The sequence below is a fragment of the Papaver somniferum genome, unplaced genomic scaffold (assembly GCF_003573695.1).
Source record: "Papaver somniferum cultivar HN1 unplaced genomic scaffold, ASM357369v1 unplaced-scaffold_132, whole genome shotgun sequence".
NCBI lineage: Eukaryota > Viridiplantae > Streptophyta > Magnoliopsida > Ranunculales > Papaveraceae > Papaver > Papaver somniferum.
Genome location: NW_020622381.1, coordinates 19,139,847 through 19,284,025, shown reverse-complemented (window position 1 = coordinate 19,284,025; position 144,179 = coordinate 19,139,847).

The following is a 144,179-nucleotide window of genomic DNA, read 5'->3' as shown; positions in this document are numbered from 1 at the left end:
ATTTAGTACTTATTATGGTGTTTTTATGTGTGTAGGTGTTTTTGGAGAAATAAACATGTGTGGAAAAATTGGCTCGAAAAGTTGATAAAACCCCCTGGAGGACATTTGCTATTCAGACCCCCATTTTGGATAAGGGGCGTCCACTTTCTAAGGGGTACCCTATTTACTATTTACACTCTAGTATTATCAGCACCCCGAACAGGATAAGGGGCACCTTCATCTTCCCCATTCAAATTTCAGTTTTGGCGGGAATTCAAGTGGCAGAATTAGGGTTCGCATTTTGGTCAGGATTGAAGGAGATTCAATGGCGGATATTTGTTGGGATGAATAGATTTGTCTTAACAGGCGTGGTAAGTTTGATGGAATTGATCATAATTAGATGAATCATCGGGATTAAATGAAGTGGGGAGTTACGGGCTTTCTTTTTTTGAAAGCCCGAGAGTTGTTGTTTCTGATTTGAGAGATTTCTAGAGAGATTTAATCTCTCCAATGGATTGTTATGGGCATGTTACTCTTCGGAAGGTTTGGTATAGTCGCTTGATTCGAGTGTAATGGGATGGATAATCAGTTTCGAAGAAACAGGGCATTCACGTACAAAAGTGACACACGAGATTCTGTTGGAGTCGTTTTGGAAAGACTGAGTGTGTTTTCAGCATGTTGGATTATTCTTTGATGTATTTTCTGCATTATTGGAACGTGTAGACGCTGATTGACAGCTTCAGAAGACGAGAAGGGAAAGAAAATATTTCGAGAATATTTTTCTTTACTGCCGGAGTTATGAAGATTATTTGGAGTAATGGGGTGATATTCGAAGGCATGTGTGGGTATATATAGTCTGCTGGCATTACAGAGAAGGGTATGGAGCGATAGGGTATAGATCAGAGAGGTGCAGAGAGCAGAAATCACGAGTTGCAGTGCAACTTCTGTTGTTGCTGCTGAAGAACCAGACGAAGAACATAATACTGTTAGGAACTGTCGTTCATGAACAGTCATCTTTTGTATCCCTAAACGACAATTCTTCTGCGACACGATCTAGATATTGTTCTTTGTAAACAGTTGTAATGGTGACTTTGTAACCGCCGCTGGGTGTTGCAAATTCCCGGTTTATATTAGTTCTCCTCTTTATAACCATTGTACACACTTTTTGAGCAATATAAAAATAATTTGAGAGTGTCTACCACATGAGGAGCTAAACCCCATCACTGGGACAACGGAGGAGGCTGTTTTTCATTCATGTGGTAATTAAAATAATTCTTTTATTTTTGGAGTAATATGAGAAAGAGAGAAAATGGAAGAGAGAATAATTTTTCATTAACCAGAAAAGGGAAAGGAACCCCATTACATAGGTAAGTATTCTATTTATACAAGAGTAAAGGATTCAACCCTAGTATACTAATGGACCGCACATCCATGGGCCATAAGCCCTATAACACCCCCCCTTGTGCGGTTCAAAAGTGGAACTTCAAATGTGTTGCCTCATTAAAACCTTGACAAGGAAAACCCAATGGGAAAAAACCTTGACGAAGGGAATAGAGTACAACGTGTTGATAAAGCTGGCCACTTCTCTTCAGAAAAACCTAAAATACAAAAACCCTGTGGGGAAAAGATAATTTAAATCGGAGAGTCATAAACCTAGTGTTGTTGTTGTCTCATTAAAATCCTTGCCGAGTAACAAAACCCATTGGGACAAAATAAAACTCGGTGAAGGGAAAAAGAGTTCAACATACACCCGCTCCCCCTGATGTAGACATCATATCATTATATACTCCCCCTAATGTCGCCATCTCCCCCTGATTGCAATCAAGGGATTTCGGAAAATTTCCTTAGTCCAATACTCTTTACGTTCTTTTCAAATAAGGACTTAGGAAGTGACTTAGTAAATAAGCCTGCCACATTTTCATCAGACGGTACTTTGTTGACTTGAATTTTTAAGAGATATTGTTGTTGTTGATTGTAAAAGACTTTGGTGAAATATGTTTCGTATTATCACCCTTGATATATCCTTGCTTCATCTGTTCGGTACAAGCTGCATTATCTTCATAAATGCATGTTGGCTCTTCAGTGGTGGAATTCAAACCACTCGTCCCTCGAATATGTGTAATGATAGACCTTAACCATATACACTCACGAACCGCTTCATGTAGGGAAATGATCTCTGAGTGGTTCGTGGAGGTAGCTACAAGAGTTTGCTTGGTCGATCTCCAAGATATCGTTGTGTTCCCTATGGTGAATACATAACCAGTTTGGGATCGAGCTTTATGTGGGTCAGAGAGGTACCCAACATCAGCAAAACCAACCAAAACATTATTTGGGGTTTCAGTGTAGGGGGTTGATTTAACAATCCTCCTTTCGTCCTCATATGGATAAAATAGACCCATGTCAATGGTTCCTTTAAGGTATCTGAATACATTCTTTATACCATTCCAATGACGCTGCGTTGGTGTTGATGGTGGTTTTTAGCTTAGGGATAAAATCGTAAAACCGTACATCTGACATGACATCACTATGACCAATAGCGCATTTATTGAATCAATCAGCGTGCTTGCGTAAGAATTATTAGGGTACCTTTTTTTATATATACATATGTCATGATCCACGACAGAACCCTCAGTATTAACTTACATCACCTCTGTATATGCCTAACCCTAATTCTCTCACCGTGCCAATGGAAAACCATGCCAGCCACGTCTCTGCGCCAAGGCATGCCAACCATGCCAGCCGCGCCACCGTGCCAATGGAAAACCATGCCAGCCACGTCTCTGCGCCAAGGCATGCCAACCATGCCAGCCGCACCACCGTGCCAATGACAAACCATGCCAACCACGTCTCTGCGCCAAGGCATGCCAACCATGCCAGCCGCACCATCGTGTCAATGGCGAACCATGCCAGCCACGTCTCTGCGCCAAGGCATGCCAACCATGCCAGCCGCACCACTGTGCCGATGGCAAACCATGCCGTCCACGTATTTGCACCAAGGCATGCCAACCATGCCAGCCACACCACCGTGTCGATGGCGAACCATGCCAGCCACACCACCGTGTCGATGGTGAACCATGCCAGCCACGTCTCTGCGCCAACACATGCCAACCATTTCATCCACGTCTCTGCGCCAAGGCATGCCAACCATGCCACCCGCACCACCGTGCCGATGGCGAACCATGCCAACCACGTCTCTGCTCCCAAGGCATGCAAACCATGCCAGCCGCACCACCGTGCCAATGGCGAACCATGCCAGCCACGTCTCTCCGCCAAGGCATGCCAACCATGCCAGCCGAACCACCGTGCCAATGGCAACTATGCCAGCCACGTCTCTGCTCCAAGGAATGCCAACCATGCCAGCTGCACCACCGTGCCAATGGCAAACCATGCCAGCCACGTCTCTGCGCCAAGGCATGTCAACCATGCCAGCCGCACCATCGTGCCAATGACATGCCGTGCCAGCCACATCTCCACGTCAAACGAAGGGTTGCAACGATCAAAGACCACCCTTCCATCTGAGATGCAGATATCGACCCTCCAAGTTCGCCATCAAACGCATGGAAACTTGCGGCCCGAGGCCAAACACCACGGTTTTCCCAAAACCCTAATTTTGGTCGCGCCTACTCTATGCCAAAGCCATGTCGGCCTTAAACTATGTCGCTGGCTGCCAAACGAAGGGTTGCAACGATCAACGGCCACCCTTCCATCTAAGATGTAGATCTTGACCCTCCAATTTCGCCACCAAACGCATGGCAACTTGTGGCCCGAGGCCAAACACCACGGTTTTCCCAAAACCCTAATTTTGGTCGCGCCTAGTCTATGCCAAAGCCATGCCGGCCTTAAACTATGTCGTTGGCTGCCAAACGAAGGGTTGCAACGATCAAAGACCACCCTTCCATATGAGATGCATATCTCGACCCTCCAAGCTCGCCACCAAACGTGTGGCAACTTGCGGCCCGAGTCTAAACACCACGGTTTTCCCAAAACCCTAATTTTGGTCGCGCCTACTCTATGCCAAAACCATGTCAGCATTTCCTTCGTACCACTAGCTACCAAAACGAGGGGCTGCAACAATCAACGACCATCCTACCATCTGGGACACATATCTTAGCCCTCCAAAGTCACCAGCTAACACGCAGCAACCTTTGGACCAACGCCAAGCCCCAATTTTGGTCACGCCCAAACTATGCCAAAACCCGACTTTTGGCCGCACCTAAACCATGCCAAAATCCTAGCTTGGCCACGCCTAACTCTGTCAAAGTCATGCCAGCCATGCTTTCATGCTGCTGGCTACAACGCGAAGGGTTGCAATAATCAACGACTACCCTTCCTCTAAAGATGCAAAATCTCGACCATCGAGGGTCACCACCGAGCCGACAAATCTCCCAAGCTCAACTTGCCAAACAACAGCAACATGCTACACGTTTTCCACAAAACACTCGAGACATCAACACATGTCACAAACTGGATGATGCTCATTAGGGTTTTGGTTTGGCGGTTTACAGCGTGCGGCGTACACTACGCCCGTTACAAGAAAGTGTCATAAGAATGAGTCGGTTAGTAAATGCAAGGAATAATGGTGAAACGTTTCTTTCATTATGGAACATCAATTCCACACGTTACTCGTTACCACCTCCTTCCATTTTACTCAGCCGTTTCTATTTCTTACGAGACCAGAGTACGTTTGGGTTACGACTTGTATAAATAGGTCTTACTTATTTCCACAAAATGACAGGTTTTGGTCAGGTGCATACAACACTCAGAAATCACTTGCTATATTTCCCATCTGTTAGCTTTCACTTTCTGATACAAGTCAAACAACTACTCTTCCAGAATCAACTATTCTTGTCTCAACACTTTCTTCGCTTCCCTCCCTAAAACCAACCCTTCTCCTTCACTTTGTGACCGAAGCAAGTCTGGAACGGCCATTTCTTGGTTTAGGCCGGATTTGTACAAATTGATCTATCGAATTTAAAGTACTCCCTTGCAGTACATTGTTTAGGGTTTAGACTCAGTTTCTCACCCACTCACACGAAATTACCGAAATCAGCAGAAACCATTTTCACCCTCAAATAATTGGCGACCGCAGCAGGAGGATCGATCTCTCGGTTACAATATCAATTTCCAGCTTTCAGCCTCATCTTTCAATTCCAACTTCAACATGGTGGAACTCAGATGCGGATCATCTGCGATCCACGAGAACACCAACACGGAATCTGTCCCAGGTGTTAACGCTCCTTCCAGCGGCATCACCATGCCACCTGCTGAGCCCAACAACATTGAAAGTGCTCCTTCAGGTGTTACACCACCGATCACCAGGGCCAGAGCCGTTGCCGCCTCTAATGCTTCTACGCAACCTACTAATCCTGGCAACACCGAAAGCCCTCCTTCAAGTGTTACACCACCGATCACCAGGGATAGAGCTGCCACTACTGCCCCTAATGCCTCGTCAAGCATGGCACCTCCGACCGCCACCAGGACTCTAGTTACCCCGCCAACGGGACGAGAAATCGGAGGAGCCGGAGGGAGCCGACCGTATATCACCATCGCCGATTTAATGGAACGACATGAGGTTCTTGATCGAGCCCAAACGTACATGGTCTCAACTCAGAAATAAGTACTCGTCTTTATCAAGGCCCTGACAGAACGATTACCACAGGAGTCACGCCCTCTAGAGCCGATGAGAAATACCTCCAACACCCCTGGCGCCGGAACCTCGGCAGAACGCATTGACATGGACGAGGGGATTCGTGTCGGAACCCCATCGGAGAGAAGTCGGTCGTCCAATTTTGTCACACGAGAGGATTTGGAGCAACTACTTCGGAATCAAGTCAAAAGTGATGAAGTATACATACATCAACATCAACCCCCTTACCCACCTGAAAAACAAAGGATTCCTCTCCCTAGGGGACACTCTTCTCCTCAATTCACTCTGTAAGACGGCACTGAGAATTCCCGTGAGCATATCTTCCGATTCCTAGAGTCCCTCGGCGAACACGAATACAATCACGTTCTTCGTTTGAGGGAGTTTTCAAAATCACTTACCGGAAGAGCATACACGTGGTACAACGACATCGCGCCAAACAGTATCCCCAACTGGGGTTACATGGTTACCGTATTTTACAAGAAGTTCTTCTTAGTTTCCGAACAATTTACCTTCTCGGATCTAGGAAGGATGTACCAGCGAGACAACGAACATCCAAATGATTTCGTCAAGAGATTCAGGGTTCAAGCACTAGACTGTCATGACCCGAACGCGACCGAGCAACAGTTGGTAAACTCCTGCATCAACGGTATGGCTCCTATATACCGTGCCTTGTTAGAAAACCTACGTTTCCGGACATTCTCTGAACTCCATGAAGATTCCAAACGATCAGCCACAACAACACCACCATTGTTAGAAAGAGCCGGACCAACCAGAGCCGAAGACATGTGCGAAACTCGAGGGAGTAGACGTCTCATCAACAAACGGTACAACGCTGGTCCCTACTCTATGAGCGTAGTGGACGAGGGAGGAAAAAGGAAAGCCCCAGTTGCAGAGCAGCATCCTAAACGAGAGGCGCCAGTACGACGAGCAGCTCAGCCACGGAGGGCCTCCACTAAGATCCCCATGTGTCATCACGAAACCGAAGGAAGTGTTTTGGATTTTTCATTTCCCATCGAGGAGGTGATCGAACTCTTAGAGGCATGGGTTCAAGATGATGTTATCATACTACCATCTCCCAGGCGCCTACCGACAGAAGCCGAGATGGCAAACCCTAGATATTGCCACTACTACAAATTTGTTCATCACCTAACCGGTGATTGCAATAACTAAAACTTATCTTTAGGGAAAAGGTATAAGTAGGAGAAAGTCAGCTGGGGAATGAAGGAGTGCATAGAGATCCACTTCCGGTGAGGAATTGCGGGGACTCCGTGCACGAGACTGTACAATCCATGATGCAGCATGTATGTGAAATTCTCTACTTTTCCAAGGCGCAGCGTCAAGATATCTTCATGGCTCTCAATCGCATCGTGTCAAGCAAACGAATTTTTCCTACCACGGAAACCGGTCCGTAATTAAGAGCCCCGAAGAGGAAGCCTGGAACGCGCACGGCTACGTTTACCTCGAGATCAAGATGGGAGACGCTATAACGCATAACAAGTTCCACATTTTCAAAGAACTAGGTTACGACATGATCCTGGGGCGTTTTTGGGTGTACGACAACAAAGAAAGACTGGGAACACCCCCTACCGATGTCAACACTCGACAGAATCTCCAACAAGCCGTCCAACCTGTTGTTGTGTCAAAAACTTACCAACGGAACTCGATCATCTGGAGAAAGCCCGTTGACGCTGACTCATAGATTCCAGATGCAAGTAAGTCTGGCCGAACGATTTTCTCCCCAACCAGTCATTTCTTCTCTTATCCCATCATGGGGACTCAGTACGATTACCGGCACGGATGCTGTCAAGAGATGTGAGTGGGGCGCTGGGCAATTCAAGCGCTTCGCCAAGAATTTGGAAGCTACAGTCGAAACTGATGAAACCAAGATTCAAACGGTTGCACAATACCCGGACCCGTTTCAAATTGGAGATATGGTGGTCAAAGCGACCTCGTTTCGAGTCGGAAAGATAACGGTGAAGATAGTTGTTCGAACTGATTTACCCAAATAAAAAGAAGATGATCCGTATCTGGTGGCAGACGTCCTTCTAGGCGGTTATTGCAAGCTCATCAACACCGACAAGCTGGAGGGCATGATAGTTCACTCGCGATGGCTCGAGCTTTTCAATGCCTAAGACGTTGTACCAATTTCTCTTCCAACACTCTTATTTTAGTATTTTCTTCAGCCATTTCTCTTGTGACTACTCGTTTTCCCGTAGTCTACGTAATGTATACATCTCTGAGGATATGATACTAAGTAGTATTGATACCTCCGTTGAACCGATATTGCCAGGTAATAAATGATATCTAAGATCACAATAACAACGAAGAACACAAGTATAATGTAAAAGCTTCTAAGCTATCATGAGACATAAGATATTTACGTGGTTCGAAATTTTTCTACATCCACGGGGTAATGAGTGCTTGTTTTTGTATTAAGTTGTGGTGGTTACTAAGATCTTAAATGCTTCCCAAAGTAATAGAGAGAACTCAAATGGAAGTAAATACTTAAGTTCTAAACATTAAAGAGGTATAAGCTTAAGACTAGATCTTCTCTCCTAGATATTGAATGCCTTTAGTTTGTTGGTGAAGCTTGATATTTATAGCCCCTCTTGCTCCATGTATATATTTGCTGCCTCTGGGTCCATCATCTGCTGATATACCTTTCGTACCAATGGTACCTTCATCCACCGCCTAATTTCTCCAGTTATATTTCGCCACCTCAACTGGCCCACGTTCCTTCGGGAACCACCCAACCTTAGTACAGTTTGTACCTTCGTTTACCGCTAACTTCCGCCAATCGGGTTCTGCCACGCTTTCTGTCTCCAGGTGCCCTAGATTCATGCGTGTAGATAAGAGATTTGAGCATTTAATGCTGATTGGATGTGTCATTTACCTCTGTCCCCTCGCCAGCTGACTCTATATAGACTAGGCTTTTCCCTTCCTTATCTTGACCGTTCACGCCTTCTTTCTTGGGATGAGATAAAGTAGATCTGCGGAGGTATCTCTTGTTCCTCAGGCTTCTCTGTTTAGCGAAGGCTACACAGTTAGGTATATATGCGGCCACTAAGATCGTGACACGTGCTCCACAGAATATTGGTATTTACAGTTTGCCCCTTTTCTTTCATCTTCTACCGTTTGGTAGAAGTGGAAGAAAACCTCCGTTACGCCGCAAATTTTGCACGTACCGATTGGGTGGTCCCTACATGTCCTTTCATGCAATAACTTCCCCTTGAATTTCGGGACATCCAAATTTTTTGGATTTTTCAGCCGCCTATAAGAGGGGAACAAAGATAAGGGAATTTTATTAACTACCTTTCCTCTTCTTATTCGAACTGTCGCTCTCTATCCCTTTTATTGAGATACTCTTTTGCTGCTAACTGCTCCCCTTTTTCCTTTGATTCTCCGCGTGCTTTGGTTCCACTGTGTCGATCATACAAGTAAGTGATACCCGTATTTGGTCTTGATTTTCTCCATGCTTGCCCCTGTTGTATCGTTGTCGGACTAGGAGATTTATTGATGCTTATTATGCTTGCATGTGAGAATTCCTGCTTTCTTTTGCTTGTTTACGCTGTATGGGAACTTGGGTTTTGTTCCATTTTGATTTTTAATGATGGTTTCGGTATGATATTTCTTCGCTTGCAACTTTGATCATGTGATCAAAGGTTTTTGATTTTCCCCCATGATATGTTTAGACTGTCCCCTTTGGTTGGTTAAGTGAAACCCATGCCCAAAGTTCGCCGGTTTTTTGCCCCCAATTCACTTTTGAATGAATTGTAATCTTCTTCTTCCATTGTTGATGAAGATGTTCTTCCTTCTGGTGTTAGACATCATGAAGCTTCCAAAGAAACCTACGCGTAAGGGTCCAAAGATATCTTCGTTGAATGATCCTCCTCCGCGAATGGATCATCCTGATGCTACGCCATATCCTCCTCCTGAGGATTCTGAGGTGCCTGCTGGTACTGAGGTGGCTACGGTCGCTGAGAAGGAATTTTTTATCGAGGATCTTCCACCTCCTCCTCCTCCTCACTATGAGCTTCAGAGGCTCCAACTGCGTGACAAGGACATCTTTGCTCATTTGTCTATTGATGAGATTACCAAGTCTTTTCGCCTTCATAAATTCGAGATTTTCTTCGTCAATGGCCCTGATGTTCTCACTTAGTCTCACATTCGGGATTTCCCTTATGATGAGAAAAATCTTTTGATTAGCGTTGGCCAATTGGCCGCATATATGCTTCTTCCTCTGTATAGTAGAAATGATCCTTTCTATTATGATGTCTTCTCCACCAGGGATGACCCGACAAACAAGACCCAGGTCCGAGGAATTTACCAGTATACTGGTAATTACTGGCGTGCCCTTCGCGAAAGATGGTATCGTAGCAAGGGAATGACTACTCTGAAGTCTTATGACCCCTTTGCTGAAGGGAGATCTAAGCAGGAGGACTATACCCATGCCAACTTCAATGCTACGTATGCTGATACTATTCAAAAAAGCAACCTTCTTCCTTGGAGTGTTGGTCCTCGTCATATTCATGTTACTGCTAGGCAGATTAGGGAGGGTAATAGCCTTCGCTTGCTGGAGGAGATTGATAAGACTGGTTTGACTACCATCCCTTATTCTGCTAGGCTTCCTTTGCCAAAGTCTAACCGCATTCGTCTTGATCATGATGATCGTTGGACTCGCACTCCACTTCGTGTGGTTGGTCCTTGGGATTATGGTTTCACCACTGCGGACCCCTCAGTCCCTCATTCAGCTCGTTCTTTGCTTGAGAAGTATGATTGGTATCAACATTAGATTTTTAATCCTGCTGCTTCTCACGAGGTACCTTTGCTGTTAATATCCTCGTCTGCTTAGATATTTTTATCTGCTTTGATATCTTTGTTCTGATGGTCTTATTTTGCAGTCTGCCCCTGCTTCTTCTGTTGGGACTGCTCCAGGCTCTGCTGGTAATTCTGTGGCCACAAGGACTAGGAAGAGAAAGGCTTTGGTTGAAACGCCTACGGAGGTAAGGATCATTATCATACCTTTGTGCTTGTAAGTTCCTTAGTACCTTGCCCCCGATTCTTAGCTGACGCATGTGTTTCTTTACAATCTTCCCAGAGGAAGGGTAAGTTGAAGACCGTGATTGATCTTGATGCTTTGGATGATGATCCCAAGGCTGCTGGTGAGGGACCCGGTGACGAAGACATGGAGGATATCGAGGATACCGACCTTAGTCCTTATTTTGATGATATTGAGGAGGATTTTGCCAAAGATAACCCTAGCCCCGTCTGAGCTGCTTCAGTTGAGGGTGAGAACCTTCTTGTTGGTACTGGTGCTCAGCTAGTAGAGCTTGTTAGCGTTCAAGCCCCTGCACCTACGTTATCCTTGAAGATGCCTTCGTTTTCTGCTCCTAGCAAAGCTTTGCCCGCTATTCCTGCTGCTGCTGGAGCTGCTGTTGTGGCTTCTAAGAGTCTCCCTTGGTCTCCTGCTACCTCCCTTCAATCAAGTGGTTCGTTTGCTAAGGTTGTTACCCCCACGGTGAGGGCTGGTAGCTCAGATTTTCAGTAAAAGAAGAAGGTTGTGATTTCACTAGCCAGATTCTCCTTCAATGTTGTTCCTGCTTCACTAGGGAGTGCTCAGTCTGTTTCTACTTCCCCCGCTAGCAAAGCTGTTGGGCCCCCACCTTCGTCACCAGATTAGACCCGACTGGGTAATCTTCCTTCTGCCGGTGACATGGATTTGGGCGGATCTCAAGCTTCTCTTTCTGCTCCTAGCTCTTCCACCATGCCATCTCTTCGTCGTGGTGAGGGTTAAGCAGTCGTGCCCTTTGTTCGTGTTCAAACAAAAGAGGGAATTGTCGCTGAATCTAGCCAAGGTAGGTTGCCGAAGAGCTTGAGCTTGGGTAGTTCCGATGACACTATTCTTGAGGCCATCCTGCGGGATTCCAAGGGTCCCTTTTCTGTTGGAGTTGATCATCATCATCTTGGTAGTTCTTTCGAGATAGCTTCACAGCTGGACGTGTTATTTGCCCAGTATCGTGCTGCCAAAGATTTGTTCTTTGACCCTGATTGTCTCCGCTCCAGTCAGAGCTTTGGTGAGATCCGTAGGGGTAGCATCCAAGAGATAGAGGATTTCATGGATACCTACGCTAACTTCCTCCCCCGTCTTTCAATGTTCTCAGTAAGTGATTCTTACCTTATTGTTTTTCTTCTTAATCTGATCCTTCGTCTGTCCTTATACTCATTTGTTTGCAGCTTTGCAAGCAGATCGATGTTGGTTATACCTTATTCAAGGTTTATAGGGCTAAATGCACTCATTTGAGTGCCCTGCTAGAACGTGCTCGTCAAGAGTATGCTCTTGCCGTTGCTCAGCAGCCTTCGTCGAGTGATGCTACTTCTGCTGCTAAGATATCTTCGTTGGAGGATGATCTGAGGAAAACCCAGAGATCTATGGAAGCTTGTTTATTGGATCTTGAGAGAGCTAATAATGCTGCTAAGGTTTCCGAGGATGGTCGCAAATCTGCTGATGATATCTTAGCTGCCGAGTCTTCTAAAGCCATAGGTTTGTTTCTTCTTCTCCTTAGCTTTTTTCTTTACTTTCTGGTTGCATAGTCATAAGACAACCTTCGTCTGCCAGCCGACGGCTCTAGTGAACTTAGATGTCTTCGAGATCAAGTGTCCAAGTTAACCTCCGATGTTTGGTATTATCAAAAGAAGTCTGATAGGATAATGAACGTAACTGTTCATTATGAGGCCCAACTTTCCCTTGAGTTCGCTCATAATGCAGACTTAGTGAAGCAGATGGCTTCGTTTCGTGAGGAGTGTGACGAAGCCCTTTGCTGGAAGGAGAGTCCCATTTTAAAGCAAAAGGAGGATATTTCCTTAGTCGAGAAGCGTCTCTCTGCCCAAGAAATTATTCGCAAGAAATATCATGCCGATTTTGAAGCTGCTTGTGCTTCTTTAGCTAAGGTTACTGCAGAGCATAATGTTTTAACTTCTGAGGCCTGTTCTCTTAAGAACAAACTTATTGAGGCCAGCTCCGTGCCTTCTTCCATATCTCATGCATCCTTAGTAAAAAGGTTTGAAGAGTTAGAGAATGTTTACCAAGTTTTATCCTCTGAGAATGCTTCTCTCCGGATAGATATTGATGATCTTCGGACGGAGAGGGATACCCTTGTGGAAGACCTTGATGCGGCTGAGGTAGACCTTGCTGAGGCTCAACATAGTTTAGAAGAGTCCCTTAGTCATGCCGAAGGTAGCTTAGGACAATTATTTTTTTCCGTAGCATCATTTGTATCTTTAGTTCCTTGTTCTTGTTGTCGATACCCTTTGTGTCTGCAGTCCTCCAAGAGCAGTTGGTGGGTGCTAACACCAAGATTAACCGCCTTGAGGGCAAGATATCTCAGCTGGAGATATCTCGCCAGTTCGATGCTGCTGCTAAGTTTAAAGTTGAGGCGCTTCAGCAAGCTAATGATCAGCTTAGCGCTCAGATTAGGGAGCTTCGTCAGAAATCGGCTGTGGACCTAGTGGCGCAAGCTTCCCAAATGGAGGCAAAGTTCAAGCGTTCTGCCATTGACTATATTAACAATGCTTTTGCGGAGGCTGAGCTCCAAGTTGAGGGTGTTGTCTACACTCGCCTTCCTTACCCTTGATTGTGCTATGCTGACCTTGTTTTCAACCAAACTCCTTTGATGTATTGTGCCCCCATCTAAGGGGCCTTTGTTGTCTCCTTTCCTTGAAACAATGCTTCGTTATTTTCTGAACCTTCGTCATCTGCAACTTTAAGATGTGTTAGTTTTATTTTGGTAGTACTTATTTTAGTACCTTTATTATTATTATATATAGACGTATTATGTCTAATTGTTTGCACATTCGAGTCATCACAAGGTGCTAAGGTGTTTTTAACCTTTGGTGGAACATTCATCATCCTACCCAAGTATCCTTTGGCCAGAAGGTACCGTGGTGGCGAGGGCTCCTACGTGGGTAATAATTTTCCTGTAACCCTACGCGTTCAGCGCGATTGATGATTTACTTCGACAAGGTATCTCTCTTTTTCGGATATATTACTTATTATTTGCCTTTCAGTGGGATTCATTTGCCCTTTGGATCCGAGATTGACATATCTGCAGTTATGCCGTGCCTTGCCTCATCGTCAATTCTGACGGAGGGTGTCTTTTCTAACCCAATTTGTATTTAATCAACATGCACACTTTCTTAGAAAAAAGTTTCTTTCATTGATTAATTTGGTTTGTAATACCTTTGATCATGGATAAAACATAGCGGGCTATTGCCCCTTCCCTTCTTCTCCTGAGTGATAATCATTCTCTTACGGGTAATACTTCTTTAGGTATATTGCATTCCAAGGGTGTTGCAATACTTCCCCTTTGAGATTTATTAAGTAGTATGAACCCTTTCCCGCAATATCGTATATAATGTAGGGTCCGTCCCATGTCGTAGCTAGCTTCCCCCACTCTTTCTTCCTTTGATATGGTGGTATTTGACGTAGTACGTATTCTTCGAACACAAAGTTTCTAGGAATTACCCGTTTGTTGTATTCACGAGCCAGCCTTCGTTGGTAGTTTACCATCCTTTGCAGAGCTACTTCCCGCCTTTCTTCAAGGTCATCAAGCTTTTCCAGCATAAGATCTGTTGTCAGATTCTTTTCCCATGCCTCTGTCTTCGTTGTTGGCAGTATTATCTCCGTTGGGATGACTACTTCGGCTCCGTAGGTTAGTAAGAACGAAGTTTCTCCCGTGGCTGCCCTTTTAGTAGTACGGTAGGCCCAAAGGACATTGTGCAGCTGCTCGCACCATATTTTCTTGTATGCACCCAACTTCTTTTTTAAGTCCATTGCTATCATCTTATTAGTGGCCTCCGCTTGTCCATTGCTATTAGGATATATCGGAATAGACTTGTTTTTCTGAATATTGAAGGTGTTGAAGAGCATGTCTATGTTCTTTCCTTCCAACTGTTTGCCATTGTCAGAGACTATGGCGGCTGGTATCCTGAACCTGCAGATGATTTGCTCGAACAAGAATTTAAAGACATCTGTGTCCCTAATCCTTGCCAAATCCCTTGCTTCCACCCATTTGGTGAAATAATCCGTAGCTACGATAAGGTATCTTACTTTTTATGTCCCCTCTATCAAGGGTCCAACAATGTCAACTCCCCATTTGGCGAATGGCCACGGGCTGATGACCGAGTTAAGCTCCGTCGCTGGCACTTTAATCTTCCTAGCATAGCGTTGGCATCTTTCACAACGCCTTGATACATTCTTCGCATCTTCGTCCATGCTTAGCCAATAGTATCCTTGCGTTTTGGCTTTGATTTCCAAGACCTTCTTCCGCTATGATTGCCAGCTTCTCCGTTGTGTATATCATGCAGTATCCGTTTACCTTCGGTTTGTGAGAGACATCGCATCAAAGGTCTAAGGAATGACCTTCTATACAGTATCTCGTCTCGTAGGCTGTACATTGCTGCCTTTGATTCGAGTTTTCGAGGTTCTTTGACGTCTGCGGGTAAGGTACCTTTATCAAGGTACTGGTGAATTGGGATCTCCAATAGTCCTCAGCTTCGTCTTCGTTGCTTTTATCTGACGTGGGTAGTTCTTTATCAGACTCACCAGCTTCGTTATCTGGCTCTCCCATTGCTTCATCTTCTTTTTCTTTTTCTGCTTCCCTCATGGCCCTTGTTTGGACGGCTAAGGTTTCTTCAGTGTCGGAGGTTATTCCTTGTATCGGAGGTTCATAAATTATCCCAATTTGGACTGAGGTAGTGTTTCTGTCTCTCAGCATTGATGATATAAATGCCAAGGCATCTGCGTGTCTGTTATCTTTTCGGCAGACATGTCTGAATGTGACCTTGTTGATCTTTGACGCATGCTCCTGTGCTAGATTTAGATACGAAGATAGTATCGGATCCAGAGTTTGGTATTTTGAGCTCTATTTGTCTATGACCAATCGCGAATCACTAGTCAAAGGGACATCTGATAAGCCCAGTTCCTGTGCTAAGCGTAGGCTGTGTATGACTGCCTCATACTCCGTGATGTTGTTAGTGTATTGTTCGAATTCTAACCTGAATTGTGACTACTCATTTTCCCGTAGCCTACGTGATGTGTACAGCTCAAAGGATCTGATACTAAGGAGTATCGATACCTCTGTTGAACTGATTAAGCTAAGCAATAAATGGTATCTAAGATCACAATAATAACAAAGAACATAAGAGTAATGTAAAAGCCTCTAAGTTATCATGAGACACAAGATGTAACGTGGTTCGACATTTTTCTACGTCCACGGAGTAATGAGTGATAGAATCGTATTAAGTATGTGGTGGTTACAAAGATATTAAATGCTTCCCAAAGTAATAGAGAGAACTCAAGTTGAAGTAACTACTTAAGTTCTAAACATTAAAGAGGTATAAGCTTAAGACTAGATCTTCTCTCCTAGATATTGAATGCCCTTAATTTGTTGGTGAAGCTTGGTATTTATAGCCTCTTCTGCTCCTGGTATATCTTTGCTGCCTCTGGGTCCATCGTCTGCTGATATACCTTCCGTACCAGTGGTACCTTCGTCCACCGCATGCTTCTCCAGTTGTATCTCGCCACCTTAGCTGACCCACGTTCCTTTTGGAACTACCCAGCCTCAGTGCGCGTTGTACCTTCGTTCACCGCTTGCTTCCGTCAATCGGGTTCCGACACACTTCCTCTCTCCACGTGCTTTGACTCATGCGTGTAGATAAGAATCAGAGAATTTAATGCTGATTGGATGCGTCATCTATCTCTGTCCCTTTGCCAGCTGATCCTATGTAGACTAGCCTTTTTCTTCCTTTATCTTGACCGTTCACGTCCTTTCTCTTGGGATGATATAAAGCAGATCTGCGGAGGTATCCCTTGCTACTCAGGCTCCTCTGTCTAGCGAAGGCTATACAATTTTAGACACGTATGCGGCCACTAAGATCGTGACACGTGCTCTGCAAAATATTGGTATTCACAGTTTGCCCATTTTCTTTCATCTTCTGCTGTTTGGTAGAAGTGGGAGGAAACTTCCGTTACGCCGCCAATTTTGCACGTACCGATTGGGTGGCCGTACATGTCCTTTCATGCAATAACTTCCCCTTGAATTTCGGGACATCCAAAAAATTTTGAATTTTCCATCCGCCTATAAGAGCAGAACAAAGAGAAGGGAATTTCGTTAAATCCCTTTCCTTATTTTCTTCCGAACTATCGCTCTCCATCACTTTCGTGGAGATGTTCTTCTGTTGTTAACTGCTCTTCTTCCTGTTTTCTTCTTCGATTCTCCTCGTACGTTGGCTTCACTGTGTCGATCGTACAAGTAAGTGATACTCACTTTCGATCATGATTTTCTTCTTGTAGTTATTGTTTTACTTGCATGTGAGAATTTTCGCTCGTTCTTAACTGCTTATGATGATTGGGAACTTGGGTTTTGTTCCAATTTGGCTTTTGATGTTAATTTTGCCATGATTGTTTCTTCGCCTACCAGTTTGGTCGTGTGATCAAATATTTTCGCTTTTGCGTCATGATATGTTCAAACGGGTCTTTTTGGTTGGTTTATAAAACCCATGCCCAAAATTTCCTGTTTCTGCCCCTTTATTTGCCTTTTGGAGGTACTGTAATTTTTCTGCCGCCATTGTTGATGATGAATTTTTTCCTGATGGTGTTAGGTATAATGAGGCTTCCGAAGAAACCTACGCGTAAAAGGGCCGAGGGTGTCTTCATCGACTGATCCTCCTTCGCGGATGGATCATCCTGATGCTACGTTATCCCCTCTTCCTGAGGATACTGACGTGCCTGCGATTGCTGATATATCTACGGTTGCTGAGGAGGCCGCGGAGTCTGGGGCTGATGAGTTTGATGTTGAAGATATTCTCTCCTCCCCCTCCTCATTATGAGCTGCAGAGGCTTCAATTACGTGATAAAGATGGCTACGGTCACTTATCCCTTGCTGAGATTGCAAAGAACTTTCGTCTTCACAAGTTTGAGATCTTTTTTGTTAACGGCACTGATGTCCTCACCGAGTCTCTCATTCGAGATTTTCCTTACGATGAGAACAACCTTTTGATTAGTGTTGGTCAGCTGGCCGCTGGTATGTTTCTTCCTCTTTATAGTAGAAAGGATTCTTTATATTATGATGTCTTATCCACTAGGGATGACCCGGCGGACAAGACTCAAGTTCGAGGAGTCTATCAGTATACTGGTAATTACTGGCGTGCCCTTCGTGATTGCTGGTACCGTAGTAGAGGCAAGACCACCTTGGAGTCTTATGATCCCTTTGCTGAGGGGAGATCTAAGCGAGAAGACTATACTCCCTCCAACTTCAATGCACGTATGCTGATGTTATTCAAAAGACTAACCTTCTTCCTTGGAGCGTTGGCCCTCGTCGCATCCATGTTACTGCTAGGTAGATTAGGGAAGGTAACAGCCTTCGTTTGCTGGAGGAAATTGACAAGACCGGTTTGACTACGATCCCATACTCCGCTAGGCTGTCTTTGCCAAAGTCTGACCATATTCGTATTGATCATGATGACCCTGGGCTCGTACTTCCCTTCGTGTGGTTGGTCCTTGGGCCTATGGTTTTACCACTGCGGACCCTTCGGTTCCTCGCTCAGCTCGTTCTCTGCCTGAGAAGTATGATGGTTATCAGCCTTGGGTTTTCAATCCTGCTGCTTCTCACGAGGTACCCTTGTTGTAGCTCCTTTGTCCTGCTTAGATATCTTTGTCTGCTATGGTATCTTTGCTAACTTTAGCGTCTTTATTTCGATGGCTTCCAGTCTGCCCATGTTTCTTCTACTGGGACTGCTCAAGGCTCTGCTGGTAATTCCGTGGCCACCAGGACTAGGAAGAGGAAGGCTTCGTCGGATACACCTGCGGAGGTAAGGATCATACCTTTGTGTTTATATATTCCTTAGTACCTTTCCCCTGATTCTTAGCTGTCGCATGTGTTTCTTTGCAGTCTTATCAGAGGAAGGGAAAGCTGAAGATCGTGGTTGATCTTGATGCCTTGGATGATGACCCTAAGGCCGCCGTTGAGGAACCTGTTGACAAAGATATGGAGGATATCGAGGATACTGAATTTAGTCCTCACTTGGATGACATTGAAGAGGATTTTGCCAAGGATAACCCTAGACCAGTCTGAGATGCTTCCGTTGAGGGTGAGAACCTCCCTGCTGGTGCTGGTCCTCAATTGATCGAGCCTGTTAGTATTCAAGCGCCTGCACCTACGTTGTCTTTGAAGATGTCTTCGCTTTCTGCTCCCTGCAAGGCTTTGCCCACCGTTTCTGCTACTGCTGGAGCTGCTGTTGTAGCTTCGAAGAGCCTTCCTTCCTCTCCCGCTACTTCCCTCCAATCTAGCGGTTCATTTGCTAAGGTTGTTGCCCCTTCGGCGAGGGCTGGTAGCTCAGATTCTCAGCAGAAGAAGAAGGTTGTGATTTCACTAGCCAGCTTCTCCTTCGATGTTGCTCCTGCTTCACTAGGGAGTGCTCGGTCTGTTTCTACTTCCCCTGCTAGCAAAGCTGTTGGAGTTCCACCTTCGTCACCAGACTGGGTCATAGTGGGAAATCTTCCTTCTGCTGGTGATATGGATTTGGGCGGCTCTCAGGCTATTCCTTTTGTTCCTAGATCTTCCACCATGCCATCCCTCCATAGTGGTGAGGGTTTATCTGTCGTGCCCCTTGCTCGCGTGTAAACGAACGAGGGTGCAGTTGCTGAGTCTAGCCAATGTCGAATGTCGGAGAGCTTGAGCTTAGGTAGATCTGATGATGCTATTCTTGAGGCCATCCTTCGTAATTCCAAGGGTCACTTTGGTGTTGGAGTTGACCATCATCATCTTGGTAGTTCTTTTGAGATAGCTTCGCAGTTGGATGTCTTGTCTACTCAGTACCGTGCTGCCAAAGACTTATTTTTTGATCCTGATTGTCTTCGCTCTATTCAAAGATTTGGTGAGATCCGTCGGGGTAACATTCAAGAAATGAAATCTTTTATGGATACCTACGCCAGCTTTCTCCCTCGTCTCTCAGCATTCTCGGTAAGTGATTCTTACTTTGTCGCCTTTCTTCTCGATTTACTCCCTCGCCTGCTCTCATACTGCCTTGTTCGCAGCTCTGCAAGCAAATTGATGTTAGTATACCTTGTTTAAGGTATATAGGGCTAAGTGTACTCATCTGAGTGCCCTGCTGGAGCGTGCTCGTCAAGACTATGCCTTTCTATTGCTCAGCAGCCTTCGTCTAGTGATGCTGCTTCAATTTCTAGGATATCTTCGTTAGAGGGTGACCTGAGGAAGACGCAGAGGTCTCTGGAAGCTTGCTTACTGGCTCTTGAGCGAGCTAATAACGCTGCTAAGGTTGCCGAGGAGGGTCGTAAAGCTGCTGATTCTGCCTTAGCCACTGAGTCCTCCAAATCTATTGGTTAGTTTTTTCCTTTTCCTTAGATTGTTTCTTTTACTTTGTGGTTGCTTGTTCTGAGAAAACCTTCGTTTGCCAGCCAGTAGTTCTAGTGAACTTAGATATCTCCAAGATCAAGTGGATAAGCTAACCTCTAACGTCTAGTACTACCAAAAGAAGTCTGATAGGTTGATGAATGTGACCGTTCATAATGAGGCCCAGCTTTCCCTTGAGACTGCCCATAATGCTGATTTAGTGAAGCAGATGGTTGCGATTCGTAAGGAGTATGACGAAGCTGTTAGATGGAAAGAAGGTCTTATTTTAAAGCAAAAGGAGGATATTTCCTTAGTTGTGAAACGTCTCTCTGCTCAAGAAGTTATTCGTAAGAAATATCATGTTGATTTTGAAGATGCTTGAGCTTCTTTAGCTAAGGTCACTACAGAGCGTAATGTATTGACCTCCGAAGTCTGCTCCCTTAAGAACAAACTTGTCGACGACGGCTCCGTGCCTTCTACTATGTCTCATGCATCCTTAGTAAAAATATTTGAAGAGTTGGAGAATGTGTATTGAGCTTTATCTTCTGAGAATGCGTCACTCCGCAAAGATGTTGACGATCTTCAGACTGAAAGGGATACCCTTTTGGATGATCTTGATACGTCTGAGGTGGACCTTGCTGAAGCTCAGCATAGTTTAGAAGAGTCCCATATCCATGTCGGAGATAGCTTAGGATGACAATTCCCTTCGTATTATTCCTCGTATCTTTAGTTTCTTTGCATTGTCTCTAATATCCTTCGTATCCGTAGGTCTCCAAGAGCATCTAGTGGGTGCAAATGCTAAGATCACCAACCTCGAGGGTCAGATATCCCAGTTGGAAATATCTCTCCAGTTTGATGCTGCTGCTAAATTTAAGGCTGAGGCTCTTCAGCGAGCTAACGATCAACTCAGTGCTCAGCTTAGGGAGCTTCGTCAGAAGTTGGCTTCTGATCTGTCAGCTCAGGCTTCTGAGATGAAGGCGCGGTTTAAGCGTTCTGCCATCGATTATATCAACAATGATTTTGCGGAGGCTGAGCTCCAAGCATAGGGTGTCACCTTTCCTCGTCTTCCTTATCCTTGATTGTGTTACGCTGACTTCGTTTTTAACCGAACTCCTTTGTTGTATTATGCCCCCAGCTGAGGGGCCTTCGTTGTTTCCTTTCTTTCAATGCTCTGTTATTTGTAACTGTCGGACCTTTGTCACCTGCAACTTTTGGGGTGCGTTAGTCCTCTTTTGGTAACTCTATTATGGTACCTTTAAATTCATATATATATATATATATATATAGACGTATTGTGTCTAATTATTTGCACGTTCGAGTCATCACTAGGTGCTAAGGTATTTTTATATTTTTAACCTTTGGTGGAACATTCGTCGTCCTACGTTAGTATCCTTTGGCCAGAAGGTACCGTGGTGGCGAGGTTTCCTACGTGGGCAATATTTTTCCTGTAACCCTACGCGTTCAGCGTGATTGTTGCTTTACTTCGACAAGGTATCTCTCTTTATGGGATATATTGTTTATTATTTGCCTTTTGGAGGGATACGTTTGCCCTTAGGATCCGAGATTGACATATGCGCAGTTATGCCGTGCCTTGTCTCATCGTCAATTCTGACGGAGGGTGTCTATTCTAACCCACTGTGTTTTAATCAACATACACTTTCTCTTAGCAAAAAGTTTCTTTCATTGATTAGTTAGGTTTATAATACCTTTGATCAGGGATAGAACATGGTGGGCTTCCGCCCCTTCCCTTCTTCTCCTAAGTAATAACTATTCTCTTACGGGTAATACTTCTTTAGGTACATTGCGTTCCAGGGGTGTTGTAATACCTCCCCTTTGAGGTTCCTTAGGTAGTATGAACCTTTCCCAGCAATGTCGTGTATGATGTAGGGTCCGTCCCTCGTTGGAGCTAGCTTTCCTCATTCCTTCTTCCTTTGGTATGGTGGTGTTTGACGCAACACATATTCTTATACCACAAAGTTTCTAGGGATTACCCGCTTGTTGTATTCACGAGCTACCCTTCGCTGATAATTCACCATCCTTTGCAAAGCTACTTCCCGCCTTTCTTCGAGGTCGTCGAGCTTTTCTAGCATGAGGTATGTTGTTAGGTTCTTTTCCCACGCTTCTGTTTTTGTCGTTGGCAGTATTATCTCCGTTGGAATGACTTCTTCGGCTCCGTAGGTTAGTAAGAACGGAGATTCTCCCGTGGCTGCCCTTCTTGCAGTGCGGTAGGCCCATAGGACATTGTGTAGCTGTTCGCACCATCTCTTCTTTTATGCCCCCAGCTTCTTCTTTAAGTTCGTCGCTATCGTCTTGTTAGTGGCCTCCGCTTGTCCATTGCTCTTAGGGTATATCAGAGTGGGATTGTTTTTCTGAATGTTGAAGGCGTTAAAGAGCATATCTATGTTCCTTCCTTCCAATTGTTTGCTATTGTCAGAGACTATGGTTTCTGGTATTCCGAACCTGCAGATGATTTTCTCGAACAAGAACTTGAAGACATACATGTCTCTAATTCTTGCCAAAGCCCTTGCTTCCACCCATTTTGTGAAGTAATCCGTAGCTACAATAAGATATCTTCTTTTTGACGACCCTTCTATCAAAGGTCCAACGATATCAACACCCCACTTGGCGAATGGCCAAGGGCTGATGACTGAGTTAAGCTCCGTTTCCGGCGATTTGATTTTTCTTGTGTAGCATTGACATCTTTCACAATGCCTTGATACATTCTTCGCATCTTCGTCCATGCTCAGCCAATAGTACCCTTGCATTTTAGCTTTGATTGCTAGTGACCTTCTTCCGCTATGATTGTCGGCCTCTCCGCTGTGTATATCATGCAATATCCTTTTACCTTCGGTTTGTGAGAGGCATCGCATCAAAGGTCCAAGAAATGACCTTCTATACAATACCCCGTCTTGCACGCTGTACATTGCTGCTTTTGATGTGAGTTTTCGTGCCTCCTTGACATCTGCTGGTAAAGTACCTTTGTCGAGGTATTGGTGAATTAGAATTCTCCAATCGTTCTCAGCTTCATTTTCATTGTTTTCATCTGACATGGGTTTATCTTCGTCAGACTCCTCGGCTTCATTGTCTGGTTCCTCCAATCTTTCGTCTTCTTTTTCTTTTTCTGCTTCGCTCATAGCCCTGGTTTGGACAGCTAAGGTACCTTCGGTAGCGGAGGTTAATCCATCTATTGAAGGTTCATAAATTATCCCAATTTGGATTGAGGTAGTATTTTTGTCCTTCAGCATTGATGATATGAATGCTAAGGAATCTGCGTGTCTGTTGTCTTTTCGGCAGACGTGCCTAAACACGACGTTGTTGATCTTCGCCGCATGCTCATGTGCCAGCTTTAGGTACGAAGATAGTATTGTATCCAAAGTTTGATACTTGAGTTTTATTTGTCTAATGACCAGCTGCGAGTCACTAGTTAAACGAACATCTGACAAGCCCAAATCCTGTGCCAATCGTAGGTCATGTATGACTGCCTCATACTCCGTGATGTAGTTGGTGTATTGCTCGAATTCTAACCTTAATTCATAGATGAGTCGGTCTCCATTATGGGTCGTTATCACGATCCCTATGCCTGCTCCTTCTCCATTTGAGGAGCCGTCTACAAATATTTCCCACCTTCGTGCGTTCTGCGGTTCCAAGAGGTCTTCTGGTTCCGTATTTTCTTCCTCCATTCCTGGAATGTCGTCTATCTCCGCTTCGTCGTTTAGAGGTAAGTCCGCCAAGAAGTCTGCCAAGATTTGTGATTTCTCCGCTTTCCTGGTTTCGTAGATTATATGGAACCGTTTGATCATGGCATTCCATTTTGCCACTATTCCGATCTTCTCTGTGATGTCAAGGATTTGGCTTATCTGAGCTTTTTTGAAAACTCTGATGGTGTGCGCATCGAAATATATCCTTAGCTTTTGTGTTTCCACTACTAAGGCATATATGAGTTGCTCCACCTTGGTGTAGTTACGCTCCGCCGAACTGAGTGTCTTGCTAACATAGTATATGGGATTTTCTCCTTGACCTTGGTCTCTTACCAATACTGCACTTACAACGTAGCTCGTTGCTGCTAAGTATAGGGTGAGTGTCTCACCTGGCTCTGGCTTTTGAAGGATGGGTACTGATGCTAAGTATTCCTTGATCTTGTGAAGAGCTTGCTCGCACTCTTTGGTCCATGTAAACCTGTTTCCCTTCCTTAGCGTATCGAAGAACGCTTTACACTTATCTGACGACCTGGATATGAATCTTTCCATGGAAGCTAAAATTCCGTTTAGCTTTTGTACTCATTTTAGCGTTTGCGGGGATGGCATCTCCATTATTGCTCTGACCTTTTCAGGATCTACTTCAATTCCTCGTCTGGTGACCAAGTAGCCTAAGAATTTTCCTGAGGTAACTCCGAACGTACATTTGTCCGGGTTTACCTTCATGTGAAATTTTCTCATAGCTTAAAATACCTCCCTTAGGTCTGAGATGGTTTTTTGCTTCTTTGCTTTTGACAAGCATGTCGTCTACGTAGACCTCCAGTATTTTGCATATCCATGGATTGAAGATTTTGTCTACTAATCGTTGGTATGTTTCCCCCGCGCTTTTTAGTCCAAAAGGCATCCTTGTATAGCAATACAAGCCTCGTGGGGTAAAGAACGCAGTGTGCTCCTGATCTTCTTCTGCAAGGGCTATTTGGTTATAGCCTGAGTATCCATCCATGAAGGATAATCTTTGATGACCATCTGTTGCATTGACCAGTTGGTCGATATTTGGCAGTGGGTAACTGTCTTTGGGACACACTTTGTTAAGATTGCCGAAATCGATGCAAATGCGTACGCCTCCGTTCTTTTTTGGAACGATGACCATGTTGGATATCCACGTGGGATATTTGACTTCTCGTATAAATCCTGCTTGAAGTAACTTTTGCAATTCATTTTCTACCCCTTCATGGTAGATGTCCGCCACCTTACGTATGCGTTGCTTGAATGGTGGTATCTCCGGTTTGAGACGAAGGTGGTGTGAGACCAAGTTCGGATCAATTCCTGACATGTCTTCCATTGACCATGCAAAGACATCTGCGTATTCCTTTAGTAACCTTTGTATCTTCATTTCCTCTTCATCTTCAAGCAACGTTCCGATGCTTAACATCTTTTGTTCTGCCTCCGTTCCGATGTTGATTTTCTTTGTTGGTTCAATTGGCGAGGAGATGTGAGGACTACTTTTCTGTAATTGTTATTTGGTGGAGACGTCTGCACCTGGATTGGTGGCGGTGTTTGCTTCTGGTGCTGAGACATCCTTGTGTGCGGAAGGTGCTGCGTTCTGCACTTCCTTAGTATTTGCTTTAAGCCTCTTTCTTTCATGCTGCTGAGCAACAGATCTTTCTTCGTTGAGTCGGATTTCCGCTAAATTTCATAGCCTCGTGTCTTGCTGGTCACCTTTTATCTCCATTTCTCCTATAGGTGTGGGGAAGCATAGGTACTGATGATACGTTGAAGTTGTTCCTCGTAATTTGTGGACCCATAGTCTGCCCATGATCACATTGTAGGGAGAAGGTGCTTCTACCACGCAGAAGCGTGTGCTGGTTACTAAGGGTCCTGCGTGTACCTGCAAAATAATTTCTCCTTTTGGTCTAGAGACTTCTCCGTTAAACCCATATATCGTGCAAGTGGAAGAATCCATCTGCTCTGCTATCAGTCCCATACGTAGGTATGGTTCGTAAAATAGCACATTTAACGAAATGCCTCCGTCGACGAGGACCTTCGTTATATTCCATCCATGTATTGGGAGGGTGATTACCAGTGGATCGTTGTGCATTTCCACTTCTTGGTTGACATCTTTTGTTGAAAAGGTTAATGGTGTAGCCATCCAGTCCTCCCAAGTGCTAGAAGGTGGTCTTCTTAGCTTGAATACTTCGTGGGTTTCGACATTCTTTCTGTTTCGAGCTAATTCGAGGATATCTTCGAGCATCTCTTCTTGACCTCCGTTGGAGAAGGTGATCATGTTAATGTATTTCCCATCCTGGGGTAATTCAACCCTTTTCTTTGGGATGTCCTCCGTCTCTGTTGGCTGTACCCCATGAATTTACCTTCATCAATGAATCTTTGGATCACATTGCGGAGGTGGTAGCATGAATCAGTGGTAGGCCCATAGTATTGGTGGTATGCGCAGTACTCCTTAGATTCCTTCGTTCTGCCAGGATGCTTCCCCTTAGTATTAGGGTAAGGAAAGCCCGGCTTTGCTCCCTCCTTGCTGAGGATGTGAGAAAAAGTTGTGTTCAGCTTCGTGTACACTTTATCTGCAAATTCTTATCTTCCTTTGCCTCTTTTTCCATCTCCGTGTTTGGATCGCTTGTCTCGAGAGCTGGCTCTGCCCCCTGCTTCGTTGTGTCGCTTAGGTATCTCCGGAATTGGTTCCAGAGAGTTGGTCCTTTGCGGAGCTGCTACTGTCTTTGTTTGTGCCCTGGGGTTGTCCTTCTAGATTTCTTCGAGTCTAATGTATCGGTCTTGGACAACTCTGAGCTTTCCTTCAGAATCTAAGGCTTTGTTGTGGAGATCCACGAAGATTGTTGAGCTTCTGTCAAGTCCGTACTTATAGCAGTTTATGCTAATTTCTGGATTGACTTTCCCAATTGCTTGGCATGTCTTTTGCCATCTGTCTGTGTACTGCATCAGTGTTTAGCGGGGTCTGATGGCTAAAGCAAATAGCCTATCTAACCCACCCTTTGTTGATTTTTTATACATGTACGTCTCCAAGAACACCGTGGACAATTGCTCGAAGGAGTCAATTGAGTTTGCTGGTAAGTTGTCATACCATGCTAGTGCTGATCCTATTAAGCTTGCTGGAAAGTATCTGCAAAGTACTACCTCGTTTTTCTCCCAATGGGAAAGAACACGAGTGTAATACCGTAGGTGTGCTGCGGGATCGTTGGTACCATTGTATGCTTGGAACGTAGGTACCGGGAATTTCGGAGGGATGGACTCCCTCAAAATGTGAAAGGATAGCGGAGACGTAGTTTCTTCCTGTAGTACCTCTTCCAATCGCGCGCCTGCGTGACCAGTTTTTAAGCCTTGGATTTCCTTCTGTATTTTCTCCATTTGTTCCATGACCATGTTCACATTGAGAGCATCTTTAGAAAATGCTTTGTCGTAGTAGCTTTGGGAGGGCTTGTATGTTGAATCATTCTCGTCTGGATCGTGATGTGCTTTGTTTGCTCCTCTAGGTTGAGTCGCCTTTGGTGGGTTGGTATCCACCCTTCGTTTTACTAAGATAGCTCCGTTGTCACGCCTCCGTTGCGGGGGTGAGTTTGGGAACCTTCGATCTGTGTGTTTAAAATACCTTTGAGGTTATGATTCTCCTGAGCCATGTTGTGCATGGCATCTTCATTTTCCTTGTTACGGAGTAACAAAGCTTCTATTTGTGGTGCCATTTGATCTTCTTTGTGGTCTCCACCTCCATGAGGAGTGTTGTCGTCTGGATTTTCGGAGTTTTCTACTCCTTCTTCTATAATTGGCGCGTCTGGATCTATCTGAATTGGAGTTAGGTTTCCCAACCCTCGTCCCCTAGGGGCTAAGGTTCTGGACAACCCTGCGTTGGCCACAGGTGGCTTTGTCATAGTTGCATGCTCCGGTGACGGCATGTCGTAGATTGGTTGAGCTCCTGATGTTTTCCCCATCCCTTCAGCAGGAATAGGTGATTTGTTAGCAATTGTTCTTCTTGCTATTTCACTTTGGTCGTCCGCTGTTTCATTTCTTTGGTTTGCTTGAGATGGATTTTGGGATCTCCCTCTTGTGATAGCTGGTCGTGAGTTTGTTGGTGCATCAGTTGGTTTCTGCATACCTTTGGTTCTTGGTAACCTGCGGTGACAGAAAATACGAAAAATTTCTTCTACTTGGGTGCCTTCGTTAAAAGTAGCAATTAATGCTCTGAAACAGAAGACTGTTGAGCAGCTTTTTCAGAAAAGGACTGAAATAAAGCTTTTGAAAGACGGGTATTAAATGCTTATGACACCCTTGGGAAAAACAACCTTAAAACGTCGAAAACCAATGAAAAAGAGGTGTCAGATCTTGTGAAAAACATGGCTATTTAATGCGTTAGAAGATCTTTTATCCTTAAAATCTTACTGAGATTCCTCTGTAAGTCAAAGGTTCTCAGATCTGAAACGTGGTGTGATGTTTTAGTAAAAAACAAACATTTTGGCGTTTTGTGAGTGTGTTTTTTGAATTTTTTTTGTGGATCTGTAGTGCGGCACGGTTTTAGAGGCTATGAACTCCAAAAACATACACAAGAAATGGATGAATGAATCACTAGAGAGTGAAATTCACCGCTGAAACACAGACCCCTTCGTTTCAGAAGATATATAAGCAAAATATAAACTGTGACTAAACTCCGGTGCGTGAGCAAAACATGGTGGGCGCCAAACGGTGACTACTCGTTTTCCCATAGCCTACGTGATGTGTACAGCTCAAAGGATCTGATACTAAGGAGTATCGATACCTCTGTTGAACTGATTAAGCTAAGCAATAAATGGTATCTAAGATCACAATAATAACAAAGAATATAAGAGTAATGTAGCCTCTAAGTTATCATGAGACACAAGACGTAACGTGGTTCGACATTTGTCTACGTCCACAGGGTAATGAGTGATAGAATCGTATTAAGTATGTGGTGCTTACAAAGATCTTAAATGATTCCCAAAGTAATAGAGAGAACTCAAGTTGAAGTAACTACTTAAGTTCTAAACATTAAAGAGGTATAAGCTTAAGACTAGATCTTCTCTCCTAAATATTGAATGCCCTTAATTTGTTGGTGAAGCTTGGTATTTATAGCCTCTTCTGCTCCTAGTATATCTTTGCTTCCTCTGGGTCCATCGTCTGCTGATATACCTTCCGTACCAGTGGTACCTTCGTCCACCGCATGCTTCTCCAGTTGTATCTCGCCACCTCAGCTGACCCACGTTCCTTTGGGAACTACCCAGCCTCAGTGTGCGTTGTACCTTCGTTCACCACTTGCTTCCGCCAATCGGGTTCTGACACGCTTCCTCTTCCCACGTGCTTTGACTCATGCGTGTAGATAAGAATCATAGCATTTAATGCTGATTGGATGCATCATATACCTCTGTCCCTTTGCCAGCTGACCCTATGTAGACTAGCCTTTTTCTTCCTTTATCTTGACCGTTCACGTCCTTTCTCTTGGGATGTTATAAAGCAGATCCGCGGAGTTATCCCTTGCTACTCAGGCTCCTCTGTCTAGCGAAGGCTATACAGTTTTATACACGTATGCGGACACTAAGATCGTGACACATGCTCTGCAAAATATTGGTATTCACATGAATGCATAGATGAGTCGGTCTCCAGTAGGGGATGTTATCACGATCCTATACCTGCGCCTTCTCCGTTGGAGGAGCCATCTAAGAATATCTCCCACCTTCATGAGTTCCGTGGTTCCAAGAGATCCTCTGGTTCCGGATTGTCTTCCTTCATTCCTGGGATGTCGTTTATCTCTGCTTCATCATTCAGAGGTAGGTCTGCCAAGAAGTCTGCTAAGATTTGTGATTTCTCTGATTTCCTGGTTTCTAAGATTATGTGAAATTTTTTGATCATGGCATTCCATTTTGCCACTCTTCTAATCTTCTCCGTGCTGTCGAGGATTTGACTTATTTGAGCCTTCGTGAAAACTCGGATGGTGTGTGCATCGAAATATATTCTTAGCTTTTGTGTTGCCACTACTAAGGCATATATGAGTTGTTCCACCTTGGTGTAGTTACGCTCGGATGCACTGAGTTTCTTGATGATGTAGTATACGGTCTTTTCTCCTTTCCCTTGGTCTCGTATCAACATTGCGCTCACAACGTAGCTTGTTACTACTAGGTATAGTGTGAGTATTTCGCCTGGCTCCGGTTTTTGCAAGATGGGTACTGATACTAAGTACTCTTTGATCTTGCGAAAAGCTTGTTCGCACTCTTCGGTCCATGTGAACCTGCTTCCTTTCCTTAGTGTGTCAAAAAATGCTTTGCATTTATCTGATGATCTTGATATGAATCTTCCCATGGAAGCTAAAATTCCATTTAGCTTTTGCACTCCTTTTAGGGTTTGCGGAGATGGCATCTCCATTATTGCTCTGACACTTTCAGGGTCTACTATTTCTCGCTTGGTGACCAACTAACCCAAGACTTTTCCTGAGGTAACTCCGAACGTACATTTGTCCGGGTTCACCTTCATGTGGTAGCTCCTCATGGCTTCAAATATCTCCCTTAGGTCCGAGAGATGGTTTTTTGCTTCTTTGCTCTTGACGAGCATGTCGTCTACGTAGACCTCCAGTATTTTTCCTATCCATGGCTTGAAGATTTTTTCTACTAATCGTTGGTATGTTTCCCCCACGTTTTTTAGTCCAAAAGGCATCCTTGTATAGCAATACAGGCCTCGTGGGGTAAAGAATGCAGTATGCTCCTGATCTTCTTCCGCAAGGGCTATTTGGTTATAGACTGAGTATCCATCCATGAAGGATAGCCTTTGGTGGCCTTCGGTTGCATTGACCAGCTGGTCAATATTTGGCAGTGGGTAGCTGTCCTTGGGGCACGCCTTGTTGAGATTTATAAAGTCGATGCAAATGCGTACACCTCTGTTCTTCTTAGGAACAATGACCATGTTTGATATCCAAGTGGGATATTAGACTTCTCGTATGAATCCAACTGCAAGTAATTTTTGCAACTCTTTTTCCACCCCTTCGTGGTAGATGTCTGCCACTTTACGTATGTGTTGTTTGAACAGTGGCATCTCCGGTCTGAGCCTAAGGTGGTGTGAGACCAAATTCGGATCGATTCTCGGCATGTCTTCCATTGACCATGCGAAGACATCTGCGTATTCTTTTAGTAGCCTTTGTAGTTGTATCTCCTCTTCTTCATCAAGTAAAGTTCCGATGTTGAGCATCTTTGGTTCTGCCTCCGTCCCGATGTTGATTTTCTTTGTTGGTTCTACCGGTGAGCATATTTGAGGAGTGCTTTTCTGTTATTGTCATTTAGCTGAGACATCTACGCCTGGAGTGGCGGAGGTTCTTGTCTCTGGGTCTGAGAAGGATTTGGGTACTGAGGAGGATGCGTCCTGTACTTCCTTGGTATTTGCCTTACGTCTCTTTCTTTCATGTTGTTGAGTAGTAGTTCTTTCTTCGTTGAGTCTGATTTCTGCTAGATTGCATAGACTTGCGTCTTGCTGGTGGCCTTTGATTTCCATTTCACCCATAGGTGTAGGAAAGCGTAGGTACTGGTGATACGTCGAAGCTGTTCCTCGCAGTCGATGGACCCATAGTCTGCCCATGATTACGTTGTAGGGCGAAGGTGCGTCCACTACACAAAAGCGTGTACTGGTTACTAAGGGTAATGAGTGTACCTGCAAGACGATTTCTCCCTTCGGTCTTGAGACTGCTCCATTAAAACCATATATTGTGCAAGTGGAAGAATCCATTTGTTCTGATGTCAAACCCATACGTAGGTAGGGTTCGTAAAATAGCACATTTAACGAACTGCCCCCATCCACAAGGACATTCGTAACGTTCCATCCATGTATTGGAAGAGTGATCACTAGTGGATCGTTGTGCATTTCAACCTCCTGGTTGACGTCCTTTGTTGAAAAGGTTAATAGCGTGGACATCCAGTCCTCCCAAGTGCTAGTGGGTGGTCCACTTAGCTTGAACACTTCATGGGATTCAATCTTCTTTCTGTTTCGAGCTAACTCGAGGATATCTTCGAGCATTTATTCTTGACCACCGTTGGAGAAGGTGATCATGTTGATGTATTTGCCATCCTGAGGTAGTTCTACCCTTTTCTTTGGGATCTCCTCAGTCTCCGCTGACTGCAGTTGTACGTACTCCATGAATTTTCCTTCTCCAATGAATCTTTAGATCACATTGCGCAGGTGGTATCATGTATCAGTAGTATGTCCGTAGTACTGTTGGTACTCACAGTACTCCTTAGACTCTTTTGTCTTTTCTGGCTGCTTTCCCCTAGTATTAGGGTAAGGAAAGCCTGGCTTTGCTCCCTCCTTGCTTAGGATGTGAGAGAAAGTTGTGATTAACTTCGTGTAGACCTTATCCATAAATTCTTCTCCTCATTTGCCTCGTTTTCCATCTCCTTTCTTGGATCGCTTGTCTCGAGAATTGGTTCTGCCCCCGGCTTCGTTTTGTCGCTTAGATACCTACGGAATTGGTTCCAGAGAGTTAGTTCGTTACGGAGCCGTTGTTGCCTTTGCTTGTGCCCTGGGGTTGTCCTTCTGGATTTCTTCGAGTTTGATGTAACGGTCCTGCACAACCCTGAGCTCGCCTTCGGAATCGATGGCTCTGTTGTGAAGCTCCACGAAGATGGTTGAGGTTCTATCAAGTTTGTACTTATAGCAATTTATGTTAATTTCTGGATTAACTTTTCCAATTGCTTGGCATGTCTTTTTCCACCTGTCTGTGTACTGCATCAGTGTCTCCCGGGGACCGATAGCTAAACCACATAGCCTATCTAACCCCGCCTTTGTTGATTTTTTGTACATGTATGTCTCCAAAAACACCATAGATAATTGCTCGAAGGAGTCAATTGAGTTTGCTGGTAAATTGTCATACCATTCCAGTGCTGGTCCCGTCAAGCTTGCTGGGAAGTACCTACAAAGTACCACCTCGTTTCTCTCCCATTAGGCAAGGACACGAGTGTAATACCGTAGGTGGGCTGCGAGATCTGAGGTACAGTTGTATGCTTGGAACGTAGGTATCGGGCATTTCGTAGGGATGGTTTCCCTCAAAATGCGAAAGGATAGTGGTGACGTGGTTGCCTCCTGTAGTACTCTTCTAGTCTTGCGCCCGCGTGGCCAGTTTTTAGGCCTTGGATCTCCTTCCTCATTTTCTCCATTTGCTCCATGACCATGTTCACATTGTGAGCATATTTGGAAAATGCTTCGTCGTAGTAGGTTTGAGAGGGCTTGTATGTTGAATTTGTTTCATCTGGATTATGGTGCGCTCTCCTTGCTCCTTTAGGATAATTCTCCTTTGGTGGATTGAGATCCACCCTTCGTCTACCTGAGATAGCCCCATTTTCACGCCTCGGTTGTGGAGGGTGAGTTTGGGAACCTTTGACTTGTATGTCTAACATACATTTGAGGTTTTGGTTCTCTTGGGCCATCTCGTGCATTGCATCTTCGTTTTTCTTGTTACGGAGTAACAAAGCTGCTATTTGTGCCGCCATTTGGTCTTCGTTGTGGGTTTCACCCCCCTGAGGAGTGATGTCTGTTGGATCTTCAGAGTTTTCCACTCCTTCCTCTATAATTGGCGCGTCTGGATCTATCTGAATTGGAGTTAGGTTTCCCAACCCTCGCCCCATAGGATCTAAGGTTCTGGGTAACCCGACATTGGCCGCAGGTGGCTTCGTAGCTGTAGCATTCTCCGATAATGGCATGTTGTAGATTGGTTGAGCTCCTGATGTTTGCCCCATCCCTTCAGCATGAATAGGTGATTTGTTAGCAACTGTTCTTCTTGCTCTTTCGCTTTGTCCGTCCTCCGCTTCATTCCTTTGGTTTGCCTGAGACGGCTTTTGGGATCTCCCTCTTGTGATAGATGGTCGTGAGCTTGTTGGTACATCAGTTGGTTTCTGCATGCCTTCGGCTTTGGTTATCCTGTGGTTACAGAAAAATCGAAGAAGTCTCCTACTTGGGTACCTTCGTTAAAAGTAGCTATTAATGCTCTGACACGGAAGACTGTTAAGCAGCTTTTTCAGAAAAAGGACTGAAATAATGTTTTTGACAGACGGGTATTAAATGCTTATGACATCCTTGGAAAATACAACCTTAATATATCGAAAACCAATGAAAAAGGGGGGTGTCATATCTTGCGAAAAACAAGGCTATTAAATGCGTTGGAAGATCTTTTATCCTTAAAATTTTACTGAGATTCCTCTGTCAGTCAAAGGTTCTCAGGTCTAAGATGCGCTTTGTTTAAGAAAGGTTGTTTTAGTATAAAACAAATATTTTGGCGTTTTGTGAGTATGTTTTTTGAAAGATTTGTTGTGGATCTGTAATGAGGCACGTTATTAGAGGCTATGAACTCAAAAACATACACAAATAATGGATGAACGAATCACTAGAGAGTGAGATTCATCGATGAAACACAGATCCCTTCGTTTCAGAAGATGTATAAGTAAAATGTAAAACTGTGCTTAAACTCATGTTCGTGAGCAAAACACGGTGGGCTCCAAACTGTGACTACTCGTTTTCCCGTAGTCTACGTAATGTATACAGTTCTGAGGATCTGATACTAAGTAGTATTGATACCTCCGTTGAACCGATATTTCCAAGTAATAAATGATATCTAAGATCACAATAACAACGAAGAACACAAGTATAATGTAAAAGCTTCTAAGTTATCATGAGACACAAGAAATTTACGTGGTTCGGCATTTGTCTACATCCACAGGGTAATGAGTGCTTGTTTTTGTATTAAGTTGTGGTGGTTACAAAGATCTTAATGCTTCCCAAAGTAATAGAGAGAACTCAAGTGGAAGTAAATACTTAAGTTCTAAACATTAAAGAGGTATAAGCTTAAGACTATATCTTCTCTCCTAGGTATTGAATGCCTTTAGTTTGTTGGTGAAGCTTGATATTTATAGAACCTCTTGCTCCAGGTATATCTTTACTGCCTCTGGGTCCATCATCTGCTGATATACCTTTCGTACCAATGGTACCTTCGTCCACCGCGTACTTTCTCCAGTTATATTTCGCCACCTCAGCTGGCCCACGTTCCTTCGGGAACCACCCAACCTAGTACAGGTTGTACCTTCGTTCACCGCCAGCTTCCGCCAATCGGGTTCTTCCACGTTCCTAAATTCATGAGTGTAGATAAGAAATTTGAGCATTTAATGCTTATTGGATGCGTCATCTAACTCTGTCCCCTCTCCAACTGACTCTATATAGACTAGGCTTTTTCCTTCCTTATCTTGACCGTTCACGCCTTCTTTCTTGGGATGAGATAAAGTAGATCTGCGGAGGTATCCCTTGTTACTCAGGCTTCTCTGTTTAGCGAAGGATACACAGTTAGGTATATATGCGGCCACTAAGATCGTGACACGTGCTCCACAGAATATTGGTATTCACATCTCTTTCCACTCAATATTTGTATTCCCCGAGATGAATGCACCGTTTGCATTCTTCATTAGGGTTTCGTTTTCATTTAAAAGCATACCTTTCCTTTCAAATGAGTCTTCCGAATCTCAGAAAAAAAAAGAAGGGCACATACCTAATAAATCCCAAATCATCAAGAAACCATTAAACCGTCAAACCACGACCAGAAATACCTTATTCAATTATTCAAAGCTCTGAAAGGAATATTGTACGAATAAGGAAGGGCAACAACTTATGGAAGATTTGAGTCTTTCAAATAAGAAGTTTTATTCAAAGATGTGAAACCACAAGTGGGATGCGGATCGACGAAGTTCTAACTTCGGAATACAAAGAGGGTAAAAATGATTCTGTAAAGCATCGACTACGCAACAAGTAGAAACAATAAAAAGGAGAAGCTAGTTATCGAAAGCAGATGCGCGAGTCGCCAACGCCTCGATCAGAGCCCTTTCAAACACTTTCCCCAGCAATCTTACGGGCAGCAAAGGTTCCACCCGGAAGTCGCATCAGCAGTAGCAACCTCAATATCCTACCCGGAAGTCGCCTTAGCGGCAACAACACCCGTCTCCTTCCCGACGTACGCTTCAACAACCGGCCCAGCATATGCCACCACGACTCCCCCAATGTCACCAACAACAGTTCCGGCGTCTACTCTGAAAGTTGTTTCAGTTTCATTAAATGCAACGTCGCCTTCCTCGGAAGTCTCCTCAGCAACCTTTCGAGGAGGATTTCTTGATTCACCCACATCAGAATCAAGGATTATGATGCCTTCTGGGACAGGGAAGTTACGTGGGCTTTCCCCCGAAAATTTCACAAACTCAGTCTTCCATCGTTTCAACCGAGAAGCAAACCGTTCCGCCCTAGCACTGGGATGTGAAGAAGTTTTGTTGCACTGAAGCCTTTCAATGCACTAGGGCACTTCGTCATCTTCTTATTCCTCCTTCATGTTCACCGAAGCTAAGAAGGTCTGAACACGCACCTGCACTTTCCCTAGATAGGTAGAAGGTATGTCCCGAATAATTCCACCAGCTTCACGGAACAGAGATTCAACTCTATCTAACACCTCCGCATGAGAAGAAAACTGGTTTTCGTCGATTCTAAAGTTTCTCTCTGAAGAGTTAGAGGTACGGATGTCACTGGAAGATCCCATTATGCACTGCAAAACCAGAGAAGGGGGTAAGTTTTTACCCTATCTTATTGAATCAATCAGCGTGCTTGCGTAGGAATTACCAGGATACCTTTTTTTATGTATACATGTGTCATGATCCACGGCAGAACCCTTAGTATTAACTGACATCACCTCTGTATATGCCTAACCCTAATTCTCTCACCATGCCAATGGAAAACCATGCTAGCCACGTCTCTGCGCCAAGGCATGCCAACCATGCAAGCCACGTCTTTGCGCCAAGGCATGCCAACCATGCCAGCCGCACCACTGTGCCAATGGCAAACCATGCCAGCCACGTCTCTGCGCCAAGGCATGCCAACCATGCCAGGCGCACCACCGTGCCTATGGCAAACCATGCCAGGCACGTCTCTGCGCCAAGGCATGCCAACCATGCCAGCCGCACCACCGTTCCAATGGAAAACCATGCCAGCCACGTCTCTGCGCCAAGGCATGCCAACCATGCTAGCCGCACCATCGTGCCAATGGAAAACCATGCCAGCCACGTCTCTGCGTCAAGGCATGCCAACCACGCCAGCCGCACCACCGTGCCAATGTAAAACCATGCCAGCCACGTCTCTGCGCCAAGGCATGCCAACCATGCCATCCGCACCATTGTGTCAATGACATGTCGTGCCAGCCACATCTCCACGCCAAACGAAGGGTTGCAACGATCAACGCCCACCCTTCCATCTGAGATGCAGATCTCGTCTCTCCAAGTTCTCTACCAAACACATGGAAACTTGCGGCCCCGAGGCCAAACACCACGGTTTTCCCAAAACCTTAATTTTGGTTGCGCCTACTCTATGCCAAAGCCATGCCGGCCTTAAACTATGTCGCTGGCTTCCAAACGAAGGGTTGCAACGATCAACGGCCGCCCTTACATCTGAGATGCATATCTCGGACCTCCAAGCTCGCCACCAAACGTATGGCATCTTGCGGCCCGAGGCCAAACACCATAGTTTTCCCGGAACTCTAATTTTGGCCGCGCCTACTCTATGCCAAAACCATGTCAGCCTTTCCTTCGTACCACTAGCTACCAAAACGAAGGGCCGCAACAATCAACGGACATCCTAGCATCTGGGACACAGATTTTAGCCGTCCAAAGTCACCAGCTAACACATAACAACCTTTGGCCCAACGCCAAGCCCCAATTTTGGTCGCGCCCAAACTATGCCAAAACCCGACTTTTGGTCGCGCCTAAACCATGCCAAAATCCTAGCTTGGCCACACCTAACTCTGTCAAAGTCATGCCGTCCATGCTTTCATGTTGCTGGCTACAAAGAGAAGGGTTGCAATAATCAACGGCTACCCTTCCTCTAAAGATGCAAAATCTCGACCGTCGAGGGTCACCACCGAGCCGGCAAATCTCCCAAGCTCAACTTGAAACAACAGCAACATGCTACATGTTTTCCACAAAAACACTCGAGACATCAACAAATGTCACAAACTGGGGAATGCTCATTAGGGTTTTGGTTTGGCGGTTTACAGCGTGCGGCGTACACTACGCCCATTACAAGAAAGTGTCATAAGAATGAGTCGGTTAGTAAATGCAAGGAATAATGGTGAAACGTTTCTTTCATTATGGAATAACAATTCCAGACGTTACCCGTTACCACCTCCTTCCACTTTACTCATCTGTTTCTATTTCTTACGAGACCAGAGTACGTTTGGGTTACGACTTGTATAAATAGTTCTTACCTATTTCCACAAAACGACAGGTTTTGGTCAGGAGCATACAACACTCAGAAATCACTTGCTAGCTTTCCCATCTATTAGCTTTCACTTTCTGATACAAGTCAAACAATTACTCTTCCAGAATCAACTATTCTGGTCTCAACACTTTCTTCGCTTCCCTCCCTAAAACCAACCCTTCTCCTTCACTTTGTGACCGAAGCAAGTCTGGAACGGCCATTTCTTGGTTTAGGCCGGATTTGTACAGATTGATCTCTCGAATCTAAATTACTCCCTTGCAGTACATTGTTTAGGGTTTAGACTCAGTTTCTCACCCACTTACGTGAAATTACCGAAATCAGCAGAAACTGTTTTCACCCTCAAACAGTTGGCGTTGATCTATATCTAGCTAACAAGTTCACTAAGAATAATATATCAGGTTGATTACATTGTGTTAAGTATAATAATGCGCCTATTGCACTTAGGTAGGGAACTTCATCTCCCAATACCTCTTCGCCATCTTCCTTTGGACGAAATGGATCCTTTTGTACATCTAAACTTCGACCAATCATGGGAGTGATAGCAGTATGCACCTTGTCCATATTGAATTGCCTGAGTATCTTATAGACATATGCATACTGGTGGATTAGTATTCCACAGGCTCGGTGTTCTAGCTCAAGTCCTAGACAAAACCGAGTTTTCCCAATATCTTTCATCTCAATTTCAGATTTCAAGTAGCCTGCAGTTTCTCTTATTTCATCAAGATTACCACCTATTATATTTATATCATCAACATAAACAACTATAATTGCAAATCCGGAACTCGTTTTATATATAAATACGCAGGGTCTTAACTCATTATTTGTATATCCCTTCCCAATCAAATAATCACTTAGACGGGTATACCGTATCCGCCCGGATTGCTTTAATCCGTAAATTGAGCGTTTCAACTTAATCGAAAACGCACTCCGTGGTTTAGAGTTACTTGATTCGGGCAATGGAAGGCCATCAAGAACTTTCATGTATATCTGTGAATCTAGATCCCCATAGAGATATGTTGTAACCACATCCATAAGCTGCATTTCAAGTCCTTCTGAAACTACCAAGCTAACTAAGTAGGGGAACGTTATGACGTCCATTACGGGAGAGTATGTTTCCTCATAATCAATTTCAGGGCGTTGTGAGAAACCTTGCGCCACAAGGCAAGCCTTATACCTCAAGACTTCATTCTTCTCATTACGCTTTCTAACAAATACCCATTTATGTCCTACGGGCTTTACACCTGGTGGGGTTAGCACTACCACACCAAATACCCGTCTCTTTGCTAGTGAATTTAATTTTTCCTGGATTGCAACTTCCCATTTAGGCCAGTCTTCTCTTTTTTTGACATTCTGCAATAGAGCGTGGTTCGATGTCATCGTGCTCAATGATCTCTTGAGCAATGGTGTATGCAAATGCATCATCAATATGCATGGAGGATCTTTCCATCAACACGTATGCACTCTCATAATCCATAGAGATTTCTTTTTTCTTTGGAATCATTTCAAACATCGGAGCGTCCTCCAGTAATTGATTCATGGACATAACTGTAGTCAGAGAGAATTTCATGAGAGCGATTATCTGTATTGATGATAAATGTATAGGGTTGTGCCTTACTCACTCTTTTCTTCCTTGGGTGAGTATCCATCGAACCAGGTGGTCTTCCCCTCTTCCTTTGTGGGGACACGGCCTCAGCTACACTTCCACCAAGTGTAGGTTTGACACCTCTATATAAGGTGCCTTTTCCCGCATTAGGGATTTCTAACCTTGCAGGCACGTTTGCAGCCGGTATGTGTGATCTCGTCACTTTAGCAATATCAGTGAATGCATCAGGCATTGAGTTTGCCACATTCTGAAGGTCAATAATTCTTTGCACTTCACTTTCACATTGTGAGGTGCGGGGATCAAGATGAGACAAAGTGGGGAAACACCATGACAATTCCTGTCATTCCCTTATGAAATCCTTTTCCATACCTCCCCCTAACGACGGGAAGGTTGTCTCATCAAAGTGACAGTCCGCAAATCTAGCGGTAAAGAGATCGCCTGTCAAAGGTTCCAAATAGCGGATAATTGTTGGGGATTCATATCCAACATAAATACTTAATCTTCTTTGGGGACCCATCTTAATACGTTGTGGGGTAGTAATAGGCACGTATGCAGCACAACCAAAAATGCGTAAATATGAAATATCAGGCTCATATCCAGTTACCAACTGGTACGCAGAAAATGGTTGGCTAATAGTGGGTCTAAAACGAATAAGTAATGTTGCATGCAATATGGCGTACCCCCCGGCAGTAATAGGCAGGTTGGAACGCATAACCAATGCCCTAGATATCATCTGTAACCTTTTGATGGTAGCTTCTACGAGACCATTTTGAGTGTGTACATGGGGTACAGGGTGCTCTACGTCAATTCCGATAGACATACAGAAATCATCAAATCCTTTAGATGTAAATTCTCCAGCATTATCAAGTCTGATAGACTTGATTGGATAATCGGGGTGGTGAGCCCTCAAACGTATAATTTGTGCTACGAGCTTTGCAAAGGAAGCATTTCTTGTGGACAATAATGCAACATGTGACCAACGGGTCGAAGCATCTACCAGAACCATAAAATACCTGAATGGTCCGCACTCTGGATGTATAGGTCCACAAATATCACCTTGTATTATTTGTAAAAATGAAATGTTTTGTTTTGTATCTTTAGCATAGGATGGTCTCGCTCCTGTCTTTACTAAAGAACAAGCTTTGCAAAATGAGTGGTGTGCTTTTGACAAAGTCCACGAAGTAGAATGAGAGAGAGGTTTCACATCAGTTGCTTTAGATGGCAGTGACTGGCAGACGTTGTTACTTTGCATTGTAATTGTCCTTTGTCTCATTTTACTTTTCACTCGAAAGAAAGGATGTCCGTGTGAATTATTTAAAACACGGATGATCATATCACGACCTGGGTGCCCCAAGCGATCGTGCCAAAGCTTGTATAAGTCATTGTTCAACAGTTCATCGTTGGTAATAACATGTGATTCGATAACTCGAATAGTAGTAGTGTACAAACCACTAGAGTGACTCATTAATTTCTCTAAAATGCGCTTTTTTCCACATGTATTAGAAATAATATTTATATATTCAATTCCATTTTCACAGTGAGTTTCCAAGTGATAACCATTTGCACGGAAATCTTTGAAGCTCAACAAGGTGCGTTGGCTCTTGGTGCATATAGAGCTTCTGTGACTTTAATCATTGTGCCATTTGGCAACAAAAGTTGAGCATTACCTCGCCCAATGATCACTTGCGATGATCCAATCATCGTAGTCATAGAGGATTTATAAGGAAATTAAGTCAACAAATAATTGCCTATTTATTAAAATAGTGTGTGTGGTGCCACTATCAGCTAGGCACTCAATCTCTTCTGAGGATGACATTCCTACAAATAAATGGTACTTCAGAGAATTCGGTCACATAATTCAATCATGCAATAGATTATCACAGTAAAAATTAAATCCAAAGCATAATAAGTACCCATAAAAATTAAAAACCAGTAATCCATCAACAAAAAAAAACGATAATTTAAGACTACCTAACATAGTTTAAGTCATCAAAAGAAATACTTAAACCAAAGTCTGCTAAACCACAAAGCAAGAAAATAAACAAATTTTTTAGGATCAAAGGATAACTAAAAAAAAATTACAATCAATAAAAGTCAAGTTTTTCCATAAGGGTATAGTTCTTGTTACCCTGGAAGTCTGAAAAGGTGAACTTGACATCTGGGGCATTATCATGTTCTTCCACACAGTGAGCTTCTTGATCTATAGATTCCCGGTACTTTTTGTAGTTGGATGCTACCTTGGCTTTAGCCTTGCATTGCTGGTACCAATGTCCTGAGGTTCCACACCTGTAAAAAGGTGCATTGCCATTATCGACCTTCTTAGGAGTGGGGTTCTTATGTGTTTTTTTCAACAGTGTTTCCCCTACTACTAGGTCCAGAAGTAACATCTCTAGACCAGGTATTTGAATGGCCTCCACGCCAATGGCCCCTTCCACGATGCCCCTTTTGTCCTCTTCCACGTGGGTTGTTATCCCCACGTGAGTATGGAGCATGAGAATACGAATCAACATTTTTAACCCTCTTTTCATTGAGGTGTTTTCCTTTGTTATCCTTGCCATAGTTAGCCTTGGGAATTTTCTTCTTCCTGGGGGCTCTAGCATTGTTGTTTGCTAGAACTTCATTGTGCCTTTTTGGCCACCCGCAATAAGTTGATCAACTTGCTAAAAGTTGTTATTCTCTTGTTATCAACCTCTATGCGGTATTGGTTGGCTGGAATAACAGATGACAAAGGGAAAGTAGACAATGTCTTTCGAATCATATCTCTATCAGTTTGGTATCAGAGCAGCAATTAGATCGTTTCGGAGCAAGTTGTTGCGCAAACAATAATAAATGTTAATTGTGTTTCGATTAAATTGGTTGTGTGTTTTCTTTTTTGGTTTGATTATTTTATTTTTATTTTAATTTTTTTTTGTGTTACCTAAAATGTAGGGACTAAATTTCTTGAAGTGTGTGAGGTTGTAATATCCAGTTCAATTTTTAAGGATATTTCTGTCTTTTAACATCTAGGGTAATTTCATAATTTGACATAAATGAGTATTTTTAAGTAATTCACTATTTTGATTTAGATTTTCTCTTGGCGAACCTCATTATGTATTTATGAAAATATTTGTGACAATTGTTATTGCTTCGTCTTCATAAAATAAATATTATTTAGATATTAATTAAGGTGGATACTTGGATTAATTAGGCATGATTAACAAAATCATAAGACTAGAGAGGTTAAGCGGCTATTATTGGGTGTCATTACATAATTAGAAGTTTATTATTTTGGTGATTTTTTTTTCATTCATATTTAATTAGACAAAATTGACATTGATAGTGGTAACGTGAATTATGGAGTAGTGTTGGAAGTGGTCAATCCATGCATATATATAGATAGAAACGAATTTTTATTTATTTTGTTAATAACTCTTTTGCATGTATTTTCGATATTGCTTGCTGATTGATTTGTTATTAATTGAAATTTCCTTCCTTAATTGAAATTATCTTTTTAATTGAAATTGATTTCTTAATTGAAATTATTAGACACAATTTAGATAACTAAATTAGGAAAATATTTATTAAGATTAGGAAAGAAATAATAATCTTTAGCTTATTAAGATCTAATCACGTGTTGTAACTTAATTTAGAGAAATTTAGGGAGTTAACTTAAATAAATACGCATGCGTACTTTACACATAGCATTAAAGACACATGAATTAAATAATGACAAATAAATACACATGCATACGTTACACATATCATTAAAGACAAATTTATTATTTTAGCATTAAAGACACATGAATTAAATAATGATACAAATAAATACACATGCATATGTTACACATAGCATTAAAGACAAATTTATTATTTTAGTATCAATATTTTTTTATTTTTTTATTTTAAGCACACAACATATGACGCAAATGTATAAATTGATTAAGTAGAAGTACAAACAGAGACTTTTTGATTCAAATTTACAATCAACATGTGATTCAAACTTACATATGACGCAACCAATAATTATTAAGCACACAACATGGCATAAAACAAAATAGTAGACTACCAAGTGTATCAATAATATAATAATCGTTCACATATAAAAATGGATTAGAGCACCAGTAGACAATCAATTTATACATTTTATTATTATTGGATTGCAGATATCACAGAAGCTATATATCAAGAAATGGATTTGTACCCCACTAATCACCATAGACTATATAAAATTTATAATAATATTTAAATAATAGTAATAATATGATTACAAACAAAGGTATACGGCAGACAAATAAAAAAAAAGGGTGACAGAAGAAAACAGGCTTGATTGGTAACATAATAAGAAAATAAGAAAATTGCTTATCACTCGACCCATATACAAAGCAATCATTCATACACTAAAATATATATTATAATAATATCAAGACAAAAGCAGAACAGATCCAAGAACATCATTCAATACCATATATATTTAGTAAAGTAATATAGATTCGTGTATAGACATGCCATCAATCAAAAAAAAATTTCTTCTTTTTATTAAAACAAGTTAACAACCGCAAAACATAGACTAGACAGACAAGTGAGAATAACAAAAGCACAGACATCATCAAAAATCTGATGAAAATAGTATTAGACCCATATTCATAATTAATGGCAAAACAAGACAGTAGATCATAATATTATAATATTATATAATAAACACCAAATCCCTAGCATACAAAATGGCATATACATAATAAATATTATATAATATTTCACAATAGATCATAGATTTACATGCACTAACTTTTTATGATTTCTATTAATGATTTGTTATTTTGTTTGATGTCGCATGCTTAGTTTTAATTACTTTTGATGCGTCATGCTCACAACTTACAACTAATGTTTTATGAAATCTAGTTTGGCAAAGATTAGAGTTATTGTTTCTTTTGTTTTGAGCTATAAATGTCTAGGATTAATTTATGAACCCATGAACATGAAAAACAGTAAAACCCCGAGTCTCAGTAAATTCTTCATCCTGTGACCATATTTTGTACATATCCTCTTTATTTTTATTATTTTAGTTTATTAATTCTTAAAATCAATCTCATCAAGTCTGAGTGAACGACAACTCTACTTACCACTATCTAAAATTCGATCAAACCACACCAGATTCTGCGCACTTGATTCCCTTAGCTGATATCATCCACAACTAAGAGTTGCTACGACCCAGAGTCGAAAACTTATAAACAAATCTGTCTCCCACATATATGTTTATTCTTTATTCGGTTTTTGTTCCTTCTTTTGATAAATCAAGGTGAACATGAACCAATTGATAATCTGATCTTATACTCTCAAAGAACGCCTAGAAATATCAATCACCTCACAATAACCCAACTGATTAACAGAAAAAGTTATTGCGGAATCACAAGAGTCTGAGACGAAGAACTGTTGTGATTAATTTTTTTTTATATCTTTCCTATCAGAGATAAATATAGAGCAAAGATTAGAGAAGATAATACTCAACATTATAGAACAAGTAAGGTCAGAATACATAACTACAGAGAAAATAGTTGGATCTGGCTTCACGAATCTCAAATGAAGTCTTCAAGTCGTTAACCTAATATGGTCTTGGAAAAACTTAGGTTAAAGGAGAATCGACTCTAGTTTGCAACTAGGACAAAAGAAAGTGTCAGGATTAGGTTTTCTAGTTTATAGAGTTCTCCCTTATATATCCTTTCAAATCAGGTTGCTTATAATCATAGCTAAGATATCTTAGTAATAAAACATTCAATATTCATCGTTAGATGAAATCTTATCCAAGTATCGTCTAAAACTTTTCCACCTATAAGTCCTTTCTCCGAAAGTAATTGTCTATGGACTGAGTCGAGACAATACAACTAATCGGTTCACACTTCGTGTGATCGTTTATAGATACTATATCGAGACAATACGACAACAAGATAACTTTTGTGATTAACTATGGATACAAGATCGAGGCAATACAACAACGAAGTATGTTTACTTGATAAAAGGTTCGGACTTAACCAAACACAATAGGATTATTATCAAGTAAATAAGAATTAACATTTGTGTATTTTACTTCTAATTATAATAAAACAATTATAATAGCGGAAATAGAAAAGTAAAAGACACAACAAGATTTTGTTAACGAGGAAACCGCAAATGCAGAAAAACCCCGGGACCCTGTCCAGAATTGAATACTCTCAGGATTAAGACGCTATACAAAATCTAAACCAACTTCGTATAGTTGAGACCAAGCAACTAAACCTATAGTTCACCTAGTTCCGTTTGTATCCCTGCGCCTCCAACTTGCAATAAGTCACACACTTGGAATAATTCCTTTTGGTTCGTATTCCAAACAGTAAAGGAACAACAAATTTGTTCGGTAACAACTCTTTTCAACCAAGTGATATGAGTTCGACAAAAGGCTCTTCCGTTTATCCCAATAAACTCCTTTGTCAGGTCCTTAGATATATCCAATAACAATTACCAAAGTAATTGTCAAGATTTAGCAATCAATACTTTTAATCACAAAGAATTTTATTGATGCCGATCTACTCAACTAATCAGTCCAATCTATCACAAAGATAAACTGGTTATAGTTGGATCCTTTTCAGCCGAAACAATTATTGTGCACACCAAATATTATGAACCCAAATCAGAAGTCTTCTTCATCTTCAAATCTTCTTAGATCTTCAATAAACACCTGCGCACAATCAACTTGAATCTCTTGTGATCAATCACACACATAAGGGAGTCTGTTAACAATGGATTATCACAAGACGTCTTTAGATCTACAAACAATCTAAAGATCCCCGTCGAAACTTCGATCTAGTTTGAGTGAATCTTATATCAGAACAGAAGATTCTCAAGCATAAACAAACTAGGTGCAATCAAAGTTCAACAACCGTTGGTCAATTAAATCAATCGAAAACTAATAATAAATCGCAATTATCTAGTTTCCCACCAATGATACTAATAGAGCTTCTCAATCCCAAAGAAGTCTTTAAACCGAGCGGTCGTAAGAGATTTCTCCTAATTAGGCTACTTTCCTCTTCGAATAGGCGGCTCCACCAGTAACAACACAACTAGGTAGTTTTGCTGGCTCTGAGGATTAGTTTGCTCGAAATGCAAACTTCAATATTCATAGACCAAGGAAGTTTGGACACCAAGGAATTTCCAAAACTGAAAATATTCTCAAGATATGCAATATATTTCCAAATTCGGTTTCCATAATTCCTGGAAATGCTTTGTCCAAATATTGACCGAAAATCTCTTAAAAAATCTCCAACTAGTAAATGCACATTACTAATTTTTATTTTCTAAAGATATGCAAAACTAAAACCTTAATTAAAAGATTCTTAATTTATTTTGATCCGGGATTCTCCTTTAGCTACTAAGGAATATCTTTGAACAATAAAAGATAAGCGTTAGTGCACATGTTCAAAGTATGTCGACATCTTTACTTTGTAAGTCCTTTTTCATACTTACAATCTTGGAACCGATTTTGTACACTTCCAAACAAGTTTAGAATTGGTTCATCTGACTTCCAAGAACTATGTGATTTATTATCCTATCAAATCACCAAACATGGGTTTCACGGTTCAACCAAAACAAGTTTCGGTACTGCCTCCATGTGGGTACTAGAATTAGTCACGCTAGTTACCAAAACTTGGTTGACTAGGTACTAGGATCGGTTCCCACATATATATCTAACTTGTATTTGGTGCACATGTCCATAGGATCGGTTCTCATAACTAAAAACGTGTTGCACATGTTCATAGGATCAGTCCCCAATAACTAGAAACTTGTTGCACCTCTTACAAGGATCGATTCCCCTTTTGTGATTGGTTGCACCTCTTACTAGGATTGGTCCCCCAATGTCTAGATTTGGTCATACCAATTACAACAAATCGATCATACCATCTCAGGTGATTACTTAAGATCGGTTTCACTAATAAAATTCTTACCAATACAAAAGTCAGGCCTTGTGAATAGTTTTACCAAGAACATAAGCAACTCATGAGCATTTATACTAAACACACATATTGCTAATTCAAAAGATTTGCAATGAATAACAATACCAATAAGCCTAGCAATTTCCCTTTCGATTCATAAAACAAGTTTATGAATTGTACTCCTTTAAACGAATGTAAAACATTATTTCTTAGGACGCAATCTTCACCTCATACCCATACATAATCACAATAGCATTCAAATGATTATGTCGATGTCTTATATACGAAGTTCAAAAGATAAGCGTTATACGTCGTATTGTATTCCTTAATACTATGTCTAACTAGAGTATAATCATTCATATCTTCGCAGTTATGTTTTCAATATGCACGGATTGAAAGATACGTTAGGGAATGAAACAGTTCAAGTCAAATATTACTGATCTCAAGTGGAAGGATGATGTCGTCGTCGTAGCTCCTTACTTCTTCACATTCTTCAAGTCTTCACGTAATACTTGTAGTGTCTCATATATTAATACTTTCAAGCTAACCTATATGAAGTTGACTCTAGCATATAATCAAACGACTCTTTGAATAAGTTTTGGTTCACTAAAATATGACAACCAAACTTGACATACCAACGCTTGGTGGGTTCAACCGAGCTATGCTCTAACAAGATTCAAGATAAGTATGCTTAATAATAAAACAATCAATCTCCACCGTTAGATGGTCTTAGATTGTTACACACAAATGAAATATACCTTCATTTAGATATGGGTTACCGTACCTAAACGTGTATATTGAGTTGGATCAATAATAGTGAACCGAAATTAGCCATATGAACACTTTTGTCTTGACCACATTCATCTAACACTTCTAGATCAAATATGATGATCAATCAATCATGAAAGGTAATCAAATGAATCTAATTGTGTTTCAAATAAAGTTGTTCAATTGTTCACTATCTCATAGAAATATGTATGAACAAATTGAAACAAAATCAGATTGATTCGTAATTGTACAAAGTATTTATACGAGAATCAATTCATGAACATTAAGCCAAGGTTTGCAAAGATTGCATTCTGTAATTCATAAATGTTTTAGTTCATGAGTATGAGAATCATACTTAACCGATTTTAGAACTTAACCACTGTGTTCGTAAACCAGGTATGCAAACAAAAACTCCGGACCTTGGCCTGTCCAGCCGTTCGCAAACCAGGTACGCGAACAGCCGTTCCGGACCTAACTCAGGTGAAACCGTTCGCATACTAGGTACGCAAACAAGCTTCCCGGACCTGAATTATAACAACACAGTTAGCATACTAGGTATTCATACCGTGTTGTATCCAGACATGGTTAATTGTTTTATACTCCCATTTAAATCATTGAAACATCATTGGAAGACGACAATGGATGTCTCACACGTACCAATAACTTCAAGTAATTTTCAAGTGATCGAATGATCAATACGAAACTTTCCAAGTCGGTATTAAATGATTGTCTCACACAAATCATGTAAGATGTTTCAAGGCAATTTTTACATGATTATATTTTGACTTAATATTTAGTTTCCGACTAATAAATTGTTTCCAACTAAACTCGTGAAGAATAATGATGAACATAGTTAAAGAAAAAAAGCTTCCAACACATATTTTCGAGAAATAGATATGCGAGATAAACTCAGCTCGAAATATCAAATGTCTATATAGTTATATGACTTAGAGCTAGCACTATGGTGTGGCTATCCCTTCCCTATCCCTCAAATGTAGGGAAGGGATGGCACATGGAAGGAAAGCTTGCTATGGAGGCGCCTCATCCCTTCCCTACATGAAACGGCTACTCAGTAGCCGTATAAATAGTGTCACACGGAAACTGAGTAGACGTATAAGTCAACTCGTTGACTTGACCGATACGGCTACTGAGTAGCCGTATCATAGGGTTAAGTCCTCAGAAGCGAGGTCGGGCTCCCCAGTTCTTCTTCTTCCTTATTCTTCTTCTCTATTTTTCTCCTCTCCACACCCATTTTGATTTGAAGACCCTCTAGTGCGATTCAAGAGCTAAGATTCAATGGGTTTGTTCCTTAGTATACGGTGAAGCATTTGCCCATTTCAATTTCGTATTTCACCAACTAAATATTCCAAGATGAGTGTTTTAAATTTTAGGGTTTAAATTTAATTTCAGTTTGATTATGATTAAATTGGAGATGTTAGGTTCATTAAAAAGCTTCCTTGTATGTTGTTTGATCGTTTGAAACATTGTTGATTGAATAAAAGTGGTTTTTGTTTATGAATGATTGTTGATATAGATATGGTATTATTATTCATAATTTTTGATTGATGGTTGATTAAATGAATATGTACTATATCTAGGACAGATTGTTGGCGTAGAGATTGTATTTGAATGGATAATTTAGGATTGAATTATTATTTTGTTCTTATTTGATACATTATTTTGTACAATATATATGCATATGCATTGTAGAATTTTTGAATAAAATGGATTGTTTTGTGATGATTTTGTGCCCATGTGTGTTATAGATGTACTCCGCTGATTTTCAACGAATTATGAATGAACATATTCTGGTTTCTTCTAAAGAATATAGTGATCATAAACTGAAAATCCCAATCTCGACAGATGAGAAGCAGTTAGCTCTTAAACATCGAAGTAGTGTAAGCCAACTTCATGAAATGTATACTGTCGTTTGTTTATTTCCACATGCTAGACAACTTGTAGAAGACTGTGGGTTTAGTTCAATTTTCAAGATACGTTATCCGAAATTACAAGACAACTGCTTAACTACTGGTATATTTGAAAGGTGGTGGCATACCACCAATACATTTCACTTCCCTAGTTTTGAAATTGGGTTTACCCCATTATACTTCACTCAAATTACCGGAATTCCAATTGGGAAAGGAAATCACATAACATTGGAAGAAACTAGTATGGAACGACTAAATGAGATTGCTCCCCAAACCATAGATTGTTTGCTCCCATATATTAACGCACAGTCCACAACAAGAAGAAAGAAAGGAGATGAAGCAATGGTGTTTCATGGAATACAAGAAGTTAGACAAGAAAACATTATCGAGTTGAGAGTTCAAATTCTGGATAGAGGCAAGGCGATCAAGAAGAGTTTGATTAAAACGTTTCTTGACCATAGAATCGGCTTAGATAAGACTGTTCTTGAACAAGAACAGATTGCAAGATGGTTTCTGATTTGGTGTTTTGGGAATATCCTTTTCCCAAACAGGAACAATGTTGTTGAGATTAAATGTCTTAGTATAATGATGGATTTAGATGTGCTGAGGCATTATGATTGGGGTTCGGCTTTGTATGGTAGTATGCTATGGGGCTTGAGTACTGGAGTAACGTGCAACAAGCCTGACTTGCAGTTCTTTTCGTATCCATTGATGGTAAAAATTCGTACCCACTTGTAATCTTACTTTCCTTACTTATTTTTTATTTGTGACTGTATAATGCAAATAATTAGTTGTTAATAATAACTAATATTGTTGCAGCCTTGGTTTTGGGCATGTTTTCGATGTCTATTTCCCTATACAAAGGCGGAGAATGAAAATATGGATCCGTTTCCAGCGGGTAGGTTATATGATGGATACCAAAGAGAAAGTAAAAGAGGAGGACAAAATGATACAGGTACCCATTCAGTGATTCAGGTGCGTTACCAGATTGATAACTTTCCATTTGATTCTATATTATGGTCGTCATGGGAGGATAGTGAATGGAAGACTAAACCCGAGGTGGAAGAGGCTAAACTAATGTCTGTAACACAGAGGGTATTTTACGATCCATTTGGTCACAATGTCTTGTACCTGGGCGAACGGTGTCTCAAACAAGTTCTTGGTATGACAGTAATACCGTGCAATCCTCCGGATTTAATAGTACAAATCAACAATGACTATTTGTACACCAACCATCAACTTAATTCCTTGGATTACATTGAAGTACCCGATCATGAGTATAATTTGTGGTGGAAGGAGAAGTCAGTTGGTAAGTACACATGTGCAATTGTACATGAAGGAAACAAGGATTTGTATGGTACGCATGATAACAATGCTTATGTACGCAAACCAGCACCGCAACGAAAAAGCAGATACACTAAAGATTTGGTGCCCGTCGATCGTCATCTCTTCCCATATCCACTAAAAAATCTTACATCTCGAGTATGCGGCCCTAATTTTGAAGCGGTTCATATTCCTATTGGAATGGAGTATTTGGGGGAGTATCCACAACCCAATTATAATGTCAATATGGGTACAGCTGTGAGTATCATATGTCATTATTTCTTATATATTCTACTTGTGAAAAAAAATATTAACTCATGTCGGTGTTCCGGTGTTCGCTATATATAGGAGATGTGGAAACAAGCATATATGGAGTCGCAACAACAACTCATGGCACAACAACAATGCTATTTCGACATCACAAAGGAACTGCAATACAAAATCAAATACGGTCGTGATTACCATCAGAGATGTGTGAGAGACTATGTAGCACCACATACAGGTGAGTCTTCTACACCGGGCTAGTCACGTGATTCGGGTCCGTCGACGGATTCTTTTGTTCCAAACAGTCAAGAAGACTACCATCCTTATCATTCGTCGGAGCCACTCAATCAAAGCACAACCACGTACCAACATCAGGGTTCAACAAATTCTCCATGGTTTGAGTCCTGAAAATGATCCATGGTTTGAAATGTTAATGGCTAGTTTTTTTACTTTTTAACAGATATGTTTATATCTGAATGCACTTCTCATTTTCACTATATATCGGCTACTTTTTCTGTTTTATTTGTACTGGTAATATTTACTGTATAACGGCATTTTTTTTAATTGTATATCCTCTCATCATATCTCTATATATAGCAAACCAGTTTCCCAAGTGAAGCTATCCAAACATTCTATCATATTTGTGTTTTATAAAGATGAGATTCAGCAAAGAAGAAGATGTTGCTCTTACGCAAGCATGCATTGAGGAAAAAAACAGTATTCTGAACAGAGCTCAGGACACCGGCACCCAATTATGGAGTAATGTTTTTGAATATTTTGATAACATATCCGGAAATCCAAATGCAAGAGTCAAAGCAGGTCTTAGAGCAAGGTGGATCAAGATCAACAGGGAAATCATCACTTTTGTCACGATTCAGGCCGAAGTTAACATACGTAATCCTGGGATGTCATATGAACAAAGGGTAAGTTGTTATTATCAAATTTATTTTATTTCCTAAAATTATAACTATTTTAAGCTAACTTTATTTTTTAAAAATTCAGAAAAGTGTTGCTCGTTTAGACTATCTTAACCAGACAGGCGACAATTTTACGCATGAAGAATGTTATCAGCTATTGAAAGAAACTTTTGATACCTACAATCCTGACGAAATGTAGCATTATCGCCGAGATGTTCCTCAATCATATATTGATCAAGTCTTCGGAATAACAATCCTGAAGAATGATTAAATGTAAATGTTCTATCTTATATTTATGTAATATTTTATCTTTAAGTCTTCTTGCAATCTATATATGATATGATGTTTTATGTTTTATTTAATTAAAGTTTAACATAAATAAAACTGAGATTCCACAAAATAGACAACAAGTTCGGAACTATTGAATAAAAAACAAAATCACTTGTCGTAGTAATCACGATTGCACTTAGCATGTGCATCAAGCCTTTAAACCCCTAGGTGACCCTGTTGGACGAGTTATAGTCTCGTGAGGGTTTACACAGAGATTTACTCACAAAATATACACAAACATTTATTATACTTTCAATCTTCACTGGATGAAGCAGCTGAATTATCCGGCGATTGATACTCTGGAATTTTGGATACCATGAAATTATAGCTTTCATCAAATGTGAATGCTTCACCCTTTTCCTCAAAATAACGCGCTTTAACGACTTCGTGTTATAATAACACAAGGCAATATACTTATTGTTGTAATTTAAAATCAATCAATTTGGCTTTGGACGAAACCAATTCTAAAATACTTACAAATTGTTGAGGGGACAGCCTAATATGGCTTGCATTGAAGATCCGTTGTTGAATAGCTATAAAATCGCAAACGGCTTTCTGGATAATTTGGTACCTATCATAAATTTGTTGAACAATTCGTCTCATTGGATACCCAAAATCTTGTCTATATTGGTTATATATCTTCTCCCAAAAAGTTTCTGCCTCTGGCATTACAGGGGAGAGATCGGCTACTCGAGTTTCTTTGTACCATGCTTTGATTATTTCCATATTTTCAATTGAATCAAATGATCCCGTGGATGTGTTCGTATTAACAGTTATGAGAGGTATTGAAATATGTGAGAAGCTCTGCAAGATAGATTATACAATTTTTAATATTCGTCAAAATAAACTATTATAAAGTAGCCGTTACAAAGTAGTCGTTGACTACCCGTTAAAAAATAGTTGTTGTGATATAGTCATTTGAAATAGCCGTATAAAGTATTCGTTATAAAATCTTAAACAACAACTGCATATACTATTCGTCCGGACCGTCTTCTGGAGGACCGTCGAGATTCATTTCCGGATTGTAATAATCCCATTTACCCAGGTGAGCTTTAAAGATTAAGTAGCACTCAAAACATGTAAATTATGTACAACTATCTATCTGGTACACAAATTTGGCCATTTCCTCCTACGCAAAACAAAAATAAACCAATAGGTTAGTGTGTATAAGTAAACAACATTTCAAATATCATAACCATTGTTGATGACCTATAGTAATCGAAACTGTCATGTGTTGTGGGGCGTAACCATGAATCCTTTTTTGAATTGAAACGTACTTGTGAACCATTATATCAATGCGAGATAGACGTTGTTGAACTTGTCTTCTTGTTCGGTTATTAACGTTTCCAAACGCTTGTACAAATCCGTCGAACACCAGTGTCCATTGTTCATGGGCGGAGAGGTTTTGAATATCTTCAGTAGGCAGAGTAGCAGCATTTACAAACGATGTGGTGATTGCAACATCTTCTTCAACGGTATACCCAGCCATTACCATGTTAGCTATGGAAACCAAAAATAATGAGACACAAATGATACTAATGCCAATTATATTGGATTGCTTGTGTTGAGGAACTTTCTGTCAATTTATAATATTCCTTCAAAGTGGTCGTTGGAAACTAGCCGTTACTAAAGATCTGTTGGTATAACAAAATATAATTCAAATTATCGTAATTAGAAATATATATAAATTGATGTTACTTAAAAGGAAATTACATTACCGGAACTGAAACACGGTTTGACTTAAAAGAAAAAAACATTTAAACTAAGCTATTAAAAAAAGAAATTGGTGTTCCCTTGCCTCTCCATCTGCCTGGCCAATATGGCATTCTGTTTTAATTTAAAGTACTTTCTTGCATTTGGAGTCATCTTTTCGAGATCCAATTGCATTATTTCCCTTTCTTCTTTCTCTCGAGCAGCTTCAATTTGTTGTTGTGTTGTCTCTAGCAACTTTTCCATAATTTGGTTTTGTTGTTCCTGACGAGGTGCGACTGTCATTCGTGATTCTTTTAGAAAATCAACAAGTTTACTGTCCGCGTCGCTCATCTGGGAGTCTTAGGAGGAAGGTGTGGAAGTTTTGCTTGACCCAGCGACCTTTTTATTAATAAGGGATTTTTTCGCTGCTCTAGAAACATGTTTATCTCCTGTTAATCCACCTGATGACATTCCAGGTATTGTACTTAGGTTCGTACCAGGGGTATATCCTAAAGGAATAGGGACACCGCTAGGGACATTATAAGGGTTTCAAAATTAATTTGTAAATGGAGTCTCGATGAATTGGCTTGTACTTGGATTCTGGGAAAATGGGTTCGGAGAACTAAACGTATTAGAGAAATTTCCATGAACTTGAGATGACGGAGGATTAGAATCTTGGTCCATATCTTCAGCTACACCCACTTGAACATCTTTAAGCAGTTCATACTCGACATCTCGCTCAAAGTTTTTTTTGTATATTTCAAAATGTAAGCTTTTTGCAATTAACATCTACAACAATGTAAACAAACCATAAATAAGATACGCATAAATTAAACTATTTAGAAACCACATATACAACAACTATAATGAAACATAGTTAAATAACATACCCGGTTAATAGAGTCCAAACCCGGATTACTTATATTAGCTCTTGCAACACAATCGGAAAACTTATCCACTTCAGTCTTGATTTTGCTAAAACGATTACGAACGCTTTTTACAGTACGTTCTTGTCTATTCCCACCAAAAGCTTCCACAAATTTTCTAAAAAGGATTTCCTAAAACTCTTCCTTATCTTCATAACTGTTATAACCGATACCAATGTACTCAGTAAGAATGTGATGATCTTCCAAAGTACTAAATCTCTTTCTAAGTTTCCTTTTTTGCGTCTGAGTCTCCGACATTATTGAGCAAAAGAAAATTTAAATTTATTACGTAAACAAAAAATAAATTGGAGATATTGATGTAAGAAGAAGAAATTTGTATTGAAGAAATCCATTGATGTAAGAAGAAGAAATTGATTTGGTCTAGTTTGAGTAGAGAATTAGAGTGGTATTTATAGAGGATTTTGAAAAAATGACCGTTGGGATCCGACGGTGGAGAAGATAGAGCCATTATTAATGATGGATGGTTAGGTGTGAGAGAGTTGTCGACGATAAAAGTTCAAACAAATAACTTTACGAAACGGCTACTGAGTTTCCGTGCAAAATGCTACGGCTACCGAGTAGTTGTATCAACGGTTATATGGCTACTGAGTTTCCATAAAGCATAATTTCACACGAAAACTCAGTAGTCGTGTGATTTCCCTTCCCTACAACCGTGATCAAATGTGATCATCCATGTAGGGATGGAGGGTGATATCCCTACATGAGTAGGGATTTGGGAGACCATAGGGGTTGGATTTTTTGATTTTTGAGGGAAATTGAGGGATAGGGAGGGGATGAACCCATCCATAGTGCTAACTCTTAGTCTCGTCAGAAGATATAATACAATAGACTTCTGAGTGATATATAACTTTTATTCTCCACATACCATTTGTTTATTAAGTTACTCCAAGATCTCCTCAGTAGATCTTCGTCTTCAATCGATGAACGACGTGAAGTCTAAAGCTCAACTGCATATTCTATCATAATCCGAGACATAGCCATAAGTAGACTAGAAATCAAGTATATAGTTTTGATCAACTAAACTTGACAAACAAGCTTGAGATAGAAACGCTTGTGAGTTCGACCGAGTAGTGCTCTAACAGTTCCCAAGAATTTTGGTCGTAGTGGATGAGTGGTTTATGTGTACTCTTTTAAGTCATTTCATCTTTTCATTCGCAAGACTTAGTTTTAGTATGTTTAGGGTTATGGATTTGGGTGAGTTTCCTTTGTTTTAAGTAATGAGATATTAATTTACCTTAAATGAATGGATATTAGTGTTTTAATTATCGGATTCTTGTTTAAGTATAACGGAATGAAAAATCTGAAAATGACAATCCAAGGTAATTTACGACCAGGTTAACCCTTTGAATAACCTAGTCGTATATGTAAATCAGCTGAAATGAAAGTCGTATCATAACTTACGTCTAGCATTACTAGCCGTAAATCTGCCAGTTCTCAGAAATACGGGTAGCATTTCAAGCCGTAAATATGCCAGTTCTCAGAAATACGGGTAGCATTTCAAGCCGTAAATATGCCATAACTCAGAACCATGGATAGCATTTCAAGCCGTAAAACTGTTTTCTGCTAGTATCTGTAGCCGTAAATCGGCGAAAAGCTGATTTTACTGGTCATTGAGTAATTACGGCAAGATCGTGTCGGCGTAAAACCTAGCCATAAGTACCTCTAAATAACCAGTATCTTTGGTATTCTAGAAATATAATAAGAACAACTTATATTGTTTATTTACAATGAGTGATTCAAAATACATAGGTTCACTTACAATCACCACCCTTAAAAAAACGTTGTTATCATATTATCACAACCTGCACACCATACTTAGTCATAGTCATCCTCATCGGAAGTCATTAGTACGCACGCACCATCCCTCAACAGTTGTAATGTCGTCCACAATTGAAATCTTTCTTCGAACTTATTACACCAACCCATTGGTATTTCGCCATCACTACCATCACCCTTCCTTAATGGAGGTAATGGGCATAGTGGGCACTTGTGTCCTCGAAAACTTGCACAGGTGGGGGTTAGTCTTTCATAACCACATGTTTGGTCCATAACCACCTGTTGGTCTTCCACCGGAATGTACAGTACAATCTATAATAAAATGAAATATGTCACATCATTTTTCAAGAAAAATATTTTACAAACACATAAACGGCTGGGTCTACAAGGGAAATCCAGTCGTCATGAACAAATACGACTGGGTCGACAATGGTAATACAACCGTTATACACCACACGGCTGGGTCGACGAGGAAAATCGAAACCGTAAACGCGATTACGTCCAAGAGTTCCGGGCCATAAGCATACGGGTATGCATACTATGGTTCCCGAACTTGGAGTAACATGCAAAAATTAGCATACAAGTATGCATACTATACTATATCCAATCAATGGTTAATTGTTCTAAACTCCATTTTAATCATTGAAACATTCTTAAAAGACGGGAATAGCTGTCTCACATAAACTATTAGCTTCAAAGCAATTTTTCAAGTGATCAATAGATCGATACGAAACATTCCGAGTCTACATCAAATGACTGTCCCATACAAATCATGTAAGATGTTACCAGGCGATTTTCACATGATCATCTTTTGACTTTCTTCAAGAATAAAAGATGAACTTGTCTAAAGCGAAAGCTTACCAACACATATTTCGAGAAATATGTAAGCGAGTTAAACTCAGCTCAAAATATCAAATGTGTATAAAATAAAGTATATACAGCTATACGACTTTTGTCTCAATAGGAGGTAGAATAGAAATAGACTTCTGAGTGATAGATGAGTTCAAGTCTCCACATACCTTTTGTTGATGAAGTTCCACAAGCTCCCCTTATTAGTTCTCCATCTTCAATTGATGAACGTCGTGAAGTTTAAAGCTCAACTACACATTATATCCTAATCCGAGACATAGTTATAAGTAGACTAGAAACTAAGACTTATAGTTTTGGAAACTAAATTTGACAAACAAGCTTGAGATGCTTGCGAGTTCGACCGAGCAGTGCTCTGACAATCTCCCTTTTTGTCAATTTTAGTGATAAAACTATCAATACATACGGATTACAAAATAAATAAACTTTGTAGCTTCTCATCCAAATGCTTGATTTCCTTGGTTCTTCAACATTACTTGAAATCTTCATCACTTCCAAGTACTCCAGTGATTCTGAACGTGTTCAACTCAGCACATCATAGTTGTTGAAGATCCATAGCCATAACAATAAGAAAAACATTGTTCTCAATTATTGTTATACAGTGTCATAGTATTATTACACAACATCAAAGTTCAATTATATCACAACTTTGACAATAATATTACGGTGATATGTATCACTCCCCCTTGGTCAATACTTCATCTCACAATGAAAACCACTCCCCCTTACATAATGATCCGTAAACCATATGTTTTTGTAATGTGAACTACACAATAATTCTCCCCCTTTTTGTCAATATAAATTGGCAAATGTACGAAAACTAGTGGGATCATAATGAAATTCTCATAGAGATACTTCATGACTAAAAGAGAACATATCAACTTTGTTTCGATGATTTCACATAATCGAAACTTAGTGTAATCATCAAGGAGTTTATAAAGATACAAGAAAACTCTTACAATATTCCACAGTCGCACACCCCACAAAGAATTGGCAATCAAGCACAAGTTCAATTAAGAACTCTCCCCCATAAAATGTCATTCCCAGAAGAACAACAAGAGCGACCTTACTTTTGCAAGAAAATAAGGATTTATTTGGACATTAAAAAATCACATGAACCATGAATTTGTATCCAGAAAACTCAATTAATTTAACCTTAATGATTAATTTAATCGGAAATGCTCAACATAAGAGAACTTACGGAGCCATACAGTACTTTCACATAGAAGTGGATCAGGGAAAGATCAATACTGCGCGTAATTATATCATCGACTTAATCTTTGCAATTCAAAAGTTCATTCTATTTTCCATAAATATTTGCATAATGACACAATAGACTTAACTTTTGACATATATGGGATAATCATAGTTCACTGACGTAAACACACATATCACATAACATTATTTGCAATATATGAAACCAATAAAGAGTAATACTGCAAAATCATCTTCCAAATAAACTTTAGAATTGGGAAAATATCGATCAGTGGGTTGGATCGATTCCTTGGGCCCAGACAGTTCAGAGATGTAGTTTGTTACTACCTTGGTATCCCCTTGTTTGTTGAGGATGGTTTGTGCTCGTGTTGTAATAAACCTATGGATATTTTTTGGGATCATGCGCTTCAATGTGCTAACGATGTCGGACTTAAGTGTCGACATGACTTGATTCGTGATGTAATTGTTGATACTTGCTACAAGGCTAGTGTACCGGCACGCAAAGAAGTTTCTCTAGGTTTTCTGTCTGATGATAACAAGGTGTAGATGGTGGATTTTCGACAAAGGGTAGAATTGTAAAACTATACTCCAGATTCGGCAACCGGATGAGTATTGAGGCTCATGTCTCTCATTAAAGCATGAAAGCTCATGCCATGAATCTCTGACTGAGAAGGCTGTCTCTCAGAGTACGTGTAGATGTGTAGTCTCTCAGCTGAGACCGCGACATATCTAACTAAAACTGAGCAATTTCAGTAATTACTCCAGATCCGACAATCGTATGAGTATCGAGACTCATGTCTCTATGCATGAAAGCTCATGCCACCTCTGATGGAGAAAGTCTCTCAGAGAAAATGAAGATGTGTATTCTCTCAGCTGAGGCCACGACACATCCCATACTGTATAGAATCGAAAGATTGGGCGGCTCCTAGACAGCATGTCTGCTAGTATAAAGTGGCAACGTCTTTGGGATGTAACCAGGTTTTCCCCGAATATGCAAGAGGAATATGACACTCCAGCAAGTTCATATTTCTCAAACCGCAGATAATTAATGCTCCTAGACAGGAAGCCCTTCTAGTGTAAAGCAAGCAATTAATTATCTCAAATCGTCTGAATATCCAGCAATATTCTACGAGCCATCGTCTGAATATCCAGCAATATTCTACGAGTCGTCAATTAATCGCCTGAATATCCAGCAATATTCTATGATTCCTCGTTATATTTCGTTACTTCAATCTGTGGTTCTTCCCAGAAGAATTCCACAGGTTAGTAATAAATATTCGGCGAAACAGGCATTTGAGCATCGAATAAGCCCTGACAAAAATGGTACAAGTGTAATTAGCAGATAATGCACAGACCAGCATTTTGAATGCACAAACGAGCATTTCAAAAATACGAACGAACGAGGAACCTATGCAAAATAGGGAGGGAAAATAATAATAATAAAATATTAAGCAAAAGCGCCAGGGAACTAGGCTCACCAGCCGTCCATTCATGTCGTGACCAGTCCTGCGCCCAATTTTATATTTTATCATATTTTTATTATTTTCATGATCTCATGAAAGTCCTCTCGTTCGAGCAAATTTCCTTTATTTCAAAGAAATTATCTAAATCACATGATTTTATCAAAAGATAATAAAATTAGAGAAAGGTGTCGCGGGACCGAGCACCATCCGGCCATGTCTTGACCGTGGCCGGTCCCACACCTCAGTCTCCATTATTTTATTATTTCTCTCAAATTATGAAAATTCCTTGATTTTATAAATTTTTCCTAAAATCATGAAAATTACCTAATTTCATGTATTTTATCTAAATCACATGATTTTAAAAAATAATAAAATTAGGGAAAGGTGTCGCGGGACCGGCCGCCGGTCATGTTGGCCGTGGCCGGTCCCACACCTCTCGTCCCATTATTTTATTATTCTCTCAAATTATGAAAATTCCTTGATTTTATGAATTTTCCCTAAAATTACCTAATTTCATGTATTTTCTCTAAAATCATGAAAATATTAAAAAATTAGGAAAACTTGTGGGACCGGGCTCTAGCCGGCCGGCCATGCCCTAGCCGGTCCCACACGCCCATTTTTATTATTATTTGGTGTTTGTTCCTGATTTCATGAAAACTCCCTGATTTCAACAAAATATCTTGGTTTTCAACAAATCCCTTTGATTTTATGAAAATTATCTAAAATCATCAAAATTACATAAAATTGGGAAGAGTGTCTTGGGACCGCGCCCATTGCCGCCGGCCATGCCACGGCCATTGCGGTCCCACACTCCATTCCTATTTTATATTTTAATTTATGTCTCTCATCTCATGGAAGTTCCCTAATTTCGCCAAACTCTCCAGTTTCATGGAATTTCCCTTAAATCAAGAAAAATACATAAAATCACATAAAACTGGGAAAGCATGTGGGACCGCGTGTCAGCCGCCGACCATGCCCTAGCCGTGGCCGGTCCCACACCTTGTGGTTTCATGTTTATTTATTATTTCCATCATCTCATGTATTTTTTCCGGTTTCAGCAAAACCATGGTTTTGCATATTTTCTCCAAATGTTGCTCAAACATGCACCAGAAAATATCAAAATTCTCAAGACTGAAGAACGGACATCATGGTGACACGGGCACATCCCCTTGACCGACCAAGGGTGACCCTGAGGCTTTCAAACAGCTGGTCCCGCGTGCTTTAATGATTTTAACCTAATTTGCTCAGCTGCTCATATTAGGTTCGAACTCTTTCCAAACAATTGGAAGTTCGCTCAAACGACCATCTACTGGTCCCACAGCCACCAAGATCCGGTCTCATGACCTCTTGGCCGGTCCCTCATATTTTCCATAAAACCAGGTTTTATGATTTGTCGCTCACACGAGCATTATTTCAGTAAATGATTGAACCAGCATTTAATCATTCTTTCACCAACTGGTCCTCAAGAGACTTTGGTGTTTTCGAGCATCTGGGCATTATATGGTGAACCCGTCATCCCATGTAGCTGGTAAAATTAGGGTTTTGAATCCAGAGCTTTGCAGAAACGTGATTCTGAGCAGATTCGAACACTCTGATAATTTTATGTTGATTCCATGATTAACATTCATATTTATTTTGCTCGACTCAACAGTTAGTAACTTGAATTAATATTTTATTTGGTTCAGCTACCAACAATTCATCAAAAAACAATATTTGCTCGAACTAGCAATATTCGCTCGAACCGGCAATATTTACTCAATTAACAATATTCGCTCAGCCTAGCAATATTTGCTCAAATCAAAGAATATTGGTTCAACTATCAATATTCAACAATCTAGCAACACAGTTTTGCTCGTCTTAGGGTATAATGATACCTTGACCCAGCAGACACGTTAAACTCATGAGTTTCAGAACATTTGCTAATCATGTTCGACTCAGCGCTACATGGACTCATCGTCCCATAATGTCAGCAACTGACTCCACAATCACGAGATTTCAATCGTGTCACATGGGGGGATATTAACTAGGGTTTTGGTCTGGCAGTCTACGACACGTGTGTTCACCCACGATGAGAATGTGAGCAAGTCGTGCAATCAGTTGGAAGAGTCAGCAAAGTAGTGGATGGAAAGTTAACCAAGTCTCCGCACGATGAGTAATTGGTTTTAACATGATTTCCCCATTTCCCATTCTCTGATTCCAGCAACTGTCACACTTCATGGGATCATGGTGTTTTCAACTCCGGTATTATAAAATGTCTCTGAATCCTGATTGCAATAACAACGGTTTTTCGAACATTCGAACAACATTTCGCCAAAACGAGCAATTTCTCATCAAAGTTCATACAGACAATCTGTCGTCTACACGAACTCACAAAAATTACTCTCAATTGAGCACAATTCAATCATTCAGAGCATTTTCACGCTGAATTCACAACACACCTACAATCTCAGATCACCATTGATCTCACGCATTTCTCAGCTTCCCTCCTACAGATCAACCCATCCTCTCTTGTGACCGAATTGACTCTGGAACAGCCATTGTTCTTGGTTTAGGCCGGGGTCTTACAGATTGATCTCTCGAACTTAAAGCACTCCTTCTTGCAGTGCATCTGTGTGAGGTTCAACATTTCGCTCGGTTCAAGGAGTCTCCACACTGTCGACTCTTCAATTCCGTAAAAACCAGCAAATCGTTTTTCCCCACTCACAGATTGGCAACCACAGTGGGAGGTTAATCTCTCGGTTGCAATCTCATGATTTTACAAGATGGCTTAGTTCTGGGTTAGTTACAGGTTCCAACACAAACCACGCTAGTACTATCAACAACAACAATGAAAATCAGAATATCCCGGAAACGATTTCGGCCTCCAAAACTGATGGTGGTGACATTACTCCTCCTCACACTGAAGGTCATCCCCTGTTCGGTCGACACCCTGAAGAAGTCAGGGGAATTCCACCACCTACCATTGCTGATCTTATCAAAGTGAAGGAGAGTCTCGCAAAGAATCAGACTGACATGGATGCTACACAGAAGGAGCTGTGTAATTATCTCAAAACTCTTACTGATAAGATGACAGAGAAGACTCAAGAAAAGGGAAAAGAGAAGGAGAAATCCTCAGATATTGATGATCCTGAAGTAATCCCAATCCATACAGTGGATGATGATGAAACTGGCAAAGCTACAGATTCATCAGCAAAGGAACCATCAAATATCATTACTCGGGAAGACGTGGAGCGCCTTCTGGAGAACCGTGGAAAAGACAAGACATCACATGTCCATCGTCACCAACCTCCTTATCCTGCCGCTATGCAGAGGATTCCCCTTCCAAAAGGTTACATTTCTCCAACTTTCACTTTGTATGACGGAACGGGCAATGCTCGAGAACATGTCTCTCGCTTTCTCGAAGCCTTGGGAGAGCATGAACATAAAAATGTTGTTCGCCTCAAGGAATTTTCAAAATCCTTGAAAGGCAGAGCATACACCTGGTACAACAACATCGCACCGGGGACTATCAATAATTGGGGAGAAATGATCAACGCCTTCTACAGGAAGTACTTTTTCGTGTCAGAGCAAGTCACTCTCTCTGATCTTGGAAGAATGTTCCATAGGGTCATTGAAAATCCCAATGATTACGTGAAAAGATTCAGAGTCCAGGCCCTGGACTGTCATGACCCAAATGTCACAGAGCAGCAGCTGGTAGATTTGTGTATCAACGACATGCTCCCGGTTTACAGAGCTCTATTAGAGAATCTTCGATTCCATACTTTCTCAGAGCTTCACGAAGCTGAGAAGAGATCAGCAACCACTGCACATGCCCTTTTAGAAAGAGCGAAGTCTACAAAGACTGAGGAATCACGTGACACTCGAGAAAGCAGACGCCTGATCAACAAGCAGTACAACCTAGACCTCTGCAAACACTGCTGAAGGGAGCAAGCGCAAGGCAGAATCGTCGAACAAGCATACTGCAGCTCCTCCGAAGACGCAAAAGAAGGACAAACCAGAGACACAGGCTCCTGGACAACGCACAGATGCTCCTGATGATGCACCAGATTTTCCTCTCCCCATTGGAGAAGTTCTCGAACTATTAGACGCCTGGATCCAAGATGGCGCAATCAAATTGCCATACGTCAGGAGAGACCCAACTGAGGAAGACATGGAAAATCCTCGTTATTGCCGATTCCATCGGTTCGTGAATCATCCAACAAGGAGCTGCAAAGTTTTGAAACGCATATTCAGAGAAAAGGTTGAGTCGGGAGAACTTAATCTTGGAGCCGAGGGAGTACACAGAGACCCTCTTCCTGTCAGGACTTTCTCCATTTCCGAAGCACCAGTCAAGGAGGCAGTTCAGTCATTGATAGAGCATGTCTGCAAATTTCTCTACCTGTCGAAAGCACAAAGGGAAGACATGTTCACATCCTTGAACCACATGGTTTCTGGAAAACGCCTACTGATTCCAGATGTGCCTCCTGAACCTTCAGCCACCGACAAAGAAATGTATGACTGAGGTCTGCTCACCACAGTGCACATTAAAGGAAATGAATTCAAAAGGGCATTTGTTGATGTTGGTACTGCTGTCAACATCATCCCTTTGAAAACTCTCAGAGCTGTCGGCATTACTCGACAAGAAGCTACTCACTCTCCCATAACAATCAGAGACCACGAAGGGCTTTCCCAGGATGCATACGACTTCATTACTCTCAAAGTTACAGAAAGTTTGATCTGCACTGAGACCAAATTTTACATAATCGGGGAAGACCCTGGATATGACATGATCCTTGGAAGGGCATGGATTCATGTTGGAAGGATCACTCCAAAGCCTTCAGCACGCTGCACCGCCAATGAAGACTTTGAGTCAGAGGACGCAGAGGATGCCCCACCATTTGAGCATCTGCAGGAGGATAAAACCTTGATGGGACTTACACAAGAACATGGAGAAAGTTCACATACCTTTGTCAAAAGGTTTCAAGATCAGGCAAGTCTTATTCCTCTCCATGCTCCAATATTACCAATGTTCAAATATGCTACTTTGACCCAGGGACTTCTCCCCATGAACAATTTAGCAATTACCAAGAGTTATGAATGGATAACTTCACCTCGACAATATTATACCCAATGGTTGGATCCAGCGCATCTCAATGTTGATCATTCTATCAAAAGGTTTATTGCTGAAGACCTGGCTAAACACAACAGACAATATGCTGGATACTCTCCTCTACGCGAGTGTCCGTATGTGCCACAACCATGGAATCAGCGCAAGATATTCAAGGCACGAATTACAAAGCCGAACAAATTCAAGGAGGGAAATTTGGTTCTCAAGGCAACTAAACGAGATCTTCATTCTGCAAGGAGCTCCAATTGGGAAGGACCATTTATGGTTGCTAAGTCCATAACTGGAGGATACTACAAATTGATCAACTCAGATGGCAGAACCCTGCCAATAATTCACGAGAATCGGCTTAAGGCAATTGTCTGAAATTATTAGACATTTGAGGTACTGAGCGTTTGAGCACTCATCAGTCTGGATATGGCATTCAGGATTTTCTTTCGTTGTATTTCAGTTCCTCCAAAACGTTTGCAATACTTGCAATCAGTATTTGAATTCAGCAATTTATCAAAATTTCAGTTCACTTTACTTAAAAGAAAATCTTTATCAAAGTCAAAAGGAAATCCTCAGTCATAGAATCAACACCTATCAAAAATCAAAACCCAGATAGATCTCATATCTCTCACAAAAGTTCAGAAATTCATGGGATTATGGAAAGGAAAATAAAGAAAACCATCGAAGAAAGATTTCTGCTCCTCTGCCTCCTCCAAGACTTTCAAAGCCGCCTTTTCCACCTCCAGCTTCTTGGTTAGATCAACAACTTCATTCACCTTCTTCAACACGGCATCACTGGTAGGGAAGGGAGAATCGCCCTTTACTGCATTCCTGATAACTTCAAGTCTTTGACGGAGCCACTTCAGATTGAAGCCAAGATCTTCAGCATTCTTCAAGTTGTATTCCCAATCAAAGAGTACATCTTGAGTAACAACATTTCTGGCAGTAATCCGGATATCATCTATGACACGCAAGATAGCCTCCACTTGTTTCGTCAGAAAATAACTGCATTCTGGATCCCGAGTGACAACAATGTGTCCATAATTTTCCCACAGTTCCATGTACATAGCAGCATATCCGATAGGAGCGTTAAATCCTCCAACAAGCTGGTGATACGGGAGTAACTCACCAAATTGAGGATCAAAGGAAATCCCTGCAGTCAGATACTCATGCACTATCATCTGGTTCTCAACTACTGGAGCAGCATCGGTGATCATAGAGACAATTTCAGAAGAAGTAGCTTCCGCTATTTCGGGTTCGGGTTCCACCGTCTGAGGCACAATTAGAGTTTCTTCTACCTCCACGGCATCAATGACCAGCGCTTCATCATCTTGAGGCACAGATATGGAAGTCTTTTCACCGACAACTCCTGGATTTCCCAAACCATCATTACTGGATTCATAATTCCCAACTTCATTATTCGGCACCTAATGCGAAGATTACATGGGATTAGAATAATTCAAGGATGGAAATCCAATACGATTATAAAATTAAGAAAGTAAGTGAACTAACATCATCTAAGTTCCTTATCATGCATCTAACACGTGTACAAGTAGCATCAAAGTCATGATACACGTTTTCAAAGAAACTCAGCTGAAGAAATTTTACATTGCCCTGTGTTCAATGACGAACTGGGAGAAATTGGTATGGAGTCTAGAGTTTGTTCATATACCATTCTCTTCGTATGGAAGTCCTCTAAACCATATCAAAATTTTATGGCAATTGGGCGAACGGTCTAGGAGCTGTGGTCAAAACATCGGGCAACATGCAATCTGAAAAAGTTCTGAAAGTCTCCTGGAAGTTTACTATTTCGTCTTTTTCAGTCCCTAAACGTGCTCAAAACTTAAAAATCTTCTGTGTTAAAGCTTGGAAATTTCCTGGACTTGAGGATACATATGCAGATATTGAAAATCCGACTCCAGATGAAGATTTTACGGCGTTTTTGGTAAACAAACTGGGTTCTGAATTTTCTGACGACGAAGTTCGACCAAGTTTTTTTCATATATACACATAGATTCTCATTCATTCATTCACAAATCAGAACTTTCATACTTCTATGAAGAGGGTACAGGATATATACTTACTTTGGAGGTCTCCGAAGTAATCGAGGAATTATGATCGTCCGTATTAACGACAAGGGGTTCATTACTTCTATTTGGCTCCGAATCTTTGGAAGCGCCTTCATCTATATTCTCAGAGGAAGGTCGAACATCAGAACTTTCCGCATCCATGATGACATCCTCCTGGACATATTATCAAGTAATTAGCATCTTCACATGAAACTTTTATGTCCGATGGTAAAGGAAATTACTCACAGCGACTTCTTCCTCAACGCTCAAATCAGAAGTCGTCTGCTCAGCAACAGAGAATCGAAGACCGTCAATACTAGACGGAGCAAAGTCCTGTAACCAAATAAAAAATATTGGTTTTTAGATCCTGATAATGTGGATGGAAGAAGTCACAGCGAAAAAATATCATCAACTCACCAAAAAGGCGACTGGGGGCTTTATGGTGTTGGGCAACAACTTGCAATTCTTGCTCCTGCCTTCTCCACCGTGGGAAATTGCCTCCGTCTCTGAGAAATTCACTTTAATTCGAGGTATCACAGCACGACCCTCCTGCAAAATAAATTGATGTAGTAATTAAAGACGATTATACGAGTTGTACGAGGAATATGCAAAAGAATACATACCGGTGAACCTCCTGGAGATGTCTTTCGTTTGTCACCACCAGAAATATTCCTTAGTCTGGGACGAGAGGCACTCATCTCAGAAGAAGGGGGATCCTTCACTAAAGGTTGGGAGGCCGTCACATAATCATTAAGATGCTCAAGATGCTGATCCCAGAATTCCATGTAACCTGGAGTCAGGTACGTGGTTCGATCAATACAAGGGAACCAATAGGAGATCCCTTCATCATGTGTGTGATCTAAACAAGTCTTAAGTTGTTCCATTGATGGTATTCTCCTTCTGAAGGTTGGAACACATTGGTCCATACCCATCTGACGGGCCGTTCTGTCAATATTATACTCCTCCACCGAAAAATATTCGTACGCTGCTGATATAATGTGGCCGGGAGTACAACTCAGCATGAAAGATCTTTCTCCATCACTCAAATCAGCACCGGATTTCAAATACTTACTTTATCCAGCATTGAAAGTCTTCAATTGAGAAACGTGAGGAGGAACCACCACCCAAGGACGGAAGTTGAACTCAGACTCGTCATCTAATACGTCAATGAAGCGTGTCTTGGACTGAATTTGCTTCGTAGACCAGCGCATAATCCTAGCATTGTCTTTCTCGTGGAAGATACGTCGAGCATCAGCAGAGTTCAGACTTTGTAAGACACTACGGGGAATGGGTGCATAGTTTCCGAAACGCTCCCACATCAGATCTTGGAGGAACATCGTATTGGCATAGCATTCAATCTTCATGAAGCCGTTCGAAACACTGGAGTCTACGACTAAAGAGTCCAGGTTAGAATATAAAGAACCCAAGAATAAGCTATCGAGCGGAAGTTGTTCACCTTGAGCCAGTTTAATAGTGAAAGGAATTACAAACGGCTTCAACAAGGTACCAGCATCTTCAAACACATCTCTGGACAGCCATAAGCACAAGAAAGCAGCAATAGACAACATACCATCGGGTTCATCAAGAGGGGCGTCTCGTGGCCACCAATGTGTCGACCAATGAGCGTAACTTCCTTTACCAAAAACCTTGTTGATTCTCTCCATCTCAGCTGTTAAATTTTTGGAAACTGTTTTCTCTTCCGCCGTCCAAAGTTCTTCAGGAAAGTTACCTGTAATTGGAAGATGCAACAAATCAACTACATCTTCCAAGGTAATAGTGAACTCTCCCCAGCTGCATATAAACGTATGAGTTGGGATGCACCAGCGAGCAAGAAGAGCTACAATACCTCGTGCGTCATGAAAGATGTACAAATCTCCAGATGTTTGAACGGCCCTGGTAATTTGTTCCCCGTCCAACATAGCTCTAACACGAGGAAATCCCAGCATGTGTCTAGACCATCCAGAAAAATTCTCTAAAGGACGTCGAGAAAGCTTGAATTCAATAATTGAAGCCTGGAATAGTCCTCGTTCAAGACAGAATCGAATAACAGCACGAGAAGTCGCCAGTTTCTTTTGAGTAACCGTTCTGGGATTGATCAGAAGGCGATATACCGGGGACTTGAGACGATTTTCAGTCTCCTGAACCTCAAAGAATGCGTCATCTATGTTTGGGACATTCTTGACCCCGAACGTTTCGTCTTCTTAACCAACATAAGTCTCATCCATACACCTTTCCTATGTGGATATATAATCATCTACACACATTTCATCTCTAGAAGCATCGTTGGCTGGAGAATCAGACATCTTTTCAAAGCAGCTGTGAAAATCCACACAATGTTTCAGTCGTCTGAATGCAAATTCGACAATGTGGTGGAATCATGAAATAAAAAATGCCACTATCTATAAAATGGTAACTCTCAACTCTTACCTTTTTCAATTCCACTAAAGTAGTGATTGCGTTGTAGAGGTTAGCACACAAAATTAGTTCGTTCCTTGGAATCTGCATAACGAACAACACTTCATTAGTTCATGAAATATGATTTTCTCATAAAATCATAGGCATAATTTTCATAATATGAACATTCACACAACTGACCTCATGAAATTTACAACAAGACACTATTTCATCGTAAATAAATTGTCTAGTTTGAAGGTTACTCAAAACCCACGTCTTGATTTTACAAAGCAACAATTAATGCAATTTTTCACGTAAATTTTCAGAATTTATCTAATTAGAACAAGTCCATGTGAATAAGATATGTCATCATGTTTCACATAAAATATGTCACGGCTACATATATAAAAAATCTATTTTCCTTCGTATTAGCGTTTTATTAAAAATGAAGATTTATGCTAGTTTTGTGAAAGCTCACACCTATTGTGATAAAATACTAACTCTCATGAAAGCTCATAAATAAATTTTTATCACTGGACATAAGTTCACATACATAAAAGTATATACATATTTTCCTCGAATAAGCATTGTCTTCTAAAAACGGTTTTATTTCGGTTTTGTGAAAGCTCACATCTATTAAGGTAAAATCTTGGTTCACATGAAAGCACATACACTAAGTTTTACCACTGGAACTAAGTCCACACATAAAAAAAATCCCTCATAAATCAGGGTTTTTATTAGTTTTCAAAACTAACGATCGAACGAACATACGTTTGATAAAACAAGGGTTTTCCTACAAAACTCACGCTAATTTATACACATGTATAGAATTTCAACATGATCAAAACATGAACAACTCATGAAATCAGCAAACAAAAGCAAAAAAAAAAAAAAGCCGCGTACCTGGTCGGCGCCGGCCGGAAGTTGTCCGGACGGTGCTAGCTCCGGTCGGCGGCTGGTGGTGCGCCGGCGAAACCTCATGTTCTCTGCTGGACGTGAGGAGAGGGAGGAAGAGATGATGGTGGTCGGACGTGGAAAAAAAAAGAGAATTAATCCCTTTTATACCTAATTTTATATCCAAAACCTAATTCCATAAGGATTTCCCTTTTGGGCCCGACCCGTGAATCCTAAACCAACCAAGGTTCCACCATCGAACCAGCGGTTCTACACAGTTTAATGTTCACTGGATGACGCTCTATTATGCCACAGAGGTTTTCGCTCAAACCATGGTTTGCTCATTCAGTCGAAATCCGGTAATATCTTATCTTATGACCAAGTTCAATTACTTATTTTTATTTATACCTGGAAAATCACCATTCAATGTTGACTGAGGAACATGACTGTTCCTCACTAAGAAGGGGACTTAATGTAGATGGTGGGCTTTCGACAAAGGGTAGAATTATAAAACTATACTCCAGATTCGGCAACCGGATGAGTATTGAGGCTCATGTCTCTCATTAAAGCGTAAAAGCTCATGCCATAAATATCTGACTGAGAAGGCTGTCTCTCAGAGTACGTGTAGATGTGTAGTCTCTCAGCTGAGACCGCGGCATATCTTACAAAAACTGAGCAATTTCAATAATTACTCCAGATCCGGCAATCGGATGAGTATCGAGACTCATGTCTCTATGCATGAAAGCTCATGCCACCTCTGATGGAGAAAGTCTCTCAGAGAAGATGAAGATGTGTAGGCTCTCAGCTGAGGCCACGACACATCCTATACTGTATATAATCGAAAGATTGGGCGGCTCCTAGACATCATGTCTGCTAGTATAGAGCGATAACGTCTTCGGGATGTAACCAGGTTTTCCCCGACTATGCAAGAGGAATATGACACTCCAGCAAGTTAATATTGCTCAACCCGCAGATAATTAATGCTCCTAGACAGGAAGCCCTTCTAGTGTAGAGCCAACAATTAATTATCTCAAATCGTCTGAATATCCAGCAATATTCTACGAGCCATCGTCTGAATATCCAGCAATATTCTACGAGTCTTCAATTAATCGCCTGAATATCCAGCAATATTCTACGATTCCTCATTATATTTCGTTACTTCAATCTGTGGTTTTTCCCAGCAGAATTCCACAGTTTAGTAATAAATATTCGACGAAACATGCATCTGAGCATCGAATAAGCCCTGACGAAAATGGTGCAAGTGTAATTAGCAGATAATGCACAGACCAGCATTTTGAATGCACGAACGAGCATTTCAAAAATACGAACGAACGAGGAACCTATGCAAAATAGAGAGGGAAAATAATAATAAAAAAATATTAAGCAAAAGCGCCAGGGACTAGGCTCACCAGCCGGCCAGTCATGTCGTGACCAGTCCCGCGCCCAATTTTATATTTTATCATATTTTTATTATTTTCATGATCTCCTTAAAGTCCTCTCGTTCGAGCAAATTTCCTTTATTTCAAAGAAATTATCTAAATCACATGATTTTATCAAAAAATAATAAAATTAGAGAAAGGTGTCGCGGGACCGAGCACCAGCTGGCCATGTCTTGGCCGTGGCCGGTCCCACACCTCACGTCTCCATTATTTTATTATTTCTCTCAAATTATGAAAATTCCTTGATTTTATGAATTTTCCCTAAAATCATGAAAATTACCTAATTTCATGTATTTTATCTAAATCACATGATTTTATCAAAAAATAATAAAATTAGAGAGATGTCGCGGGACCGAGCACCTGCCGGCCATGTCTTGGCAGTGGCCTGTCCCACACCTCACGTCTCCATTATTTTATTATTTCTCTCAAATTATGAAAATTCCTTGATCTTATGAATTTTCCCTAAAATCATGAAAATTACCTAATTTCATGTATTTTATCTAAATCACATGATTTTATCAAAAAATAATAAAATTAGAGAAAGGTGTCGCGGGACCGAGCCCCAGCCGGCCATGTCTTGGCCGTGGCCGGTCCCACACCTCACGTCTCCATTATTTTACTATTTCTCTCAAATTATGAAAATTCCTTGATTTTATGAATTTTCCTTAAAATTACCTAATTTCATGTATTTTCTCTAAAATCATGAAAAATATTTAAAAAATAGGAAAACTTGTGGGAACGGGCTCTAGCCGGCCGGCCATGCCCTAGCCGGTCCCACACGCACACTATTTTTTTATTATTTGGTGTTTGGTTTCCTGATTTCATGAAAACTCCCCGATTTCAACAAAATATCTTGGTTTTCAACAAATCCCTTTGATTTTATGAAAAGTTATCTAAAATCATCAAAATTACATAAAATTGGGAAGAGTGTCTTGGGACCCGCGCCCATCGGCCGGCCGGCCATGCCACGGCCATTGCATGTCCCACACTCTCATTCCCTATTTTATATTTTAATTTATGTCTCTCATCTCATGGAAGTTCCCTAATTTCGCCAAACTCTCCAGTTTCATGGAATTTCCCTTAAAATCAAAGAAAAATACATGAAATCACATAAAACTGGGGAAAGCATGTGGGACCGCGTGTCAGCCGGCCGGCCATGCCCTAGCCGTGGCCGGTCCCACACCTTATGGTTTCATGTTTATTTATTATGTCCATCATCTCATGTATTTTTACCCTGGTTTCAGCAAAACCATGGTTTTGCATATTTTCTCCAAATGTTGCTCAAACGTGCACCAGAAAATATTAAAATTCTCAGGACTGAAGCACGGACATCATAGTGACACGGGCACATCCCCTTGACCGACCAAGGGTGACCTGAGGCTTGCAACAGCTGGTCCCGCGTGCTTTAATGATTTTAACCTAATTTGCTCAGCTGCTCATATTAGGTTCGAACTCTTTCCAAACAATTGGAAGTTCGCTCAAACGACCATCTACTGGTCCCACGGCCACCAAGAGCCGGTCTCATGACCTCTTGGTCGGTCCCTTGTATTTTCCATAAAACCAGGTTTTATGATTTGTCGCTCACACGAGCATTATTTCAGTAAATGATTGAACCAGCATTTAATCATTCTTTCACCAACTGGTCCTCAAGAGACTTTGGTGTTTTTGCTCATTCGAGCATCTGGGCGTTATATGGTGAATCTGTCATCCCATGTAGCCGGTTTCATGTGATTTGTAATAAATCATTATCTCGGTAAAATTAGGATTTTGAATCCAGAGCTTTGCAGAAACGTGATTCTGAGCAGATTCGAACACTCTGATAATTTTATGTTGATTCCATGATTAACATTCATATTTATTTTGCTCGACTCAGCAGTCAGTAACTTGAATTAATATTTTATTTGGTTCAGCTACCAACAATTCATCAAAAGAACAATATTTGCTCGAACTAGCAATATTCGCTCGAAACGGCAATATTTACTCAATTAGCAATATTCGCTCAGACTAGCAATATTTGCTCAAATCAAAGAATATTGGTTCAACTATCAATATTCAACAATCTAGCAACACAGTTTTGCTCGTCTTTGGTTATAATGATACCTTGTCCCAAGAGACACGTTAAACTCATGAGTTTCAGAACATTTGCTAATCATGTTCGACTCAGCGCTACATTTACTCATCGTCCCATAAAGTCAGCAACTGACTCCACAATCACGAGATTTCAATCGTGTCACATGGGGGGATATTAACTAGGGTTTTGGTCTGGCGGTCTGGCGGTCTACGGCACGTGTGTTCACCCACGATGAGAATGTGAGCAAGTCGTGCAATCAGTTGGAAGAGTCAGCAAAGTAGTGGGTGGAAAGTTAACCAAGTCTCCGCACGATGAGTAATTGGTTTTAACATGATTTCCCCATTTCTCATTCTCTGATTCCAGCAATTGTCACACTTTATGGGATCATGGTGTTTTCAACTCCGGCATTATAAAATGTCTCTGAATCCTGATTGAAAGAACAACGGTTTTTCGAACATTCGAACAACATTTCGCCAAAACGATCAATTTCTCATCAAAGTTCATACAGACAATCTGTCGTGTACACGAACTCACAGAAGTTACTCTCAATTGAGACAAGGACGGAAGTTGAACTCAGACTCGTCATCTAATACGTCAATGAAGCGTGTCTTGGACTGAATTTGCTTCGTAGACCAGCGCATAATCCTAGAGTTGTCTTTCTCATGGAAGATACGTCAAGCATCAGCAGAGTTCAAACTTTGTAAGACACTACGGGGAATGGGTGCATAGTTTCCGAAACGCTCCCACATCAGAGCTTGGAGGAACATCGTATTGGCATAGCATTCAATCTTCATGAAAAGTCTATCGAAACACTGGATTCTACGACTACAGAGTCCAGGTTAGAATATAAAGAACCCAAGAATAAGATACCGAGCGGAAGTTGTTCACCTTGAGCCAGTTTAATAGCGAAAGGAATTACAAACGGCTTCAACAAGGTACCAGCATCTTCAAACACATCTCTGGACAGCCATAAGCACAAGAAAGCAACAATAGACAACATACCGTCGGGTTCATCAAGAGGGGCGTCTCGTGGCCACCAATGTGTCAACCAATGAGCGTAACAACCTTTACCAAAAACCTTGTTGATTCTCTCCATCTCAGCTGTTAAAGTTTTGGAAACTGTTTTATCTTTCGTCGTCCAAAGTTCTTCAGGAAAGTTACCTATAATTGGAAGATTCAACAAAGCAACTACATCTTCCAAGTTAATAGTGAACTCTCCCCAGCTGCATATAAACGTATGAGTTGGGATGCACCAGCGAGCAAGAAGAGCTACAATACCTCGTGCGTCATGAAAGATGTACAAATCTCCAGATGTTTGAACGGCCCTGGTAAATTGTGCCATGTCCAACATAGCTCTAACACGAGGAAATCCTACCATGTGTCTAGACCTTCCAGAAAACTTCTCTAAAGGACGTCGAGAAAGCTTGAATTCAATCATTGAAGCCTGGAAAAGTCCTCGTTCAAGACAGAATCGAATAGCAGCACGAGAAGTCGCTAGTTTATTTTGAGTAACCGTTATGGGATTGATCAGAAGGCGATATACCGGGGACTTGAGACGATTTTCAGTCTCCTGAACCTCAAAGAATGCGTCATCTATGTTTGGGACATTCTTGACCCCGGGCGTTTCGTCTTCTTCAACAACATAAGTCTCATCCATACACGTTTCCTATGTGTAGATATAATCATCTACATACATTTCATCTCTAGAAGCATCGTTGGCTGGAGAATCAGACATCCTTGCAAAGCAGCTTTGAAAATCCACACAATGTTTCAGTCGTCTGAATGTAAATTCGACAATGTGGTGGAATCATGCAAATGGAAAATGCCACTATCTATAAAATGGTAACTCTTAACTCTTACCTTTTTCAATTCCAATAAAGTAGTGATTGCGCTGTAGAGGTTAGCACACAAAATTAGTTCGTTCCTTGGAATCTGCATAACGAACAACACTTCATTAGTTCATGAAAAATGATTTTCTCATAAAATCGTAGACATAATTTTCATAATGTGAACATTCACACAACTGACCTCATGAAATTTACAACAACACACAATTTCATCATAAATAAATTGTCTAGTTTGAAGGTTACTCAAAACCCACGTCTTGATTTTACAAAGCAACAATTAATGCAATTTGATCACGTAAATTTTCAGAATTTATCTAATTAGAACAAGCCCATGTGAATAAGATATGTCATCATGTTTCACGTAAAATATGTCACGGCTACATATATAAAAAATCTATTTTCCTTCGTATTAGCGTTTTATTAAAAATGAAGATTTATGCTAGTTTTGTGAAAGCTCACACCTATTGTGATAAAATACTAACTCTCATGAAAACTCATAAATAAAGTTTTATCACTGGACATAAGTTCACATACATAAAAGTATATACATATTTTCCTCGAATAAGCATTGTCTTCTAAAAACGGGTTTATTTCGGTTTTGTGAAAGCTCACATCTATTAAGGTAAAATATTGGTTCACATGAAATCTCATACACTAAGTTTTATCACTGGACCTAAGTCCACACACAAAAAAAATCCCTCATAGATCAGGGTTTTTATTAGTTTTCAAAACTAACGATCGAACGACCATACGTTTGATAAAACAAGGGTTTTCCTACAAAACTCACGCTAATTTATACACATGTATAGAATTTCAACATGATCAAAACATGAACAACTCATGAAATCAGCAAACAAAAGAAAAAGCAAAAAAAAAGCCGCGTACCTGGTCGGCGCCGGCCGGAAGTTGGCCGGACGGTGCTAGCTCCGGTCGGCGGCTGGTGGTGCGCCGGCGAAACCTCATGTTCTCTGCTGGACGTGAGGAGAGGGAGGAAGAAATGATGGTGGTCGTCCGTGGAAAAAAAAAAGAGAATTAATCCCTTTTATACCTAATTTTATTTCCAAAACCTAATTCCATAAGGATTTCCCTTTTGGGCCCGACCCGTGAATCCTAAACCAACCAAGGTTCCACCATCGAACCAGCGGTTCTACACAGTTTTATGTTCACTGGATGACGCTCTATTATGCCACAGAGGTTTCCGCTCAAACCATGGTTTGCTCATTCAGTCGAAATCCGGTAATATCTTATCTTATGACCAAGTTCAATTACTTATTTTTATTTATACCTGGAAAATCACCATTCAATGCTGACTGAGGAACATGACTGTTCCTCACTAAGCAGGGGACTTAATGTAGATGGTGGGTTTTCAACAAAGGGTAGAATTGTAAAACTATACTCCAGATTCGGAAACCGGATGAGTATTGAGGCTCATGTCTCTCATTAAAGCGTGAAAGCTCATGCCATAAATCTCTGACTGAGAAGGATGTCTCTCAGAGTACGTGTAGATGTGTAGTCTCTCAGCTGAGACCGCGGCATATCTTACGAAAACTGAGCAATTTCAATAATTACTCCAGATCCGGCAATCGGATGAGTATCGAGACTCATGTCTCTATGCATGAAAGCTCATGCCACCTCTGATGGAGAAAGTCTCTCAGAGAAGATGAAGATGTGTAGTCTCTCAGCTGAGGCCACGACACATCCCATATTGTATAGAATCGAAATATTGGGCAGCTCCTAGACAGCATGTCTGCTAGTATAGAGCGATAACGTCTTCGGGATGTAACCAGGTTTTCCCCGACTATGCAAGAGGAATATGACACTCCAGCAAGTTCATATTGCTCAACCCGCAGATAATTAATGCTCATAGACAGGAAGCCCTTCTAGTGTAGAGACAGGAATTAATTATCTCAAATCTTCTGAATATCCAGCAATATTCTACGAGCCATCGTCTGAATATCCAGTAATATTCTACGAGTCGTCAATTAATCGCCTGAATATCTAGCAGTATTCTACGATTCCTCGTTATATTTCGTTCTTCAATCTGTGGTTCTTCCCAGCAGAATTCCACAGGTTAGTAATAAATATTCGACAAAACATGAATCTGAGCATCGAATAATCCCTGACGAAAATGGTGCAAGTATAATTAGCAGATAATGCACAGACCAACATTTTGAATGCACGAACGAGCATTTCAAAAATACGAACGAACGAGGAACCTAAAATTATGAAAATTCCTCTCAAATTATCAAAATTCCTTGATCTTATGAATTTTCCCTAAAATCATGAAAATTACCTAATTTCATGTATTTTATCTAAATCACATGATTTTATCAAAAAATAATAAAATTAGAGAAAGGTGTCGCGGGACCGAGCACCAGTCGGCCATGTCTTGGCCGTGGACGGTCCCACACCTCACGTCTCCATTATTTTATTATTTCTCTCAAATTATGAAAATTCCTTGATTTTATGAATTTTCCCTAAAATTACCTAATTTCATGTATTTTCTCTAAAATCATGAAAAATATTTAAAAAATAGGAAAACTTGTGGGAACGGGCTATAGTCGGCCGGCTATGCCCTAGCCGGTCCCACACGCCCACTATTTTATTATTATTTGGTGTTTGGTTTCCTGATTTCAACAAAATATCTTGGTTTTCAACAAATCCCTTTGATTTTATGAAAAGTTATCTAAAATCATCAAAATTACATAAAATTGGGAAGAGTGTCTTGGGACCCGCGCCTATTGGCCGGCCGGCCATGCCACGGCCATTGCCGGTCCCACACTCTCATTCCCTATTTTATATTTTAATTTATGTCTCTCATCTCATGGAAGTTCCCTAATTTCGCCAAACTCTCCAGTTTCATGGAATTTCCCTTAAAATCAAAGAAAAATACATGAAATCACATAAAACTGGGGAAAGCATGTGGGACCGCGTGTCATCCAGCCGGTCATGCCCTAGCCGTGGCTGGTCCCACACCTTGTGGTTTCATGTTTATTTATTATTTCCATCATCTCATGTATTTTTGCCAGTTTCAGCAAAACCATGGTTTTGCATATTTTCTCCAAATGTTGCTCAAACGTGTACCAGAAAATATCAAAATTCTCAGGACTGAAGCACTAACATCATGGTAACACGGGCACATCCCCTTGACCGACCAAGGGTGACCTGAGGCTTGCAAACAGCTGATCCCGCGTGCTTTAATGATTTTAACCTAATTTGCTCAACTGCTCATATTAGGTTCGAACTCTTTCCAAACAATTGGAAGTTCGCTCAAACGATCATCTACTGGTCCCACGGCCACCAAGAGCCGGTCTCATGACCTCTTGTCCGGTCCCCTCGTATTTTCCATAAAACCAGGTTTTATGATTTGTCGCTCACACGAGCATTATTTCAGTAAATGATTGAACCAGCATTTAATCATTCTTTCACCAACTGGTCCTCAAGAGACTTTGGTGTTTTTGCTCATTCGAGCATCTGGGCGTTATATGGTGAATCTGTCATCCCATGTATCCAGTTTCATGTGATTTGCAATAAATCATTACCTCGGTAAAATTAGGATTTTGAATCCAGAGCTTTGCAGAAACGTGATTCTGAGCAGATTCAAACGTTCTGATAATTTTATGTTGATTCCATGATTAAAATTCATATTTATTTTTCTCGACTCAGCAGTCAGTAACTTGAATTAGTATTTTATTTGGTTCAGCTACCAACAATTCATCAAAAGAACAATATTTTCTCGAACTAGCAATATTCGCTCGAACCGGCAATATTTACTCAATTAGCAATATTCGCTCAGACTAGCAATATTTGCTCAAATCAAATAATATTGGTTCAACTATCAATATTCAAAAATCTAGCAACACAGTTTTGCTTGTCTTAGGTTATAATGATACTTTGTCCCAGCAGACACGTTAAACTCATGAGTTTCAGAACATTTGCTAATCATGTTCGACTCAGCGCTACATTTACTCATCGTCCCATAAAGTCAGCAACTGACTCCACAATCACGAGATTTCAATCGTATCACATGGGGGGATATTAACTAGGGTTTTGGTTTGGCGGTCTACGGCACGTGTGTTCACCCATGATGAGAATGTGAGCAAGTCGTGAAATCAGTTGGAAGAGTCAGCAAAGTAGTGGGTGGAAAGTTAACCAAGTCTCCGCACGATGAGTAATTCGTTTTAACATGATTTCCCCATTTCTCATTCTCTGATTCCAGCAACTGTCACACTTCATGGGATCATGGTGTTTTCAACTCCGACATTATAAAATGTCTCTGAATCCTGATTGAAAGAACAACGGTTTTTCGAACATTCGAACAACATTTCGCCAAAACGAGCAATTTCTCATCAAAGTTCATACAAACAATTTGTCGTCTACACGAACTCACAGAAATTACTCTCAATTGAGCCAAGGACGGAAGTTGAACTCAGACTCGTCATCTAATACGTCAATGAAGCGTGTCTTGGACTGAATTTGCTTCCTAGACCAGCACATAATCCTAGCGTTGTCTTTCTCATGGAAGATACGTCGAGAATCAGCAGAGTTTAGGGCTGCACATAACCGACCCAACCCACACCCGCCGAAAAATAACCGCACCCGATTCAACCCACCTAGGCATGGGTCGACTATGGGTGAGGTACGCGAGAACCCACCGTATGTTGGGTTGGTTGCGGGTAGAAACTTACGTCACCCGAACCGACCCACCCACCCGCCCAAAACTATTCCTGACCCTTAGATTATCTAATTCTAACCTAGAATAAATCGCAGTGGTTGAAGAGATGAAATAAAAGACCTAACCTAATCGCATTTTTCATTAAACCCTTATTTTCCGCCTCTTCTCTCCTTCTCAGACAGTCAGACTCCATTTTTCACGAAACCCTTCTCATCTCTCAAATCAGATTCGCTTTGTGGATCACCGACATCACCAGCACAAACCAATAACGGAAGGTAAGACTAGGAACCGTTGTAAACTTGTAATTTTTTGATTATGTGATTTTGAATTTAGGGTTTATCTGTTTAGGGTGTTGTTTTTTAATTTCAGTTTTGGGTTTATCTGCTTTATGTAATCTGAGTGCTTATACTGGTGATTTCAATTAGGGTGTGATGAATTACTTGTTTTTTATTTCAATTAGGGTACTGGTGGATTTCAATTTCAGTCTCTTATTTGATTCATTGATTTTTTTTTGTTACAGATATGGAAATATTCGTGTGATAGCTCATGTGCGCATGGTTCATTGATTAGAACCGAAGAAGACCGAAAGTCTTGGAATTGAAAAACAAAGGTTCATTGATTACTTTGTCTGTTGAAACAGACATAGGTCAGTCATCAATAATGATTCAGTTAGCATGCTTTCAAGATTGGTTTGATTTTGTCTCTGTATTTAGTTGTTATAACTAGTATTGAATGATCTAGTGTTGTTGTTGATGATGCCAAAGATATGGGTTTCCATAAATTGTTGTTGTTTCCTCTGCATTGGCTTTGATGGTGTTGGCATGTCTTTGATTACTTTAGGTTGGTGTGGTTTCTAAGTTTGAGTCTTGAAGATAGCAATAAAGCCACAACTTGGCCACACACTTTAGTTTACAAGTAATTCAGCTTTGTTGTCTATCTTTTGATGTTGGTCCTGTTAACTTTCGAAGTTGTGTTGATCACGTAATATCGATAGCTTCACTAGTTCTGACTTTATTATGAATGAAGCTTGATTCTCTTGTTGGTGAAGGGGGACTATCTCATAATGTGTTTGGTATACTTTATTGGAAATATGAAATGATATTTGAAGATTGTTGATGTTCTGTAAATCATCCGTACAATGTGGGTGTTTGCTTGTCACAATGGATGCAGAGCTATTTGGTGACCTTGATGCTTCTTCCATCGTCATAGATGATTGATTACTATTGGCTTAGACAAGGTAATGACGCCAAGGGTCATTGTCAGTAGCTTGATCTTTCTGAGTTCATTGTTTGTCTATTTCATCTTTGTTATTGTAACTAATTTACATACTTCGTTTTATTTCAGGATTTCAGCGCATTTGGAGGTAAAACATCCACATATTTTCTGCCGGTCGCTTTATATGATCTTAGGCTTTAGTATAGTAGGCAATACTCAATATTAATGCACTCTTTTATCTTTTGAGCTTTGAAAAATTGAACTATGTTCTTGTTATTGTTAGCTTTATCAGTTTGGAGTTTGCAATTTTGCATCAACTTCTTACTTCTCTGGATTTTTATTATGTAAACACTTTGTCAGTAACTGTAACTGTATTACTGTAAATATGTAATGTACATTTTATTTTATGGGTGGGTAACCCGCCACCAACCCGACCAAAACCCGCCGTAATGTGGGTCGGGTGAAAACCGACCCATTGTGATGTTGGGTCGGTTGCGGGTGACAACTTCTGTTACCCGCCATCAGTGGGTTGGGTGGTGGGTGAGGCCAAAACCGACCCAAACCGACCCATGTGCTGCCCTAGCAGAGTTCAGACTTTGTAAGACACTACGGGGAATGGGTGCATAGTTTCCGAAACGCTCCCACATCAGAGCTTGGAGGAACATCGTATTGGCATAGCATTCAATCTTCATGAATCCGTTCGAAACACTGGAGTCTACGACTAAAGAGTCCAGGTTAGAATATAAAGAACCCAAGAATAAGATACCGAGCGGAAGTTGTTCACCTTGAGCCAGTTTAATAGCGAAAGGAATTACAAACGTCTTCAACAAGGTACCAGCATCTTCAAACACATCTCTGGACAGCCATAAGCACAAGAAAGCAGCAATAGACAACATACCGTCGGGTTCATCAAGAGGGGCGTCTCGTGGCCACCAATGTGTCAACCAATGAGCGTAACAACCTTTACCAAAAACCTTGTTGATTCTCTCCATCTCAGCTGTTAAAGTTTTGGAAACTGTTTTCTCTTCCGCCGTCCAAAGTTCTTCAGGAAAGTTACCTGTAATTGGAAGATGAAACAAAGCAACTACATCTTCCAAGGTAATAGTGCACTCTCCCTAGCTGCATATAAACGTATGAGTTGGGATGCACCAGCGAGCAAGAAGAGCTACAATACCTCGTGCGTCATGAAAGATGTACAAATCTCCAGATGTTTGAACGGCCCTGGTAATTTGTGCTCTGTCCAACATAGCTCTAACACGAGGAAATCCCAGCATGTGTCTGGACCATCCAGAAAACTTCTCTAAAGGACGTCGAGAAAGCTTGAATTCAATCATTGAAGCCTGGAATAGTCCTCGTTCAAGACAGAATCGAATAGCAGCACGAGAAGTCACCAGTTTCTTTTGAGTAACCGTTCTGGGATTGATCAGAAGGCGATATACCGGGGACTTGAGACGATTTTCAGTCTCCTGAACCTCAAAGAATGTGTCATCTATGTTTGGGACATTCTTGACCACGGGAGTTTCTTCTTCTTTACCAACGGAAGTCTCATCCATACACGTTTCTTCCGTGGAGATATAATCATCTACACACATTTCATCTCTAGAACCATCGTTGGCTGGAGAATCAGACATCCTTGCAAAGCAGCTGTGAAAATCCACACAATGTTTCAGTCGTCTGAATGCAAATTCGACAATGTGGTGGAATCATGCAAATGGAAAATGACACTATCTATAAAATGGTAACTCTTAACTCTTACCTTTTTCAATTCCACTAAAGTAGTGATTGCGCTGCATAGGTTAGCACACAAAATTAGTTCGTTCCTTGGAATCTGCATAACGAACAACACTTCATTAGTTCATGAAAAATGATTTTCTCATAAAATCATAGACATAATTTTCATAATGTGAACATTCACACAACTGACCTCATGAAATTTAAAACAAGATACTATTTCATCGTAAATAAATTGTCTAGTTTGAAGGTTACTCAAAACCCACGTCTTGATTTTACAAAGAAACAATTCATGCAATTTTTTCACGTAAATTTTCATAATTTATCTAATTAGAACAAGTCCATGTGAATAAGATATGTCATCATGTTTCACGTAAAATATGTCACGGCTACATATATAAAAAAATCTATTTTCCTTCGTATTAGCGTTTTATTAAAAATGAAGATTTATGCTAGTTTTGTGAAAGCTCACACCTATTGTGATAAAATACTAACTCTCATGAAAACTCATAAATAAAGTTTTATCACTGGACATAAGTTCACATACATAAAAGTATATACATATTTTCCTCGAATAAGCATTGTCTTCTAAAAACGGGTTTATTTCGGTTTTGTGAAAGCTCACATCTATTAAGGTAAAATCTTGGTTCACATGAAAGCACATACACTAAGTTTTATCACTGGACCTAAGTCCACACATAAAAAAAAATCCCTCATAAATCAGGGTTTTTATTAGTTTTCAAAACTAACGATCGAACGAACATACTTTTGATAAAACAAGGGTTTTCCTACAAAACTCACGCTAATTTGTACACATGTATAGAATTTCAACATGAACAACTCATGAAATCATCAAAAAAAAGCAAAAAAAAAAAAAAAAAAATTAGTCGCGTACCTGGTCGGCGCCGGCCGGAAGTTGGTCGGACGGTGCTAGCTCCGGTCGGCGGCTGATGGTGCGCCGGCGAAACCTCATCCCTTTTGTACCTAATTTTATTTCCAAAACCTAATTCCATAAGGATTTCCCTTTTGGTCCCGACCCGTGAATCCTAAACCAGCCAAGGTTCCACCATCGAACCAGCGGTTCTACACAATTTTATGTTCACTGTATGACGCTCTATTATGCCACAGAGGTTTCCGCTCAAACCATGGTTTCTCATTCAGTCGAAATCCGGTAATATCTTATCTTATGACCAAGTTCAATTACTTATTTTTATTTATACCTGGAAAATCACCATTCAATGCTGACTGAGGAACATGATTGTTCCTCACTAAGCAGGGGACTTAATGTAGATGGTGGATTTTCGACAAAGGGTAGAATTGTAAAACTATACTCCAGATTCGGCAACCGGATGAGTATTGAGGCTCATGTCTCTCATTAAAGCGTGAAAGCTCATGCCATAAATCTCTGACTGAGAAGGCTGTCTCTCAGAGTACGTGTAGATGTGTAGTCTCTCAGCTGAGATCGCGGCATATCTTACGAAAACTGAGCAATTTTAGTAATTACTCCAGATCCGGCAATCGGATGAGTATCGAGACTCATGTCTCTATGCATGAAAGCTCATGCCACCTCTGATGGAGAAAGTCTCTCAGAGAAGATGAAGATGTGTAGTCTCTCAGCTGAGGCCACGACACATCTCATACTGTATAGAATCGAAAGATTGGGCAGCTCCTAGACAGCATGTCTGCTAGTATAGAGCGATAACGTCTTCGGGATGTAACCAGTTTTTCCACGACTATGCAAGAGGAATATGACACTCCAGCAAGTTCATATTGCTCAACCCGCGGATAATTAATGCTCCTAGACAGGAAGCCCTTCTAGTGTAGAGCCAGCAATTAATTATCTCAAATCGTCTGAATATTCAGCAATATTCTACGAGCCATCGTCTGAATATCCAGTAATATTCTACGAGTCGTCAATTAATCGCCGGAATATCCAGCAATATTCTACGATTCCTCGTTATATTTGGTTACTTCAATCTGTGGTTCTTCCCGGCAGAATTCCACAGGTTAGTAATGAATATTCGACGAAACATGCATCTGAGCATCGAATAAGCCCTGACAAAAATGGTGCAAGTGTAATTAGCAGATAATGCACAGACCAGCATTTTGAATGCACGAATGAGCATTTCAAAAATACGAACGAACGAGGAACCTATGCAAAATAGGGAGGGAAAATAATAATAATAAAACATTAAGCTAAAGTGCCAGGGGACTAGGCTCACCAGCCGGCCAGTCATGTCGTGACCAGTCCCGCGCCCAATTTTATATTTTATCATATTTTTATTATTTCATGATCTCATGAAAGTCCTCTCGTTCGAGCAAATTTCCTTTATTTCAAAGAAATTATCTAAATCACATGATTTTATCAAAAAATAATAAAATTAGAGAAAGGTGTCGCGGGACCGAGCACCAGCCGGCCATGTCTTGGCTGTGGCCAGTCCCACACCTCACGTCTCCATTATTTTATTATTTCTCTCAAATTATGAAAATTACTTGATTTTATGAATTTTCCCTAAAATTACCTAATTTCATGTATTTTCTCTAAAATCATTAAAAATATTAAAAAATTAGGAAAACTTGTGGGAACGGGCTCTAGCCGGCCGTCCATGCCCTAGTCGGTCCCACACGCCAACTATTTTATTATTATTTGGTGTTTGGTTTCCTGATTTCATGAAAACTCCCTGATTTCAACAAAATATCTTGGTTTTCAACAAATCCCTTTGATTTTATTAAAAGTGATCTAAAATCATCAAAATTACATAAAATTGGGAAGAGTGTGTTGGGACCCGCGCCTATTGGCCGGCCGACCATGCCACGGCCATTGCCGGTCCCACACTCTCATTCCCTATTTTATATTTTAATTTATGTCTCTCATCTCATGGAAGTTCCCTAATTTCGCCAAACTCTCCAGTTTCATGGAATTTCCCTTAAAATCAAAGAAAAATACATGAAATCACATAAAACTGGGGAAAGCATGTGGGACCGCGTGTTAGCCGGCCGGCCATGCCCTAGCCGTGGCCGGTCCCACACCTTATGGTTTCATGTTTATTTATTATGTCCATCATCTCATGTATTTTTACCCTGGTTTCAGCAAAACCATGGTTTTGCATATTTTCTCCAAATGTTGCTCAAACGTGCACCAGAAAATATTAAAATTCTCAGGACTGAAGCACGGACATCATAGTGACACGGGAACATCCCCTTGACCGACCAAGGGTGACCTGAGGCTTGCAACAGCTGGTCCCGCGTGCTTTAATGATTTTAACCTAATTTGCTCAGCTGCTCATATTAGGTTCGAACTCTTTCCAAACAATTGGAAGTTCGCTCAAACGACCATCTACTGGTCCCACGTCCACCAAGAGCCGGTCTCATGACCTCTTGGTCGGTCCCTCGTATTTTCCATAAAACCAGGTTTTATGATTTGTCGCTCACACGAGCATTATTTCAGTAAATGATTGAACCGGCATTTAATCATTCTTTCACCAACTGGTCCTCAAGAGACTTTGGTGTTTTTGCTCATTCGAGCATCTGGGCGTTATATGGTGAATCTGTCATCCCATGTAGCCGGTTTCATGTGATTTGCAATAAATCATTATCTCGGTAAATTAGGGTTTTGAATCTAGAGCTTTGCAGAAACGTGATTCTGAGCAGATTCGAACACTCTGATAATTTTATGTTGATTCCATGATTAACATTCATATTTATTTTTCTCGACTCAGCAGTCAGTAACTTGAATTAATATTTTATTTGGCTCAGCTACCAACAATTCATCAAAAGAACAATATTTGCTCGAACTAGCAATATTCGCCCGAACCGGCAATATTTACTCAATTAGCAATATTCGCTCAGAATAGCAATATTCGCTCAGAATAGCAATATTTGCTCAAATCAAAGAATATTGGTTCAACTATCAATATTCAACAATATAGCAACACAGTTTTGCTCGTCTTAGGTTATAATGATACCTTGTCCCAGCAGACACGTTAAACTCATGAGTTTCAGAACATTTGCTAATCATGTTCGACTCAGCGCTACATTGACTCATCGTCCCATAAAGTCAGCAACTGACTCCACAATCATGAGATTTCAACCGTGTCACATGGGGGGATATTAACTAAGGTTTTGGTCTGGCGGTCTACGACACGTGTGTTCACCCACGATGAGAATGTGAGCAATTCGTGCAATCAGTTGGAAGAGTTACCGAAGTAGTGGGTGGAAAGTTAACCAAGTCTCTGCACGATGAGTAATTGGTTTTAACGCGATTTCCCCATTTCTCATTCTCTGATTCCAGCAACTGTCACACTTCATGGGATCATGGTGTTTTCAACTCCGTCATTATAAAATGTCTCTGAATCCTGATTGAAAGAACAATGGTTTTTCGAACATTCGAACAACATTTCGCCAAAACGAGCAATTTCTCATCAAAGTTCATACAAACAATCTGTCGTCTACACGAACTCACAGAAATTACTCTCAGTTGAGCAAAATTCAATAATTCAGAGCATTTTCACGCTGAATTCACAACACACCTACAATCTCATATCACTATTGATCTCACGCATTTCTGAGCTTCCCTCCTACAGATCAACCCATCCTCTCTTGTGACCGAATTGACTCTGGAACGGCCATTGTTCTTGGTTTAGGCCGGGGTCTTACAGATTGATCTCTCGAACTTAAAGCACTCCCTTCTTGCAGTGCGTCTGTGTGAGGTTCAACATTTCGCTCGGTTCAAGGAGTGTCCACACGGTCGACTCTTCAATTCCGTAAAACCAGCAAATCGTTTTTCCCCACTCACACAAGGATTTACGTCCAACGGACATCCTTGTTATCAACTGGGAAAATGGCCAAGACGTGTGTATGGATGTCACAGGCGTCTCTCCTTTCACGGGCGAGGGAGTTCGTGCTTTTATTCCAGGACAGGCCATTTCAAAGGCAATTTCATGTTAACGTACTAAATACTTGGACGAATGTGTCTCGCATGGTTATGGTTTAGGTGTTTTAGCTTTCACTACTTTAGGGGAGATTAGTGAGGATACTATTTATTTTTTCAAGCGTTTGAAAAAAAATTTAGTTAGTAATGATGCTAGTAGCGGACCAGGTAGTTTTATTTTCCATAGATTGGGTGTTGTTATTCAAAACGGGGTTGGTGCCCATCTTGTAGCTCGGTTGCCAACTAAAAGTGTAAAAATTTAATTTAATATTTATTATTCCGATCTCTTTTACAATTTAAATAAATAAATTTAAAAACATCGAAAGATGAAAATCGTTGGTAATAGCAACGTATAAACACAATATAGGCTATTCCAAACCCTAGTTATCCTTCTTAAAACACAAGAATAAATTCTCATAAGAAGTTTCCTAGACATAAAAAATATAACTCCTAAGAAGAACAAAACTGAAGGTCTTCAGACATAATCACCAACCAGAGATCGAACAAAAACAAGTTCATCAGTTGCTTTCTTCAATTCGTATTTCAGAAATTCAAGATTCTTTGTTGCAATTTCAAGTTGTTCACATACAACCCCAAAATTTCGAAGAAGATTTCCCTCCAATTAAGATGACATCTGAACTTGAAGTTTTTTTCATGATCAACTGCATGATAGCAGGTTATGAAACAGGGTTCTCATGAAACTCAATAACTTTTCCCTCTTCAACTTTGTCTTCCTTTTTGCATCCATCCATTGTGCACTCCATAAAAATCTCAAGAAAACTTGATGTTATGGAACGAGTATATATCAGACAGATTCCATGATATATATACGACATTTTTTTATAGGGAAAACCTAGGGTTACTCGTTTGCGTTCGGTAAGGGTCGAGTGCACGAACGTTCGAGGTTAGGAACCAGGTTCAAATCGAGGAACCAAATGGAGACTATTTTAGAAGTATGATTTGATAAAAACAAATTCTAACGACAGAACAACTTAGCTCAGAAATAGAGCACAAGGTAATTGTTGAAATCAATAAATCAACTGTCATTAAGGAGAAAAACGAGAATTTTCAAAGAGAGCGATAAAGAGAATTTTCTCAAGAGTTATTGATCAATTATATTACATTATATAATAATTAATCTGAACAAGGCTCAACAGTAAGATGATCATTTTATTCTTAAACCGAAAAACAGATACAACAAAGACCACTTTGTCAAGAAGAAGAGCTTCTTGAGAATTATGAGCATCCTCATACGGTCTCAAAGAGGATGCACCTTTGAAAGGTGTCAAGTAGTAATTTGACGAGCATATAGCTCATCAAGGGTATTGATATTTTCCCTTTTTCTTTCTTGAAAATCTTCAGAAAAGTCAATAGAGTTAGTCTCAAGAGAATTAACAAGAGGAGGACAAGAGATACCTGAAGTTGTTGCCTTCCTGGCCTTCTTGATGCTGCGCTTGAGTCGATTTATACTGGTCTTCAGTTCCGAAACACGATTATCGATATGAGTATATTCAGGAATGGTTGAGACTTTTGATCCAACACTTCCTTTGGCCATGAAAGAAGAGTTTCAAGAATTTTCCTTACTCATTGGATCAACAAGGCAGTCATTTGTCCTTATAACACAATTTTGTTTTACAATTGTAGAAAGCCTTTGTGTTATCTTTGCAAGCAAGACTTGGCTCATCACAACGCTTTTCTTGTCTGAGAGTTGGACATTTAGGACCAGTAATATGAGAAACCGGTGTGATTACTTCTTTAGACATCCAGATAAGAATGTATGAAGTTTTTCATTCCGCAAGCGAAAACGACATCTTTTCTCAAGATGACCTTTGTTTCCGAAATAATAACATCTAGAGGGAATGTTATTAATCTTTCTCATATAAGTAGGAGGTTGACTTCCTTTGTTTATTGAAGCTTCTGACGTAGAAGGTAATTATCCATTTTTGCCATTAGTGCAAGTTTTCTGCAGGAAATTTATATTAGTACAAACAAAATTAGTCTTACTACTGCTTGGAGGCTATATTCCCTCATATCCCAAACCTCAATGTATCTTAAAAGCTCCCAGCATAGTGGATAATTTTGTTGAACTAAGATTAAAAATTTTCAAGTTTTCCTCCAGCATAATTACCTTGCTCTGAGCAGCAGAAAGCTCATCCTCCAATTGTTTTACTCGTGAGAGAAAAATGTTTTCTATGTCTTTAAAACAACATTGTTCAGAACTATATCTAGCTTCAGAGTCATCGAGTTCTTATTTCAACATAAAGAGATTTTGACGAAGATTTTCACATCCAGAGAGGAGTCAGAAACTCATTTTCTTGTTTTCTAGACAGAGAGGAGTCAGAAACTCAGCCAAGCAAGATGTTGACTTCTTTTTATTTATGAGATGATCAAAAAGATTGATGTATTGTGAGACTTCCTCATCAAAATCGTATCCATCATCTGAATCACTTTCATCCGAAAGTTCATCCAACTGTTCATCTAGGCGTTTTTCCCAGTTATACACAGTTTCAGACCATGGAACATGTGTTATAGATTTCCCAGGAGAAGCAGACCTTTGGACCAAGTCAGAATGTTTCTGAACTGGTGATGCGTTGCTTGAGATAGTACTTCCGCCATAGAGTCAGATTGTCACAAACACAGACTTATAAGGTCTTAAACGTGTTTGCCTGCTCTGATACCAAGTGAAAAAGCGGGGGTCTAACTACCACACCCAATATTAGGAAATCTGTATGAACTAACTCCAATATATTTCCAAGAGAATCAACTAGACAGTCAGACTCAATCAAGGAAAATACATCCAAGGCTTATATCTATTTATCAAATCAATCTGCAATCGAACAGATAAGAATCAGTGAGCCGGATCAATATGAGAAATAACTTGAATGGTACCAAAGACCAATGTTCAAGTGTCAATCAATTTATATAAACAACCAAAGGTTGGATTATCTAATTGATTGAACTATGCACAACCTGTGATATTTCAATTATATAAAAATATAATGCGGACAAGAAATAACACAGACACCAGAAATTTTGTTATCGAGGAAACGAGGTAACCGCAAATGCATCAAAACCCCGGGACCTAGTCCATATTTGAACACCACAATGTATTAAGCCGCTACAGACTCTATCCTACTACAAGTTAACTTCGGACTGGAATGTGGATAAGACCTAACCAATCTCATACTGATTAAGGTACAATCGTGTTCCTTACACCTATGAATCCCAACAGGACTCTACGCACTTGATTCCCTTAGTTGATCTCACCCACAACTAAGAGTTGATAAGACCCAAAGTCGAAGACTTGATAAATAAATCTGTCTCACATAGAAAAGTCTATTGAATACATAAATCTGTCTCCCACAGAAATATGTACGAGTTTTTGTTCCGTTTTTTGATAAATCAAGGTGAATAGGAACCAATTGATAAACCCGACTTATATTCCCGAAAAACATCCTAGTAATATCAATCACCTCACAATGATCTTAACCGTATGGTAGAGAACGAAGATATTGTGGAATCACAAACGATGAGACGAAGATGTTTGTGACTACTTGTTATCTTACCTATCGGAGATTGAATCTCGAGCAAATCTTAGAGAAGATAGTACTCAATACGATAGAAAAAAGCAAGACCATAACACGCAACTACAGAGAAAATAGTTGGGTCTGGATTCAGAATCCCACTGAAGTCTTTAAGGCGTTAACATACAATGGTTTTAGAAAAACCTAGGTTAAAAGAGAATCGACTCTAGTCGCAATTAGTATCACACAAGAGGTGTGGGGATTAGGATTCCCAGTTGTTAAAGTTCTCCCTTATATAGTCATCAAATCAGGGTTTGCAATCAATGCTACCTTGGTAACAAAGCATTCAATATTCACCGTCAGATGAAAACCTGATTAGATTCAAGCTAATATCTTTCAACCGTTAGATTGAACTAAGCTTGTTATACACAAAATTAAAAAGCGAGGGTCTAACAACACCACCCAATATTTCGCTTAGCAATCTGTATGGACTAACTCCAAAACACTTACTAGAGAATCAACTAGACAGTCAGACTCAATCTAGATAAAAGTATCTCAAGGAGTTAATATCTCTCTCTTGTTTTGATTCACTCAAGCTAATATAAATCACAAACGATGAGACGAAGGTGTTTGTGATTACTTTTTATATCTTGCCTATCGGAGAACTTTCACGATATCAATCCAATCAATATGATTGTACTGTTATGATAGAAGATGCAAGATCAGATCACACAACTACGATAAAAGTAGTATCGGTATGGTTTCACAATCCCAATGAAGTCTTTAAGTCGTTAAATTGGTTTTAGAAGAAAAAAAACAAAGGTTAAAGGAGAAACGACTCTAGCACGCAAACTAGTATCACACGTAAGGTGTGGGGATTAGTTTTGCACAATACTATATGTCTCCTTTATATAGCCCTTCAAATCAGGGTTTTGCCTTAGTTACAAAGCAATCAATATTCACCGTTGGATGAAAACCTGATTTAGATTCAAGCTAATATTTCTCAACCATTAGATCGAAAACTTAGCTTGTCACACACAAATGACTGTACGCTTCTAGGTTTGTTAACCGCACCCAAATGTGTACATTGTTGGTTCAACAATAGTCTACCCAAAGAGGTTAACCATATGAGCGTTTCATACCAACCATGTTCTTCTTCACCATAACTAGTTCAATTGACTCAAATAAACTAGTTAAGAGAGTTGTTCAATTGCAAAGAAATCTTATGTAACTACATAAGACACAATCGAAGCAAAGATGATTTGATTCACTCGAATCGGTTCATGAACTTTAATAGCCACGGTTTGCAAATGCATTCCTTAGTCTTTTAAGATTAAGTTCAGAAATCATCTTTAAATATATAACCTTCTCAAGTTCGCAGACTAGGTTCGCGGACTTAAGACACTGGATAGAGTTTATAACTCCAGCAGAAATTCTCGGGTTCGAGAACTACGCCTGTTCGCGGACTTGGCTCACGCAAGTAGTTTGTCAACTCCAGCAGAAATTCTCGGATTTGAGAACTTCGGCAGTTCGCGGACTGAGTTCGCGGACTCGGCACTTGCCATACTTCCGGTTCTATTGATCAACAAAGTTCGAAAACTTCGGTTCAAGGAATCCATTGGTCATGTAATCTAAACTCTCATTCCAATCATTGAAACATTCTTAGAGGACGTTATATAGTTGTTACACTATTTCTCGTCAAAGCAATTTTCAAAGTGATTGAAACATTCATGACTTTCGTCACTAGGTAAAGATAAACTTGGTCGAAGCGAAAAGATTACCAACACATATTTCGAGATATAGATAGGCGAGGTATACTCGGCTCGAAATACCAAATGTGTATGATCTAGTATATATATATATATAGCATACGACTATTGTCTCAAAGAGTAGGAGATAGAATAGATAGACTTTTGAGTGACAGATAAGTTCAAGTCTCCACATACCTTTTTGTCGAGAAGTTCCACCGATTCCTTGAGTAGATCTTCTACTTTTATGATGAATCTCCATGAAGTCCTTGAGCTCAACTACACTTACTATCCTAGTCCGAGACTTAGTTATAAGAGACTAGAAATCAAGACTTATAGTTTCGATCACTGACATTGACAAACATGCTTGAGATAGCAACGCATGCGAGTTTGACCGAGCAGTGCTCTAACACAACTGAAATGTGCCTTCATTTAGATATGGGTAACCGTACTTAAACGTGTACACTTTGTTGGCTCAACAATAGTTAACCGAAGTTAGCCATATGAACACTTTCATATCAACCTTGTTCATCTTTATCACAACTAGTTCAAAAGACTCAAATGAAACTAGTTATAGAGTTGTTCAATTGTTTATATTCTCATAGAAGTACACAATACACAATTGAAACAAAAACGATTTTGATTCACTCGAATCAATTCATGAACATTATAGCCACGGTTAACAAAAGATTGCATTCCTTATATATAAATGTATTTTTTCATGAACAAACCGATTTTAGAACTTAACCCACTCAAGTATGCAAATGTGTACGCATACTTAGAGTTCCGGACTTGGTATGTCTACCAGTATGCGAACGAGTACGCATACTGTCGTTCACGACCAAACTCAGTTGAATTAGTATGCAAACGGGTACGCATACTAAATTCCCGGACTTGAGATGTTAAGCCAGTACACATATGGGTATGCATACTAAGTTCCCGGACTTCAACTGTTAAACCAGTACGCATACGGGTATGCATACTGTGGTTCCCTGACTTGGAGTAACATGCAACAGTTAGCATACAAGTACGCATACTGTGTTACATCCAATCAATGCTTAATTGTTCTAAACTCCATTTTAATCATTGAAACATTCTTAGATGACGGGAATAGCTGTCTCACACAAACTACTAGCTTCAAAGAAATTTTAAAGTGATTAATAGATCGACACGAAACATTCCGAGTCTACATCAAATGACTGTCTCACACAAATCATGTAAGATGTTACCAGGCGATTTTCACATGATCATATTTTGACTTTCTTCAAGAATAAATGATGAACTTGGCTAAAGCGAAAGCTTACTAACACATATTTCGAGAAATATGTAAGAGAGTTAAACTCATCTCGAAATATCAAATGTGTATAAAATAAAGTCTATATAGATATACGACTTTTGTCTCAATAGGAGACAAAATAGAAATAGACCTCTGAGTGATAGATGAGTTCAAGTCTCCACATACCTTTTGTTGATGAAGTTCCACAAGCTCCCCATAGTAGTTCTTCGTTTTCAATCGATGAACACCGTGAAGTCTAAAACTCAAGTACACATTCTATCCTAATCCGAGACATAGCTATAAGTAGACTAGAAATGAAGACTTACAGTTTTGGAAACTAAACTTGACAAACAAGATTGAGACAACGCTTGTGAGTTCGACCGAGCAGTGCTCTAACAATTAGGATGAATCTAATTTTATCCACGAAGTATACAAGATGCACCAGGGTGTATAATGTGACACGATATGGATTTCTTCTTGGTTGCACCCGAGTGCATAATGTATATTTTCGTAGATTTTTTATTGTTCGTCTTATTTTTCTTCTTTAATACTTATTTCTGGTTGATGTTTTAATGGTGAATGTGATGGTAATGGTGATGGATTTATTGTTTGAGATCACGGACTAGTGTTCTTAGATATGTGTAATATATTGCAGGTGATTATTAAGATAAAATAGATTTATCCATGAAGTACACAAGATGCACCACAATGCATAATGCATATTCATAAAGGAAATAAGGTTTCCCCAGGTTGCAGCTGGGTGCATAATGCATATTTTTATAGGAAATAAGTTGTGGTTAGGGTGCAACTGGTTACATAATGCATATTCTTATAGGAAATAAGTTTTGGCCAAGTTGCACATGGGTGCATAATGTATCCTCAATCTGATTTCAAATTAAAAGTTTTTATCGAATTTTATATCACCAATAGATCTTGTTTAATAGGTTTTTTCGAGCCCTTTCCAAGAAACCGACTTATATTTCGAAGTTATGACGTTTTTCGCGATTAATTTTAAATTAGAGAGAGAAAATAAAGAGGAGAGAGAAAATGATAGAACAAAGAATAAAGTTAAAAAATTAAGGGCGTAGTTGACTAAATATTTTTGTGTCCATTTCACCCATACTCATATTTTAGCAATCTGTTACTCCATACTTTATGGTTTTTTGGCATATGATCCATTTTCCGCTTTTCCGTGTGATATTTTTATTCACTCTAATATAAGAGGATGTTCCTTTATATACCCCTATAAATATAAATGATACCCCATAAGTTATGTTAGTTATAATTTGTTTAACATAAAAATATCACTAAATTGTTTGAGAATTTTTATAACCATACCCCTATTAACAAGGGGATAGTCAATTTGGATTTCTAGAGATATCGAGAGAATTTTCTCTTAAGATATTTGGGGAGACTCTTTATAAGTTTATTGATTTTTGGGGACTCTCTGAGTGATATTTAAGAAATCTCAGTGAGCCATTGAGACAAAAAAATATATAGGAATTTTACCTCACGTAATCAAATATATAAGAACAAAAAAATTCAAAAATCATTTTATTAAATTAATATATAATAAATAATTCGGTGATTTAATACAAATATATATATATATATATATATATATAACCAATGAAAAATTATAAATCTATGCGTGCCAAATAGAAATTGTGACTATTTTGTCAACCGAAATGTAGGATCAGAATCTCGCAACAATTATGTCTCAGCGAAATTATCAATGGTACAGCACAATAGCGTCGCAGAACAATTTCAGAAACGACGTCAGCAAGGATCATGAGAAAGATGTGATAGTCTTGCGAAGATTAGAGAGCTTGCGAAATTAACATTTGTAAAGTTGCGAGAATGTCGCAAACCATATCCGAAAATAAAGGACAGATTAGCTGTCATCCACTATGTATTTCCTTATAAATAGTCATTCGAGTTGTAAAGGGAAGAGAGATCTTTTTGAGTAAGAAACAAGTAAATAGGAGAGAGAAAGTTCAGAGCAGAGATCATTCTTGACTTCTTTATCTTTCTTGTAAGAACATTCAGAAATTAATCAATAAAATTAAGAGTGTAAACCTAAAAATGAGTTGATCAATAATGAAATCATATGAGGGGTGTAGTGTAGGATTTCCTGCAACTACATAATGGCGCTAGAAACAGGGAGATTGAAGATCGAAAGTTGAAGATTGTTGATTGAGAATATTCAAATCAAGAAAGTGATTAAATAAATCAGTGAATCAGTTAGAAGAAAGATGAATAGAATTAATGAAAATGGCAAAAGATTGGAGTGTAATATGATAACAAAAAGCTTGATCAAAGAATTCCATGAAAACATCAAAAGAAGAATACATAAACGAAATTTTGAAGGAAAGAAAGTTATGGCGGTAGAAAAAACATCACCCTTGAAAGATTGGGAAAAGCAAAAAATTGCATTCATGGCGGAAGAAATACCAAAAGAAAATTTGAACCATACATCTCCGTTGGTCATCACCGTGCCTATTACACGAAAAGAGAAGGATACAAAAATAAAATCCACAGGAGAATGGATGTTGAACAGAACTTTAATCGATACAGGAAGTTCAGTTGATATAATATTTTATCATGCATTCCGGGGAATGGGATTTAAAGACGAAGAAATGTCCAGTTCAGCATATTTTGTTCACGGCTTTGGAAAATCCACGACAAAACCTAAAGGAGAAATAGTGGTACGAATTCCACTTGGAGAAATCGAAACACATGTAACATTGTGCGTGGTGGATATGGAATCGCCATATAATATGTTATTAGGAAGATCATGGATACATGCGATAAAAGATGTGGTATCAACGTTGCATCAATGTATTAAATTCCCCACTCCAAATGGAATAGGTGAAATTAGAGGAGATGTTGACAATGTGAAATTATGTCATCAAATTGAAGTAAACATTATGAAGAACAAGCAAAAAAGAAACAATTTCGCAGAAAATTTGCAAAGGAATCAAAGAAGGAAGAAGAATTTAGAGTATATATGATAAGGGAAAAAGAAGGCAAAGGAATACCCAGCGAAATTGCGGAAGAAGGGGAAAGACCCACAAAACCAATAAAAGAACCATCACCAAAGGGAGAACCTAAACCCAGTTACACTGCCACAGAACCAACAAAAGAAATAAATGTTGGGACTGTAGAGTAGCCTCTAATGTTGAGAATTGGAACCAAAATGGATATAAAATAAGAAGAAAGAACTGTTAACTTGTTGCGAGAATATAAAAATATTTTCGCAGGAAACATGGATGATATACCAGGAATAGATCCATCAATTGCATGCCACAAATTGGAGATTAACAAAAATGTGAGACCATTTAAACAGAGAATAAGAAAAATTGCAACAACTTACCATTTCCAAATAGAAGAAGAATTACAGAAAATGCTTGAGGCAGGAATTATAAGAGAAGCTAAATACCCAGAATGGATAGCGAATATGGTCATTGTCCCAAAGAAAAACAAGGCAATCAGGATTTGCATAGATTTCACTGATTTGAACAAAGCTTGCCCCAAAGATAGTTTTTCGTTACCAGATATTCCTCAAATGGTGGAATCCGCAGCGGGAAATGATAGGGTATCATCTTTAGATGGGTACAAATGGTATAACCAAATTCCTCTCGCTGAAGATGATCAAGAACATACTGCTTTCTTTGCCCCTAGAGGTTTATATTGTTACACGAAAATGCCATTTGGTTTGCGAAATTCGGGAGCGACATATCAAAGAATGGTAGAGAAGGTGTTCGCAAAATGGATACATAAAACATTAGAAGTATACGTGGACGACATGTTAGTAAAGAGTAAAGAAGCTAAAGACCATGTACAAGACTTGAGGGAGATTTTTGAACAAATGCGGCAGTATAACATTAAATTGAATCATGATAAGTGTACTATTGGAGTTGCATCGGGAAAAATTTTAGGCTACATTGTATCAAAGGAAGGAATACAGGTTGATCCAGAAAAAGTGCAAGCAGTTCGTGACATGCCAACACCAGCAACAATAAAAGATGTACAGAAGTTGAATGGGCTTCTAGCTTCACTGGGGAGATTCATTTCGCGATCATTAGACAAATGCAAATATTTTTTCGATATACTCAAGAAGGGTGCAAAATTTAAATGGAGTGATGAATGTGAAAAGGCTTTTCAAGGAATCAAAGAACATCTTATGAATACAACTATTTTACAAAAGGCAGAACCAGGAGAAGAATTATTGATTTACCTTGCGACAACGTCGCATGCATTAAGTGATGTGTTATTGTGAGTAGACGCGGGAGTGGAGAAACCCATTTATTACATTAGCAAAACTTTTAATACCGCTGAGAAGAATTACTCAAAGATTCAAAAGTTAATCTTAGCATTAGTTTATGCATCATTTAAGCTCCGCATATACTTTCAAGCACACAAGATAAAGGTATTAACAAAAGTACTAATTGAATCAGTGATGAAGAATTCTAAAAGATCAGGAAGGGTGGAGAGATGGAATGCACAAGTAGGTCACTTTGATATTAATTATGAAATTTTGTCTTCACCAAAATCACAAGTTGTTGCGGATTTCTTGGCAGAATTTCCTTTAGAAGAAGATGAAGCAGTAGAAGAAATGATGGATGTAGAAGAAGAACATGGAGATCCAAAAGATTCATTAACATAACCAAATAGATGGGAAATATTGGTAGATGGATCATCAAATGGAGAAGGAAATGGAGTTGGAATTGTTTTAATTTCGCCAGAAGGAATAAAGAAGGCTTTTTCATTCAGATTGGAATTTGTATCCACCAATAATGAAACAGAATATGAAGCTGTGATACATGCTTTAAAATTCGCAATAGAAATGAAACTAGAAAATGCCAGGATCACTAGTGATTCGCAGCTAGTTATTCGCCAAATAAAAGGAGAGTATACTACAAATGAACCATCCTTGAAGAAATACAAGAAGCTGGTTGAAGAATTATCAGCGAAAATCCCAAAGATAAAATGGAGGCACATTTCAAGAAAGGATAATAGACTCGCAGACGCTTTTGCTTTCATCTCAAGCATGATGACAGATCCAACTGCGAGATGCATAAAAATACAAACACTTCTGTCACCATCAATAAATAAAGAAGAGGAAGATGTGGATGTGATGATGATAGATAATGAAAAAGAAGAACAAATAAACAATGTCGCAGACTGGAGAATGGAACTTCATGCATATTTGGCGAAAGGAGAAACACTAAGAAATAGATTGGAAACACACAAATTCAAAATCCGAGCAACGAATTATGAATTAAGAGATGGGTTTCTATACCGAAAATCCTTTAGTGGACCATCACTCAGATGTTTGACACGAGAGGAAGGAGAAAAGGTGCTGAAAATGTTTCATAGTGGAGATGCTGGCAATCATAGTGGAGGAAGATCTTTGGCACATAGAGCAAAAATGCAAGGTTATTACTGGCCATACATGCATGAAGATGCAAAACAAATATCAAGACGTTGCGAAGATTGTCAGCGACATGGAAAGAAAATACATGCACCAGGAGCACCATTGTCATCTTCAACCAGTGTGTGGCCCTTTGGAAAATGGGGCTTAGACATTGTGGGGCCATTTTTACCAGGAACTGGACAAAGAAGATACTTAATAGTCGCAACAGATTATTTCACAAAATGGACAGAAGTGAAGGCAGTACAACATATTCGCGACAAAGATATCTTTACATTCATATTCGAAAATCATTTGCAGATTTGGAATTCCTGCACAGTTGGTATCTGATAATGGGAAACAGTTTGAGGGGCAGAATATAGAAATGTTACTTAATGCATTCAAGATAAAATGTGGAAAGTCCACTCCTTTGTATCCACAAGCTAATGGGCAAGTAGAAGCAACAAATAAAACAATTGCAGATATATTAAAGAAGAAATTGGAAGGACATCACAGATCATGGTGCGAACAAGTACATAATGCAGTATGGGCTTATAATACAACTAGAAGAGAAGCTACTGGAATGTCACCTTTTTGTTTAACATACGGAGTTGAAGCGGTGTTACCAACAGAAGTTGTTATTCCACAACAAAAGAGAAGCTTGGGAGAAAAATCTTAGTGCGGGTTTAATTTTAAACAAACTTGATGAATTAGAAGAAAAAGAGAAAAAGCTTTACAACATATGGAGAATTATCAGCGAAGATTAGCTCGAGAATATAATAAACGTGTCAAAATACGTGAATTTCAACCAGGAGATTTAGTTCTGCGAGAAACACCAATATATCAGCGAGAAAATGGTGGAAAATTAGCGAAAAAATGGGATGGACCTTACATCATTAAGGAGATAGTTGGAACAGAGCTTATAGATTAATGGATCCAGAAGGAAGAGATGTTGGTCATAGATTAGACAGACCATGGAACAGTTGTATTTGAAAAGATATTATCAGTAAGAAGCTTTGAGAAGTTATGAATTCTGAAAGAATAATTGCAGAATTACTCATATCAAAAGAAGATCATGATGTGCGAAATTGTCGCAGAGATAACCACAGAACAATGACATAAAAGAAAGGGGCGAACCTTTATGGCGTACACCCTAGTTCGCGAATAAAATTTCGCAAGAGGCAAATGTAAGACCTAAAGTACGTCATATTAGGGGGTACCTGTTACATGGCTCAGGGAAAGGCTACACCGCCACCGGAACCTGAGTCATGGAGATTTGGGGTCAATAAAGCCCATCCGGGAGAGGCACCTTGGATTCTCAACTTAAGCATATGACTTAGGTTGGGCGACTAAGGTAATAAGGACTCTCCCAAGGAGTGCAGAATCTGATCAAGGCGCCGAGGTACACGGTTGAGTCAAGAGTGCGGGGGCGTTTGAAGCGTCCTTGCCATTCTTGACAAGTCTTGGCTTATACTGCACTCGGCCTGAAGAAAACCCCACTTAGGGTGCAGTCTCGTAACCATAAGCCCTATAGGAAAAGGGATAAGAGGCTGCGAAAACAACTGGTTGTTGTTAAGACTGGATGGGAGGAGCTAACCTTGTATGGTAGAAGTACGCCTCCTTGAAGGGGCAACCAGGGGGAGATAAGGGCGGCACCCTCCATTAGGGAGCTGATAAGTGTCTTAAGACGCAAATGTCATGAGGCTTTTTATTCGCAAGGATATTAAGGCTTGTCATATTTGTGCAACAATCCTGAAGAGGCAATAATACAAAAGAAAAAGATAAGACGAGATCAATGGGTTTTCGCATGAAAGTGCGAAGACGTCCTGCGATTTCGTCGCAAGACGGCAATGTCATGGGGCTTTATTTTCGCAAGAATATTTAGGCCTGTCATATTGTCGCAACATTCCTGAAGAGGCCATAATACAAAAGAAAAGTTAAGACAAGATCAATGGGTTTTTGTATGAAAGTGCAAGGACGTCCTGCGATTTTGTCGCAATGACAAGAGATGGCATAATAAGACCTTTAATTAGGAAGGCAAAATAAGACCATATGATAAAACAAATTAATAAGCATTCATAACAGATTATTTTTGCAAGAAAGATAATGAGAGGCAAGTATGGGAATCGATACACAAGAAGCATTATCTTTCTTATCAACAAAATATTAAAAGGAAAAGTTGACTCAAAGTTATTGAAAAATGTAACTCTCAAAAGTGATAAAAATAAGACAGTTCAAGAAAAAAAGCTAGATAAGAAGCTCAAGCTTCAATATTAATGTCAGTAGCAGGAGATGACAGAAATTCTTCGCCAACATTCTCGCAAGCTTCTCCTTCATTTCGGCTTTGATCTTCGCCATGACTAGCATTTGATTATCGCCAGCAATTACTTCTTCAGGAGAAATTTCTTTCTCATTCTGATTAACACCAGCAGATACTTCTTTAGAAGGAACCTCTTCTTCATCTTCCAGGAAATTATCCTCTGCACCGCTTTCGTAATCATAATCACTATCAGCAGGACGAGGAACTTCATCATCATCTACTTCTAAGGATCAATTGATGTAGGAGGAAGAGAGTTGGACAGTAAATGTCATTTACAAGGACTTCAGCCCGGAGATGAACTTGGCGAAGAAGTGCTCTTTGATGATTCCTATCTTGAATATCTTAAAATAAGCAAGATAATCAAGTCTTCTTTCTGCTCGATCGCGAGAACCAGTAAGGGTAGAGACGAGCAATGCATTCTCTTTGCGAATTTTAGCATATTTAGCCTCCAGTCAGAAATAGAAGAATGAAGATTCTTCTCAGACTCTGCGAAAAATAGAATACAAAATTTTATTAAGATAAGGAATTCAGAGAGATATGACAAAGAAAAAATATTAAGGCAGTCAAACTATTATGACTACCTTCCTTTTGCGAAATAAGGTGTTGAATCAAGGATAGACATTTCCCAATGGTCCATTGCGTCATCAAATTTATCTCCAACTAAACCTTTAAGTCGAGACTGAAGATTTTTCTCTTTAGAAACAAGAAGGCATTTTTCTTCGCAAGAGAAGAATAAGATTCTTCTAATTTGGAATATTGTTCTTTAAGCTGATTTGCCTTCACACTTAAAGCTATTCTACCTTGAATGAGTGTATCTCTTTCAGCGATAGATGATTCTGTTACTTCTTTAAGTTCATTTCTCAAAGAGCGAAGAGATTTCAGCACATACTTTTTGGAGAATATAAGTTGTTGCGAAGATATCGCCATCTTGTTTAAATAAGTCGCTTCTCTTGAGATAAGGTTTTATTCTCATCTGATAAAGTTTCCATCCCTAAATTAGCTTTGTTAAAGAATAAGAAAGACGAGATACTTCATTACTTAATAGATCTTGAACTAATTGGGTATTTTCATTGGTAAGATTATTTATTGATCAAGAGAATATGAATAGAGGTTATCTAATTGGTTATATTGATCCATCAAGATTTTTATCAACACGGGCTTCTTCAACAGCAGATTCAAATTGATATCTCTCCATTATCGTTTCTGATTTAATGCTTAACATGCGAAAGAGGGATTTAAAGGATAATTAAACATGGGAAGGATAAAACCATCGAAAAGGCAAATTAAAGACATAGATAGGAAATCATACCTCTTAATTCATCATTCTTCTTGCGAAGATTGTCACGATCCAGCAAAACATTCTGAAGCTGATTTTCAAGACGAAGAGCATTACATCTTTTTCTAAAGCTGTCTGCGAAGCAGCTCTGCAGAACCCAAATGCTTGCTCAGAATTTCGCAAACATTAGACTTATGGGATCAGTAGAAGACTTCTTGCTCATCCAGAATTCAGATAAAACTTGAAAGCATATCTATCCCTTCCACGGTCTCTTTCGACAGAGGAAGAGACTTGGGTAGAGAACTGGTAGAGAAGAAGGTTGAGAAACATTCTCAATGGGAAGAGAAGAGGTTTCATTCGCAGAAGGATCCACAAGGGGAATTTCAATCATAGAAAGATCAACTGGAGAAATGAAATCAGAGGAGCATTTTCGCGAGTTGGAGATAAAGGTTTATCTTGCGAAGATGCGCAGGAGATTTGGAAGAAATGAAATCAGAGGCAACATTTCGCGAATTGGAGATAAGGTTTATCTTGCGAAGATGTCGCAGGAGATTTGGAAGAAATGAGTAGGTGGAAGGGAACAGAAGTTGGAACAGTTTTAGGTGGCGAGATTTCTTGTGAGGTTTATGAAGATCTTTATCACCCTGCGAATTACAATCTAGATAAGAAACAGAGGCAACAATATTGTTAGAAAAAGATAGTTTCTTACTACCTTCTCATTCGCAGACTTTCTTTTATGTGCGACAACTTATGCTGTGATTTGGGATTGTTAGGGTTCTGAACTGTAAATTTAGTGTTGGAGCCGCTTTTGCTGAAATAACAAGAGTATGGGAATCACATAACAACATCAAATAAGATAAACAAGATCAATTTCAAATATATCAATTTCAGCAAAACTCATAAAAAAAAAGAGAACCTTGATGAATCCATGAAAAATATAGCAGGGAGATTGTCTCGAAGAAATCACGAACTATGAAGATCTAGTTGAAGATGAAGAAGAACTTAAAAAGGTTGAAGAAGAAAAAGAAAGTTGCAATAATGGAATTTGCAGAAGAACGATGAAGTTGCAGAGAGAATAAAAGGAAAGAAGAAGAGAGTGAAAAGAATATATAGGGAATTTTTCCTCGAGAAAATAAACACGGTTAATACGGAAAGATATAAGCGGTTAAAAGTAACGGTTACAAAAGACGTGTCGAGAAATAAATAGAAGAAAGAATACGTGTGATAAATGCAGAATATGAAAAGATAAGCAGTTGCGCCATTTCTCACATAATTCTCTACTTTGTAGAGAAGATATGAGAAGAGGCAAGATGTAGGATCAGAATCTTGCAACAATTATGTCTCAGCGAAATTATCAATGGTACAACACAATAGCGTTGCAGAACAATTTCATAAACGACGTCAGCAAGGATCATGAGAAAGATGTGATAGTCTTGCGAAGATTAGAGAGCTTGGAAAATTAACATTTGTAAGGTTGCGAGAATGTCGCAAACCATATCCGAAAATAAAGGACAGATTAGCTGTCATCCACTATGTATTTCCTTATAAATAGTCATTCGAGTTGTAAAGGGAAGAGAGATCTTTTTGAGTAAGAAACAAGTACATAGGAGAGAGAAAGTTCAGAGCAGAGATCATTCTTGACTTCTTTATCTTTCTTGTAAGAACATTCAGAAATTAATCAATAAAATTAAGAGTGTAAACCTAAAAATGATCTGATCAATAATGAAATCATATGAGGGGTGTAGTGTAGGATTTCCTGCAACTACACGAAAAATTAAATCAAATTGAACACAACATGATGCATGGGTTGAAATCTCGCATAATGTGGAGTTTTTGATAAGATTAGTTTTTTTTTCATTTTATTATAGATTATTTGGTTTATTATTATTCTTTTATTTTTATTTTGAAATAACCAAAAATCTCTCCAAATATCAGCTATTTTGGAGAGACTTTGTTTAGGCTTTATATGGTATATTTTCACATAAAAGTCTCTATAAATCCCTGATAACCTTAATCCCATTGATTTGAAAATCCGAATCCACTAATAGAGGATGCTAAAGACTTTTAGGAAGTAAATACACAATAACATAAACTCTCAAGTATTTACAATGACTCCCTATCAACTAACAATAATGTTTTTCTTATTGGTTTCGTATCTTTGTGATTTGCTTCGTGCACAAACTTGATCGGCTGGGATCTGACTAGATCTAGTTTATATTTTGATAGACTTTTTATTCCTAGTCGTATTTAGATCGACAAGCTATCATTCGGTGGTACTCTTCAGTATCCGAATCTGGTTGTTTTGTTAAACTCGATCTGGTTAACTTGTTAATCTAGATCTTGGAAGATCTAAACCCGACAAAGGAGTTTAATTTATTTTAAACAAAAAAGCCTTTGTCATACTCAACATATTTGTCTCTGATTGATTTCCTTAAATAGGAGAGTGGTTACCAAACATATTATTCTTATAAAAGACGATCGAATAGGTTGAGTGATTAAATTCTTCAAAGTGGCTGAAGCAACTAAAGATAGTGGACTCTATCTAAGGATTCGCGTGTGTTGGCCAAATTGGTTTTAGTCGCAGGGATGCTGAGGAAACTAGGTAACTACAGGTAGTTTACTTGGTCTCAACTATACGAAGTTGGTAGTGTCTTTTTGTAGCGGCTTCATTCTGACAAAATTCAAAACTAGACTAGGTCTCATGGTTTTCTGCATTTGTGGTTTCCTCGTTAACAAAATCTTGTTATGTGCTTTTACTTTACGTTCCGCACTATAATTTGTTTAAGTTATAATTAAAGTAATCCTACTTGTTCGTTAATCTCATCCCTATAGTTTAAGGTTCGGTTCGGACTAGAAACTATATACCAAGTGTATGCTTTGTGATTGTTATCTTCTTGACAGTTTTTGTCTATATCTGATCACGCAAGGTGAAAACTTGAGGGTATCCAAATATACCTCAAGCTAAAACTTTTCCTACTTATAAGTCCTTTCTCCGAAAGTGATTTTCTATGGACTGAGTCGAGACAATGCAACTAACGGGTTCACACTTCGTGTGATCGTCTACGGATACAAGATCGAGACAATACAACAACGAAGTATGTTTACTTGATAAAAAAGGTTCGGACTTAACCAAACACAATAGGATTGCTTATCAAGTAAATAGGAATTAACGTTTGTGTAATTTACTTTAATTAAAAAAACAATTATAATGCGGAAAATAAAAGTAAATGACACAACAAGATTTTGTTAACGAGGAAATCGCAAATGAAGAAAAACCCCGGGACCTTGTCCATAATTGAATACTCTCAGGATTAAGCCGTTACACAAAATTAAACCAACTTTGTATAGTTGAGACCAAACAACTAAACCTATAGTTCACCTAGTTCAGTCTGTATTCCCATGCCTCCAACTTATGAATAAGTCACGTACTTGGACCAATTCCTTTGGAACGTATTCCAAACAGTAAAGGAACAACAAATCTGTTTGGTATCAACTCTCTTCAACCAAGTGATATGAGTTCGACAAAGGCTCTTCTGTTTATCTCAAATAAACTCCTTCGTCAAGTTCTTAGATCTATCTTATTCTCAAATACCAAAGTAATTGTTAAGATTTTGCAAGCAATACTTTTAATCACAAAGAATTGTATTGATGCCGATCTACACAACTAATCAATCCAATCTACCACAAGGATAAACTGATTATAGTTGGATCCTCTTATACCAACAAGTATTGTGCACACCAAATATTATGAACCCCAAATCAGAAATCTTCAATATCTTCTTTGTCTTCAAATCTTCTTAGATCTTCAATAAACACCTGCACACAACAACTTGAATCTCTTGTGATCAATCACGCACAGAATGGAGTCTGTTAACAATGGATTATCACAATATCGTCTTTAGCACTAACAACAGTCTAAAGATCCTTGTCGAAACTTCGATCTAGTTTGAGTGAATCTTATATCAGAAGAGAAAATTCTCAAGCATAAACAAACTAGGTGCAATCAAAGTTCAACCACTGTTAGTCAATCAAATCAATCGAAAACACAAGATAAACCGCAGTTATCTAGTTTCCCACCAACGATACTAATAGAGCTTCTCAATCCCAAAGAAGACTTTAAACTGAGCGTCTGTAAGAGATTTCTCCTAATTAAGTTACTCTTCTCTCCGAATAGGAGGCTACACCAGTAACAACACAACCGAGGAAGTTTGCTGTCATGAAGGATTAGTTTGCTAGAAATGCAGACTTCAAGTATTTATAGACAAGGAAGTTTTGACACCAAGGAATTTCCAAAACCGAAAATATTCTCAATATATGCAATATAATTCCAAATTCGGTTTCCATAATTCCTGAAAATGCTCTGTCCAAAATAATGACCGAAAATCTCTTTGGAAAATCTCAACTAGTAAATGCACATTACTAATTCTCATTTTCCTAAAATAAAATTAACGACCTTAAATAAAATATTCTTAACTTATTTATATTTCGATCCTGGATTTTCTTCCATTAGCTATTAGGAATAACTTTGAACAATAAAAGATAAACATTACTGTACGTGTTCAAAGTATGTCGACATCCTTTCTTTGTAAGTCCTCCTTCATACTTATAATATTGAAACCGATTTGCCACACTTCGAAACAAGTTTAGAATTGGTTCATCTGACTTTCAAGAACTATGTGATTGATCAAGAACACTCAATCACAAATCATGGGTTTAACGGTTCTGCCAAAACAAGTTTTGGTTCTACCTCCATGTGAGTATTGTGCATAGTCACACTAGCTTTCCAAAATTCAGTTGACTAGGTACTAGGATCGGTTCCCCACATATATATGGTATCTAACTTATATGTGTTGCACATGTCCATAGGATCGGTTCCCCTTTGCCTAAAAACGTGTTGCACATGTCCATAGGATCGGTTCCCCTTTCTGCTACAAACTTGTTGCACCTCATACAAAGATCGATTCCCCTTTGTGATGTGTTGCACCTCTTACTAGGATCGGTTCCCCTTTACCCATATTCGGTCCTACACAAACAAAAACTCGATCATACCATCTCAGGTGATTACTTAAGATTGGTTTCACTAATAAAAGTCATACCAATACTTAAGTCAGGCCTTTGTGAATGATTTTACCAAGAACACAAACAAGTCGTGAGCGGTTATACTAAATCACACATATTGGATGTTCACAAGATATGAAATGAATAACAATCCCAATAACGTCTGGCGATTTCCTTTTCGATTCATAAACAAGTTTATGAACTTACTTCCTTAAAAAACATGTAGAAACATTATTTCCTAGGATGAAATCCTCACCTCATATCTATATACATAATCACAATAGCATTTAAACGATTACGCCGATGTCTTATCTACAAAGTTTAATGGTTAAGCAATAAACTTCATATTGTATTCCTTAATACTATGTCTATCTAGAGTGTTCATGCTTCTCAGTTTCGTTTTCAATATGCACGACTTGAAAGATACTTTAGGGAATGAAGCAGTTCAAGTCAAATATCACTAACCTGTTGTCGTTGTAGCTTCTTACTTCTTCACTTGTAATGTCTCATATCCTAACACTTTCAAGCTAACCTATATGAAGTTGACTCTAGTACATAATCAAGCGACTCTTAAAATGAGTTTTGATTCACTAAAATATGACATCCAAACTTGACATAGCAACGCTTGGTGGGTTCAACCAGCTATGCTCTAACAATCTCCCTTTTTGTCAATTTTAGTGACAAGACTCTTACAATCATATGGATAAACAAATTACAAGAATTCATTACACATGCGCTTTATTCTCTAATTCAACAACACAATAACCTGCATACATTCAATCCTTAAATATCGATGTTGACATTATAATAACAAAGCTAATACTCCCCCTAAAGGTGAGATAGGTAGATTTCATCAATCCGCACGTCTTTGTTATAACAATTAATATGATATGCTACTCCCCCTTAGTCTATGCTTTCACTCTTTCGTTGGATAAACATTTAAGCACACTTGTTCTTTTCCTTAGTGATACCAATCAATATAAAATCAATACCAGTATCACTTGTTTAATACATATATTTCTCCCCCTTTTTGTCACAAAATGACAAAGAAACGAAAAAATAAAGGATAACAAGAAAAGAATCTTACAAATCTTAAAATAGACTTGCAAACCTATAGAGTTAAGCACGAGGGTTCCACACACCATTTTTGATAAACAATATCAAAACTGAAACTACAAAGTAATTTGTTTTGATATGTTCTCAAGGAAATAATTGCCCTAAGCAATTTTCCCAATTTAGTTTAGCAAACCAAAAATCAACTAAGCACCTTAGTCCCTTTGCTAAACCGATTGTACAAATATAATCGCTTCATTCGATAAGACCAAAATAAAGATAATTATATTTTTCTCATCAGGTTCTAATTATCCATATAACTTAGACCCTTAAATTTTAAACAAGACAAGTACTAGGTTAATTAACTAGCATTTCTTGTTAAGGCATTCGATTAGACTTGAATAACCGAGACCTCCACTTTGATAAGTCTAACTAAGATAAACTTAGCTTCTCTTATCCGGAATCGAATTGGACTAAACAATCCATCCCGTAAACCTTTTCTTTCGTTAAACCATAAATAATTCAGACAAACCAAATAAATCAACTTGCATAATTATTCACCTCAACCGGAAGCAATTGAATCAACATAGACATTAAAACACCGCAATTGCACCGAAATTTTGTAAGCCTAAACAATTGATACCACACAATAAAGCAATATAACAATAGTTTTTCTTAACCGGAACCAATTGAATCAAACAACATCCATACACACATCATGGAATAAATCATTAATTGTACCGAAATTTTGTTAAGCAAAAGCAAAATATATATGAAATAAAATCAGGATTTTCTTAAACAGGAAAACAATTAACTAACAACATTGTTACCTCAAATTTCGCATCCACTTCTCCAATATGTTTGCATCTTCTTCCAGGGAGAATTGATATCGAAATATCATTATGTTGTCATCCTTATGCAAAACAAAAGAATAACAACAACTAACCTTTACCAGAGAAAGGTTGAAAACCGGTTTTTAACTATTGCAATCAAAAGTTGAAAACCATCGAAACATATATGCTTTTATGCAAAACCAAAACCGATTCAACATATTGTGACTTTTCACATATTGTTTCTACCAAAACCCCTCATGATCCTTTGATAAAGCCTACCAACATGGGATAGAACTTAATTCTGCTAAATCAAAAAGTCACCCAAACCATAAGGGTTCACAATATTATGAGATCGAATATCAAGGTAATAAAACCGAAATCAAACATCCCATAAACATCCATAGCAATAATAAAGCATTGAAGCACAGGATATGTAAATCAAAAACCATCACAAGAAAAATTATAAATCAAATATTTTTATTCATAATAGACCTAATACAATCATTGAAAGAAATCAAAAATTGATGTCTATTTTCTTAAATTAAGTATTACAGCATATAACTTAATCTCTAGTGGTGCTCTTGTTGTTCACTGAGGTTTCTTCAGTGTTCAAACTTTTAAAGCATGTCTCAAGAGACTTGTCAGCAACCACTTCTTGTTTCTCAAGCTTTTCAACTTGAATCTTCATATCAGCAATATCAGATTTTGTTTCCTCAATCTTTTCTTTGAGCCAATCTTGATTTCGAACTGTTATTATGAGATTGGTTCTTAGTTCCTCAAAACCTTGAATATAGTCCATCATACTGTCAGAACGAATCCACTTGGTTTTGGTTGGATTTTGTAGGTTGTAAGCTAACAAACATGACTTATCTTGTGATCCAACTGAACTATCAGAATAATAATATTTGATATTTGATATGATTTTCTTCTTCCTTTCTGTATTGATTCCTAACAATCTTTAACCTTTTGAGCTTCCTCCTTATTAGCCTTTGAGATACTGCGAGTTATTGGAGGCATGCTTACTTATATATATATATATATATATATATATATATATATATATATATATATATATATATAAAGGATTGATCAGGGTATCAGAATACAGACAAGAGATAGTTTCCCTTTAAAAGAGACAACTTCCGGTCCGAAAGATATCAGGGGATACCGAAAATATTAAACAATATATTTCGTTTCCTTTGTCCGAACTTCTCAAGTTGGAAGGTTTATTAAAATTAGAAAATTCCAAATATAACCTATTTTTGAAAGATCATGATAACCATGAACATTTTTACACAACTATGGATTCGCAGCTATCCATAAAGTTTCAAAAATTTTCTGATAAACAACTACACAAACAAATGTGCTCCAGATTTATTGTGCCTTTCCCATCCATGAATAAGAGCACGAAAGAGGATGAGAATAAACAATTTTGATACAACTAGGTTGCATCTGTAGGATCAGAATCTCGCAGCAATAATATTTTAGCGAAATTATCAACAACACAACACAACATCGTCGCAGAACAATTTCAGAAACGATATAATAAACAATGTCAGCTAAAATCATGAGAAAGATGTGATAATCCTGCGAAAATTAAAGAGTTTGCGAGATTAACATTTGTAAGGTTGCGAGAATTTCGCAAGCCATATACGAAAATAAAGGACAGATTAGTTGTCATCCACTAAGTATTTCCTTATAAATAGTCGTTCAACTGTGAGGAAGGGGAGAGATCTTTTTTGAGTAAGAAACAAGTAAATAGGAAAGATCTTTTTTGAGTAAGAAACAAGTAAATAGGAGAGAGAAAGTCAAGAGCAGAGGTTATTCTTGATTCCTTTATCTTTTCTTGTAAGAATATTCAAAGATTCATTAATAAAATTAAGATTGTAGATCTAAAAATGAGTTGAGTATTAATGAAATCATATGAGGGGTGTAGTGTAGGATTTCCTGCAACTACATAATGGCGCTAGAAACAGGGACTTGAAGATCGAAAGTTGAAGATTATTGTTGAGATTGTTCAAATCAAGAAAGTGATTAAATAAATCAGTGAACCAGTTAAAAGAAAAATGATTAGAATCAATGAAGATGACAAAAGATTTGAGTGTAATATGATAACAAAAACAATGGTTAATGAATTCCATGAAAACATCAAAGGAAGAATACATAAACGAAATTTTGAAGGAAGGAAGGTTATGGCGGTAGAAAAGACATCACCCTTGAAAGATTGGGAAAAGCAAAAAATTACATTCATGGCGGCAGAAATACCAAAAGAAAATTTGAACCACACATCTCCATTGGTTATTACAGTGCCTATTACGAGAAAAGAGAAGGAGACAACAACAAAATCCACGGGAGAATGGATATTGAACAGAACTTTAATCGATACAGGAAGTTCAGTGGATATAATATTTTATCATGCATTCCGGGGAATGGGATTTAAAGATAAAGAAATGTCCAGTTCAACATATTTTGTTCATGGCTTTCCAAAATCCACAACAAAACCTAAAGGAGAAATAGTGGTACGAATTCCACTTGGAGAGATCGAAACACACGTAACACTATGCATGGTGGATATGGAATCACCGTATAATATGTTGTTAGGAAGACCATGGATACATGCGATAAAAGATGTAGTATCAACGTTATATCAATGTATTAAATTCCCCACACCAAATGGAATAGGAGAAATCAGAGGAGATGTTGACAATGCGAAATTATGTCATCAAATTGAAGTAAAGAATTATGAAGGACAAGCAAAAAGGAAACAATTTCACAGAAAATTGGCAAAGGAAGCAAAGAAAGAAGAAAAATTTAGAGTATACATGATAAGGGAAAAAGAAGGCAAGGGAATACCCAGCGAAATTTCGGAAGAAGGAGAAGGACCTGCGAAAACAATAAAAGAACCAACACCAATGGGAGAATCCGAGTCCAGTTACACTGCCCCAGAACCAACAAAAGAAGTAAACGTTGGGACTATGGAAGGACCTCTAATATTGAGAATTGGAACCAAGATGGATGTAGAAGAAGAAGAAAGAACTGTTAACCTTTTGCGAGAATATAAAGATGTTTTCGCAGGAAGCATGGATGAGATACCGGGAATAGATCCATCAATTGCATGCCACAAGTTGGAGATTAACAAGAATGTGAGACCATTTAAACAAAGAATAAGAAAAATCTCAACAACATACCATTCCCAAATAGAAGAAGAACTACAGAAAATGCTTGATGCAGGAATTATAAGAGAAGCTAAATACCCAGAATGGATAGCGAATATGGTCATTGTCCCAAAGAAAAACAAAGGAATAAGGATTTGCATAGATTTCACAGATTTAAACAAAGCTTGTCCTAAAGATAGTTTTCCGTTGCCAGATATTCCTCAAATGGTGGAATCCGCAGCGGGAAATGATAGAGTATCGTCTTTAGATGGGTACAAAGGGTATAACCAAATCCCTCTCGCTGAAGAAGATCAAGAACATACTGCTTTCTTCACTCCTAGAGGTTTATATTGTTACACGAAAATGCCATTTGGTTTGCGAAATGCGGGTGCGACATACCAAAGAATGGTAGAAAAGGTATTCGCAAAATGGATACACAAAACATTAGAAGTATACGTGGACGACATGTTAGTAAAGAGTAAAGAAGCCAAAGACCATGTACAGGACCTGAGGGAGATTTTTGAACAAATGCGGCGGTACAACATTAAATTGAATTCTGAGAAGTGTACTATTGGAGTTGCATCGGGAAAATTTTTAGGCTACATTGTATCAAAAGAAGGAATACAGGTTGATCCAGAAAAAATGCAAGCAATTCGTGACATGCCAACACCAGCAACAATAAAAGATGTACAGAAATTGAATGGACTTCTAGCTTCGCTGGGGAGATTCATCTCGCGATCATCAGACAAATGCATATATTTTTTCGATATACTCAAGAAGGGTGCGAAATTCAAATGGACTGATGAATGCGAAAAGGCTTTTCAAGGGATCAAAGAACATCTTATGAATACAACCATTTTATAAAAAGCAGAATCAGGAGAAGAGTTATTGATCTATCTTGCGAAGACGTCGCATGCATTAAGTGTTGTGTTATTGCGAATAAACGCAGGAGTGGAGAAACCCATTTATTACATTAGCAAAACTTTTAATACTGCCGAGAAGAATTACTCAAAGATTGAGAAGTTGATCTTAGCATTAGTCCATGCATCATTTAAGCTCTGCATATATTTTCAAGCGCACAAGATAAAGGTATTAATAAAAGTACCAATTGAATCAGTGATGAAGAATTCTAAAAGATCAGGAAGAGTGGAGAGATGGAATGCACAAGTAGGCCACTTTGATATTAAATATGAAATTTGTTCTTCCCCAAAATCACAAGTTGTTGCAGATTTCTTGGAAGAATTTCCTTTAGAAGAAGATGAAGCGGTAGAAGAAATGATGGATATAGAAGAAGAACACGGAGATCCAAAAGATTTATTAACAGAACCAAATAGATGGGAGATATTGGTAGATGGATCATCAAATAGAGAAGGTAATGGAGTTGGAATTGTTTTAATTTCTCCAGAAGGAATAAAGATGGCTTTTTCATTCAGATTGGAATTCGCATCCACTAATAATGAAACAGAATATGAAGCTGTGATACATGCCTTAAAATTCGCAATAGAAATGAAACTAGAAAATGCCAGGATCACTAGTGATTCACAACTAGTTATTCGCCAAATAAAGGGAGAGTATACTACAAATGAACCATCCTTGAAGAAATACAAGAAGCTCGTTGAAGAATTGTCATCGAAAATCCCAAAAATAAAATGGAGGCACATTTCAAGAAAGGATAACAGACTCGCAGACGCTTTTTCTTTCATCTCAAGCATGATGACAGATCCAACTGCGAGATGCATAAAAATAAAAACACTTCTGTCACCATCAATCAATAAAGAAGAAGAAGAAGAAGAAGTAGACGTGATGATAATAGACGGTGAAGAAGAAGAACAAACGAACAATATCGCAGATTGGAGAGCGGAACTTCATGCATATTTTGCGAAGGGAGAAACACAAAGAAATAGATTAGAAACACACAAATTAAAAAGCCGCGCAACGAATTATGAATTAAGAGATGGGCTGCTATACCGAAAATCCTTTAACGGACCTTCACTCAGATGTTTGACACGAGAGGAAGGAGAAAAAGTGCTAAAAATGTTATATAGTGGGGATGCTGGCAATCATAGCGGGGGAAGATCTTTGACACATAGAGCAAAAATGCAAGGCTATTACTGGCCATACATGCACGAATATGCAAAACAAATATCAAGATGTTGTGAAGATTGTCAGCAGCATGGAAAGAAAATACATGCACCTGGAGCACCGTTATCATCTTCAACCAGTGTGTGGCCTTTTGGAAAGTGAGTCTTAGATATTGTGGGGCCATTTTTACCAGGTTCTGGACAAAGAAGATATTTAATAGTCGCAACAGATTATTTCACAAAATGGACATAAGTGAAAGCATTACAACATATTCGCGACAAAGATATCTTTACATTCATATTCGAAAATACATTTGCAGATTTGGAATTCCTGCGCAGTTGGTATCTGATAATGGGAAACAATTTGAAGGACATAACATAAAAATGCTACTTAATGCATTCAAGATAAAATGTGGAAAGTCTACTCCTTTGTATCTACAAGCTAATGGGCAGGAAGAAGCAACAAACAAAACAATTGCAGATATATTAAAAAAGAAATTGGAAGGACGTCACTGAGCATGGTGCGAACAAGTACATAATGCAGTATGGGCTTATAATACAACTAGAAGAGAAGCTACTGGAATGTCACCTTTTTGTTTAACATACGGAGTTGAAGCGGTGTTACCAACAGAAGTTGTTATTCCGACAACAAAAAGAGAAGCTTGGGAGAAAAATCTTAGTGCGGGTTTGATCTTAAATAAACTTGATGAATTAGAAGAAAGAAGAAAAAAAGATTTACAACATATGGAGAATTATCAGCGAAGACTATCTCGAGAATATAATAAACATGTCAAAGTACGCGAATTCCAACCAGGAGATTTAGTTCTACGAGAGACACCAATATATCAGCGAGAAAATGGTGGAAAATTAGCGAAAAAATGGGATGGACCTTACATCATTAAGGAAATAGTTGGAACAGGAGCTTATAGATTAATGGATCCAGAAGGTAGAGATGTTGGTCATAGACTTGACAAACCATGGAACAGGTTGTACTTAAAAAGATATTATCCATAAGAAGCTTTGAGAAGTTATGGATTCTGAAAGAATAATTGCAAGATTATTTATATCAAAACAAGATCATGATGTGCGAAATTTTCGCAGAGATAATCACAGAACAATGACATAAAAGAAAGAGGCGAACCTTTATGGCGTACACCCTAGTTCGCAAATAAAATTTCGCAAGAGGAAAATGTAAGACCTAAAGTACGTCATATTAGGGGGTACATGTTGCATGGCTCAGGGAAAGGCTTCACCGCCATCGGAACCTGAGTCATGGAGATTTTGGGTCAATAAAGCCCATCCGGGAAAGGCACCTTGGATTCTCAACTTCAACATATGATTTAGGTTGGGCGACTAAGGTAATAAGGACTCTCCCAAGGAGTGCAGAATCTGATCAAGGCGCCGAGGTACACGGTTGAGTCAAGAGTGCCAGGGGAGTTTGAAGCGCACCTTGCCATTCTTGACAAGTCTTGACTTATACTACACTCGGCCCGAAGAAAACCACACTTAGGGTGCAGTCTCGTAACCATAAGCCCTATAGGTAAAATGGATAAGAGGCTTCGAAAACAACTGGTTGTTGTTAAGACTGGATGGGAGGATCTAACCTTGTATGGTAGAAGTACGCCTCCTTGAAGGGGCAACCAGGGGGGAGATAAGGGCGGCACCCTCCATTAGGGAGCTGATAAGTGTCTTAAGACGCAAATGTCATGAGGATTTTTATTAGCAAGGGTATTAAGGCTTGTCATATTTGTGCAACAATCCTGAAGAGGCAATAATACAAAAGAAAAAGATAAGACGAGATCAATGGGTTTTCGCTTGAAAGTGCGAAGACGTCCTGCGATTTCGCCGCAAGACGGCAATGTCATGGGGCATTATTTTCGCATGAATATTTAGGCCTGTCATATTTTCGCAACATTCCTGAAGAGGCCATAATACAAAAGAAAAAGTGAAGGCAAGATCAATGGGTTTTTGCATGAAAGTGCAAGGACGTCCTGCGATTTTGTCGCAATGACAAGAGGTGGCATAATAAGACCTTTAATTAGGAAGGAAAAATAAGACCACATGATAAAACAAAATATTTATAAGTATTCGTAATAGATTATTTTTTTCCAAGAAAGATAATGAGTGGCAAGTATGGGAATCAATAAACAAGAAGCATTATCTTTCTCATCAGCAAAATACTAAAAGGAAAAATTGATTCCAAAGTTGGTTGAAGAATATTATTCGCAAAAGTGATAAAAATAAGACAATTCAAGAAGATAAAACTAGATAAGAAGCTCAAGCTTCAGTATTAATTCCAGTAGAAGGAGATAACAGACGTTCTTCGCCAATGTTCTCATTATCGCAAGCCTCTCCTTCATTTCAGTTCTGATCTTCGCCTTGACTAGCACCTTGATTATCGCCAACAATTACTTCTTCAGGAGAGATTTCTTTTTCATTCTCATTTTGATTAACACCAGCAGATGCTTCCTTAGAAGGAATTTCTTCTTCATCTTCCAAGAGATCGTCCTCTTCACCACTTTCATAATCATAATCACTATCAGCAGGACGAGGAACTTCATCATCATCTACTTCCAAAGGTTCGATTGATATAGGAGGAAGAGATTTAGACAATAAAATATCATTTACAAGGACTTCAGCCCAGAGATGAACTTGATGAAGAAGTGCTCTCTGATGATTCCTATCTTGAATATCCTTAAAATAAGCAAGATAATCAAGTTTTCTTTCTGCTCGGTCGCAAGAACCAGTAAGGGAAGAGACGAGCAATGCATTTTATTTGCGAATTTTGGCATATTTAGCCTCCAAAACAGAAATGGAAGAATGAAGATTCTTCCCAGACTCTGCGAAAGGTAGAATACAAAATTTCAATAAGATGAAAAACTCAGAAAGATATGACAAAGAAAAGATAGTTAAGGCAGTCAAACTATTATGACTACCTTCCTTTTGCAAAATAAGGTGTTGAATCAAGGTCAAAAAACTATTCTCCCAACGGTCCATTGCGTCATCAAATTTATCTCCAACTAAACCTTTAAGTCGAGACTGAAGATTTTTCTCTTTAGAAATAAGAAAGGCATTTTTCTTCGCAAGAGAAGAATAAGATTTTTATAATTTGGAATATTGTTCTTTAAGTTGGTTCGCCTTTACACTTAAAGCTATTCTACCTTGAATAAGTGTATCTCTTTCAGCGATAGACGACTCTGTTACTTCTTTAAGTTCATTCCTCAAAGAGCGAAGAGATTGCTCTTGGTCACCACATACTTTCTGAAGAATGCTAAGTTGTTGCGAAGATATCGCCATCTTGTTTAAACAAGTTCGCTTCTCTTGAGATAAGGTTTTATTCTCATCTGATAAGTTTCCATCCCTAAATTAGCTTTAGTTAAAGAATAAGAAAGGCGAGATACTTCATTACTTAATAAATCTTGCCTCTGAACTAATTGGGTATTTCATTGGTAAGATTATTTATATGATCAAGAGAATATGAATAGAGGTTATCTAATTGGTTATATTGATCCATCAAAATTTCTTTATAAACACGGGCATCTTCAACAGCAGATTCAAATTGATATCTCTCCATTATTCGTTTCTGGTTTAAGGCTTAACATGCGAAAGAGGGATTTCAAGGATAATTAAATATGGGAAGGATAAAACCATTAAAAAGGCAAATTCAAGACACAGATAAGAAAATCATACCTCTCAATTCATCATTCTTCTTGTGAAGATTGTCACGATCCAACAAAACATTCTGAAGCTTTTGATTTTCGAGACGAAGAGCATTACACTCTTTTTCCAAAGTTGTCTGTGAAGCAGCTATGTCAGAAACTAAATGCTTGCTCAGAATTTCGCAAACATTAGACTTGACAGGATCAATGGAGGACTTCTTGCCATCATCCAGGACTTGAAACAAAACTTTGAAAGCAATATCTATTCCTTCCACGGTTTCTTTCGAAAGGGGAAGAGACTTAGGTAGAGAACTGGCAATGACAGAAGGTTGAGAAACATTCTCAATAAGAAGAGAAGAAGTTTCATTCACAGAAGGATCAAAAAGGGGGGTTTCAATCATTGAAAGATCAGTTGAAGAAATGAAGTTTGAGGCAGCTTTTTCGCGAATTGGAGATAATGGTTTATCTTGCGAAGATGTCGCAGGAGATTTAGAAGAGATAAGTAAGTGGAATGGAACAGAAGTTTGAACAGTTTTAAGGTGGAGAGATTTCTTGAGAGGTTTATTGACATCCTTATCACCCTGCGAATTACAATCCAGATAAGAAACAGAGGCAACAATATTGTTATTAGAAAAGGATAATGTTTCTTACTACCTTCTCATTCGCAGACTTTCTTTTATGCGCAACAACCTTATGCTGCGGTTTGGGAATGTTAGGGTTCTGAACCGTAAATTTAGTGTTGGAGGAGCTTTTGCTGAAATAACAACAGTATGGGAATCACATAAACAACATCAAATAAGGCAGTAAACAAGATCAATTTCAGCAAAACCCATAAAGAAGAAAAAAGAAAACTAACCTTGATGAATCCATGGAAAGCACTAGAAGGAAGATTATTTCGAAGAAAATTACGAATGATGAAGATCTGCAGAAGAAATAGTATGAAGATAAATAAGAACTTAAAAAGATTGAAGAAGAAAGAAGAAAAGTTGCAATAACGGAATTTGCAGAAGAATGATGAAGTTGCAGAGAAAATAAAAAGAAAGAAAAAGAGAGTGAGAAAGAGTATATATAGAGGGAATTTTTCCTCGAGAAGAGAAACACGATTAATACGGAAAGATATAAGCGGTTAAAAAACAGCAGTTACAAAAGACGTGTCAAGAAACAGATGGAAGAAAGAATACGTGTTGAGATTGTAGATCTAAAAATGAGTTGAGTATTAATGAAATCATATGAGGGGTGTAGTGTAGGATTTCCTGCAACTACAGCATCGGAGTAAGCTTTTTCTAGCTTACAGTGAATTTCAGAAACATAGTTAATGTTTCTCTTAGGGAATTTCTGCCCAAAATATTTTCTCCCAAGACGATGATCTTTTCTAACTCTAGAGATATGATCATGTTGAGAAACTATACTGACGTGAGAATTTTCGGAGATAGCTAAATCTCTCTTAATTCTTTTAATGAGATTTTCATAAGATTTTCTCATTCTAAGGACTTCCTTATGATTCATATCAGTGTGATTATCTGAAACAATTATCGGAAACTCCTGATTGTTTCTTTTGGCAGAGATTCTCTCTTTCCCTTTCTTATGGAATCGTTCTTTTGCAAAACAAGGATTTTTTCGATAAGGGTGAGGAGGAACCTTTTTCCAGTAGCAATTATCAACTCTTTCCTCTGATTCTTTTGAGTTGATCTTATCGGGTAGTGGTATAATCTGTCTTTCTACTGAGGAATGGTCTTTCAGTTTTTTAAGACAAGAAATTTCTTTCAAAGTGACTGAAAGTTGTATTCCTTAAGATCACGCTCACGGAATTGGTTCAAAGTTTCCTTTGTACAAGATTTCGTTTGTTCATCAGTAGATCTAGAAGCTAGTTTTTCATCCTCTTCTGACTTGATGTAGTTAGGCAAACTACCATCATCTTGATTTGTTTCAGATGTGACTAAACCGATTTTATCACAATCTGTAAAAGTCGAGCAAGGACTTCAAGTTTCCTCAGTATCAGAAGAAATCACAACAACATCATTAGTCAGAGTCATAGGACGTGTCTCTTTAACAGTAAGAGATTTACCAAGAGCTTCTAGTTTGACAGTGAGATCCATATTCTGTTTGGCCAGACAATTCAGTTGAATGTCTTTATCTCTGATCTCCTGTTTAAGAAGATTTGTCTCTTTCTTTAATAATAACACTTTAGAAGACAGAGATTTTATAGGCTTTAGGAGTTTTACCGACTCTTTATCAGCATCTTCCTTTCCATCAGAGATGGTCACAGATGTTTTCGCAACTCCTGGATCATGAGTCAACGAAGCAGTAACATCTTCAACTTTTGAGTATTCAAAATCCTGCATAACGTTAACTGAGTCAGACATAGGATTCAATTTCTTATAGGTTGGATCGCAGCAAACACGGATTGTTAGATCTTTTCGTGTTTGCCTGCTCTGATACCAATTGAAAAGGCGAGGGTGCCCAAATATACCTCAAGCTAAAACTTTTCCTACCTATAAGTCCTTTCTCTGAAAGTGATTGTCTATGGACTGAGTCGAGACAATGCAAATAATCGGTTCACACTTTGTGTGATCGTCTATGGATACGAGATCGAGACAACACAACAACGAATTATGTTTACTTGATAAAAAAGGTTCGGACTTAACCAAACACAATAGGATTGCTAATCAAAAAAATAAGAATTAACGTTTGTCTAATTTACTTTAATTATAATAAAACAATTATAATGCGGAAAATAAAAGTAAATGACACAACAAGATTTTGTTAACGAGGAAACCGCAAATGCAGAAAAACCCCGGGACCTTGTCCAGAATTGAATACTCTCAGGATTAAGCCGCTACACAAAATTAAACCAACTTCGTATATTTGAGACCAAGGAACTAAACCTGTAGTTCACCTAGTTTCGTCTGTATTCCCACACCTCCAACTTATGAATAAGTCACGTACTTGGAACAATACCTTTGGTTCGTATTCCAAACAGTAAAGGAACAACAAATATGTTTGGTATCCACTCTCTTCAACCAAGTGATATGAGTTCGACAAAGGATCTTTTGTTTATCCCAAATAAACTCCTTCGTCGGGTTCTTAGATCTATCTTATTCTCAACTACCGAAGTAATTGTTAAGATTTTGCAATCAATACTTTTAATCACAAAGAATTGTATTGATGCCGATCTACACAACTAATCAATCCAATCTACCACAAGGATAAAACGATTATAGTTGGATCCTCTTATACCGAAACAAGTATTGTGCACACCAAAGATTATGAACCCCAAATCAGAAATCTTCAATATCTTCTTTGTCTTCAATATCTTCTTTGTCTTCAAATCTTCTTAGATCTTCAATAAACACCTGCACACAACAACTTGAATCTCTTGTGATCAATCACGCACAGAATTGAGTATGTTAATAATGGTTTATCACAAGATCGTCTTTAACACTAAAAACAGTCTAAAGATCCCTGTCGAAACTTCGATCTAGTTTGAGTGAATATTATATCAGAAGATAAGACTCTCAAGCATAAAAATACTAGGTGCGATCAAAGTTCAACCAGCGTTAGTCAATCAAATCAATTGAAAACACAAGATAAACCGCAATTATCTAGTTTCCCACCAACGGTACTAATAGAGCTTCTCAATCCCAAAGAATACTTTAAACTGAGCGGCCGTAAGAGATTTCGCCTAATTAGTTACTCTCCTTTCCGAATAGGCGGCTACACCAGTAACAACACAACCGAGGAAGTTTGCTGTCACGAAGGATTATTTTTGCTAGAAATGCAAACTTCAAGTATTTATAGACAAGGAAGTTTGGACACCACAAAAATTTCCAAAACCGAAAATATTCTCAAGATATGCAATATAATTCCAAATTTAGTTTCCACAATTCCTGGAAATGCTCTGTCCAAAATAATGACTGAAAATCTCTTTGGAAAATCTCAACTAGTAAATGCACATTACTAATTCTCATTTTCCTAAAATAAAATTAACAACCTTAAATAAAAGATTCTTAACTTATTTATATTTCGATCCCGGGATTTTCTTCCTGTAGCTATTAAGGAATAACTTTGAATAATAAAAGATAAACATTACTGTACGTGTTCAAAGTATGCCGACATCCTTACTTTGTAAGTCCTCTTTCATACTTTACAACCTTGAAACCGATTTGCCACACTTCCAAACAAGTTTAGAATTGGTTCATCTGACTTTCAAGAACTATGTGATTGATCAAGAACACTCAATCACAAATTATGGGTTTAACGGTTATACCAAAACAAGTTTCGGTTCTACCTCCATGTGAGTATTGTGCATAGTCACACTAGCTTTCCAAAATTCAGTTGACTAGGTACTAGGATCGGTTCCCTAGATATATATGGTATCTAACTTATATGTGCTGCAGATGTTCATAGGATCGGTTCCCCTTTGCCTAAAAACGTGTTGTACATGTCCATAGGATCGGTTCCCTTTTCTGCTACAAACTTGCTGCAACCTCATACAAGGATCGATTCCCCTTTGTGATGTGTTGCACCTCTTACGAGGATCGGTTCCCCTTTACCCAGATTCGGTCCTACAAACACAAACTCGATCATACCATCTCAGGTGATTACTTAAGATTGGTTTCACTAATAAAAGTCATACCAATACATAAGTCAGGCCTTTGTGAATAATTTTACCAAGAACACAAACAAGTCGTGAGCGGTTATACTAAATCACACATATTGGATGTTCACAAGATACGCAATGAATAACAATCCCAATAACGCCTGGCGATTTCCTTTTCGATTCATAAACAAGTTTATGAACTTACTTCCTTAAAACACATGTAAAAACATTGTTTCCTAGGAGGAAATCCTCACCTCATACCCATACATAATCACAATAGCATTTAAACGATTATGTCGATGTCTTATCTACAAAGTTTAATGGTTAAGCAATAAACTTCATATTGTATTCCTTAATACTATGTCTATCTAAAGTGTTCATGCTTCGCAGTAAGACCAAAATAAAGATAACTCTATTTTTCTCATCAGGTTCTAATTATCCATATAACTTAGACCTTTAAATTTTAAACAAGACAAGTACTATGTTAATTAACTAGCATTTCTTGTTAAGGCATTCGATTAGACTTGAATAACCGAAACCTCCACTTTGATAAGTCTAACTAAGATAAACTTAGCTTCTCTTATCCGGAATCGAATTGGACTAAACAATCCATCCCGTAAACCTTTTCTTTCGTTAAGCCATAAATAATTCATACAAACCAAATAAATCAACTTGCATAATTATTCACCTCAACCGGAAGCAATTGAATCAACATAGACATTAAAACACCACAATTGCATTGAAATTTTGTAAGCCTAAACAATTGATACCACACAATAAAGCAAGATAACAATAGTTTTGCTTAACCGGAACCAATTGAATCACACACACATCCATACACACATCATGGAATAAATCATCAATTGTACCGAAATTTTGTTAAGCAAAAGAAAAATATATATGAAATAAAATCAGGCTTTTCTTAAACAGGAAAACAATTAACTAACAACATTGTTACCTCAAATTTTGCATCCACTTCTCCAATATATTTGCATATTCTTCCAGGGAGAATTGATGTGAAATATCATTATGTTGTCATCCTTATGCAAAACAAAAGAATAACAACAACCAACCTTTACCAGAGAAAGGTTGAAAACCTATTTTTCACTATTGCAAGCAAAAGTTGAAAACCATCGAAACACATATGTTTTTATGCTAAACCAAAACCGATTCAACATATTGTGACTTTTTCACATATTGTTTCTACCAGAACCCCTCATGATCCTTTGATAAAGCCTACCAACATGGGATAGAACTTAATCCTACTAAATCAAAAAGTCACCCAAACCATAAGGGTTCACAATATTATGAGATCGGATATCAAGGTAATAAAACTGAAATCAAAGATCCCATAAACATCCATAGCAATAATAAAGCATTCAAGCATAGGATACGTAAATCAAAAACCATTACAAGAAAAATTATAAATAAAATAATTTTATTCATAATATTACAACCATTGAAATTAATCAAAAATTGATGTCTATTTTCTTAAATTAAGTATTACATCATATAACTTAATCTCTAGTGGTGCTCTTGTTGTTCACTTAGGTTTCTTCAGTGTTCAAACTTTTAAAGCATCTCTCAAGAGACTTGTTAGCAACCACTTATTGTTTCTCAAGCTTTTCAACTTGAATCTTCATATCAGCAATATCAACTTTTGTTTCCTCAATCTTTTCTTTGAGCCAATCTTGATTTCGAACCGTTATTATGAGATTGTTCTTAATTTCTCAAAACCTTGAATATAGTCAATCATACTGTCAGAACGAATCCACTTGGTTTTGGTTGGATCTTGTAGGTTGTAAGCTAACAGACATGACTCATCTTGTGATCCAACTGAACCACAAAATAATAATCAGACATGATATTTGATATGATTTTCTTCTTCCTTTCTGTATTGATTCCTTGACAATCTTTAACCTTTTGAGCTTCCTCCTTATTAGCCTTTGAGATACTACGAGTTATTGGAGGCATGCTTGCTCATATATATATAAAGGATTGATCAGGTTATCAGAATACAGACAAGAGATAGTTTCCCTTTAAAAGAGACAACTTCTGGTCCGAAAGATATCAGGGGAAACCGAAAATATTGAACAATATATTTCGTTTCCTTTGTCCAAACTTCTCAAGTTGGAAGGTTTATTAAAATTCGAAAATTCCAAATATAACCTATTTTTGGAAGATCATGATAACCATGAACATTTTTACACAACTATGGATTCGCAGCTATCCATAAAGTTTCACAATTTTTCTGATAAACAACTACACAAATAAATGTGCTCCAGATTTATTGTTCCTTTCCCACCCATGAATAAGAGCACGATAGAGGATGAGAATGCACAATTTTGATACAAATAGGTTGCATCGGAGTAAGCTTTTTCTAGCTTACTAAGGTTGCACAGGAACCGAGCCAAAAAATCGGACCGCCCCGGAATCGTACTTGTTTTTGTACCGAACCGGGGAAGGGGGTACAAGTACCGGTTCTAAAACTGAGAACCGGCCTCTGGGAGGTACAGGTACACTGTCCTATCCAATTCATGTATCGTCCCGTCCTGAATGTATCGAGTAATAATAACCATTAGATTTAGGGGTTTTTTATGAATATCTAAGGGTGGTATATATTGAAAAATTAGGTAGGCAGTCTAGGGTTTCTCATTTTATTTTATTTTTTCCGTCTTCTTTGCAACTCCTCTCTCTCTGAGAAGGAACTCCAGTTACAGGGAAGAGTTTTCTTCACTTAAAGAATCAAGACTTCAACTCCACGAACACCAGTTACACCATTTCTCGATCCTTTTTGCAGAAACAACAAATCAGAAAGAGAAGAAATTTCAGTTGTAAGTTTTTTTTTGCTTTTTTTCTTCTCCAATTTTATTGATTCCTTATAGGGTTTATTGTTTTATCGTTTGATTTGGACTACTGGATTCATTTAATTTTTTTTTAATTTAAGCTTGATTTGGTAATATGCAATCTAGATCTGTTGGAAAATGAATGAAAAATCTTACCAGAATATTGAAACTGAATTTGTTATTGATTTTGAGAATATTGGAATTGAATCAATTGATTGCTCTGCCTCTAATTAATCTGTAAATTTTGTGATTTCAGTAATTAAGATTTTTCTTCTTTTTTCCCTAATGATTCATGAAGGCTTGTAATCAGTTCAAGCTACTTCTTATTAGTGATAATGATAAATCAGTTTAAAACATATGAATTAAAGTCTAGGGAGAAAGCAGAAGAAGAGTGCGGGTGTATTTTAATGTGCTCTGACTTGATCAAGTGTATTGTTGCAGGTAATCTTGATTAGTTTCTGAAGTTTGGAGCTACTGAAACTCTGTAATTGGACTAGAGACAGGACAACTAGTTGCTCTTACTGAGGTTAGCATTTTACCATGTTAGTTCTTAATTTGAGGATCTTACTTTGTTGTTGTGTTCTGTGTTCATGAACATGTGTAGTTTGGCTTGTAATCTGCTTATGTAGTTTATATGCAAAGTGAAAATAGCATACTGAATCTGCAAAGTGATAATGGCAGGTTGTCTCTAACTAATTTCATTTGTGTAGTTTATATTCAAAGTGATAATGCCATTATGAATGTTTCCATATAACAACATGTTGTGCTTATGTCTTGTAAAGTGATGATGCCATTATGAATGTTTGCAAAGTGAAAATATCTTGTAATTTGCTTATGTCTGCAAACATGAACATGTGTTATACTGTAATCTCTTGCCACTTTATGAATGCAGAATGCATGTTATATGAGCATTAGTTTCTGCCCAAGGAAATAAGTATGGCATGTTATATTATGTCCAACTATGCACACATTACCATTGATACATATAATTAGAGTCTGCCTATGTTATGTCACTTAGTCCTTTCATGTTGTTGTTGTTGTTTTGGATTGTGAATTAAAATCATGTTTGTGTATATATTGTTTGTCAGTGATCAATCATGGATGCATCAAGTCCATCTAGGGTTCAGAACATTATATGACGCCATTTCACTATGAGAAATGTTGCAGACGCCACTTGTAATTATTGTGGAAAGACATTTAGGGCTCACATCTGCAAAAAATGGAACATCTGCATTGTGGAAGCAATTTAACAGATGCACCAACATTCCTAATACTAACAGAGCTCACATAATGCTTAGAACTTAGGATTAGTGGTTTATGTGTAATATGTACTGCAGTGTGTAATGTGTACTGCAGCTTTACTATTTAGTATTTACTTTGAACTTTGATGTTTTATGTCTTTAATCTTTATGAACAATTTATAGTATTTAAATTTATAAATTATATGTATGAAATTAATTTTTATTTGTGGTATTCTTTGTGGTTTTGGTGGTTTTAATATTTGATAAGTGGCTTAGTGCATTGTGTTTGTGTATATGTAGTATGTACTATGTACAGTGTACTTATGTTTATGTATATTTGTGATTTCTCAGTTATAAATGATGGATGCATCAAGACAAGCTGCTACACCTACACCTACTTCAGCTGGTACACCTACACCTGCTACAGATACAGTTGTTGGATCCTCTATCCAACCAACAGTTGGAGCAGCAGAGCCAGAGACAGCATCAACATATGCAGAAGCTACTTCTACTCAAATGGATGGTAAGACAACATCTGATATTTGGAAACATTTCACTAGGAAAAATGTTCAAGAAGCTGATTGTAATTACTGCAACAAGACAACAAAGGCTCATACTGGAAGGAATGGTACAAGTAGAATGTGGAAGCACTTTAACAGATGCAAGAAGAATCCTAACAAGCCAAAGCCAAAAGGACAACAAACTCTGACATTAAAACCTTCAACACTGGGTGAGCAGGAAGGTCAGTTAGTCTCTACCATTTTCAGTCAAGAAAAATGTAAAAGGGAAGTTGTTGAGTATATTATAATTGATGAGATGTCCTTTAGAGCAGTTGAGGGTGAAGGGTTTAGGAGATTGATGCATGTTTTAGAGCCTAGATTTTTTGTACCAAGTAGAATGACTATTTACAGATCTTTATTAGAAGTGTATGTAGTTGAGAAAGATAAGTTGAAAAATTACTTCAAGTCAAGCAAGCAGAGGGTTAGTTTGACAACAGACACATGGACTTCACCAAATAATTTGAACTACATCTGTGTAACAGTTCATTTTATTGATCAGAATTAGAAGTTAGAAAAGAGAATTATTATGTTTTCTGAGGTTAGTGGTCACAACGGAATTGATATTGGTGAGATGTTGGAGAAGTGATTGTCAGATTGGGGGATTAAAGATGTTTTTTCTGTCACTTTGGATAATGCCAGTGCTACTTGTTACTTTGCTACTTGTTACTTCTGCCACCAGTAAGACTATTGTTAAATTGTGTGTGTGAGTGACTGTGTCTGTCAGTCTTTTGCTACTTATTACTCTTTCAGATTTTCAAGACTTGGTATTTGGCACTTTTCTTGTTAGTTGTTATATATTGTGCTTTGAGATATTTCTTAATATATTATTTCTCAGTAAAACAAGTTCTTAACAGGAAAAAATTGTCTGGAAAAACTAAGGACCGAGACTAGTACCGGAACCGTCCCTGGTACCGTACTGGTCCCGAATGGTACCAGAACCGAGGAACAAGGTACAAGTACCGGTGCAAAAACTAAGGACCGAGACTAGGGAGGTACAAGTAAGGGTACACACGGTACGATTCCTCAGTTCTTGCCGAGGCCAAGTAACTGTACCTCCCTAGTCTCGGTCCTTAGTTTTTGGACCGGTACTTGTACCTTGTTCCTCAGTTCCGGTACCATTCGGGGCCAGTATGGTACCAGCGACGGTTCCGGTACTAGTCTCGGTCCTTAGTTTTTCCAGACAATTTTTTTCTGTTAAGAACTTGTTTTACTGAGCAACAATATATTAAGAAATATCTCAAAGAACAATACATAACAACTAACAAGAAAAGTGCCAAATACCAAGTCTTGAAAATCTGAAAGAGTAATAAGTAGCAAAAGACTGACAGACACAGTCACTCACACACACAATTAAACAATAGTCTTACTGGTGGCGGAAGTAACAAGTAGCAAAGTAACAAGTAGCACTGGCAATATCCAAAGTGACAGAAAAAACATCTTTAAGCCCCCAATCTGACAATCACTTCTCCAACATCTCACCAATATCAATTCCTTTGTGACCACTAACCTCAGAAAACATAATAATTCTCTTTTCTAACTTCTAATGTTGATCAATAAAATGAACTGTTACACAGATGTAGTTCAAATTATTTGGTGAAATCCATGTGTCTGTTGTCAAACTAACCCTCTGCTTGCTTGACTTGAAGTAATTTTTCAACTTATCTTTCTCAACTACATACACTTCTAATAAAGATCTGTAAATAGTCATTCTACTTGGTACAACAAATCTAGGCTCTAAAACATGCATCAATCTCCTAAATCCTTCACCCTCAACTGCTCAAAAGGACATCTCATCAATTATAATATACTCAACAACTGCCCTTTTACATTTTTCTTGACTGAAAATGGTAAAGACTAACTGACCTTCCTGCTCACCCAGTGTTGAAGGTTTTAATGTCAGAGTTTGTTGTCCTTTTGGCTTTGGCTTGTTAGGATTCTTCTTGCATCTGTTAAAGTGCTTCCACATTCTACTTGTACCATTCCTTCCAGTATGAGCCTTTATTGTCTTGTTGCAGTAATTACAATCAGCTTCTTGAACATTTTTCCTAGTGAAATGTTTCCAAATATCAGATGTTGTCTTACCATCCATTTGAGTAGAAGTAGCTTCTAAATATGTTGTTGTTGTCTCTGGCTCTGCTGCTCCAACTGTTGGTTGGATAGAGGATCCAACAACTGTATCTGTAGCAGGTGTAGGTGTACCAGCTGAAGTAGGTGTAGGTGAAGCAGCTTGTCTTGATGCATCCATCATTTATCACTGAGAAATCACAAATATACATAAACACAAGTACACTGTACATAATACATACTACATATACACAAACACAATGCACTAAGCCACTTATCAAATATTAAAACCACCAAAACCACAAAGAATACCACAAATAAAAATGAATTTCATACATATAATTTATTAAGTTAAATACTACAAGTTGTTCATAAAGATTAAAGACATAAAACATAAAAGTTCAAAGTAAATACTAAATAGTAAAGCTGCAGTACACATTACACATAAACCACTAAGCCTAAGTTCTAAGCATTATGTGAGCTCTGGTAGCATTAGGAATGTTGGTGCATCTGTTAAATTGCTTCCACAATGCAGATGTTCTATTTTTGCAGATGTGAGCCCTAAATGTCTTTCCACAATAATTACAAGTGGCGTCTGCAACATTTCTCATAGTGAAATGGCGTCATATAATGTTCCGAACCCTAGCTGGACTTGATGCATCCATGATTGATCACTGACAAACAATACATACACAAACATGATTTCAATTCACAACAACAATAACAACAACATAAAAGGACTAAGTGACATTACATAAGCATACTCTAATTGTATGCATCAATGGTAATGTGTGCATAGTTAGACATAATATAACATGCCATACTTATTTCTTTGGGAAAAAACTAATGCTCATATAACATGCATTCTGCATTCATAAAGTGGCAAAAGATTGCAGTATAACACATGTTCATGTTTGCAGACATAAGCAGATTACAAGATATTTTCACTTTGCAAACATTCATAATGGCATTATCACTTTACAAGACATAAGCACATCATGTTGTTATATGCAAACATTCATAATGGCATTATCACTTTCCATATAAACTACACAAATGAAATTAGTTAGAGACAACCTGCCATTACCACTTTGCAGATTCAGTATGCTATTTTCACTTTGCATATAAACTACATAAGCAGATTACAAGCCAAACTACACATGTTCATGAACACAGAACACAACAACAAAGTAAGATCCTCAAATTAAGAACTAACATGGTAAAATGCTAACCTCAGTAAGAGCAACTAGTTGTCCTGTCTCTAGTCCAATAACAGAGTTTCAGTAGCTTCAAACTTCAGCAACTAATCAAGATTACCTGCAACAATACACTTGATCAAGTCAGAGCACATTAAAATACACTTGCACTTTTCTTCTGCTTTCTCCCTAGACTTCAATTCATATGTCTTAAACTGATTTAGCATTATCACTAATAAGAAGTAGCTTGAACTGATTATAAGCCTTCATGAATCATGAGGGAAAAAAGAAGAAAAATCCTAATTACTGAAATCACAAAAGTTACAGATCAATTAGAGACAGAGCAATCAATTGATTCTATTCCAATATTCTCAAAATCAATAAAAAATTCAATTTCAATATTCTGGTAAGATTTTTCATCATTTTCCAACCGATTTAGATTGCATATTACCAAATCAAACTCAAATTAAAAAAATTAAATGAACCCAGTAGTCCAAATCAAACGATAAAACAATAAACCCTATAAGGAATCAATAAAATTGGAGAAGAAAAAAAGCAAAAAAAGAACTTACAACTGAAATTTCTTCTTCTTCTGGTTTGCTGCTTCTGCAAAAAGGATCGAGAGGTGGTGTAACTGGTGTTTGTGGAGTTGAAGTATTGATTCTTGAAGAGAAGAAAAATCTTCCTTATAACTGGAGTTCCTTCTCAGAGAGAGAGGAGTTGCAAAGAAGACGGAAAAAAGAAAAGGAAATGAGAAACCCTAGACTGCATACCTAATTTTTCTATATATACCACCCTTAGATATTCATAAAAAAACCCTAAATCTAATGGTTATTATTACTCGATACATTCGGGACAGGACAGTACAAGACTTGGATAGGACCGTGTACATGTACCCCCCAGAGGCCGGTTCTCAGTTTTAGAACCGGTACCTGTACCCCCTTCCTCGGTTCGGTACAAAAACAGGTACGGTTCCACCGGTTCCGGGGCGGTCCAGTTTTTCGGCTCGGTTCCTGTGCAGCCTTAGGAACAAGTACTCAGCCTCGGCAAGAACCGAGCCGAACCGTACCGTGTGCACCATTATAACATACAGTGAATATCAGAAACATAGTTCATGTTTCTCTTAGGGAATTTCTGCCCAAAATATTTTCTCCCAAGACGATGATCTTTTCTAACTCTGGAGACATGATCATGTGGAGAAACTATGCTGATGTGAGAATTTTCGGAGATAGCTAAATCTCTCTTAATTCTTTCAATGAGATTTTCATAAGATTTTCTCATTCTAAGGACTTCCTTATGATTCACATCAGTGTGATTATCTGAAACAATTATCGGAAACTCCTAATTGTTTCTTTTGGCAGAGATTCTCTCTTTCCCTTTCTTCTAGAATCGTTCTTTATCAAAACAAGGATTATTTCTATAAGGGTGAGGAGAAACCTTTTTCCAGAAGCGATCATCAACTCTTTCCTCTGATTCTTTTGGGTTGATCTTATCGGGTAGTGGTATAATCTGTCTTTCTACTGAGGATTGGTCTTTCAGTTTTTTAGGACAAGAAACTTCTTTCAATATTTTTACCACAGTATGTTGAAGAGGTATAAGTTTCCTGTCAAGTGACTGAAAGTTATATTCCTTAAGATCACGCTCAAGGAATTGGTTCAAAGTTTCCTTTGTAGAAGATTTCGTTTGGTCATCAGTAGATCTAGAAACTGGTTTTTGACCCTCTTCTGACATGATGTAGTTAGGAAAACTACCGTCATCTTAATCTGTTTCAGATGTGACTAAACCGGTTTTATCACAATCTGTAAAAGTCAAGAAAGGACTTCTAGTTTCCTCGGCATCAGAAGAAATCACAACAACATCATTAGTCAGAGTCATAGGACGTGTCTCTTTAACAGTAAGAGATTTACCAAGAGCTTCTAATTTGACAGTGAGATCCATATTCTCTTTGGCCAGACAATTCAGTTGAATGTCTTTATCTCTAATCTCCTGTTTAAGAAGATTTGTCTCTTTCTTTAATAACAACACTTTAGAAGACAAAGATTTTATAGGCTTTAGGAGTTTTACCAACTCTTTATCAGCATCTTCCTTTCCATCAGAGATAGACACAGATGTTTTCGCAACTCCTAGATCATGAGTCAACGAAGCAGTAACATCTTCAACTTTTGAGTATTCAAACTCTTGCACAACATTAAATGAATCAAACATAGGATTCAATTTCTTATAGGTTGGATCGCACCAAACACGGATTTTAAGATCTTTTCGTGTTTGCCTGCTCTGATACCAATTGAAAAGGCGAGGGTACCCAAATATACCTCAAGCTAAAACTTTTCCTACCTATAAGTCCTTTATCTGAAAGTGATTGTCTATGGACTGATTCGAGACAATGTAACTAATCGGTTCACACTTCGTGTGATCGTCTATGGATACGCGATCGAGATAATACAACAACGAAGTATGCTTACTTGATAAAAAATATCGGACTTAACCAAACACAATAGGATTGCTTATCAAGTAAATAGGAATTAGCGTTTGTGTAATTTACTTTAATTATAATAAAAAAATTATAATGCGAAAAATAAAAGTAAATGACACAGCAAGATTTTGTTAACGAGGAAACAGCAAATGCAGAAAAACCCCGGGAACTTTTCCAGAATTGAATACTCTCAGGACTAAGCCTCTACACAAAATTAAACCAACTTCGTATAGTTGAGACCAAGCAACTAAACCTATAGTTCACCTAGTTCCGTCTGTATTCCCACGCCTCCAACTTATGAATAAGTCACGTACTTGGAATAATACCTTTGGTTCGTATTCCAAACAGTAGAAGAACAACAAATCTGTTTGGTATGAACTCTCTTCAACCAAGTGATATGAGTTCGACAAAGGCTCTTCTGTTTATCTCAAATAAACTCCTTCGTCGGGTTCTTAAATCTATCTTATTCTCAACTACCGAAGTAATTGTTAAGATTTTTCAATCAATACTTTTAATCACAAAGAATTGTATTGATGCCGATCTTCACAGCTAATCAATCGAATCTACCACAAGGATAAACCGATTATAGTTGGATCCTCTTATACCGAAACAAGTATTGTGCACACCAAAGATTATGAACCCCAAATCAGAAATCTTCAATATCTTCTTTGTCTTCAAATCTTCTTAGATCTTCAATAAACACCTGCACACAACAACTTAAATTTCTTGTGATCAATCACGCACAGAACGAAGTCTGTTTACAATGGATTATCACAAGATCATCTTTAGCGCTAACAACAGTATAAAGATCCCTGTCAAAACTTCGATCTAGTTTGAGTGAGCCTTATATCAGAAGAGAAGATTCTCAAGCATAAACAAACTAGGTGCAATCAAATTTCAACCACTGTTAGTCAATCAAATCAATCGAAAACACAAGATAAACCGTAATTATCTAGTTTCCCATAAACGGTACTAATCGAGCTTCTCAATCCCAAAGAGTACTTTAAACTGAGCGACCGTAAGAGATTTCACCTAATTAGGTTACTCTCCTCTACGAATAGGCGGCTACACCAGTAACAACACAACCGAGGAAGTTTGCTGTCACGAAGGATTAGTTTGCTAGAAATGCAAACTTAAAGTATTTATATACAAGGAAGTTTGGACACCAAGGAATTTCCAAAACCGAAAATATTCTCAAGATATGCAATATAATTGCAAATTCGGTTTCCGTAATTCCTGGAAATGCTCTATCCAAAATAATAACCGAAAATCTCTTTGGAAAGTCTCAACTAGTAAATGCACATTACTAATTCTCATTTTCCTAAAATAAAATTAACAACCTTAAATAAAAGATTCTTAACTCATTTATATTTCGATCCTGGATTTTCTTCCATTAGCTATTAAGGAGTAACTTTGAACAATAAAAGATAAACATTATTGTACGTGTTCAAAGTATGTCTACATCCTTACTTTTTAAGTCCTCTTTCATACTTACAATCTTGAAACCGATTTGCCACACTTCCAAACAAGTTTAGAATTGGTTCATCTGACTTTCAAGAACTATGTGATTGATCAAGAACACTCAATCACAAATCATGGGTTTAACGGTTCTACCAAAACAAGTTTCGGTTCTACGTCCATGTGAGTATTGTGCATAGTCACACTAGCTTTCCAAAATTCGGTTGACTAGGTACTAGGATCGGTTCCCCACATATATATCGTATCTAACTTATATGTGTTGCACATGTCCATAGTATCGGTTCCCCTTTCTGCTGAAAACTTTATGCACCTCATACAAGGATTTATTCCCCTTTGTGATGTGTTGAACCTCTTACTAGGATCGGTTCCCCTTTACTCAGATTCGGTCCTACACAAACACAATCTCGATCATACCATCTCAGGTGATTACTTAAGATCGGTTTCACTAGTAAAAGTCATACCAATACATAAGTCAGGCCTTTGTGAATAGTTTTACCAAGAACACAAACAAGTCGTGAGTGGTTATACTAAATCACACATATTGGATGTTCACAAGATATGAAATGAATAACAATTCCAATATCGCCTGGCAATTTCCTTTTCGATTCATAAACAAGTTTATGAACTTACTTCCTTAAAACACATGTAAAAACATTGTTTCCTAGGATGAAATCCTCACCTCATACCCATACATAATCACAATAGCATTTAAACGAACATGTCGATGTCTTATCTACAAAGTTTAATGGTTAAGCAATAAACTTCATATTGTATTCCTTAATACTATGTCTATCTAGAGTGTTCATGCTTCGCAGTTACGTTTTCAATATGCATGACTTGAAAGATACGTTATAGAATGAAACATTTCAAGTCAAATATCACTAACCTGAAGTGTAAGGATGATATTGTCGTTGTAGCTTCTTACTTCTTCACTTCTTCAAATCTTCGCAATACTTATAATGTCTCATATCCTAATACTTTCAATCTAACCTATACGAAGTTGACTCTAGTACATAACCAAGCGACTCTTAAAATGAGTTTTGATTCACTAAAATATGACAACCAAACTTGACATACCAAAGCTTGGTGGGTTCAACCGAGCTATGCTCTAACACAAAGTATAAGACTTATAGGTTGATATCGAAAATATTGTGGTGTACTTGGTACCCTCGTCATTTAACATTTGATTCTCCCTGATTTTGAAATAAATTTTATGATAGGTTTGGTTATATTACTATGTTATATTTATTTCCAACTGTAAAATTTACCGTATATTTTAGTAGAAATGATGATTTTGATTTGAGTTGTCCCTGATTTCTACTTTTATGTGTTGGGAGTGTTGTAAGTTAATACTTTTTCCATTGTTTGTTGAGTGTTATAAAAGTAGTAAATGAGATAATCGATGCTTACTTCATTATTTAATTTCTTAGTTATTTAAGGTTATTCAAAAGATTGGATTTTCCAGAAATAAAAATTTAGCTTATACTTTATGGGATATGAGGTAAATATGATACATTGTTTCCGATGAGAATGATATTTGCAACTGTGTAACATTATCTACCTTTCTGTTCACAAAGTAGAGATGGGTCCAACTGATCCCTTGTAACGAACAGTGTGGACCTTTGGTCAAAAGGCGACAATTGAGCTTACCCAGTAAGAGGCGACTTTTTATCTCATCTCTACCGTTATTTAAAACTGAAAAGACGAGGTTACCCAAATACACCGCAATCTTTTAAATATCAATATGTACGTCTGATATATTAAGTGATCGTTTATGGACAAAGTCGAGACAATGCAACTTAAGTCCTATACCTTGTGTGATTGTCTATGGACGAGGTCGAGACAATACGACAACAAGATATTTACTTGACAATAGCTATGGTAATAATCGATTGACTATTAGGATCAATGTCAAGTAATTCGGATTAACATAAGCGTGTAATTTACTTAATTATGATAACAATTATAATGAGGAAAATAAAGTAAATGATGCAGAAAGATTTTGTTAACGAGGAAACCGCAAATACAGAAAAATCCCGGGACCTAGTCCAGTTTTGAATACACTCAGAATTAAGCTGTTATGCAAAATCTAATACCAACTTCGTATAGTTGAGACCAAGTAGACTAGCCCTAGCTACTTAGTTTTATTAGTATCCCTGTGCCTTTGACCTCTAGAGTCACGCACGTGAAAAGTCCTTTGGATCGTATTCCAAACAAAAAAGGAAGAATCTGTTTGGTAACCAATCTAATTAATCTTTTCTATAAAGATATGTGAGTTGTTGACAAAAACTCTTCCATTTAAACTAATAAAATAATTTGTATGGTTAGATCAACCTAAACTTTGATTACCGAAATAAGCAATATTTAGATTTGCAATCAATCAATATAGATCTCAAAGAGAAACTATAAAGCGATGCCGATCTCACGCAACTAGACAATCAAGTCTATAAAAGATAAACAAGACTCTAGTTTATCCAAGCCGATCAAGGTTTATGCATTAAATCCACAAGATGCGAAAACTAATAAGAAGCTCTTCTTCGTCTTCAAATATTCTATTGTCTTCAATAACCTGCACATCACAACTTGAATCCTCTTGTGATCAATCACACACAGAACGGAGTCTGTTAACAATGGATTATCACAAGATGTATTTAGATCCGAAAATGGTTTTAAAGATCCCGTCGATACTTTGATCTAGTTTGAGTGAGTCTTATATCAGAAGACAGGGTAACAATGTGTTAAAGTGTTCAACTAGTTCTCATATTCATCTGGTGATGCCACCACACCATAATGTGAATACCTCTGCTGGATACCTTCAGTACTAAGTGGAACAGTAACAATATCTCCAACGGGTGATAAAGTATGGACTTCCCAAGATATTTGAGGCACATTTGACGAACCCATTTGACTGCTAGGATATATACGTATACGCTTCGCCCGTTGGTGGTGGAGGTTAGGATGGAATATCCGTAAGTGGAAAATTGTCAATTTCTATAAAATCAACACTACCAAGTTTTGTGGAAGAACATCAATATTTAGGTTGCATACATTTTGGTACCAACTATAGTAATCAAGTCATCATCTGTGGTTTGGATCAAATCTTCAGCTTTTTCCCAAGATTATCCATTATTTATCACTGTTATCCAATCATCATGTGAAATTATTGAAGTTGGAAATGGGTTGATTGCTTTTACCTTTCTGCCTTGTAGCTGAACCATATGTCTTTCTCCGCAGTACCAAATACCATGACCCGTAATAGGACTGTAAAACACAACTCGCTTGAGGCTTAACTCTAGCATGCTTTGTGTTATTGGTTCATTATACTCATCAATATAAGTATACGACATTGAGTTAATGTTGATACTAGTTCTGCATAGTTGCTGCTTTCTCTGAACAACGATGACTTTTTGACCATCATTTATTTGACCAACCCAATTATCAGCTTTGTACTTGTATACGACTGGAAAAATTAATCGGTTTTTGTGAAGATCGGGTTCGCAAACCCTGAAGTAAGTATACCACCAATACTAAAAATAACATTGATGAACATTGTTGTGTTATGAGTCACTAGTTTAACAATTAACTCGATAATGAATCAAATAATAGAAAAGGATAGTGGTTCTTACCTCCAATACGACCCAAAATCCATTCAAGCTATTTTTATTCCTACACAAGCATTTAACGAGACTTAAGTATAGCTCATCTAAAACTGCAGAACCCCAATCATAATTCGGCGTTTTAGTTAAATCTTCTAAAGAGTCGAGAAAACCAATTAATGTCACTGAGCTAGCATTGAGGAACATAACTTGGCCTAACACCTATAACACAAATATATGTTCACAGTCGGGATAATCGTCAACTCTGCTATTATCCATTTTTGCAGCATAACGGTTCAAAAAACCTTCAACTTAGACACTCTTAATCCATGTGAGTGTGTATTCTGGAGTCTGGATTTCCTTAAGTATCATTTGCGTACAAGGGAAGTAGTGTTTCCATCTTCCTCCCGATATCCACTTAAATTGGTTAAATTGTAGTACATCACCCTCACATTTTATTCCCGTCAACATATACAAATCTAACGACGTGAACCCTAGAAACAACATGGTCATAAAATTGAAGACTGTATCTAAACTAAAAATTGAATCAAACTAAAAATTGAATCTTTAAAAAATAAAGATTGTATCTAAACTAAAAATTAAACTATTGAATGGAAAAAATGAAAAATTGAACTTACCACACTCGAAATCCTTGAAAAAGAACGTATTTATAACTCGCACAACTTGAGTCCTGTGGTTTTTACCTTTCATGAAATATAAACGCTTCTAAGGATATCTTCGCAAGGACTGTTGAACAGTTTCGGGGAGGAACCTAAACACTTCGGTTATCTCAGACCACCCACCTCTTAGTTTAGGTAAATTAACTCGCTCGAGATGGTTTGATATATGCGTAGGTAATACACCAGGTCCAACTAGTTTCCTAACATTTGCGAACTCCTTTTATTTATCCTGGACCCAGATGACATCACTATCTACGGTGGATTTTCCTTTGTCTTTTCTGTTTCTTTTTCTTTGTCTATTTATTGTGGTACTCATTTTTAAAGAAATTAAGCAAAAAAATCGCTCTAGTTTTCCCTCCAAAGAAGGGAGAAAGAAATTTGTGTGAATGAAAACTGAAGAGAATGACGATATTTATACACGGTAGAGCATCGACCGAGATCGTTTGAAACTAAACCAAGCGATTCACAGTCGATCGCTGGCGGTCGAAACTTACCGATGTTCCTAAAATGACGCGCCCTGTTTGCCAGGACACCTGCCACCTCGCATGACATATGGGGGTTAGCCACATGAACCGGCCGAAACACCTCTGGGTAGTCTTTAATGAATTTCTAATTTATAAACAAAAATGTGATAATTTGAAACCCGTGAATGCGGATGTATGGCCATTTCGTAATTTTCTTTTCTTTAGCTTTCCATTAATAATTTAGTTTATTCTTACTCTTTTAGAGCGTCCACAGTGGTGCGAGTATAACCAAAGACCAAAGATTAAAAAAAAAGATCAAATTTGGGTTTAGTCCGTCATGTGGTGTAGTGGGAAAAGAGTATATTTGATCGCGCGTTGATAAAGATTACGCCTGGGATCAGACGTTGGTAAAGATAACGCCCGACGTGGAGCGTTGGTAAAGATAACTCCCGACGTGGGGCATTGGTATAGTATACGCTTCAAAAAAAAAAAAGAAAAAAAATGGGGCGGAGGTATAAAGCCCGCCCCATGCAAGTTTCAAAAATTTTAAACTTTGAAAATGGAGTGGGGCGTTAAGTATATGAACGCCCATTTCGCGCGTTAAGTTTATGAACGCCCCATCGGGCGTTATCTTTACCAACGCCCCATTCAGGCGAAGTTTATATGCACGCCTGTTCGTGCGATGAACGGCGGAGATTATATCAACGCCCGATGTGTAGCGGAGATTATATTAACGCCCGACTATATTTGAATTTGGTCTTGATCGCCGACCAAATTTGGTCTGGATTTTACTCTTTGATCAAATTTTGATCGATGGTCCGTCCCACTACGCCAGCCCACTCGAGTAAAAATTTGGATTTACTCGTCCATTACAGTTGCTCTTAGAGGACTTATCCTAGAAACTGTTTGGGATAGACCTACACTTTTATGGCAAATTGTATGTGGTTTTACTTGATGCATTTCCTGTGTTCTTCACTTCATGGTTAACTCCAGAATTGGCCTACAATATGCAAAAGCAATTTTGGGTTTTGTAAACAAGACATGATATCACTTGATGCCTGTGTCCCAATCACCTCCATACATAATCTTATGATTCTTACTTGTTACTAGATATACTTCTCTGCTTTTGTAATGGAGAATACTATATATATGTGGGACTTTATCCTTCAATTCTCAACTGTACTTGGATTAAGAACTCGGAGAAAAGAAGAAAGGAAAATTTTAAAATCATCACCCACCTCTTTTAAGTAGGGTATATGTTTAGAACTTCAGATTATGGACCCATTCTATCACTAATTATGGACCCATTCTATTACTACAATATAATCAATTTGTGTCTTTATCAAGATTTTCTTCTTTCCCGAGAAATGTGATATTACCAAGCACTCTTTTGCAACTGGAGTACATTGTAACAAAGGAAAATTTTGATTGGATAATCGTTTGCAAATTGTGATTATCATACTTGACAGTATCATAATCATTAATAAACCCTGAAGCATCTCAACTGATTATTCTCATTCCAAGCCTTAAACATCAGCAATTTTTGCTTCTTTTTTGAACGGTCAAATGCATTATTTGATCGAATAAATTAAGCCTACGTCTAATATGCGTTCGGAAATGGTGCCGAGCTCTAGAATCAGATATCTAGGCCAATGGAATTGAGTGCAATTTTGGAGAATGATAGTTATGGAGCGACATGTGGCAAGACAAAAACAGCTCCATATGGCTGATGAGGACAGGAAGGGTCATAAGAGTCATGACACTCCAGAAAACCTTTTCAGGGAAGGTGACGTATCCACAGAAGAGGTCCCAACTGTTAAATCCACTCCGATCTTTTTAATGCAAGTTGCAAAAAATGGCCAAATAGAAGCTATGCACAGATAGATCTTGTATTGTTTGTTACGGAAAATGGGTCATTTGTCCAAATATTTTTAAATCACGGTTTAAATGGACGAGTAAAAAATTGTTTGGGTGAAATGGCCAAAAAAAAATATCAAGGATGAAACTGGATACATCCTGTATAAATTAAAAATAAGAAAAAATATTTGAAAATGGGCACGATGAAACTAGTTATATCCTGCCTATTTTTACATTTTTGTCCATTTAAACAGTATCAAAATCTAACTGTTCATTTCACCCAGAAATTGTTGATTTTGGT